Genomic DNA, 130,489 nt, shown 5'->3' with positions numbered 1-130,489 from the left:
CAATCACATGTCTGCAGTGGTATTTCACGTTTCTTGCAGAATCCTGTCTGGTACTAAGCAAACTTAAGAAATATTTTAAATACATATTTGGACAGCTTTCAAAAACTAAGTAGTTCTTGCATCAGTGAATTGCATGATTTTGAAATGAAGTCTCTGAAAAAAGATTAAGGAAGTCTGTGATTTTCTGTCCTAGACTGATCTTCAGTGTAGATTGTCTGACATTTAATGTGTGAATAAGCCTTTTATTCAAGGTATTCAAGTCTATCAAGATACTGTTAAAAGGTATCTTTTTTATTTAGCCACCTGTCTTCATGAAACATCCTCTACTCTCCATAAACTTTGATGCTATTGGCCGGCAGATTCAAAATTTAGTGCAAGGGAGATAAATGGTACGATCATCTTTACCTTATTTTAGGAAACTCAAAAAGACAAAATACTTTCATTGAGACAGTACACTAGATGTACCTACCTTGCAAGATCCTACAGATCATGAATGGACTTTCATTCTTTGCTCTGCTGTTGTCTGTTCTTTATAATACAAACAGTAAGAACGTGGATAGTTACTTCAAATTGGTTGTATCTATTTATTTTCTTCTGTATGTAATTGTTTTGAATAGAAGTAGTTTTTCTAGCTATGATGAACAGATCAACAAACCTAGCCTCTGACTTCATTTAAATTCATGGCAAATTACTGAGAGATTGCCGGTTAGGCTTTTCTGTATAAAATCCTCTGTGTTTTAAAGTTATATGACTAGCATAGTAAGTTTCTTTATAGCCTGCTATTCAAATCACATTAGATGTAGTCAAAAGCCTTAGATGCAAAGGCAATGTTGCTAAAATACTGCTGGAGGGAAAATAATGAGCAATACACCCTACTAGTTGTGCTGGGTTTGTGCGGCAGGGTTTTGGTAGCCGGGGAGGGGGCTACAGCAGTGTCCCACTGTGAGAATCTTCTTGAAGCTCCCCCAGCTCCAAGTTGGACCCACCTCTGGCCAAGGCCAAGCCAATTAGCGATGGTGGCTGCACCTTTGCAATTAAGAAGGGGAATCTGGGAGGGGGTTGGGGGACTTGTGAGGAGGCTTTACGAGAAGGACACCTATGGGAACACCGAGGTCAGTGGAAGGAAGGAGGAGAAGGGGGGGAGGCGCACCAGTGCAGAGACCCCCCTGTATCCTGTGGTGAGATGACAGAGCCGCTCCTCCTACCACTCATGGGTGTCACCAGAGGAGCAGATTCGCCTGTGGCCTGTGGAGGATCCCGGGACTCTGTGGGAAGAAGCAGCCCCTGCTGTTGTATTTTGGCGCTGGGAGGACTGCAACACGTGGAGGTGACCCATGCCGGAGCATCCCGTGGGGAGGACTCATGATGGAGAAAGTCTGTGGAGGACTGTCTCCCATGAGAGGGACGCTATGTGGAGCAGGGGGAAGAACGCAGAAGAGTGCTTCCCCTGCCCTCCCCTTGCAGGAAGAAGCGTCGAACTGACTTGCACCCCCCATCCCCTGCCCCTGTGCTGCTGGGGGAGGAGGAAGTGGAGATACCGGGAACAAAACTGGGCCCAGGAAGAAGGGAGGGATGGGGGGAGGTGTTTTTAAGGTATGGTAACGCTTCTCACTGTCCCATTCTGTCTGTTGGTAGTGGTTTGAATTAAAGTGATATCTTTTTTCTCTCCCCTAATGAGCCTGTCTTTTGCCTGTGACCATAATGGGTGAGTGACCCCTCTCTGTCCTCCTCCATTCCTGAGCCTTTTGATTCATTCTTCTTCCCAGCGCTGGAGGGGAAGGGGTGAGTGAATGGCTGTGTGGTGCTCGGTTGCCATCTGGGCTCCAACCATGACACTAATGAAACTGCATTAAGCATAGTAACATTAAGCAATGTCAAACTACTGTCAGCTCATGCAGATATGATCCTCATTAACTCACTGCCCGTTGTTGCAATATTTAATCCTAGCACAAGTGCACTCGTAGCCCATGTTTTTCAATGAGAAGAGCGACAAAGAGCGCTGCAGTGTGGGTTCTGCTGAGGAATTACGAATGTCTTGAAAAGACAGTCCCTCCAAGGCCTCTTTGACAACTCATGCTCTATCACCTACCAACAGGCATGACGGAAAGCACAGAAAGTATTCTTTCATATTTAGTACGATGAAGAAGCAGGTGAGGTCAGAAAAAACATTTTGAATTATTTGTTTTCCAGTCTCTTGAGTGCTTGCATTTAGCAGCTGTAGTCAGAGGTTATGTGCTTCAAACAGTTGCAAAAATGAGGTTCTTACAAAAAAACATAAAGGTGGTCATCATAATGCCTGCCTTTGCTTAGGGAGATTTAGATGGTGGTGCCACAGTAACTGATGGTCCAGTTCAATTTGAAGCTAAAGCATGTGGAGAGTCAGGAGCCTCCCAGCTAGATGGACAAATCAGTCTGCTATTTGGGGACCTCTCTCAAAATTCCCTGGTAAAAACTCTGAGAAGGACATATCCAACATTTTGCTGCTTTTAAAGACTGGATCCAATATTGGGCATGGGCATCATAGTAGGGTATAAAATAAATTGTATTAGTTTACAAGCTAAGTGAGTCACCAGGTCAGTCACTGTCCAACTCAGGAAGCACCTTCCTCATTGCCCTAAAAGTCCTAATAGTGCTCTTGCACACAACCCCAGCTCTCCAGTCACTGAAAACTATTCCCTTGCCTATAAGACAAGTTACAATCCACGAGTAAGTTGAGCTAATGTGATGGGTATTTTCAGAAAAAGTCCACAACACCAACAAGATGGAGCTGGTGCTCTCTTTAAAAATGCAAGTTGTGATTACCCCTGTGCAACTTGTCTCTAACAAAATAGCAGTTAAGGCTTTGAGGGAAGAACAGATCGACGTTTTGTTCTTCAGGAATTTCACGTTGGCAGCCTTCACTTCTGCAGATTGTATCCTAGTAACAGCCTGGATTATAGTGTCTACTGTTGAAGAGGTACCACTGTCTAAAACATTTAAGACTGGACCAAAAAGAAAGTCCAAGTATAGACGCCTTTGCAGGTTGCTCACTGTTCAAGTCCTCGGCAGCATTTTCCTAGATCCAGCTCAGTGTAAAACACCCAAGTCCTCCTTGAAAAGGTGACTGGAGTCTATGTCTTCTCTGCTAGCACAGGTGAATCATTCATCTTTGTACACTAGCCTGTGGACTTATGTCTCTGTGCTCTCCTTCTAGACTGAGTTTTGAGGGTTTTTCTCTATACACTGACAGTACTCAAGTGTAGACAGAAGGCATAGCCCTCATGCAAAAGGTTCTATAGACAACAGCGTTACTGTATTTTTAGAGAGATTAACTTTTCTGGTTTTCCACAGTGTGATTTCTTATAAAAGGGAATGTATTGTGCTGGAAAAAAAACAAATCAAAACAAAACAAAAACAAAAGCAAAGTTTACTTTCACAGGGCGAATGGTTCTACTTGGTGAGCCCAAAGAATGCCACCCTTGTCAGCAAGAGCCTGCTGGGAGCTGCTGGTGAAACACACAAGTGTGGAGCTCCACATCCGTGGGACGTGTGTGTCTGAGCAGAGGTGACTCTGACGCTTGGGTGCCTACAGCTGCCACTGAACGTGGGTCTTGAGAACGACAAACCTGAGAGGAATTCAAGCTTTTAAATCCCACCTCCCTCTGGTGTCCATGGCCTAAGTAGTTCTGCGGAAGCGTGTTTATTTTACTTTCTTCTGCCTTTTTGCTTCAGCCAACATTTTTTAGGATATAGGGGTAGTTATACAGATTCTAGACCTGCAAAGGAAAAAAATGAGATGAGCAGATGCGTTTTTCACATTTTGAGAGTCATTTGAGAGGGCACTGGCCACTGGTACTTGACCACGACCAGGGAAACCTGAGACGGAGTGCCTGGCGGAGGGGCCGGAGCGTGTCTCCGGGTCGGTGGGGAGGCGGGAGCCCCAGGAAGGAGGCCGAAGGTGGGGTGCACCCACGCCGAGGCGTGAGGAGCCGCGACAGCAAGAAAGGGGCAGAAAGAGGAGGGAGTCCTGCCCGAGGGCGCCGCGACGCCGGTTTCGGGCACAGGGACCGCCCGGCGACGGAGCTGCCGGCTGCAGCAGCGGGAGCGGGGCGGAGGAAGGGGCTCGCCCCGGGGCGGGGGGCCCTCGGCGGAGCCGCGGCCGGGGCCGGGGCGGTGACTCAGCGCCGCCCTCAGCCGATAAAAGGCGGGAGGCGGGCAGGCGGCGGCAGCGCGCGCGGCACGCGGCGGCTGGGCTCGAGGCCGTGGGCGGTTGTGAGGCCGGCGGGCGGGAGCGGGACCGGGAGGACCGGGACGGGCAGGGCCGAGGACGGGCAGGGCGGCCGGCGTCATGGGGGCCAAGCTGCGGCTCCTCTGCGCCGCGGCAGCGCTGCTCTGCGCGGCGCGGCCCGGGCAGCCCGGCGGCGGGCGCGCGGCGGCCGCCGTCGTGCTCCCCGCAGCCGAGGGGGACGGCTACGGGGTGAAGCTCTGCGGCCGGGAGTTCATCCGCGCCGTCATCTTCACCTGCGGCGGGTCCCGCTGGAAGCGGCTCTCCCTGCTGGCGATGGAGCCGGCGCCCGCGGCCGGTGAGTGTCCGAGGAGCGGGCGGGGCGGGGCGGGGCAGCCCTGTACGGCGGCCCCGGGGCGGCGGCGCTGCTCCCCTAGCCCCACGGGCGGGGGAGACTCTCGGGGCACCGCGCCACGCTCGGGAGGGATCCTGTGAGGAGAAGCGGGGGGGAACGGGAGGGATGGGGCAGGGCGGGCGCCCCGCGGAGCCTCTCGCTCCTCCCGCCCTCAGCCGCGGCGGCAGCGTCCCCGACCCCCTCGTTCGCGGTGCCGGTCGGCATTTCCCGTGACTTCTGAACGGAAACCTGCGAACTTGAAGAGACACGGCAGCCGCTGGGGCGTTATTAACCGGGACAACCTACAAAAGTTTTTGGCCCTCTCCGAGGCATTGCTCGGCACCGGGCTGAGCAGCCCTGCCGGCGGCCGAGGCTCGCTGAACTCTTTGTTTAAAAAAACCACAAACAATAAATCGCGCTTTTTTCTTGGCAGGGAGATGTGATGCACCCGTGGAAGGGGTAGGGAAGTGCCTCTCGCTATGGCTTCGCTCCCTTCCCAAAGCTCGGTAACTCTGCGGGCTGGGGAGACCTGCTTCGGTTTTCCTGCTCCGCAGGGAGCTTTGAAGCTGTGCTCCTCGTCTTCCTCGGCTGTGCTAGGGGCATCGTAGGATGTGGAATCGTTCGGGTTTTTTATCATTTGCTTGTGATTGCTCTGTACAAAAGAGTTGGCACGTTGGAGGATGGATGGGGCTCTGGTTACAGTTTAAACAGCAAGAACGGCTTTAGGGATCTTTGGTGTTAATGGGTAAAATATTCGTCAGAGAATTTTACTGTCACGTGCTCCAACCCCAATACATTAAGAAAGTGTAAGATGGTTTTTGGGCCACGTTCTCAAACTACAGTAATGTAACAGTAATTTTAAGTGATGACTCTCATGTTGATATTTTGCATAGTGAAAATAACGTTTTTAGCAATTAGTTGGAATTAATGGCTAAAATGTGTAATGGAAAAGCAGTTTTTTTCTTGCTGAAACATGTTGTTAATGAAACAACATTGGACCTCAGTCAGTTGATGAAGCCACTATCTTGAGTTCCTTGGGAGTTTTTTGCTTGGTGTGGTTTTTTTTTTCCAACAGGTTAAGTGGAAGATAAAAATTACCTTTGTAGTTATAACAAATTACATATGTACAGCCTCTGTTGGGACTGTGTTCTTTCCCGGAAAACTTTGTTTTCATTTTTATTAACAGTGGCATCTGAGAGCACCAGTCACTAAGGACCCCCTACTGTGCTGTATGCCGTCTAAGTCTTCCCTGCCTCAAAAGAGTACTAAACAACAGTTACTATCTAATTAGTAAAGTAGCTACAACCACTTCAGTGTTTGTATGTATTCAGGCCGCTGTTCTATCTGAAAGTTAGCTTCTATATATTAATTAGCCATATAAAAGTAAATATAACATTCACTGGATGTTCTCATGTTCTTTCAGCTTTCTGAAACAAAAAACATGTTAACAACATTAAGACCACAAGACAAACACTTCGTATTTTTTTTAAGAATTAAAGGAGCTGCTTTGCTTAACATTAGCTGAAGTAAGCAATGCCACTTGTCTTGCAGAAGTAAAACCAAGAGAAACAGTATGAGGTGAAAGGAAGTAGAGCTGGATTTTTGAGAACGCTTCAGTAGTGTGCGTTCAAAGCGTGTTTCCAAGTAAATTCTGCAAGCCTCTGCTATGCCTTCAGAAATGAGTGGAAAGTGTTGGCTAAAAATAGCTATAGGAAAATACAATCTATCAGAAGCTGTTTACATACAATATTTGCTTATTTAGTCCAGTATTTAGCCCTCCTTACATTTGTTCTTTGTATGATGCTAGTTTGTATGACTGTGCATAGGAGAGGAGTGGTCTAACCTAATTCAGGACACATGTCATACCTCTGTGTGGTTTCTGCACACATGTCTTTACAACAAAATTTTGTTTCTGTGGAAATATTAAGAATTCTAGATCAGTAACTCTGCAGCTGTGATAAGATGTCTGTACCTCAGTCACAGTTGTAGGTGTGTACTGTCCGTGTTGAACAGGCTGCTGCATAGTCTTTAAAACATAAAGATTCCCCTGAAAGTAAGCTATAAGGAAATCATGGAGTGAAGACTCTGCAGTACTGACAATTCTCCTAAATAACAGTGCTTTGCTTATTACTGAATGGTTTTTATTGCTATTTATTAGAGCTATGTGCTCCTTCTGATACTCCTACAGTCTGAACTTAGTCTTCTCTTTAAACAGATTCTGCACGAACAGCAAGTAACAAACTACTGGGAAATGTCAAGCTGCAATCAATTTTGAGTCCTGAAGTGGAGCAGCTGCAGAGAAGCAGTCCGTTTCTTGGATGGCAGATGTTTAAGGACTTGTATAGTTTAAATGACTATAATGAATATGTACCTGTGGCAGATGACTTCAAAGAACTTGTTCATCAGGTAGAGGAAGCTGTCAGCTCTCCTGCTGATAGGGGAGGAACAGGAATTGCAAACCCCATGGGATCAAACAGTTATCTTTGGGCCAGGTATCCCAGAAGAAAACGGGAGTCTCTGGGTTTGGCAGGAATGTGTTGCAAATGGGGCTGTACAAAAGCTGAAATTAGTACTATATGCAGAGTTTAAAATCCTCTCTGCAGTTATGCATGAAATCAATGTTTGTTGCAGTGCTATGTGACTGAATACTGTATGGAAGAAGAAAACTCACCATATTTTATTTTGTCTGTATCTGCCAGTCAATACTGCTGGTTTTCTTTTTAAAAAAAAAAAAAAAAATCCATAGGTGTAATTGTAATGACTTTGTTTTGCTGCAGTAACTTTTGATCTATATTTTTTACTAAGTCTTTTCATTTTAGTGTCAAGCCTTTACACTTGCATCGCAAATGTATTGTATCTTTCTAACGTTTAGGAAGAACTGCAATGTTTCATTAAAGTGTAGTTCTAAGTGTTACCGAATTGTTCTTTCTCTGTCAACAGAAAGAACATCCAGTGATGTTCTTGAAATGAGATTCATGGTACAAAACTGTACAGAAAGCATATTTTGCCAGTTGAAACTTCACTCAACACTGACTCGCCGATTATTCTGAACACGCTTTTTCCATTTCCTTGTAATTGCAGAATTGTTCTATGCAATATTGTCTTTCTAGAAGTTTTATCACAATACAACACTTGCAGCCTAAATATTTCTTCATATTCATTGGTGCGCTTAAATAGTTAGCAGGTGAAGTATTAACACTTTAATTATTCCTTGCTTACCTTACTTCCCAATTTTTTTCCTACTACTGCTAAGTGAGAGTGGATGTGCTTCAAGTAACTTATTCTACAGACACTCTTACCATGTGTTCTTACGGTATGCTGGTCTACAGTACTTCAGATGTATTTCTAAGTTGCTAATTGCTACTGTATTTATAAATAGCTAATTTAATCTTTGTAGTTTCTAAGCTTTTTACCTACCTGGCTTTTTTCCTTAGCTATAACAAATTGTATTTCTAGCTATGTTGTTGATGACTTGAGTTTTGTTTTTTTTTTTTTTCTGATCTTTATGATGCTTATGGTAGCTTAGCTTTGTAGCAGTAGTTGATTCAGAGTATACATCATAGCTTAGACTGCACAATTGTTACCTTTGGCTTCATTCTTCAAATTGTCTTTCAAAAAGTGTTCTTTGATTGAACTACTGCTTAGTGAAATTATTGCATTGCTTCTTTATTCCTTTTTCTAAGATATTACTGTTATTTCAGCAATTAGGCATCTATCAATCCTTTTTCATTTTTTTTTAAACCATGTCAATTTTATTCAGTAGAGACTGGGCAGAATGGGCATTCACTATGAATGCAGTTATTTTCAAGCTGAAAAGCACCATCTCTTCTGTCATTGTAATGATAATGTTTAGCAAGAAATGAGCTACCTTCTTCCACACCACCATTGCAGTGACTGTAAGATGCTTTTCATCACTCTTGAGTGGAGAAGGTAAGGTGTAAAGTTCTGCAATAGTTTTCTTTGCAACAAGCTAGCTAAACTTCTATACCTTAGCATCCAGCAGCTTCACTTCACAAATAGTTTGGGGTTTGAAGACTCCTAGTTTAGATCAGAATTTCCTAGAATAATACAGGAGAGATCTGAGGGGAACTATTCCTTATTTTTGAGTAGGGTCCAGGGCTTTGAGAGTTAAGATTCCTTAGTAAGGTGAAGATGAATTGGTACGTAGAATCCCTGAGAAAAGGGGAAAATGTGAAAATGCCATGCTTGATGAAACTGAAAATTGACCTGTATGCATTGTTCATCTTGCTGGAAAACCTGCTTTTAGAAGCTTTTTAAAAGGAGTATTAGGAAAGGCGAATATGGTGTTTATTCTAGTTGCTTGCTCCGGTAGCACTGCTCTGTTCAGGTACACAGCTTCCATATATAGTGACCGGGCTTTCTTACATCCTGAATAAAACAAAGATGTAGTTAAAATCTTAAATTTGTGAGCATAAGTCTTGAACAGAACAATCTGGATTTTAACTTGACAGGATAGATGTAACCTGTTGGTAAAACTATAAATAGTTTAAGTGGAAATTAGCATTCAAGATAAACTGGTTAATGCTGAGACAGAATTGTAAATAGAAAAATCAGTCTTTATTTGACATAAACAGGCATTTTTCAGAGGGATGAGTCCAGATATGTCAGTATGCATAACCCAGAGAAATGGTGAAATTCGTGTTTTCATCTGATTTCTTAATAGGCCTCATCATAGTCTGTAGTGGCTTTAGCAGGTCAGCTGTGACATAGATCTATGGCACAGACTGAGATTCTGTCTGTGTGCTTTAGAATAAGGAAGTATTTGACTCTGTATACACTAGAGTGTGCAAAGGTTTTCTTTGTGTTAAAGCAAATTGAATTTTCGAAGACCTCTAAGGTTTTCTGTGCTGGTAGGCCATATTTTATAATGGTTTCTTTGCAATGTAGCCAAAGGTGACAATTACATGTTATCCAATTGCAATAGGTCTAGAGGATGCCATCTGCCTGTGTGCATGTGACTCAGTGTCCAGACTCACTTTTTAAGGCCAGAAGCAAACCTTTTATGTAAAATGAGGTGTCTAACTAGTTATATGGGGGAAGCAAACATGTCTTGGAGCAGACAGCTCAAAATATAAAATAATTACTGAGTTGGCATATTGATCCAAACTGCAGACCAAAAGGACATTGTCTCTGCTGAAAGCTCCTCTGGGAGTACTGCCATATGTATATATAGCATAAACATGAGCACAGCAGTTCAAAGCAACACACTGTGCTTACCATCACAACTGTTCAGAAACATACACTTTTTCACAAGAAATAAGCACTTTTTTTAAACCCATGTCATTCACAGAGCAATTAGCTATTGAGAAATCATTGTTCAGTAACTTGCTACTTACAGAAACTGCAGTCCCATCGATTCTTAACCCATGGAAAATGTCCATTTTCTGGGTAATCTATTAAGATGTGTGAGCTATCTTCTGAACAGTTTTGAGTTTGTGAGTAGAAAATGGCATATCAGCATGTTCCTATATTAGCAATTCCATTTGTGTCTGCAAGAGTTTATTATTCTGGGTGGTTTGGGGATTTTTTTTTCACTGTGGTTGTAGTCAGATTCAGGTCTGACTAATTGAACAACACCCAAAGTCACAGCAATAATCAACAGCAGTATATACCACAGGTTTCCCTGCTATTGTCTTGTTTAAAACCTGACAGAATTCTTCATGTAAAGCATTAAGCAATGTGAAGATTGTGATATAGCTAGAGCCAAGTACCTCAAATGATCATAAGGTGTAGGTTTGACCATACATAGAATGCTAAATGTGCTGCAGAGGGCTATCTAACAAATCCCAGAGACCTAGAGGACACAGCTCCATTCTATGTCCAGCCCTATTAGGTCAGTTGCTTACTTTGCCAGTTGATTAAACCATATGAGAAAAATGTAAATTCCTGAGTTATTGGGGTAGATCTGCTATCATCTTCTTTTTTAACCTTGGCTGATAGGCAGAAAAAAGTTAACTTTTATTTCTACGTTTGGGCAAAGTCAGTGACAGACCTAGAGTTAGCACTCTTGAGATTTTGGTAGACTTTCTGAGACTACATCTTTCCTCCTCAGCAGGCAGCAGAGACTCAACAGAAAATGCAAAGTTCTTTCCCACTCAGCAGAACAGAACCTGGATAGATTTGTATCCCATCTGTTGTTCTGCAGTCACCCACCAGTATCAGCAAGTAGCTCAGAGATGGTCCTTTTCTCATTTGTACAACACTGCCATCACATGAGGAATGAATTTTTTTCATCACACAGCTTTTCTGTATCTTGGGAACAAACACCAGAGCTATTGGCTCCAACATTGTTACCTGACTGTTACTCTGACTGCTTTGGGCCACTTGCTTTCTGGTTAATTCTTGATACCAAACGCTGCCCTATCACAGTGCGCTTGTCTGTTACTGTTTACTGACCTATATACTCTAGAGAACAAGCACTACCAGGAAGGAAAGTAAATTTGCTAGTCTGTGCATCAGCCTCTTTTCCTCTGCCCAACCTCCCCACTATCTACATTTTTCCTGGAACTTTCCTATACTTGTTGTGCAATGCTGAAAGTTCCTCAACTGCAGCCTACTCTCATATTTTAACATTAAAGTGTGTAAAGCCAGATGTGTACCAAGAGCACATCACTGTTAACCCAACTGCGCGAGGGAACATCTCTCTCATGTACAGAAACTCAAGATGAGAACCAAAACCCAGCTTCCAGCCTCTGTGCTTTGAAAACTTCTGGGTAATGCCCTTCAAAGTACGCCAGCCAAACAGGCCTCAGCCAGATGTGCCTCTTTGCCTGTTTGGATCACCTTCTCTGGATTATACTGTTTGACCTGAGACTCTCCAGGTCCTTGCAGTTTCTGTGAAATCTGAGCCAGCAAGTGATACCTCTCTTCTGGCACTGGGGAGTACCTCTTCAGGAACTGTTTTGTCCAGACAAGCTGAAAGCGAAGTGCAGTAATATCACACTTTCTGCCTCTCCACCAGAATTGGATCACCATGGTTTCAGATCTCCTGATATCATTCTTCAGTGGCATATTTAATGCTAGCATGAAGTTGCTCCCTGTGCTAGCAACTGGTGTAAAGAATTTGCTTGTGACTATATGCTTCTGACACTGCAGAGGTTATTGAGGTCACCAGTAACTGGTCTCAGCACAAAAGGCCACTGTTGAAGTACTTCTCTGTCTCTGTAGTTTTGCATCTTTTTGTCTCTGTGCCAAGGGATGGACTCTCCTGAGGTATTTCCCATGCAGTGACACAGTGTGACAATATGCTTTTTCCTCCTGCCCTTTTTTCATTTGAGCTCACAACACTGGGCTGAGGGCTCTGCTGCAGTACCATATTGATCCCAGCAGCCTTGTGCCCTCTGTGCAGAGCTCCTGAGAAGCAGAGACTTTAGTAGGTGAGTCAACATTCCTGTCCTGCTGAAGTGTGATAGCTGTTGGTCTTGGGAGTTTTTCAGTAACATATGTAAGGGGCTGCTGTGTTCTACAATGGGCTGATGACAGCTAGGACACCTTGCTGGTTTACAGAGCAGGAAGAATCATCCTGCATATCCTTCCAGCCCTGATACAAGGAACAATGTGGGCCAGGTTACCTGAACAACTAGGCAACTTTTCAGAACCTCTTAAGGTTTGTAGCAGTATTGCTGCACTTCAGAGGAACATCTGGTACTTTGCACACCTTGTCAGAGTTCCTACATTGCCAGCATTCATGTTAAGTCCCTCAGCACTAGGTCTCTTGGGTCTCTTCCACTCTCATTGAGTGCTGCATGAGAGAGAGAACCAAGAAACCGACTAGGTCATGGAAGAAGGAATAGTCTTCTGCACTGTTCCAGTTGCCCAGCAACCAGTCAGACCTTGTTTGCCAGGTGTGAGTCTAATTTTGTTTAACTTTTAACCTTAGTTTAGCTTTTGACGGCTCATCCACCTGATGTAAGAGAAGCGCTCTCAGCTTTGCTTTTGGAAACTTAGATGATTTCCAGCCCAGCACTGAGGAGCGTGTAGATACACCTTCCTGTCAATCCCCTCAGATGGTTGTCTGCATTATCTCTTAGAGGTGCAGGGTGCAGATGTCTTCAAAGAGATACACTGATCTTGGAAAGGACTTTTTATGGATTGGAACCTCATCCTTTAAGGTCCACACATCCTCTTTTCAAGGATTTCTAGACTACCCTGCATTTCCTGGGAATCCTTCCAAAATTTATACGAGGAAGAATACCTTCCAATTTCTTGCTGTCTCCCTCACACTCTGCTTTTGGCAGACCTTCAGTAATTACAGCTTTGCCAATCCACCTTCAAGCACACACAAGCTTTTTCACTTTTTCTGGTTCCAAGCTGGTCCAAAACTTTAATCAAGCAACAGCATCCATCTCAAAATTTGTCAGTGAGCTGCATTTGAGTTTGCATAGGGTCCCAGACCACACAGAAAGGCCATATTGGAACCTAAAAACCACTATCAATCAGGAGAGAGTCTGTTAATAAGTATTCTCCAGCAATGTCAGAGCTGTGTGCCTATTCCAAATTCAAGTCTTATTAAATTACAGTGATTTAGGCTTCAAAAAAGCACCTGTCCTACTCATAGTATAATCCTTTTGCCATGGAAGTGTATGTAAGTGAACTTTCACTGGTGTTTCTAATGCGGCTTAACTGCTCTCTCTTTCAGACTTGCAGCATCCAGTAATCTCAAATTTTTCCTTCGAGCCTAAATTTAACCATAAACTTAGATTACAGCTAAACTAAATTAGTTGGCCTGAATGTGTAATTGGAGGATCCAAAAAACGCCCATGACACAGCCTCCTGCTATCACAGAGGAGGTCATCAAGGAGTCAGGCTTTTCACAGCAGTACATGGCAAGAGGATAAGAGACAATGGTGATAAAGTGAAACACCAGAGGCTCAGGTTGGAGATAGGAAGAAGATTTTTGACCACAAGAACAGTCCAACAGTGGGGCCAGGATGCAGGGAAGTTGTGCTGCCTCCCACCTCAGGGAGTTTTCAAGCCCTGGCTGGGTAATGCCTTGAGGAGCCTGGTCTGACCCCACAGCTGAGCCTGCTGTGGGCAGGGTGTGGGACAGGAGCCCTGCTGAGATCCTGCCAACCTGCGTTCCCCTGGGATTTCCCCTGCAAGACTGCAGCTGGGACTGGCTGCAGAAAGGACACAAATCAAGGAGTGACATACAAGACAGCAATTAGTACAAAGACCAATGTGGAAAGAAGTCTTTTCCTGATGTGGTATTGAGAGAGGTAAACAGAAACATCTTAGTTCAATATATACAAATATATATTTATTGTATACTATTGTTCATTATATACTAATAGATAACTAACATATATATTTACACACACTATAATTAGTTTATTACATAGTAATGCAAGAGAATAGGAAACAGGAATGGCAAGATGTCTTAAATCCTATTCAAAATTGTATCTTAATTGGCATGATAGAGATTTGGTTGGATAGTTCATACAGACAAGTATGGTCTGTTCAGGAAAGATAGACAGGACTAAAAGGCTATTTCAAAGATGTGTATGCTTATTCTTTAGTCCAGAAGGGTTATCAGAGGCTAGAATGACTAAACATTTCTCAGTAAAAGCAATATTGCTGTCATGTAAGGGACTACAGTAGGCAGTAAATAAAGAAGATAATGGAGATGAGTCTTTCTCTGGGTGACCAAAGGACTTATCAAAAGCATAAAAACTTCATACTAATGGAAAATTTCAATTATCATTTTGATGAGAAAGCAATACAGAAGGACACAGACTACCCAGAAAATTCTGGAAAAGTGTTGAAGCACTCTGCAGAAGAAGGAAAAAACAACTGGAGGGGAATGTGCTATTTAATTACAACCACTACAAAAGATCTGTCTGAGAATGTGGACATGATGAGCACCATAAGAAAGAATGGCCATGATGTAGTCATCATTTTCAGAAAAGAAAGGAACATTAAAACAAATCATGACATAGAGAAGGAAAAAAAAAAGTATCTAATGCCTACCCCCATGCTCCAGTGAAATTACCAAGTGCAGTCAACTAGCACAACTACACCAGTGATCTAGGGCTGAGAACTGAGACTAGGCTAATGTGACAGATGAGTGGAATGCACTTCACTCAAAAGAGAGAAGCAGCAATATGTTTTATTGAGGTAAAATAACAATATGACAGAGTTCAATAAATTCAATGGAATTTAACAGAGTTTAACAGTGGTTTGACAAGGTTCAGTAAGTTTGATGGCAAGGTTCAGCTTATTAATTACTGCATGAAAGAAACATACAAAGGAAAACTGATTTAGAACCAAGTTAGGATGATTTACACAGAGACAGGAGATGCAAAGAGTCAGGAGGATCCTTCCATTGAGTCAAGAGGTTCAGAGTGGACCCCCTCGCTTTCTAAACTCCTTATGGAGCCTAGGTGGGGCTAGGTCCAATCTTAGTCTCAGACCTGGACAATAGTTTATGCCTAATGGAATTATGCAATGTTTATAGTACTATTGAGTAGCTACATGGATTAGTAATGTTTCATTAGTATTAATTCAGCATGCTATCAGTCACTTACTGAGGATCTGTCATGGGTAAGGGATCTCTCTGCCTTGGGCAAAGAAGGATCTCTTAGTCTCAGGTAAGGGATCTCAAACCTTGAGATGTGCGCCTGCTCAAGGGGAGATTCACCTGTGTGCAGTCCAGCTGCAATTCAAGGAGACCCAGCTGGGCCCATCCAGATGGTAATATTTATAGGGTGAAGTAGCTGGCTGCTAGCCAATAGTGTAGACAAGTTACGTGTCTTCATTTTAGCTCTAGTATCTTGTGCTGTGTGTTGGTGTCCTGGTTCAGCTAGGATAAGGTTAAGTTTCCCCAGCAGTGGGGAGGGAGCTCTAGCCGGGTTATTCAATACCATGATCACGTCAGGTCCGGGCGCCCAAGCGCGGGAAGAGCAGGGATGGCTTTTTTCTGGGTCGGTCCCCTCACTGCTGTAGCCATGCGGTATATCCCTTGTTCTGTTCATTGTTATTACTGTTATTGTTGTTGTTCGGTTTGTTGTTGTTACACTGTTGTATTAAACCTCTCTTTATCTCAACCCCGGGGTTTGTATTTCACTCCCTGCCCCGTCCGGTCTGAGGGTGGGGGAGGGGCAGCAGCAGTGTGGTCTCGGGTCCCGGCAGGGCCTAAACCATCACAGCCTTTTTGGTGCCCAATGTGGGGCTCAAGAGGGTTGAGATAAGGACAAAAAAAAGACAAACCCTGACCAGAGTGTGTTAGAGCAATCTGTTAGGTGCAATTTTTCTGCTTTTATTTGTATTGTTTGATAAGGAACATTTGCAGTGCTGGCCAACTTGCTTGTGTGGTGGGGCTGGATTAATCCTTATATCCCCTGTGTGTTCCCAGTGCTGGTGTTTATTGTCGGTGGAAAATGTGTCAAGGGTCTTGTTTAGCTGTACTGGCTACTGACTGCTTACAATGTGCTTGTATCGCTGCTTGTGGGGGTGAACCGATACCTGTTTGCTGCCTGGGCTTTTGTTAGGGGCCTCACCCCCCCCTATGGGTGAGCCAGGGGAAGAGATGCTCTCGGTTTTTGAGAGTTTTAGCTATCCTTGGATCGTCCAGACCAGTGTGTTCGCGGCACAATGCTTTCTGAATGTCTGCCTGATCTTGTTTTGGGCCATGCGGTATTTCTCCAACAATAGCACCACTCGGAAACCTGCCCTGAGGGCAGATAGTTATAAATGGCTAGGTATGTGGAAGAAGATGGGCAAGTACCTGAGTGAGTGGTCACCCCCAACGTTCTGGAATTTCACTCCCGAACAAGTGGAGAGTCCTGATAAACTGGTGGAGTGTTTGAAAAAGGTGTGCTGCCAATCTGACAAACCCCAGGAGACACAACTCGCTGCGATGTGCTGGGGACTTGCCCATGCCTACCGTGTCATCTTTAACACTGATCACTGCCCTCAAGGGGGAGAAAGGGCTGCAGGATCTGAAAGTGAACCTACTGGTACAGCAACTGGGCCAGAGGGACAGGCAGTGCCAGTATCAGTTGCCTCCACCAGCACAGCAGCTGGGCCAGAGGGACAAGCAGTGCCAGTATCAGTCGCCCCGATACAGAAAAAGAAATATACCAGAAAGTCAGCTCGCATAGTAGGGGATGGAGATGAGCCAGGCCCAGCATGAGAACAGGGGAAAGAGCCAGAGGTAATCATCCGATCTCTATCCCTGAGTTGCGAGATATGCGGAAGTATTTCAGCCGCCTTCCAGGCGAGGAGATTTTCACCTGGCTGCTCCGATGCTGGGATAGTGGAGCTGGTGTTTTGGAATTGGAGGGGAGAGAGGCCAAGCAGCTGGGATCTTTGTCCAGGGAGGCTGGTATTGACAAGGCAATAGGGAGACAGACTCAAACCCTCAGCCTTTGGAGGCATCTCGTGCTCAGTGTAAGGGAGAGGTACCCCTACAAGGATGATGTCCTATGTCAGTTAGGCAAGTGGACCAACATGGAGAACGGCATTCAGAACCTCAGGGAATTGGCTATGCTGAGGCTGTGTTTGATATGGTTTATGGTGATCTGAATGATGAGTGGTCACCCATGGATCCAGATCAGGCCCCTTGCACACAGTCGATGTGGCGGAAGCTCCTGCAAAGTGCACCAGGAGCACATTCCAAAGCACTAGCAGTAGCGTCCTGGTGGCGAGACACCCAGACTCAAACAGTGGATGAAGTGGCTGGCCAGATCCAGCAATATGAGGGAAATCTCCTTTCCTCCCAACATGCCTGGGTTTCAGCTATAAGGGAACTGTCTCAGAGGCTCCAGAAAATGGAAGAGGACATGTCCTACGTTCCACCTGCACAGGCCGATGGCTCAGCTATTAGAAGCAGGTGTTTCCCCACCCAAGAGAAGGGCAGTGGAAGACACACACCACAGGGCACCCTGTGGTTCTTCCTCCGCGACCATGGGAAAAGCATGAGGAGGTGAGATGGACAGCCCACTCCCGCCCTAGCTGCACGAGTACAGCAGCTGAAAGGGAAGACCACCATGAAAGGGGAGTCTTCCAAGAGAGACACAGCTCCAGTGTCCAGTCGGAAATCCCCCAGACAGAATAGAATGGCCAACGTTATGCTTGACCCTCTTGAGGGGGCCTGTGAGTCATTCTTGCAGGAGTTATTCTTACAAGTGAGTGATGGTGAGCAGGACTAGAGGGGCCCTGCCTCCAGCCAGGTGGAGGAAAGGGACAATCGAATTTACTGGACAATGTGGATCCAATGGCCTGACACATCAGACCCACAAGAATATAAGGCTTTGATAGACACTGGCGCACAGTGCACCCTGATGCCATCAAGCCACAGTGGGGTTGAACCCATCTGTATCTCTGGAGTGACAGGGGGATCCCAACAGCTGACCCTATTAGACGCTGAAGTAAGCTTAACTGGGAAGGACTGGCATAAGCACCCCATTGTGACTGGCCCAGATGTCCCGTGTATCCTAGGTATAGACTACCTCAGGAGAGGGTACTTCAAAGACCCAAAAGTGTACCGGTGGGCCTTTGGTATAGCTGCCCTGGAGGAGGTTGAGCAATTGTCCACCTTAGCCGGCCTCTCAGAGGATCCCTTGGTGGTGGGGTTGCTTAAGGTTGAAGAGCAGCGAGTGCCAATTGCTACCAAGACGGTGCACCGGCGGCAGTACTGTACTAACCGAGATTCTTTAGTCCCCATCCATCAGCTGATCCGTCGACTAGAAAGCCAGAAGGTGATCAGCAAGACTCATTCACCTTTCAGCAGCCCTATATGGCCAGTGAGAAAACCTAATGGCAAATGGAGACTGACCGTGGACAACCGTGGCCTGAATGAAGTCACGCCAGCGATGAGTGCTGCAGTGCCAGACATGCTAGAGCTCCAGTATGAGCTGGAGTCGAAGGCAGCCAAGTGGTACGCCACGATTGACATCGCTAATGCGTTTTTCTCCATCCCAATAGCACCAGAGTGCAGGCCACGGTTTGTGTTCACTTGGAGGGGTATCCAGTACACCTGGAATCGATTGCCCCAGGGGTGGAACCACAGCTCCACCATTTGCCATAGACTGGTCCATACTGCACTGGAGAAAGGTGGGGCTCCAGAACACCTGCAGTTCATTGATGATATCATTGTATGGGGGGACACAGCTGAGGAAGTCTTTGAGAAAGGAAAGAAGATAATCGAAATCCTCCTGAAGGCTGGTTTTGCCATCAAGTGACAGAAAGTTAAGGGGCCTGGAAGGGAGATTCAGTTCCTAGGAATAAAATGGCAAGATGGGCGTCGCCACATCCCAATGGAGGTGATAAACAAGATAACAGCCATGGCCCCACCAACCACTAAAAAGGAGACTCAGTCTTTCCTGGGTGCTGTGGGGTTCTGGAGGATGCACATCCCAAACTACAGCCTGATTGTGAGCCCTCTCTACCACATAACCCGCAAGAAGAACGATTTTGAATGGGGCCCTGAGCAACAACAAGCCTTTGAACAAATTAAGCAGGAGATTACCCAAGCAGTGGCCCTCAGGCCAGTCCAGGCAGGGCAGGAGGTTAAGAACATGCTCTACACCGCAGCCGGGGAGAATGGCCCTTCCTGGAGCCTCTGGCAGAGAGCAGATGGGGAAACCCGAGGCCGACCTCTAGGCTTTTGGAGCCAGGGATACAAAGGCTCTGAAGCTAACTATACACTGACTGAGAAGGAGATACTGGCAGCGTACGAAGGAGTTCGGGCTGCCTCAGAAGTGGTCGGCACTGAAACACAGCAACTCCTGGCACCCCGACTGCCAGTGCTGGGATGGATGTTCAAAGGAAAGGCTCCCTCCACACATCATGCAACAGATGCCACGTGGAGTAAATGGGTTGCGTTGATAACACAACGGGCTCGAATAGGGAATCTCAACCCCCCAGGAATATTGGAGGTGATCACAAACTGGCCAGAGAGCAAAGATTCTGGGATGTCACCAGAACAGGAGGTGACACGTGCTGAGGACGCCCCACCATATAATGAGCTGCCAGAGGAGGAGAAACGAGATGCCCTGTTCACTGATGGGTCTTGTCGCATTGTGGGAAAACATCGACGATGGAAGGCTGCTGTGTGGAGTCCCACACGACGAGTCACTGAAGCTGCTGAGGGACAAGGTGAGTCGAGCCAGTTTGCAGAGGTGAAAGCCATCCAATTGGCTTTGGATATTGCTGAGTGAGAGAAGTGGCCGAGGCTCTATCTCTACACTGACTTGTGGGTGGTGGCAAATGCCCTGTGGAAGTGGTTGCAGCAATGGAAAGAGAGCAACTGGCAATGCAAGTGTAAACCCATCTGGGGCGCTGAAGTATGGCAGGATATTGCAGCCTGGGTGGAGAACCTCATCGTGAAGGTGCGCCATGTGGACGCCCATATACACAAGAGTCGGGCCACTGATGAACATCAACACAACCAGCAGGCAGACCAAGCTGCTAAGATCGAAGTGGCTCTGGTGGACTTGGACTGGCAGCGTAAAGGTGAACTGTTCATAGCCCAGTGGACCCATGAGACCTCGGGCCACCAAGGCAGAGATGCAACATACAGGTGGGCTCGTGATCGAGGGGTGGACCTCACCATTGACACCATCGCAGAGATCATCCATGGATGTGAGACATGTGCTGCGATCAAACAAGCCAAGGGGGTGAAGCCCCAGCGGAATGGAGATCGATGGATGAAATATAAATATGGAGAGCCCTGGCAGATCAACTACATCACACTGCCACAGACCCGCCAAGGCAAGCGCCATGTGCTTACAATGGTGGAAGCAACCACTGGATGGCTCGAAACTTATCCAGTGTCCCACGCCACCGCCCGAAATACCATCCTGGGCCTTGAAGAGCGAGTCCTGTGGTGACACGGCACCCCAGAGAGAATTGAGTCAGACAATGGGACTCACTTCCAAAATAACCTCATAAATGCCTGGGCAGAAGAACACAGCATCGAGTGGGTCTACCACATCCCCTACCACGCACCAGCCTCTGGGGAAATTGAGAGCTACAATGGCCTGTTAAAAACTACATTGAAAGCAATGGGAGGTGGAACCTTCAAACACTGGGACATACATCTGACAAAGGCCACTTGGTTAGTCAACACAAGAGGATCTGCCAATTGAGCTGGCCAGCTCAGTCAAAACTTCCATGTGTTGTAGATGGGGATAAAGTCCCTGTGGTGTGCATGAGGGACCTGCTGGGAAAAATGGTCTGGGTTAGTCCTGCGCTGGGCAAAGGCAAACTGATCCACAGGATTGCTTTTGCTCAAGGACCTGGGTGCACCTGGTGGGTGATGCAGAAGGATGGAGAGGTCCGATGCGTACCACAAGGGGACTTGATTGTGGGTGAGAACATACCATGAGTTATATTGTGTTTTTGTTAATTGTTTTTTTTGTTTTTGTTAATTGCTAAATGGCAGCTGGGCATGATGCAGATGGCATAGAATAAAGGGATGGATTATGTCCTGGTTCAGCTAGGATAGGGTTAAGTTTCCCCAGCAGTGGGGAGGGAGCTCTAGCCGGGTTATTCAATACCATGCTCACGTCAGGTCCGGTCGTCCAAGTGCGGGAAGAGCAGGGACGGCTTTTGTCCGGGTCAGTCCCCTCACTGCTGTATCCGTGCAGTGTATCCCTTGTTCTGTTCATTGTTATTACTGTTATTGTTATTGTTGTTCGGTTTGTTGCTGTTACACTGCTGTATTAAACCTCTCCTTATCTCAACCCCTGGGTGTGTATTTCACTCCCTGCCCCGTCCGGTCTGAGGGTGGGGGAGGGGCAGAGACAACGTGGTCTCGGGTCCCAGCAGGGCCTAAACCATCACAGTTGGTTATCTTGCGTTTTTGTGTTTCAAAACCACATTTCAAAATATTTTTCTGAGGCACTTTCACTCCCCTGTACATAAGCCAGGAGCTTTCTGGCTCACCAGTTCACCAACAGGGCCTGAGGCCTGTTGCTCCTTAGTCAGCCTGAATCCAAGTACCACTAGGGGTCAAGTGTATCCGCCACAGCTAAGGAAAGATGCAGAGCACGCTTTATAAGCTGGGTGTTTTTGTTCCCCAGGCTGAGACTGCAGAATCATCAACAATTACCTGTGGGAATTCAAAGAGGACAAGAGAGCTTTCAGGTGGCAGGAAAAAATATATAAACTCTGTTTAAAAAGTGGGCAGAGAATTACAGATCAGTCAGTCTGATTATAATTCAGTGAGCAAGAGGAGATGTAGCAAACAGTCAAATAAACAATATGCAGAAGATGATGAAAAACAACCATCATGGATTTTTTTTTAAAAAGATAGAATTATCAAATCTTGTGGTTAGGCAAGATGTTATATATCTTGGCATCAAAACTGACAATCCTTGCAAATAATTCAGGGTAACGCAAACTGAACTAAACTATTAATAGGATGAGTACTGTTAGACCTTCTTAGTATGGTGTTCCAGCCATTTATCAAAGGTGGGCTGTCAAGGAGGACAGACAGACCAAGCTGAGTTCAGAGCATCCTCTCTTTGGTCTAGTACTATTTGACATTTTCATTAATTGCTTGCATGAAGGAAGAGAGACAATGAAGATGCAGAAAGAACTACAGAAAAGATGCAGAGGAATTTGCAGATGGAATTAAAGAGGAAGGGAGTGGAAATATGTTGGAAGAGTTCAGACTGATTTTCAAAAATTAGGGAAATTATTTGCTATGTTTAGGAACAATAAAAAGCATAAATACAAGGAATCTCTCTATACAGAAGAATCTGGAGTTGTAGATGATCACAGAATGAGATAACAGTAGCATATTGTAAAAACAGGCAAACATCATATGGGGATGTATAAATGAGAATTTTAACTGTAAGATATGTGAAATATTTCTTCTGCTGGGAACAAATAAGGCCCACAGTACCATGTCCAGTTTTGGACACCACAATTTAGGAAGGAGGAAATCTGTAAAACAGTAACAAGAATTTAAAAAAGATATAGAAAAGATATAAAGATATAGAAAATATGGCTTATGAAGAAAGAATGTAGAAAAGGCAGCTGCTTTATACAGAGCAAAGAAGACTGAAGCAAGAACTTGCAGAAGTCTTCAGCCATCTAAAGGTAGTAGTAAAAATGGAAGAAAGACATTTTACACAACTAGTGTAGGACAAAGAGCAATGTGTTTAGACTATAGAAACGTATTTTAGAATCTGAAAACACTTTTTAAGAGCAAGGAAAAGTTATCCCTGGAATAGACTTCCCATAGAGGTTATGGAATCATCACTGCATATTGGATAAATATCTACCATACAGCAGGACAGGTAGATTTGCAAAGATATAAAAAACCCTAGTCCATTTTACAGGATCTCATGAATTCTTTATACATAGCAGAAAACTATCAGTTTGAGGTACATAGTAAGTGGTATGTGGTAGGATAAAAGGACTTGGCTGTGGTCAGCTGCTTCAATTTCTCCATCCATTAGTTTAACTATACATTTACACTGAAAAGATACCTATGTCAGTTCCTTTAAGATCCGCTTGACAGTCCTCACATCTAAGGAATTTGGTATTCTCTCACCTTGGGAACTCTCCTGTGATTTCTGAAATATTTGCCAAACTTTTCTCTCCTCTCCCCCATTTAGGAATTCAGTTTGCAGTGGGGTTCCAACCTATTCGGTCCTGTGGTGGTTTAGCCCCTGCCGGGGTCTGAGACCACGCGGCCGCTGCCCCTCCCCCACAAAGGGAGTGAAATACAAAGCCCCGAGACTGAGGTAAGGACAGGTTTAATACAACAGTGCAACAGCAACACAACCAACAACAACAATAACAATAACAGTAACAGTAATAACTATGAACAGAGAAAAATATGTATCAATACAGCAGTGAGAGGACGGGTTGCACAAACCCCACGCGATCACCGATTCTTCCCGCGCTCTGGCGCCCAGACATGACGTCAGCATGGTATATGAATAATCCGGCTAGAGCTTCCCCCCACTGCTGGGGAAACTTAACCCCATCCTGGTTAAACCAGGACAGGTCCTCAGTGGAGAAGTTTGGGTTTTTTTCATTTGGTATCAAAACATCCTTTTAAATAGCAATGTATTTGGCTGAGCGAATAGAGGTACTCATGTCCTTATGTCAGATGCTCTTCTGTTGAAGGCTGAAGCCAAGCTTAGGTTTAACCTTAAATTTTATTCAAGGTCTTTTTAGAGGTCAGTTCAGAGGTAAGAACCTGCATGTGCTTGTTTGTAAGCTCCACACTTCCCATACAGAACCTGCTGTACCTGGGCTAGTTGCTAAGTTTGATTTACCTTTTTACTTGATAAATCAGTATTTCTGAGGAGAAGCCACTTCTAATAGTGACCTGACTGCATGTTTTTAATGACATAGTTAGAAAAGCCCATTGATCTGATTAGAGCTCAACGATCTGTAGCTCAGGCAACACGTCTAGCATCCACATTTAATAGCTGTTCTTTTCAAGTCCTCTTGACCTAATTGTTTAGTGTTTGTTGTTTCATAGTTCAAGTTAGATGTACTCAATAATACACTAGATGATTGTTAACTGAAGTTCTTGTTTGGGGAAATTACTGCAATTTTGAATGAATTGCAATACACTTGATCTATGTACTCAGTTATATTTGACTAATTTAAATATCTGATTTGTTAATATTTAATTTCTTAATAAAGTTTTACAAAAGCTCTGTAAAAAATTTTATATATATATATAAAAAGACTAAAGTTAAAATGAGTTGGTAATGGAAAAGATGCACTGAACAATTGCAATTTAGTTCAATTAGTTAATCTTTTTTTTAATATAGCATTACAAAAAATAAATTATCTATACCACCTGCCACAATCTTCACCACAGTCGTGGTGCAAAAGGATGAACTCCAGAAGGGTGAGCCCAGGACTCATAAAGGCCTCACAGAAAAGTTCCCTACACAATGCTTGGTTGTCACACAGCTGCTTAGAGACTCAGGAATCCTCCTCCCCTTATACTTCCAGTTGTGCCTGCGAGAGTGAACAAGCCTTGATCCCAGAGCTCCAGGCTGTATGTGCCTTGGGATTTGCGCATGCATTGACCAAAAGGCAACAACTGTGAATCAGAATTACTAGGTATGCAAACTTCCTCCGAGTAGCTCTTATTTTTGCCTGCTGTGGCAACCATCCTTTCTGCCATCATGGGGACTCCCCACACAAAGCATCCCGCCAGTTCTCATGCAGCAGAATGGGTGGCTGCTGTGCTGCGGCACAGGGTAGAGAAGCAGATCCCTGCCATGCTGGACGCCAGCCTCCCACCTGCACCAGCAATGAAGGCATGACATGGCAGTGCCAGCAAGCACCCCAAGGATTTCCCCAAATTTTACCTTTCAGTCCAATTTTGTTTGGCTTTAATACAAGAATTTTTGCTTTCTAGGTTGATGTTTGCCTTCAAATTCCTATCTTCTAGAGTTAATACTGTGCAGTCTGTCACATACTTCACATGAGTGCAAGTCAGATGTGCAGTACAGTCACAAACAGGTTGTATGGCTTTCTGAGAGCAGCTACCTCCTGTACAAGCACACAAATTAACACAAACAGAAATCACACTTGCCCCTGTAGCACCAAGCTTGTTACTCGCATGCTACACAGTCCCTTTATACATTTCAGATGAGAAACTGGAAATACAGGGCAACTCAATGTGTGCATGCACTCACCTTCTCAACCCAAAACCTTGAACTAGTTTAACTCCAGAATAAGACATACCTACATAGAGTACTACCATACACAGTTTCAAACCTGTCAGGGTACTCAGTTGTTTTTCATAGAGTCTCAGAATAACTTTACAAATGGAATAAAGTTGCACTGGCTGAAGAATTCCATGGAATTAAATTCTCCTCTAAAGAAGTAGTGTGATTCAGAGGAGAGGTAAGTTGCTTAATTAAAAAAAAAAACAGTTGAAAAAATCATGTCTCAGTGTCCTGGTTTCAGCTGGGATAAGGTTAATTTTCTTCCCAGTAGCTGGTACAGTGCTGTGTTTTGGATTCAGCGTGAGAATAATGTTGATAACACGCTGATGTTTTAGGTGTTGCTAAGTAGCGCTTATCCTAAGTTAAGGATCTGGCAGTGTTCTGCCAGCGAGCAGGTGCACAAGAAGCTGGGAGGGAGCGTGGCCAGGACAGGTGACCCGAACTAGCCAAAGGGCTATTCCATACCATAGGACGTCATGCTCAGTACATAAACTGGGGGGAGTTGGCGGGTGGGGGAATTGTTTCTGGGGTTTCTGTCAGTGGGTGGTGAGCAATTGCATTGTGCATCACTTGTCTTTTCCTGGGTTTTATTTCCCTCATGCTCTTTTTTATTACATACCTTTTCATTATAATTATTACTATTGTATTTTGTTTTATTGTTATTATGTTTTATTTTAGTTATTAAACCATTCTTAACTCAATGCACAAGTCTTACTTCTTTTTCAGTTGTTCTCCCCCTCCCACCAGGAGGGGGCATGTGTTAGTGAAGAGCTGCGGGGTGCTTGGCTGCTGGCTGGGGTTAAACCACAACACTGTGGTCAGACTTGGTCAGAATGGAAATGTCAAAATTGGATCCTAAAATAACAGCCGTGGCCACCCAGACTTTCAGTATTGATCGATCTTTGCTGCAGAGACCACTATTTGATGTTTTTTAGTAAGCTTACATGGATGTGAGGTTCTTTTTTTTGTACATTCACTAAAAGCTTCGCATCTTTGTAACACAAAAGGGAAAAATACTTAGAGGAAACAAGATACAGTCATTTTTACATGAGTTGCTTTGGTTTTTTTGACTGATAATTCCTCAATGAGCTGAAGTTTTATAGCACAGCTCCATATGGAAAATGCATCTGAACACACAGAAAACCAAATACACAGCAAAATAGGTATTGCAGTCCTGCAGAAGTTTCAAGGTAATAACTCAGTTTAGTATGTTATTCAGCCTTTCTCATTCCCTGAAAAAACCCAAACCCAACCCAATACAGTTCATCAGAATTCAATACTTGCTGTGCTGCAATCTTAATTTAGCTAAAAGTTCTTGAATCCTTTCCACTCTTGGATGTTTCTTCATTGCTCAAAATAGTCAGTCACATAAAACTTGAAGCATTTTAAGCTCTACCTTCTTGTTCTGCTTTTACTAGTATTACTTAGCTATAAGCTTAATATTTAATGTTTTGGCACTTGCTCCAAGTTATTGGTGTTATGAGAAAATCTATTAATTTGTCTGCATTTCTAGGGCAGACTCAACTGTGTCAGGACTCTATAACATGCAAATATCTGAACTACTATCTGCTGCCTTGGTTGCTTTATACAATTAACATAATTACTTTCTATTGTTTTTTCTTTTAAATGCCTTCCCGAGTCCTTCCTGAATTATGACACAATATTTTGAGATAATCTTTGTAAATACTGGTCATTCTTATTTCTTTCCTTATTACTATCCAGAGAATGTTTCATTTAGTCTGACTGCAGTTTCACAAGTTTCTAAACCTGAATTTCAGAATTCATTAAAACCACTATGAATATTTATCACAATGTATAAGCAAAACATCACACTAGTGCATAACATGAAAATGAATTGAAGGCTGTATTTTCCCATACTTTATGACATGGGGATGACATGCTTCATGATGTTATTACATCTCCTACAGTATTTTATTCTTCAGACTTTTTCGTCTTCCCAGAAATTTGTTCTCTGCAACAATTAAAGATCTCTGATTATGTCAGGAGGTGTTGCAAGTAATACCTATAAGAACCTTTAAACTTCATTGGGATGGTATTTTGTCACATAAAAGGAAATAAAACCCTTAGGCAGTCTGCTCTGAGAATAAGATGCCTTTTATGTGTGGGAAGGGGTAACTGAACTAGCTTAATTTTTACAGTAGAGTAGCTTAAGTATATATTTGCATGCTTGTATTTATATGCATATTTTCCATTTTGCCAGTGTAGTTCTCAAAATTTAACAGCAGCATTCAACTCTGTTTGAGGTAAGTGGTGGTAATTTTCATGTAAAGTTAGAGGAAAGTCATATGAGAAAACAACAAAGTAATGCAAATCAAGAAGTAACACAAATCATAAGAGTTTGCATTAGAAATTCTAAAGAGCTGTAGTCTGATAACAGGCAATCTTTAGCAGTCCCTGTCTTACAGACTTGCTTCTCTCTAAATACTGAGAGTAAACAAAAATGCTTCTTCATCACAAAACAAATTAGTTTAATGAAAACTTTAAAAAAACCCCAAACCACAGTCTTTTTGTTAGGGAGCACTCAATGTACTACCTTTACTTCGGTACATGTCACTTCCTTCCAAAAGAAAAACACCTCATACGCCTACTCTGGGAAGGTCAGAGTTGTATGTGCTGTATTCCACCCCTTTAAACAGAGCAGCTCTCTTCAGCAGCAATTTAAACACCAGTAACTAATTTTAAGTATTATATAAAAAGAAAATCTTGGCAGGCATGTGCCATTCATTGTATTTAGTTATTTTATTTTCACCATCCAAACTCAGAAGAAACGCACAGTTAAATTTCAGGTATCAATATACAGTTTTCTAAAACACATCCCTTTTATGTTCTCTTCAGCAAACCATGGGTTCAAATGTTTGCAGTCCAACCATAAGTAGCAGGTGTCTTTCCCCTCCCCACCCCCAAGGGACTTTTCCTACTTTAATATAAAGTATTGTAAACCTCTTATTCAAAAAGCAAAATTCAGAAAAAAATCCTTAGTCAAACACCTTTTCAAAATTGCTGTCTGTTTCTTTTGGTAGAGTAATTCTTGTATTTTTCAGTCAGGTTAGGTTTCTGTGAGTATTAAGGCAGACGATACACAGTTTAGAAATATATTAGCACATATTTGTCATGGTATGGCATTTTCAGTAGACACCAGTGTTTTGTAAATCACTAGGCATTTCACATTTCAGAAAGCTTCTTCAGCATTGATCATCAGCCTTTTTCCATCAGTTTTCTTGTTCTACGTTTTTACTTTTGCTCTCAGAACTCTATCCTCCAGGTGTCTGTGATCACACATTCCTGAAAAGCTTGCTTTCTTTACACAAGAGTTACATTTCTTCGTGCTTCATACAGTAACATCTTTTTCCATACATTTGAAGGCAGTTGGTCAACATCTCAACTAAACACAACAATTAAAAGCTTAATTTCTGGGAAAAAAAATAAAATTTACATACCCTTTTATAGTTATATTCATCTGTATATTTAGTAACAATTATCTCAACTATGGAAGTTTTTAATCAATACTAGAACTTGACAATATAGGTTTCTTTTCCTGAAAATTCACTCCTCCTCTGGCTTATTACATGAGTGTTGCAAGGCAGTGGAATATATTTTAAAAACAATTTTGAAACTTCACATATTTATACTGATAGACAACAAACCAATATTATACTAGACAATACTTGTCTGCAGAGATTCTATAAAACATATTGTGCACTTACAAAAAAATCTTTCACTTCAAATATAAGTGCAAAGCAGTAGTTAATATTTTAATTCTACATCATAGCAGCAGTCATGTATGCATAAACAACACTTTCTACAAAAAAAAAATCACAGCATTTTGGGAAGCATAATGATTACACTAAAGTATGACAAATGCAAGGCCAACTGAAGAAAGTTTCTAAAACAAAAAAATGAGTCTGTCAATACAAAGGCTGTATAAAAATATGGCATTATACAATGCTACTGTAGATCTGAGAGCTTTTGAAATGCAGTGGTGTTTGTTTGTTTGTTTTTAAAAAGCTTACTACAATTGGCAGTAGCAAATTTAGCAAAATCACTGCATTTACATCCTCAACAGCTTTTTGAGAAAACCATTTGGTCCGCTTCAGGACCTAAACATTGACACTGCAGGTGATCACACATTCCCCAAGAGTCCTAAGCAGTACTTGGTCCCATGCACCCAACTGATAATACTCATCCTGAATGCTCAATCCCTTTGCACAGACAGACTTGTTACAAAAGACTGTATGTTCCTGACCAACAGCAGGAAATTACACTGCAGTGTAAAGGTATGGCTCTCTCTAAAAATTATAACATATTAAAGTAAAAAAAAATCCACAAAACACTTAATTATCCTTGAGTTTAACACTGTATTTATGCAATCAAATATACTATGTAATCAGTCATACTGTAGTAGAACAAGAAAAAGACTTTTTATTCACTTGAAACATAGCAGACTGGAAGATTTCTTCATTGTATTACACAAACTTCCCTGAGATTTTTACATAAATTATGTTTAGTCTACTATATATTGGAAACCAGTTAGCTACTGAGTGTCATACACTGCAAATTTTACATAATTCCTGCGTATGTTATCCAGCTAAAATGCTCTTTCAATCTTTAAAGCTTTATCTTCTTTTGTTACATAAAACATGTATGCACAACTGAGACTACAATTGCAAAGACATTTTTTGCACAAAATTTTAAATCTTTAAAGCAACATACAGAAAACACATGTTAAGGTGAACAAAGCACTTTAAAGTTCTTTGCAGCTTAAAACCTGACTGTGAAATTAGTTTTAAAAATTATGCAAGTGCTTGGTGGCAAGAAAACCAACAGAAATATTATGAAATGCAATGGGCAGAAAGAGGGCTGATGCTGCCCTCCCTATTTAGCAATCTCCCATATTTTAAAATCATGATTTGGTATGAGTGATTGTGGGAGAGAAACATCATAGTGGTACAAAACATTGCTATACTGGCACAATGTTACACTAAGTAAGGATTGTTTTATTTATTTTTTAAAGTTGAGGTACTTAAACTTCTGGTAAGATGAAGGTAGTTAACCACAAATCTTAAGGAGGCCCCACAGTGAAAGTAACTCCTTTGTTTCACTGACTCACTGCCACAAATTTTAAAAATTAACACTTCATTTTAAATACAAATCTGGCTGTCAGGTCAGTTTGCAGAGTTGTATATCCCCATAATAATTGAACTTCTCTCAGCAAAAGTCCAAGACGAACAAGCATTGTACTTCACAAACAATAATGCTTAAGAATAAGTAATAACAAAAAGAACATTATTTGAACTAAAAATAAACAAAACCTGCAACTTTACCGCTTTGAGATATGAGATTATCCCCAAGTTTTATGCCTGGAGGCAAAACTAAAGAGTTGTCCTGTCTACAAATTTTTGTTAGACTTCTTTCAAAAGCTTATACAGCATAAGTAATCTGTTAGGTAGCTCTGATCATATTCCAGTTCTCAGCAACTGGGATCATGCCCTCGCCCCTGCTAAGTGTGGAGCAATTGCACTTGTAATTCCTCATTGAAAACACTCTTATGTTGGGTATTACCACAGAAAGAAATAGGACGTAATTTGGGCCTTATCTGGGCCTTATTACAAACCAGACTTGATGTGGTTGTGACTGGCCATATCAGATACAGGGTCAAAAGCATTCTTTTTTGTGTACTACAAGGAAGGTAATAAGGTGATCATCTTAACAGCAAAGTGAGGAACTGTGAAATGGAGGGCATTTTCTAGATTTTTAATTCTGCTTTAAAAAGTTCCTGATTTACAGATGCACTTATCACTGCATGAAAATTACAACTATGGAAAGAATAAAAGAGCAGCATTTAAAAGCAGTATGTTTAGCTTTTTCGTATTCAGAAACAAACTGAAGACACTGCCTTGTATAAAATTACTTCATTTCTACTTCTTATCACTGTATCTTCAATTATATAAAGGGACTCTAATACCTACTCAGGAGAGGAGAAGAAGAGTAAGAAAAACTGGGTAACGTTTGCTTTTTCATTTTAAATTAAAATTTTCACATGGATGAGTAAGGTTTCTGGCTCTCCAAATTAAGAACAACTTGCTCCCTTTCCCCTCAAAATACTCACAGTACATCACACAGCCTACTATACCCCTTTGTATATATTGCTGGCTGATACTGATTCAAATGGGCACATCAAAAGTTTCTGGGTTACATAACCACTTCTATTTTGATATACAGAGAAGCCATTTTTGCATTAACAATGAAAACGTTATAAAACTATATTAACACACACAAGTTCTTGTGCAACACACAAAACAGGGTGCCAAGTCACTATATACTCAACTATATACTCTGTGTATCTCCATTTCAACAAGGAAATACACTGTGTTTTCATCTCAATCTCACATTTTAAGTCACCTCTTTTTTGCATTGCCAAGTAAGGCAAATAATGGTGTTGTGGACTGATTATTTTATTTAGAAAAGTAATTTCTCTCCCTATTGAGAATTTCAACATGTTCTCATAGTTACAAATACATCCTGATAAAGAAAACCAGAAGGATTCTTCAGTATGGAGATTGAGATAGGATATTTGCCACACAGATTTTACTTCCAGCAAGGGTAAGATGCACATGTGTACACACATCAATTACACACAGCAGACCAAGTACATTTTGTTCTGCATTCCAACACATCCTCTGAAGGAGGGACAGTTTTCTCAGCCACCCATGTTGTCCCTTATATGATCCACTCGCTGAGCAAGATCCCTAAAGGTGGGGCGCTGCATAACATTATTGTTCCAGCATTCTTTCATGATAGCGTAAATCTGAAAAAGAAACAAAGAAAATCAGTAGTAGGTAAACAGATGCTACAAATAGTTAATAGTTACTTTGAACTGGTCCAAAGAACATCCAACTAACTTTATGTTTCTAAGCAACAGTGACTAAAGTCTTGCTATACAGATCAGTTTATCAGCTTGATTCCAGTGACAGTGAGAAGTGATGATAGCTAGCTCTGCAAAAGCCCTTATTATAAAAGATTTCTTTTTTTAAAGTTAGCATAGAAATTCACTCAGCTAGTTTTTGACACTTTTAAGAGACTTATGTTATTTTGCTAGGTGTTTATCTTCTTGCTTGCTCATATTTTTTGAAAAGCTAAAAAATGTTTAAAATCACAAATGCTTCACAAGTCTGACCAAAAAATGGATTTACAAAGACATCAATTCTAAATTAAGCTCCCCCTGCAATGTTAACATAGACTTCTCCACATTTGTATATTAAATTCTGAATTATTCTTCCTACATAATAAGAAATAAGCCAGAAAAGTTACTGTGCAAACTGAACCCACTTCTAGTAGAAGTAGATTTAAATGATTTTTGGAAGATATTTCCATTACAATAGGCATTTGGCAACAGTTTTCTTTTTTCCCAAACAGGTAGCTGACACCTGGTCGCCAAAGAACTTGCCAAGCTCTTCACCTGTACTCTTCTCACTAATTTAACCCAGATCATTATCATCAACTTCTCATACTTTCAATAATTTTTAACATGTTGCTTAAGAACAATCTGCGCAGCGCCCAGGAAAAAAAAAGTAGCATTGGTTTCTTATTTTTCAGCAAATCTGAAACTTCCGCATTGACCAAGCTGCTTTAGACCCAAGTCTCAAGCAGCTTGTAAGATACAGACATCTGGAAGATTTAATATCTGTGAGGACTGGCCTTTCAGGATCAAAACAGGAACACCACAGTTTCTCACAAAAGAGAGACATTTCCATCTTGCTTTGATATCTGAAGAAATGTCAGACATTGAACCCTTTGCATTAGTTTGGACACAGTTTCAGTAAAACAGATTACGTATTATCTTATACATATGACATTCAGGTTATCTACAAAAAGCCAAACCTTTGCAATTCAACAACTGCTGTACTCATACATATAATGCAAAAAGGTTATTTCAAAGGCTTCTCTTTTGATTGTCTACAGACCATTTCTTCTTCTGTGGCTTCCCAGCCCCACCTAGTCTCTCTCTTTTCTGCTAGACCACTTGACCCTGATCTCTCCTTTTTCCAGTTTTGAATGGATTATTTCTTAACTTATTGCCAAGTGTGCTTGATTTTAAAGGGATGCAGCAATTGATCTGAGCTAGAAGTTATACATGTTAAAAAGCATAACTATTTTACTTACACTCTTTCCCTAATGATTCACCTACCCAGTCCTACCAGTTTGACTCAAGCTGAAGTGCACCCTGCTCTGAAGAATAGAGAACTACAAGACTTAGAAGTAGTATGAAAGTATTTTTAAAAACATCTTTGAGTATTAGCAAAAAAAAAAAAGAACACTGAATTAATTTGTGTGCTCTGAGGATGGCTTTACATACATATACACTTCAGTATCTAAGAAGAACATGAATACAGATCTGACAGCCCTGAACATACAAAATCTCATTCATATACTTAACTGGACCTACAGTCTGCAGGTAGCTCTTGGCTGAGAATGCTCGACAGTGAATAATATGCATGATAAACATGGGTATTCTTATGCTTGAGGAGGGAAGAGCAAGAGAAGGGAAATAATCAAGATAAGGAGTTCTTTAAATCTTGGAATTAAATGTGAAAAACCTCACACAGATATTAAGATACTTCTGCTAAATGTTACAGACTTCAAAAGAACTCACAGTTCACAGCTTGAACATAAATATCTATATGGGACTCCCATGGAACAAGTTCTACATACTAACCTCATTGCCTTAATAAATTATATTTTTGAAAGCCTAAGTGCCCCAGTACAGCAGACAGTCATAATAATCCTACTTCATGTAATTAGAAATCTAGGCTCCTGAGAAAATGCAGTCTAAAGGATCAGACAAGAAAAGTGATTATACTCATCATGCATCTGACAAAATAACAGCACAGCCATTCCAATTGTATAAATACTAATAACCCAAGCAGAACGAAGCACAATGTTTCCATTTACCAGGTACTCACCCCGACTGAGCACCTTTCAGGCTATAGTAACATATTAACACAATACTTCACCTCATCAGGGCATCCATCCGGTCTTGGTAGTCGTCCGTTATTCTTCAAAAGCTCTATCAAGTGAAATACAATCATCTGCCCTTGTTTATCATTGCCAATCATGCGCATGAATTCCTGAAACAGAAAGCTGACGGTCACAAATAATTTTCAAAGGAAAAAAGATGCTGCAATATTCTAACCAAGGGAAAATTCTGTATAAGAAGAATAAATAAATAAATGTTCTGGTAACAGAAGTAACTTTAAGTTACCTTATTTAAATCGACTAAATGTTTATGTATTTGTTTGTCTCAGCCTTAGATTTAGAATGGCATTAAGGATACATGTCATGTTGCAATAAAATAGTTGCACCTGGGATTACTCTTCATGAAGGAGGAGAAAGAACAATCTATAATGAGAGATTTTAAAATCTTTTTCAAACAGTTAGGAGTTACAGGATGGATAACATCTGCACAGACTATCAGTAATTTTCATATTTCCTTTCCTTCTTATGACTTGATACTAATACTTTTTAGCATGTTGGTGCTTCTGATTGGATGCTGCCTCATTAACACTACGGTATCTCCAGAAAAGGATCAGTAAGTATCAACCTATTTAGGTATCGGAACAATGATATCTTTTCAAAAATTTAAAAAAACAAACAAAAAACCACTGAGAACCATTAACTATGTACTTACAGCAGGTGGGCTTTTGCTCTTGTCAATATATGTGAAGAGTTCATACAAGACCACACCAAAACTCCACACATCTGAGGCCACAGAAAATTTGCTTTCTGTCAGAGATTCTGGAGCATACCTGCAATACATGGTAAAAGGAATATTGTTCTGTGCAACATGTGTCTTTTTGGTTTTGAAGATATTTCTTTTAATAAGAGTGATTTTTTTTTCCATTAATAACTGTTCTTTGTTTATAGGTATTAGCATATTCTCATTTCCTTCCACTACCTTCACTAGTAACTATTCTTATAATAATAGTTAATTGGTATTGAAAACGCAAACAATCAGTTAGTGATAACTATATCTGTTTGGGTTTTTTTTCCAACAAAGTTGTAGATATTTTTCTTATCTGTAGTGTAAGTAAACAAGATTTTGATGTGAGAAGGCCTGAAAAGAAAGACAATTATAGGCAGTAAGCATCCTTCCATCACTTTCAGTGAGCCTTGAACTGTGTCTCAGGTACTTCAGGACTTAAATTTTGCAACTCCCAGTAACATTTAGTAAGATGCCATTTTGTATGATTTATGCTTTAGATATGCCATTTTTACAGTGCCTAACAGACTAAAATATAGACTGAAGTCACATGTATGGAATGGCATTTTCTTTTGCTATCACGCCATATCACAGTTATCTGCCAGTATATTTTCTAAGGTATTTCTATGTCTTTATAGAACAGAACTGAAGTATGTATTTTGCATTCTCAATACAGTCTACCAATTTACATTTCACAATCCTTCAGTTTCCCACAGGCTACACAGTGTTCTCTTCCTTTTCAAGCTAAGTGCAGCTCATTGAAACATTACCCAGATACAGACATCTATGCAAATATTCAACCCAGCACTTCATCCTTTCTAATTATATTGTGTGGGATTTAACTCCACTTGGTCAACAGAGGGTCTATCCAACAGATCTCAGTGAAAAAATATGAATGACCAGTGTTTAGGGAACCAAAAGGTCCAAAACTTTGAAAGCATCCTTGGGAATGGGCCCCTTCAGATTTCTTTTATCTTTGAATATCATTCCTGTTGCATAGTATTTCTTTTAAATATTTTGTTGGGGTTTTTTTTTTGAAGTATGTTGAAAAGTCCTACATGCTGTTCTGTAAAGTCAAACATCACCCATGAGACTTCCAACAATGCTGGGCAACTGACTTTAAGTTTGCACTTAAAAATTCTACAATATGCAATACAGTTGGCTGAAACGTCAAAAACTGAAAACAATGATATGATTTCACATACCAAAAGAAGACTTACCAAAATATAGGGCTTTCACCAGGTTCTTTTACTTTGTAGTATTCTTTGTCTTGTGGCAAGACTTTCGTCAATCCAAAATCTCCAATTTTAACTCTGTTCTCATTCTCCACTAAGATATTTCGTGTTGCTAAATCCCGGTGAACGTATCTTTTTGTACCCAGGTACTCCATGCCCTAGGTGTAAAGTTCACAAACACAGTCAGAAAAGAGTTACTTTCACCATTAAGTAGCTGCACTTTCCCTAAAGAGATGAATGAACCTCAAAGTCAAAATCAAACAGATTGTTACCAAAATCGATGTGCTTCAACATTTGTCTTCTCTGAGGAGTTACTGCTTTCAAACACAAGGACTTCCCTTAACTGAAGGGAAATACACAGAGCACTTGTCAGAGCCAAGTATTTTTTGATTATGTAGCTGGATAGCTTTACAGCTCCTTTCTAAGGCCAAATGCAGTTTGCTGATGATAGAAGGAAAACAAAATTTGGGCTAAACTACACATTCCAAGGCAGATGAGAAGACTGTCCTATCTACCCATTTAATTGAATCTTTTCATTTTGTATAGCTGCTTTCCTGATTGCTTTATGAAACTTTTTATTATGATTCCTTGAATCTGGCAAGTATTCTCTGACCGTATTCCCACCTATGTGTCTTGTTGCTCTTCTGTATGGACCATTATTCACCAATACAGTTCCGCTTATTGTTATATTTCCATGGGTTGCTGTAGCTAAACATTGGTCCAAAGCCATGTTGTCTTTTGCTGCTGCAGATCTCTTCTTAGCAAAAAGAATTACTTGCATTGGTAAGAGTGAAATTTGAAAGAAGCCAGTGTGCATAGTGGCATTACTAAAAAGAGATGGTCTTGATTACACAGCAACAAATGAAGGACAGAAGCTGACACTACACAGTGTCAAGAGACACCTGACTCATATGTGAAAGGAAACAAAGCAAGCTCTCAGTTTCAGAGTTTCATAAGAAAGCATCTCACTCCTTTAACACAATTGAAAAGCAATAAATGATGCTAACAGCATCGACGACCTCAAAAGTTTTGAACATCAATGTTACACTATTAGCGCCAAAACATACAAATAGAATAGAACAGAATGGTTTGGGTTGGAAGGGACCTTAAAGATCATCTAGTTCTAACCCCCCTGCCATGGACAGGGACACCTTCCACTAGACCAGGTTGCTCAAAGCCCCATCCAACCTGGTCTTGAACACTGCCAGGGAGGGGGCAGCCACAACCTCTCTGGGCAACCTGCTCCGGTGTCTCACCACCCTCACAGTAATAAATTTCTGCCTTATGTCTAATCTAAATCTACCCTCTTTCAGTTTAAAACTGTTACTCCTCATCCTATCACTACACTCCCTTACAAAGAGTCCCCCTCATCTTTCCTGTAGGCCCCCTTTAAGTACTGGAAGGCTGCTATAGGGGCTTCTTGGGGCCTTCTCTTCTCCAGGCTCTCAGCCTCATACCGTCTCAGCCTGTCCTCATAGGGGAGGTGCTCCAGCCCCCTGATCATCTTCATGGCCTCCTCTGGACCTGCTCAAGTAGCTCCGTGTCCTTCTTACGCTGGGGGCCCCAGAGATGGATACAGTACTGCGCGTGGGTGAGAACAGAGTAGAGGGGAGAATCACCTCCCTGGACCTGCTGGCCACAGCACGTGTTCCCGTGATGCCAATAACACGGTAGCTCTGCAGGTGTGCACGTGTCTCTAGCTCCTCTTGTTTATTCCCCATGCTACGTGCATATTTCCTTCTCCCTATTTTATTTTTTAAAGTGAGAAACCTCAGAAATAGCGTGACTCCAAAGTCTAACCTTCCTCTCAGACGTCTGTTACCTCCTAGCACCGCTAGGTGGCATTGCTGTTTACTCACATCCCATTCCAAAAGTGTTCAGAAGTGCCCTATTCGTTACCTGCTTATCCACGACTACCCTGAAAAATATGAAACCTATCTTTTTCAAAGCGAGACACCTGGGTTTCTGACAAAGCCAGTCTATGTAAATGCTATAACTTTTTATTACTACTACACAAAGTACTGAAAACAGTACTGAAAACTGAAAACTAAAGTTTCTCTGATCATAGTAATTTTTCTGTTAGCTTAGAAAATACCTATTTTAAGAGAGATACTTAAATTAAATCGTGCAAGTTTTAAGTGGAAATCACAATCCTGTGGCCCTACTCTAACAGTGGAGTTGAGGTTAATTATGTGATTTCAAATGTTTCTATCATTAAAGTTGGGCTCTCCAGCAAGAACCCTGAAGCACTTTAAACATTAAGAGATGGAAAGTAAATTTATTCTTAGCCTCTTCTCCTATCAGCCAGCATTAGCAAAATGCAGGGCCAAAAGAGCAGAAACAAACATCCCCAAAATCAGATGCATGGAGGAGTTAACTTCTTTACTTGCCATTCTATTGTAAGGATTCTTTAAAGTTGAGTAGAGACTCCTATTGCTTGCCACCAGACAAGCTGTACTAATGGCACAAGCTGCAGCAGATGATAGCTGCACTAATTTGCATCTACAGAAACATCACCACTAGCAAATGCCATCTCTGAAAATGCTACTTTACACAGTATGAGATGCACGAAAACAAAAAAAATCACCTTTAAGTCAGGAACCCTTTTCTAGTATAGTAGCAAGGAACCAAAATACAGCAAGCAGCGAACACACTCATTTTAACCCTCAGGTATGGGCATGCGTTCATTTCTCTCATACATTTGAGAGAAGAGCAGCAAGGCAGAGGGATAAAGATTGTTGATTAAAAAACCCAAAATAACAGAGTGACAGAGCTGCAGAACAGAAAGATGTGACATCCTGGAAGAGCAAGCATTTCAAGAGAAGCAAAAACAACTAAAGGAAAGGGTGAAATCTGATCAGCTAAAACAAGAACGACAAGCATTCAGATTCCATTTTTGTAACATTAGGTACTCTGTTTTTAATTAAGTTGTTTTGAAGTAACAGAATGCTGCAGAGTGAAATCTTAAAGCAATCAATATAACCTCTGCTTTGCAGGTCTACGGCAACAACAGTGCAAAGCAAGACACATACACTGTAATTCTCAGACTTTGCTTCCCTTAGACGGGAAGAAAAGATACTTCTTTAAGAGCAAGTCCTATATGCAGACTTCCCACATTCTCATACTGTGTGTACCTATGTTTTGACACATGAGAGCAGGATGTTTTCCCACTTAAGTATCTGCAGAGGGCATATTCTAGCTCCCTTCCCCTTGGTTGGTGCTTGGTACTCCAGAAGCAGTCATTTCATCTGCTATTTTCATTTTTCCTCACCACTCTGAAGACCTGTAATATTGCGATGCTTCTTTTATATATATGTACGTACAGACACACATCAAGAACCTTTTCCTTTGTACCTTCTGAACACAGTTCCTTTCCCAAAGTTCCCTGCCATACTCGCACTGCCTGCAAAGGCTAAAATCCACCTTCCAGTCCTCCTATCAGATACTTCTGTCTCAGAGACCAGGCTCCTGAGATATGTTGCCACTGCTGTTCCTTCAAGCTTTAGATAAAGCTTTGTATAAGGCCTGAAGACTTACATATGCAAACTCTACAGCTTCTTAAGAGAATGAATAGGGCAGGCACCTTACGACCCCTCACATCATAGGCTGAAATGGCCACAGAATGAAACAAGTAAGTGGCTGCAGCCTTTGCATGTTCAAAAATCCCTGTTGCATCTTTATTCTATAAAAAGATTCACTGTCACCACCCTCCTAGGTGGTGCTGAGTGTTAGACTCTTCCAGCTCTTTGCTTGAAGGAAGATCGTCTTCAGTGACTTATCAGCACCAATACAGTTATTTTGTTGCAGAAATAATACTGAGAGAATTTCTTATGTCTGTTACCGGAGAATGACTTCTTGTTTTAGAGACACAGATCAAACGGCTTTTTAACCCTCTGAGTAGGTGGTCACATCTTCAACCCCTCCTCTCTGTGAAAAGACTGACGCTTGTCACAGACTTATGCACTTTTTTCCAACCTCACTGCACAGTGCTTGCCCATCATGGAGTTTTTGCTGGAGACTACCCATCTAGCCTTGCTTCAATGAAGCACACGAGCAGGTGAGAACAGCTGTTAAAGGTGCACACAGCATCTTTCTGTACATGCTCCAGGTTCAGTAGCTAAAAGGTTTACAGAGTCAGTCCAGTTTCAAGCAGGGAGCTATCAAGCTCTGTTCACCAGGTGAAAGTCTGAATGCCTGGACAACATCTCTGCTCTGGCAGAGACCCTCCTGCTTGATTCCTGTCAGGCCTTTTCTGTGGATATTGCAGAAGTAGTCTTCAGCTCTGAATGTGGCAGGACACAATTACCAGACATAAGACTATCTGTGGGCTACAAACCCTGAAGAATACTCATTAATTTTAAGTAAGCTGTGAAAGGAATTTACAAGTATTTCTGGTACATGCTGGGGAGGGGGTGGGGGGTGGGGTGTGGTGGTGGGGGGGAGGGGTTTGGTGGGTTTTTTTTTCCTTTTCTCTCTTCCCACCCACTTTTTTTTCCTTTCCCCAAACTACTGAACATGCAATGAAATCTAAAGTGTCTGTAGTTTCTTGTACCTAAAACATAACAATAGAATAAAACTAGGGTAGGCATAAGCCCTCTTTCTGAGAAAATGAGATATCATAATAAAGATCAGCTATTTGCCCCCTCCTTTTCAGAATTTTATGAAGGATGTTCAGTACCAACCACTGAGACTACCAAATAATTTATTAGTTTTGGGCACTTCTATGGCCTCTAGTTCTTCATACAGAAATCATCTATCTTTACTGTTTCTGTTAAATAAGCTAATATTATCCACAGTTTAAAGAACATTTTTAAAACACATATATGCTGTTACAGTGATTTGATAGCTGAATGTCCAAGTTCTGAAAAATCAGTTGTAGTATGTCATGAACAGTTTGCCTGGGTGAGTTTAACTCCTGCAAAATTTTATTTCAGCTCTCACTAGGAAGAAAAGAGGTTTTAAGTCTTCTGAACAAAATATAAAATAAACAAACTATAAAATAAACAAAAATAAATGGAGTATATTCTGCCTCAGTCAGCAGATAGGCCAGTCTCAGCATCCTGTATTAAAATCCTCAGACGTCTGTCCGGTTCTTGAGTACGTCAATATGTATTGCTAGTCTTTTTAGGGTTATGTGGTGCCAGCAGCCCAACAGTATTATAAAAGATATTCCGAAACAACCAGTGATCACTGTTTTGAGACAAATGAGATAAGACCAAAAAGACAAAAATTTGTTGAAAAATATCAATCATCTGAAATTTCCTACCTTGCATATCTGAGATGCATACAGCAAAAGCTTCTTGTGGTCCAGCCTCTCCTTGTGTTTCTGCAGATAATCTCGTAAACTTCCATATGGTAAATATTCCATAATTAATCTTAAATTCCTACGACCTTTTACAACAACAACAAAAAATACACTTAATTTTTCTGTCATTTTTCAACAACAAGTTTTGAAATATATTTGCAAATGTGTATGAATAAAACTAATAAAACATAGTCTTAATATCAAAAAACTAATTTATGTACATCACTATGCAACTTTTCATATGTTAACTGCATTTGTTCAGGAAATGCTGTTTATTTAAACACAACAATAATGTGGATATGCTTGATACAGAGTATCACTAATCAAGATCTTCTCATCAATACTTTAGCTACTATCGCTAAAGCAAAGCAAAAGTGCCACATGTGTGTACCTTCATGTAATTCCTCCTCATCACTGACATGAAACTCAGAATGACAACTGACATCAACTAGTCATCAATTTTACCACCTTCAAAAACAATCTGATTTTGAACCCAAGATATTTCTTTATACAGTAAGATCCTGGGCAGAACCCATGCTTTCATTCATCAACAGCATCAACTTTTTTTCGAGTGAACAACAATCACTCAAAAGGTGTTTCTGAAACTTTTTCCTGTCTAGTCTTTTACTGTATAGTACTGTACTTACACCGTACAATAATTGGTAGTATCTACTCTGGGACATTACATTGAGCAAAAACAACAGTTGTTACAAAATGATTGCATCTTCCCACTTAACCCTAAATTCTTTTCTAGGAAGACTTTTATGCTTTAAGGTAAAGAAACTTGGTAACTACTGAAAATAGTACTTTCTCTAAATCAAATTATGCAATGAGCTGACTGAATAAAATGTTCACTTTGTCCTCAGTAGTATACAACAGACACTACTTTCTCTGATTTGTATTCTATAAGTCCTGGTAAAGTTGGGACAAGTCAGTGACTTTCATAAACACTTACCTCTCCGAATTTCTCAGTACGCATACTTAGGTGTACACCTGAAAGTGTATTCAGCATAGCACATACCTGCGCTGTAGCATACTCCTTTGTATTTAACAATGTTATCATGTTGCAGAGACTTAAGTATTTCAATCTCTCTTTCAAAGTCCCTAAGGTGCTCTTCTGTGCTATGTTGCAGCTTTTTCACAGCCACCACCTCCCCAGTATTATCCTGCAGTGGGTCATACCGGCACATTTCAACACTGCCAAAATTTCCCTAGATCACAAATGGAAATACTTAAATTAAATAAATACTTAAATACTTAATTAAAAACAAGTCTACATCACTGTTTCTTTCTTAGTGCTTGTTCATACTGTCTTGGTGCTCACTGTATTAGCATTAAGGTGCCCACAACTACTGATTTAAATGAAATGCCACAAAACCTCCCTGGGAGAAAAAACATGCAGGGTCACAGGTAACAGTTCTATAAGAATAAGAAACATGTTCTATGAAAGGAAACAAACAGCACAGGAGGGAACAAGGACAAGGAAATGGGATTATGTCCGTTCATTTCCTCCCCCCTCACAAATTCCCACTTGTATTTCCAAACTGTGAATTGGCATACCCCTTTTCCTGCACTTGCAAAAACCCCTTTGTTTAGGTTCCCCTTGGCTCTTCTCCTCTGCTTCTTGATGGTTCTTCCCCTACTTGTTTCAATGTTCTACCTTCTTCCCTTTCTCTGTTTGTATTTTATCTTCAGTCATCACCTACTACTCTGCTCCTCTCCCTGTGCTATGCTACCATTTACAGTCAACAACCAATCATCTGAAATAGAAGTAGTTCTGCTACTTCACTTTCAGGTGATATAGGAATTTATAGCTATTATTTCAGGAATATATAGCTATCACGTCAATAAAAAACATAAACCAGTAAGGAAACATTCTGCAAAAATAGTACTTGGTGAAGATCTGCTAGCTGCACTTGGTCATCTGTCTAGGCACGCTTTCACACAGCCAGGCTGCAATGACTTGCAAAACTAGTAACCAAAGGCAGATTTCTAAAGCCTAAAAAGTTCAAGGCCTACATATATCAGAAAGACATTACTGAATTTAGGGGCTGCATATCCACACTTCTCAGAATATGCATGCACAAAAAAAGCCAGCTTCACTAGTTCTGTGAAAGACTGCTCTGGAGCATTTTTAAATGAACATCAAGTATGAAAAAAAAAAAAGATTATGTCAGATGTAGCTCTGCATTACTGAAAAAGATTTTAGCCTTTCCGTGTGACTGGATTCATTGTAGAGGTCAACTATCTTCCTTCTATCTAATGATATTGTAAAACAGAAAAAAGATCTAAAAGGAATGGCCTGTTATGGTCAGAAATAACGGAAATTATTGATTTCTGTAACAGAAGTTTCAATGTAAATAATGTGTATGGGGTCATCGGAAGGTAACTGGAAAAGACAGTTCTTTTCTAAGAAAATTTCAAAACAACCTACCTTGCCAAGTTGCTGTAAAAACTTAAGATGTCTTTCTTCAAATTGTGTTGGGTCCCGATCTTCAAAAGCGCCAGAAAATCCAAGTGCTCCAATTCTCATATTTGGCAACATATCACTTTCCGTCAATAGTTCATAATCTGAGGGAAGGGAAGAGAGAAAGGGAACAGGAGGTACAGAGAAGCAAATAGGAGAATGAAGAAACTTACTACAATCATGGCATGTTCTACCTTTGCTTGGCATACCCCAAAGCTCAGTAGAATATTAGCAACCACCTTAATATCTATATAGTAATTTGCAGTCAAAGACAAAGACGTATTACGAAAAAGCCAAATGACTTGTCTTGACTCATAGCAAGTCTTGTTTCAATTTCCCAATCTTCTTTTTTGGAGGCCTATCGTACTTCAAAAGTAGCAACTATTGTGCAACAACTCCACTACTGCAGTCATAAGAAATGTAAACTTTACAAGGACTTGTGGTAACATGAATCTTCCACTTGGAGAAAAGAAAGATACCTATTTATTTTGAGAGAAAAAAGAAAGACAGTCACAGCATAACATACTTTAAGAGACTAGAATTTTTTGGTAGATATTAATCAAACCAGAAGACTGCTTTGAACAATAATGTTAAATTTTAATGTGTTCTATTTTAGAACAAACTAAAAAGCAGTAACATAGTGCCCTTATGAACCTGTATTTCCAGGGCTGCTTTGGAGAAGGGTTCTGGGTCAACATACCAAAAAAGAAGGCACCATATGAAAATAAACCAGAAGGAAGCAGGGTCCTTTTTGTCTAGTGTGTTCTTGTGGTATCACAGACTCACCTGGAGTGAACAAACTATTCAAGTCACGTATAATTGCTCTAAATGAAGGCCTGAAATCTGGCTCATAATCCATACAGTTGTTTATAAGGTTTGCTAGTTCTGTCCAGTTGGGGGCAGGAAGCTGGTGCCTATCTTCATAAAACTGTAGTTTCTGAAATTAAATAGACAAAAGGCATTTTAATATACAACCATGAAGAGCTACAGAAGACTTAATATTTTCACCGGAGCAGCCAAAAACTACAGCTCTCAACCAAAACTTGTTATCTCACTGAACGTACATCTGACCAATTTACATCAAAAGCCAAGGCTGACAATGTAGCAAGCCTGGCATAATATAATCAGTTCAGAAATTCCCAGTCAGTTACTGATGAAAGATAGCAAAATAGAGAATGATAAAGATGGTGTCTTCTTTACTGGTAATTTCATAAAACCTCAGCTGGACGGGTCCAGCAGAAAATTCTATCCACCTGTGAGCTGGCTGAGCTCCTCTAGTTGTAAAAAGCTTCCATGAGTATTATCAAAGAATGTGGATTAGTACAGGAGAGGAGGGCAACTTCTGAAATACCTAGGTATCTATAAGCTAGGTCTAGGTAGACCTTGGATCTTATTGTAATAGCTGATTACAACACCTGAGAAGCCAGATCAGGCTTTGTGAGAATGTAACAGTCCATTTATAAAAATAATACTACAAGTCTTTTTGTAGCATAGTAAAGGAAACAATCTTTTTGCTTCCAACTAAGGAAGCAAATATGTAAGAAATAATATCTTTATGTAATATGTTTCCCCTTCACCCCCTGTCCCTAGTTAAGACAAAGTTAACATTTCTGGTTTAGCTAAAATAGTAGAATTGTCTGCAACACAAAGTCTTACAGTATTTAAGATGTTCAATTACTAGAATAATGCCAATTAAAATCTATGTACATTGTTAGGAATACTTTTTGTTTAAAGTGATACACTGTTGCAACAAAGCAACAGAAACATGAACAAGATAATATTGGCAATGCTGTACTTTGTCCCCATAAAAATCAAAACAAAGAACATAAAAACAATCCTCAAATCATCACTTCTGATCATTATCTACCAGTGAAAGTGTCCTTTTCCTACAGCGGTCATGGGCCACATCACTTTACATGCTGATATAGTTACAACAGCAGATGTTTTAAATCATAACTGTCCAAAGAACTGTTATGACTGCACACCCAGTAATACTTACTCTTGAAGAATCCAGTGCACTCAGGGGTTTGTCTCCTCCACTACAGATTTCCCACAAAGTAGTACCAAAACTCCATTTGTCTGTGGCCAGGCTTAATTGTTTGGGATTCTCAATACATTCAGGTGGAACCCATGGTATTCTCTCAAGAAGAACTGTGCAATCATGCAAAGGAACCATCACATTAAGATGAATAATACACCCAGAAAATTCTATAACACATTTGATTTAGTAGAAATTACTTCAGTATACATAGGTATTTCATTCTAATGGCTTTTAATACCTTTCCAAGTTTTTGTGCCTGCCTTAAAAAAAGGCTACATAGTATGTACAAAAAGAGTATTTATGAATCAGAGTGGAGGACCATTAGTTTTATTATAAAACAACCCTAATGTTATAAAACTGCCTTAGCTTCATTTCTGCATAATATTTTTGCTCCAAATTCTGTATTTCCCCCAGTGTTACCAAGATTTAGTAGCTACCACAAAGGAACTAGATGGCAAAGAGTACTTTGTTAGCGGTTGGCAGGTTACGGCACAGCAAAAGGCGCCATAACAAGGAATTTCAGAATATTTGATTTTTAAACTTCTGATACCGATCGTAGTAACAAATTAAAACATGGTATTGTACTGATGTAGATTTAGAGCTCTTTAAAAGGAGATCTCCTAAGATTCATGTAGGCTTCTCATTTAAAAAGAAAGAGCTTAAACAGTTTATTGGAAAATAATTGCATTGTTTATAGTCTCTTAGATGTGTTATTTTTTTTGGCATGTATAAAATTACCAAGTATAAACTGTGTTCATTTTTCCAAAATTATTAAAAAGACAAGATAAAGAATAATAAGGTTAATTCATTTTCATTAGCATAACAATCTTGCATGCACTTCTCATTTCTTTTTATTTAATTAATTTTTCTGTTTATAAAGCATTAAAACAGCCTCACTGGCAGATGATAATTCAGTATTTTTTAGCATCAAGTGTTTTCAGGCATTCACCAAGAAATATACTGAAGATTTTCAACCAGGCACCATTTCCAAAAGTTCATTTATTTTCAGCTCTGAAAGCTTCTCCAAGCTATAAAATATAACAATTTAATCTTGATCAATAATAGGATACTAAGTCCGGCAACTACCTGCAGATGCAGACTTACTCATGGTACATTATATCATACTAATAGTATTACCAGTGAAAAAAAAATTTGAAAATGAGAACAGCAGGAAAAAAAAACCCTCACACAATGGAGAATTGTGGCTTTATTTCCTGTAGCTACTTGCTGATAAAGAAGATACACTCAGTACTGCTAACTAGGACAGCAGGTATTATTTTAAAGTTATGGATGGATGAAGGAAGTTGCTATAAGAGAAGTACCAGATGGTAGTCAGAAAAAAAAAAAAACAACAAAGTTGAAAAATAAGTCACAAGAATAAAACAAAAAAGTTGACACTAAGACTTACTATCTCTTGGCAAAACTGTAATACTGATGCCAGGATCACTTAGTTTTATAAACGGAAGGTTTCCAGACTTCCTGTCTTCCTCTCTGATAAGCAAGATGTTTTTTGCACAGACATTCCCATGAACAAGGCCTTTATCCTCCTATGAACAGAAATGTATCTTTTACATACTGACAAAAGATCTCATGGTTGAAGAGGTAAAAACCAGTATTTTACAGCATGAGGGAAACAAAGAAAATAATGATCCAGATTAAGTTGATCAAATATCAGACATTTTATCAGAGTCTGAGTTTCTAGCCAGCTTTCATTCATTTTAATCATCTACCTAAAGTTTTGATGCATGTTAACTCAGAAGAATAGTGATCCATCAGTATGATCCATTTAAAATGAATATAAGAACATTTAAACTCTGTTAAAGGAAAGATTCATCTAATCACATACCCTGTTTCAAATAATGGCCTTTATGTTGAATTAAACAGACTGTAAGGTTGGGACCTAATGCACAAAAATAATGTACTAGTAGTGTGAACAGTAAAATGTTTTCCCCTCCCAGTGGTTAACTATTAACACTACCAGGAAATAGTTTATGTTCAGCATCATGAGCTGAGGTAGGAAAATCAGGAAGGACTGATTTCTGGTGAGAGAAAAAGAAAAATATTACTGGAAATGAGTTTCTATTTCACGCTAAAACATAAAACATTAAAAAACAATAGGAAATTCAATTACACTTTGTGCAAGATACATAGGTCTGTCCTCAACTATCCACTATCTGGTATACATCCAGCCTATTTTCAAATACCCTCCAGAGTTTCAAGAATTAGGGTGACAGCTCAGCCATTCTACATGTATTAGCCTGAAACATTTGAATTCAGCCATTAACAAAACTGAAGAATAAACTACTTACCAGAAAATGCATGGCTAATGCCAGCTGTTTGGCTACTTCCAGCTTCCACAAGATATTGATAACATTTTTGTTCTTTTTCAAATATGTGTCCAAGGATCCAAATTTTACATATTCTTGTACAAGGATGTCTGATTAAATATAGTGGAAAGAGTAACAATTAAAACCAACAACAAATAACGGAATTTTAGGACAGATTCATTACTCTAGTACTACCCATCTCTTTTGTTGATACCTTGTTGGTGAACTAACTATAAATTCGAAGCTATATGACATCTGTCTATTGCCACAAATATCCTATGTTCTTTATATTCTTCAGGGTGTGGAAGTTTGTCGAATTTCTTCTCAAATGCAAAATTATTAGATTTAATAGTTTTTTTACAGAATAGTCTTCCACCTTAACAAATCCAGTGTGCATCCTTCCACCCCCACTTGAAAGGCACAATAAATAATGTAACTTCTGATAAAGCATAGCAGTGTACAGCAATATCAATGTAGTGAGTCAAATAACTTTCAAGTCATTCACTTCATAGTCATTTACAATCTATATTCTTAGTGAAAAATACGATGCTTTGCTGACAAAGGATGAGCTTCTCAAAAACAGACTAATATTTGCACTAAAAAAAATTTGTGTATATGTATGACATATGCCTCAACGCAGTTATCCAGTGAGTAACCCAAGGAAGAAGATCCATTTCATTGTACTGCAGAGTCTTCATCAGTTTCAATACGACAATTTCAAATTTTATGACTGAACCCTTGCCTTCAGCTGCAAGATGCTCACATTGCAGTGCTTCTCATTCAGACTCTAAAGACACTGGAAACTACTGGTATTATATTTGGTTATCACAAATAAACTGATTTTTGTAACAAATTCATTCTACAGACAGAAAACTTCACAATTATGTGAAGCAATTTGCACAAAATCTCAACTTCAAGCATGTAACTCAAAAAAATAACGGTCTTACTATTTCTTAGTAACTGCCTATTACTAAACTGTAGCCTCTTGCCTTTAGAAACAAAACTGTCTAAAGGCCAACTGTGATCTAAAGGAAAAGTAACCCACTATAGACACCTTTAGGTATATTTTTTTTTTTTTTTTACTATTATACACTTGATCTCCCTGAAATTTTGCATATAGACCCTGTTCACGGTGCAATGAATAAACTCGAAAAAATGCTCATGGGAGTTTTTGTGAAGAAACTGGTGTAACAAGTTCTTGGCCAAACATTGTGCTGTGCCTCTTCCAGCCTCCTAAGAGCAACAACTTCTCTCCTTAATGCAGGCAATTACATAATAAGCTTATACAGTTATTATAAAATGCTTCCTTTAGTTTATAATCACAGAAAAAAATAGTGAAAACTGACATTTCTGCCCAAAGACTGAATGAAGAGGAAAAACTGCCAAAATGAGACCCAGAAACACGTATTCAAAGATAGCACACATAAGCGTATGACAACCATCCAAAATTAAGATTTCATTACAAGATGTTATAAATGTATTTCAGGTGTTCTTAAAAAAACCCCTTATTAATACATAGTCACAATAGAGCAAGCTAAACTGAAAACACATTCTACTTCTGTAGACAATAAAAAGATTTTACCTTTATTAACATTTTGTAGTGTTTTTGTTGAAATAATGGTACCTCATGTTTTCAGAATGGGATCTTTAAACCAAACTTCCCAAATCTGTATTTGTGCTCACAAAGTCAGCACATGGGTGGGAAATGGTGGTAGGTCTGTGTTTCTGATCACAGTAAACAAATACTTTCTTCAGTAGCCAAGTAATTTCCTTTCTAGCTAACCACAGCTGATACAATGTAGGGTCACAATTTTTCTGGCATTTCAAAAGGTCATTTCAGAATTTCAGCAAAACTTTCCAAAAGTGAGATTTTCAGATAGAACAGACGTGACTGAGTCATCTACAGAGGTTACTATTCACACTGATTGCATTTACACAATTTTTCTATTTTCTTTGCTATCACCATATTACTAGTTCTCAGACACTAAGACTAACACTACTACGTTATGAACATGTATTCTGTGTCCAGCTGGTGTGACAGGCTGTTTTGGCTTTCCCCTGCTTTACCCAGTACCCATGGTAGACTCTAATGACAGCTGTATAAAACTAGTACAAAAAGATAATTAATTTCTACTTACTCTCCTCTCCACATACGCAGACTCCATAATTTAACACCAAATGTTTGTAAGAAAGCTGGCTCATCATACTTGCTGCCTCAAAGAAGGACTTTGAGGAAAGAGAGAAATTGACAGAGAATAAATACCAGTGAAAACAAAACCCCAAAACATTACAAGATTTCTAATAAATTTATTAAAACCATGTGCATTTTTCAAAACATTTCAACTTCCATGCCATTGCAAAGACCCTCTGTAACATTTTATATTGTTTGTGGTTGTTTTAGGTTTGTTGTTGGTTTTGTTTGTTTTAAACAGATAATCCACATTCCAGAGAGGTTAGCAATCTTTCTGTAGGCAGGTGTTATTTCAACATTCTAAAAAGAATCTTTTCTTCCATGTCAATTAACTAAGTAAACTGCAGACAAATTCATGATGCACTACTCAGTTTCTAATTTATTCTTTCATAATGCACTATTCAGTTACCAATTTATTTCTTCATAGAACATTATTAAGTTAAAAGACAAAAAGTGTATCACTCATCCACTACTGTGAGACCTTACCTAACCTTGTCAGGAAGGTTTCAAATGCTTTTATTTCTTTACTAATTTTTTTATTCTCTTCAGTGGTATCTCCAGCTACACTTGGTTGTGCCCTGATTATTCACCCAGCAGAATGAGGTCAAAATTAGCACGTTTTCCTTCAGGTGACTGTATTTGTCATTCTGTACTCTTAGTCCTTTGAACAACCAATTTTCACTTAGCTTTAGTATGTAAGGATATTACCCAGCTTACTAAAATTAAAATATGGGTTACTTTCTTTATTGTTTTAAATTGTCCAAAGTGTATGCCTACATTGCTTATGAATAATTAGCTATCTGAAATGCCTTTTACTTTTTTGCTTACATTTTTGTACAGATTTTTCTTAAGTAATTGAAAAGCTCAGTAAACACTGGACTGCTTCTCTTGGTTTGCTGTAAATACAGCTAGATTAATTAGAAATTTGATACAATTATATAATCAAACAACAAACAGCATATAAAGTTACATTAATACTTCTGCTTTTTTATGACTTGATGTGAAATGTTGATTTCACTAGAGAATTGGTATGACTCCAAAACACTGAAGATAGCCTACCAAAAGAACGTATTTTTCCATAAATGTTGGTCCCTGATCTGTACATGAATGAATTTACTGGTAAAGGCAACTCCATGGCCATACCACCTCTCCTGGGGAACTTTCATTGTACAAACAGACTGTTCTTTGTCTCTCAGTGGATAGCTCTGAATTCTCTGACAGATGGTGGAGAGAGGGGAAATAAAAGTACATTGGTGTACTCCCCAAAGCCAGTCTTAAATCCATCCTCCCAGTGTCACAAGGCCAAGAATGAGTTTGGTTCAACATACAATCTGCTCTACCGTACAACAAATATTTGTTTATTGTAAAAGTAATCCTCAGCACAGCATGGACAAACGTTACATAGTAGTCAAAAATCACACCAACCTCAGAGTAGTTTCTATGCACTTTATCCAGCACCTTTAAAAGAACTTCCGTTTGATGGAGCTGGCCATAGTCTCCCACTTCCTTCCTTACACCTTTAAAAATCTTAGTAAATGTGCCCTGTCCAAGACTCTCCTCCTAAAAGACAGGAAGGATACAGATGGGACAAAATCAGAAATATCTGCCTGCTTTGCAAAAGATCTCTTAAATAACCACGCTAAGTAATACATATGCAAACCTTTACAGCTAGCACACCTCTAGAGTCAGATTGATGGGACAGGGTAGCAACTGTATCAGAAACAGCTTAAGTCTTTGCTTATTTTTAATTGACTCCTAAAGGATCTCAGAAAAAACTTGCTGCAAGAACCAGAAAGGAAGGAATTGCTGCTAATGATGTATTTAGACATCCCTAGAAGTAAAGACAACTACTACTGCAGTCAAAAGGACACTTATCTAAAAAAACCCCCAATTATTTGTATTAATGAAAAAAAATTTATTTTCTCTCACAACTCTAAGGAAAGATTACAGCAAAATCTCCCAGCTCAGGAGAGCTCTTTTAAACTTATACTGAGTTTTTAAAAACTTAGCGTTTATCAAACCAACCATCTGCACGGGAAGAAGCAATTAATGGACTTACAAATATCAGGTCCTCATTTCGAATTTTGTGAAAGACCATCTGGTTGACATTATTGTGTCTCTGTAGCGTAGGTGATGAAGGTACATCAGAAACACTATTGCTTCTGAAGACTAGGAGATTTGATTTATCTGGGAGAAGAAATAGGGTGGGGGAAGAAAAACAATGTAAATTTGTAAAATATAAAACTAAACCAAAGTTATTTCAAAAGGATTATTAATGAAAAAGTGTTAATCCAACAAAAAGATGTCACACTGAGATCAGCTTATTCAAAAAGCCACACTGTATTTCATTAAACAAATTCAAAGTCTGATTTTTTCTAATGAGCAAAACCATTTAGGTTTACTCAGCTATTTTAAGTTTCTCAAGCAGTCCTACTTTTGACAAACATTCTGAAAATATTCCTGCCTCCTTTCACATTTTAACTTCTGCTGTATTTGTAATAACCATCAGGGATAGAAAAAAGGGATGTTAAGTCACCTCCTTCTTTTATATTATGAAGCCATTCTGTTAAAGATGTGCTTATCTTTCTGATGCCTCTTTAAAACTTTTACATATTTTTTGTCCAGCATCCCTTAAGTGATGCTCATTGTCTTTATGTTTAGCAGAGTAATTATTCTTTGAGTGGTTTTGAAAAAAGGTTCTTCATGAAGTAGAGCAGGTCTCTTAGAAAAACTAAAGCTGGTAAGTATATATGTGTGGATATATGCGTGCATGCATGTGCAATTATATTTATTCAATAATTTATAATTCTGATGCATATACATTTTTGGTTTCTATGGAAGTAAGGTTACAAAATTAGTCTCTGTAATGTGCATATGTATTTACTTGTCAAATTTTTTCTGAGCTTTTGAATCCATTGGCTAATTTCAATCAAAATTTGAGAGGTAAAAGTGATATCAAATAGTCTGTTCTCTCAATTTTTTGTTAAATAGGGACTTGCATAGAGACAAAGACTAATATTAACTGTAAGTAGTACTACTTATTACAAGCAAAAATGGCAGATGTTACCAGAATACAAAAAAGGAGAAAGATATTATGAATATCAAAGCTATGCAAAAACCTTTACTGTAAATTCAAGAAAAATCCACTCCTCAGGCAGAAGTTCTATTCCACATGTATTTTTCAGTGTTATGAAGTTGAAATCACATTGCAGCCTTGGCATAATTCAGCTAAAATATCAACACACAATGAAAGAAATTCACTGGCATCACTGGTTTCATTGCTTATGGAACTATCCTCAGTGAGAAATGATGTATTAGTAGCTCTTTCCTTCTCAAGACATGAAAACACTTGACTGAAAAACAAAATGCTCCTGCACACAATCCACTGCAATTAAGAAACCAGTTTTCCTTCTAATTACGAAACTGGCTACCATGATTCTTTCTGAAAGACCGTGTTATAACAAAGTAAAATTTGGCAGACACTAGGACTGCAAACTATGAGTAAGAAGATGAACAAATGGGTCAGTAAAATTAAAAAAACTCTCACACAAACATATATATCTACCTACCTGAGAGTCATTTAACATTAACTGCTCAAAAATCTTTAACCTAAAAGTTGGAAACCCTTCTGCTCAGAAACAAATCTTTCTCTTACCTTTTGGTTTTGGAGGACAGCATTTGATGAACTGGAAAATTATGCTGTCTGAACGGACAGTTTCTGTCTGGTAACAGGTCAACAGATCCTTAAGATTACCAAAACTTCTCTTAGTTCCACTAAGATTATATTCTCCTTTCTCATTCTTCGTAATTAAGCAGTGTTTATAATCAGTGGTATTCTCATGCTGCAGAGATTTTTTCCATTAAAAATAAAATTGATCAATATTTAGTATTTGAAAGCCTATTTAAATGTATAGCACTCTACTAATTAAAGAAAGAATGCTTCAGCAAAACACTACCATAATTTGTTATTTTGTTCTCGCTATGTAGTATTGATTCTGAGAAAACATGATCCTACTCCTATCACTGGAATTAGCATGTTGATGTTAAGAAAAACAAATGTTACGAAATCTGCAGATGGAGCCGAGAAAACAGATAATGGTTCCTAGGAAAAAATCCTTCAGAGCTAGTAATGAGAGCTGCTTCACCCTTACATGGAGTAATATCAAAACAAAATTTTGTTGGAAGCAATAGTCCAAATGCTCACGCTCTGTGTTCTTTTGGCAAGCATTTGGAGATCTCAGCTGTGTTTCTGTTTTTCTATTGCCTGTAGTACAGTTCTAAGCAATTAGTTTCTAAGCACAGATTTTCAATATGCACTGAAGTATTTTTGCAATGAGTCTTGAAAAGATCCCATTAACCATTTTTAAACAAGAGAAGCTCTTAATAGTGTTTTCATGGTTCTTCACGTCAACACTGTGGAAAACGTTCCAACAAATTTTGAATCTCAGAAGCCTTCTAACAGCTTGCCTGGAAGGACGCACAACAAGAAAAAACAAAGTGTGGCTATGTCACTCAATGGCAGGCTTAACTCACAAGCTTGACTGTTCGACTTTGACTCCCTAAGCTTGCTCAGGGACTGATCTCAAGCTAAAAAATTCCCTATCACAACACACTTCACTGACTGGACATAACATGTTTTTGAAACTGATCTTCAAACAGCTGTTTGCTTCTCCATCCACACATCAATGTTACTTTGTCATTTTCAGAGATGTATGTATCTCTGACAATATTTAGCAAACTTGCTAGCTTGCTGTAAACCAGCAGGAAAACCCATGTATTACCTTCCCTAGTTAAATACCCAAAGGCAGCTCTGATAATTGAGGAAAAGCCTAGCCTTGGAACGAGACCATGCAATTATGTGACAACAATAATAAAGTACTGTATTAGTAACTTCAATCTCACAGAGGGGAGGTACACGTTGGGTCTTTAGCTGCATGAGACCTACAGGCATTTCAAGGGTGACTCCTACTCTAGCTAACACCAGATATCCAGCAGGAGATCTGTGTTGAAGTAACTGGTACCAAATAATCTGGCTGGCCCAGCACTGGGGATGGGAACAGGACCCAAACCCAGAAGAACCTGTAAAGGAGAGACACTCTCAGATCACCAACAGCTGTGTACTCAGTCTAACTAAGCCCTATTTAGGAAGGGGAGGTAGGCAGAAATCCCAGGAAAAAAATCCAACTAAAAAAACCCAAACCTTAAAGAAAAAAAGCCTCAAACCACTCCACCACCCAAACATATACAACAGTCCCAAGAGCCATATCACCATCCCCAGAACTCTCAAGCTCTCTTTCCTCCATCTGTCTTGTTCTCCTCGGCATATGGTATGTGTCATTAGCGAATCTTTACCATACAAGTGTTTTGATATTTCTCACAAGATGCTGACAGTTGGCCAGTCTGATGAAGTAGCTATAGAATATACACATCAGACAAACATTCTGAAGAGAAAGTTCAGAATAATTTACTGAACATCCCAGACTCATTATTATAATGCAATAAAGATTATACAGGTACTAAGACAGAATACAAACCTCTATAGCAAAGGTGAGGAAGTATTTTTTAAAATCTTTAGGACTGCAGCGAAGAACGTAGAAACCAGTCTGATTACCCGCTTTCTTCAGTTTACTGATAGCAAAGTCCATGCTATAGTGAAAACAAAATGTTTAACATTGCATAATTTCAAAATCCAGGAACATCAGAGATTCGCCAGTGAGAACTAGTATCAGGTACCTACCACAAAAATTCAAACTCTCAATTTTTTACAGATTCCTTTAACTTAATCCTTTCGCCCCTTTATTTTCCAATATTCAGGGTGGCTCCTTATGTAGAGAGCAGTACATTAAAAATTCTTCATACTGAAACTACCACAATTATTTATTTGATGAGAAATCTTACAGCCTAAAAAAGTATATTCCCCTGATCTTCAACATCCATTATGGAAGCACCTCTAATAAAATTGCCTAATAAGTAAGCTAAAATTAGCAACATATCTGTGTGGGTGAAAAAGGTGTGTTTAATTCGGGAATGGGCTAACAGGAAAGTGGAATTGAAATGAAACATCATTTGTTACTACAATAACCAATTTCCCCTTAAACAAGTCTTGCTAACAGACTATTTCTATCCATCTCAGGGAATGACAAACAGAATAGTTTGGAAAGGTCTAGCCTCATTGCACATCCTTCTAAACACCCCTAAACAAAGGTCAACATACAGCATTAGTCATTAGTGCAAAAAAGGTCTCCATACCTCTCCTCCTTCATCTCTTCTGAAGCTTATACCAGCTATCCTCTTTCTGTCATTGGGAAAATTACAGAACTATTCTGTATAAGCTGAGTAGATGGTGCTACTTTCACACAATGTATCTTGCACATATCAGCCTTCAAGCTTTCTGTGCTAAAGCAAATAACCATTTTACTCTGACTAACAAAACATTTCTAAGCTCCCACATGTGCTTCTGCAAACAAACAATACTATATAAACTCTTAAAAAAGTTTAAAAAATTCAGTGAAAGTACTAAATTCATTCTCTTAAAAAAAACCCCAAACAACAAAGAAAGCCAACAAGGAGACAGCATTCCTCAAACCAAACAGACCCTCCAATTTATATGGCTAGCAGTTTACTGCAAACCTTCCTCAAATATTGAAGGGAGTGTTATCTGAATTTGCCTTTTTCCCCTTGGTAACTCAGATAATATAACTGCTAGAGGCTCCAGTGAAAACATGAGCTCCTCTGTCTATGACACTGTATGTTGCTGCCATGGTAGTAACTGTAATTCTGTAAAATCAGCATGATAACATTCCTGTCTGTCTCACTTGAAGAAAAAAAGAATTCTAAGGGAACAAAATTAAAACCAGAAGCTTTCAATTTTTTTTTATAATACATCAAGAAGGCACTGTATTTTGCAAAGTAAAAAATAAGAGGAAAAGTGTAAAGCATTTTATGCTACATAAATGTAATAAATTCACATTTCAAGATGTCCATCATGTTCAGAGTCAACTAAAGTTGATCTTTCAAAAATATCACCTTGTTATATTACTAAAAAATTGCTTACAAAATTGGTCCATGGCAGTTGCTTTGGATGTTTTCAAGGACTGATGGTGGTGCTACTTCTTTACAGAGATAATGGTGGGCATCCGCAGTTAATCTGTAATATCCATCAATTAATGATACAAAGGAGAGAGCTTCTCTTAATGACTGAAATTCAGCCTCCTGTTAAATTGCCAGGGGAGAAAGTGGGGGGGGGGCGGGAAGAGAGAGAACAAGAGTTTAAATTTTTAATAGGCAACCAAAACTCCTGGATATGGTAATGGTATAAAAGATATAAACATTTACCTACATTAAAGATATCCCAATTGTTTTTTAACTACTGTTTGTATAATTCTACCTTCCTGGTGCCATCCAAAACTTGTTAGTAATCTTTAGTGTTCAAAATTGAATCCAAACCAAACTCATCTACCATAAAAAACCCCTTACTCTAAATATATGAAACATCAGAGAAATGCTGACAAGAGGGAACATTTGAACAGAAAAAACTGACTAGATACAACTCAGCATGGAGACACCTACTGCACTGGCAACACAGTGTTTTATTTCTTTTTCCTAAAGGAAAGCCTTCACTTATCAAAGATATATGGGGCTGCCATCTCGTAGCAAAGAAAAATCTGTAGGAGAGTACCTGCCTGAAAATTTAACTAGTAGTCAGCAAAAACCAGCATCACAGATAGCAGCTGACTTTTAACTACTATGAAGAGAGGTGTAATGGATAGAAACAAGGAGAATAATAATGTAGTCAAAGGAAAACAGGATGTGGAAAAGTCTGTGCAGAATACGTTGAACAGGTAAGAACACAGCAAAATTAAATCCATCTGTGACAATTTATTTATTTCTGCCAATAAAGGAAAATAGAGTCTATTTTTATGTAGTTATCTATATTTCCTTAATATTTTGACAGTTGTATCTGAGCATTAAAGGCTGTCTTTACTTTAACAGAGAAGTGTTACTCCACCATCTACAGAGTCACACTAGATTTCATTCAGTAGCATAGCCCAACAGGGTATATTAGTATATGCTGCACCAATTTGCCTATTATACTGGGGACACACTTAGTGGCTGAATGCAATTCCTTGGCAAGTTCTTTGCTAGACAGCAATAACAAAGCTGGTGCATTTGATCACATGCCAAGAATTTGTTTGGAGTTTTCAAGCTCCTTATTAAAAGAGGACCTGGAAACAACCATCCTTCCAGCTGTTTCAACATGACTGGAAAACCCACACAAACAGACTTAGAAAGCCAGCCATTTTTATCAATCTATGTATCCTAAAACTGTGTAAAGTACATTTCTATCATGAATGCTACTAGCTGTGTAACAAGTAAAACTAAATCACAAATCCTAATTTACACATCAGCTAATTCTGGTGTGTAAAGCGTTCACACACAAATCATAAGCAAAACAGCTGCTACTGCACTTTTTCCTACTCTTATTCTTCAGTAGCATTTTTAGACAAGCTCTTAGAAAGTCACTTTTACCCTCAGAAGCATATGCAGTCAAGTATGTAACTACTGCTATTGAGAATTTTTAAAGAGAATTTTAATGGCTTGAGATTAAGGAAGCCTCCTCCACCAACCTGAACTATTATTATGCTCTCAGCATCACAGATACTCCAGCTACTCTTATGTTTCAATAAAAAGCCTTGAAAAAATTACAAATTCATTAATTCAGGAAATGAACATGAATCAAAATAAACGAAAGTAAACCATATGCCTTTTTTAAAATAAGCATCATTACAGAAAGAATAAAACTAGTTAATGCTTTATTGAAATATTTTTGAAATGTTGAAAGATTATTTTTATAGAAAAGAAGTACATAAGCTGTACATAGCTTTTTCACACACACGGAGAGTGGCTCTCTGGTCACACAAATGCCTGAGATGGGGAGCCCTGAAGGCCCACAGATCAGTCATGGAGATAAAGGAAGAGACAACCTGTATTGGGTTTGCCTGGCAAGGTTTTGGTAGTGGGGGGATTACAGGGGTGGCTTCTGTGAGAAGCTGCTAGAAGCTTCTGCCATGTCCGACAGAGCCAGTGCCAGCCATCTCCAAGACAGGCCTGCCGCTGGCCAAGGCTGAGCCCATCAGTGATGGTGGTAGTGCCTCTGGGATAACGTATTTAAGATGGGGAAAAAACTGCTGCGCAACAGCAGCTGGAGAGAGGATTGAGAATATGCGAAAGAAACAGCTCTGCAGACACCAAGGTCAGTGAAGAAGGAGGGAGAGGAGGTGCTCCAGGCACCGGAGCAGAGATTCCCCTGCAGCCTGTGGTGAAGACCACAGTGAGAGGGCAGGCTGTCCCCCTGCTGCCCACGGAGGTCCACAGTGGAGCAGATGCCCACCTGCAGCCTGTGGTGGACCCCACGCCCAAACAGGTGGTGGATGTGCCTGAAGAAGGCTTTGGCCCTGTGGAGAGCCCATGCTGGAGCAGGCTCCTGGTAGGGCCTGTGGCCCCAGGGAGAAGCCCACACTACAGCAGGGTTTCTGGCAGGACTTGTGACCCCCTTGGGGGACCCACACTGGAGCAGTCTGTTCCTGAAGGACTGCACCCTGTGGGAGGTACCCACACTGGAACAGTTTGTGGAAGACTGTCTCCTGTGGGAGGGACCCCACACTAGAGCAGGGGAAGAGAGTGAGGAGGAAGGAGTGGCAGAGACAACATGAACTGACTGCAACCCCTGTTGCCCATCCCCCTGCACCACTGAGGGGGAAGGAGGAAGAGTAAAATCACGTGTGAAGTTGAGCCTGGGAAGAAGGGCGGGATAGAGGGAAGGTGTTTTTAAGATTTGGTTTTAATTCTCATGACCCTACTCTGATTTGATTGGCAATAAATTAAATTCCCTGAGTCAAATCTGTTTTGCCTATGATGGTAACTGGTGAGTGATCCCCCTGGCTTTATCTCGACTCATGAGCCTTTTGTCATGTTTTCTGTCCCTGTCCAGCTGAAGAGGGGAGTGATAGAGCAGCTTGGTGGGCACCTGGCATCCAACCAAGGTCAAACCACCACACCACTATGTGACAGTTATACCTCCTGGAAAGCCTGGAGTTGCTGGAAAGCAAATTGAAACAATTTAACTTTTTACATTCATGTATAAAATACTTTAAGATCTTCTTCAAAGAATTTTAAACAGTAAAAGCAATGACATTAATTTTGTCCCAATACTTATTTTCTGTGTATCATCATTCCTTCAGAGCATTTTGAAGCCTTTTTCAATATGTTGGTCACTGGCAGATGGCTTACCATGACAGCATGGAAACAGTTTGCTCAACAGATAAAACCACAGACTCAGGTTTAAGACTCCAATAAAGAAAAGAACCAATCTGTGCGTATCAGAAATCACCCTCAGCTATAAACATCTATTTTTATCACAGTCTATGCACAGAGCTTTGAAAGCAAAAGACCTCTGGTGTTTCGATACAGTACTTATACTGCTGAAATTTAGTTTTACTTTATGCTTAATTAACATGGTAATTGGTTATACAATACTATAAATACAACAGCAATCACACAGTCTCCTCAAAGCAACATCTATTTGATAAAACAGCAAGCAAAGTAACAGACCAGATTCTTGCTGTCTTGTTTGTGAATGGTGACAATTCTTCTCTCACTGGAGCCTTCTTGGCTTGCTTGTTTAATGCTGACATCAATGATATCAGGAAAATCACAGTATGTTTGTAAATCCTGCAATAAATGTTGGTTATATAATGTCACTAATAACATAAATAGCACCTAAAACACCCATGATTTGCAGCATTAGAATTCCTACAACTCTGAATATGTAAGCTAGCAACAAAAAGACCATAAAACTTTAAATATGACATTACAAATAAAGAAAGGAGCTTTGTCTTTACAGGACCATCACTATGAGCATCAATTAAAAAATGCACAAAGATCCAGGAACTGAAAATGGAAATATCCATATATGGGTTGGGTTTTTTAGTTGTAGATATTTCTTTGCTCTGTAGTATTTTGTGAGGATTAACAATGGAACATTTTGATTAATCTTTGGGGGAGGTGCCTTTTTTTTTTGAGAAGTTACTATTAGCATCCTGATTAAAGAGGTTTAGAAAGCCTGTTAACAATCCAAAATGTCATGCCTTCGTTCAGAGTGATACAAGCTGCAAAATCTGCTGCCAAAGAGATGAATGTAGTACGAATGAAGAAAGGGTCTAAGAGAAGGTTCTCCCATCAGTCATGTTCATCACTGACTGGGTAACACTGATCCTAATTACATGGGAAATCCAAGATACATCTTCCTTTGATATCAAGTTCAAGTAGTTTTTGATACTGTGATATGCTGTACCACTTCAGTCTTTCACAAGTCAAATTACTATGTCATACAAATCACTTTGTTTTGTTTACGTAGAATTTCAGATACTAAGTAGCATCCTTAAATAAAGGTAGATTTATCTATCTAAAATTATTCTCCCAATGCAAACAGATTTTATTCAAGTCAGAATACCCCTGACTGCAAGCATATCCTAATGCATAAAGAGATGTAATAGCCAAGGCTGTAAGACTCAAGGGAGTATCAGCTATCAGCTGTTTCAATGCAGTATCTTTACAATAAAGATTCATCAGTATAGTTTGCTGAAACAAGAGTTATGACCACATTTACAAGCAGCCTTATTCATTTACTAAGTCTTCATAGCCAATTTTATAAATAGTTTCTGTACCAGTGAAAACACATGCAGACTACACCACGTCTCTGTCAATAAGTGGGATAATGTTATTAATTATGAAAAAATAATTTGGCAATCTCTGCAGGAAATATCATCAGTTTAAACACAACTTAAAGGCTTGGTTGCCAGGCCCAAACAGCATAGTATGCATAAATTCTGTACACCTAAAACTAGAAATTGCAAAATCTGACATTTATGTCAGCTCCTGCCAGAGCAACTGACACTTGCAGTTGCTTAGGAAAGGCAGAGGGCTGATACATAACAACTATGAATGACGTAACTGGACCTAACATCAATCCATAAATATTCTAAGAAGAATACACTTTTAAAACTTGGCTTTGTGATCAGATTTTTTTTTTTTTAAAGTATTACTAACAAAGTAGCATTTTTACAAATTATTATAGCACACTGTAAAAATAAAACCTTTTGTAGTTTGGTCTTGACTGCTATATATTATGCATCAAAACTACCAAACTAACAGATGCAATTATTTTGGAAAACTGACATGTGCTTCACTTTGCCTTTAATTTTACCTTAGGAAAATTCCCACACTCTCAATGTATAGTATGAGTTTGTATCAGATTCCGGTAAATTCAACAAAATGAATAGTCATGCTGGGAAATCACACACAAAAGAAATAACATTGATAAATACAAATGCAACAGCACATGATTACTAGCACTTACTGGAACCTTTTAGCACCTAATTCCAGAACAAATAGTATATGGACCCCACAATCACAGAAAGGTCACTTCAAATGGGCTAGCTCAAACACTGGAAGGAGTCTAACTGGAGCAGGAAAGAGGTATAGGGAAACTTGCCGGTTTTTTGGGGTCCTTAAAACCCTGCTTTCAAAGAGAATTGTAGGAATTTGTGCATTTTACCTATACCTAGTGGCAGGATCATTCTTTTCCACATTGATTCTTTTACAGTAATGCAGATCAAATGCTGAATTTTTAATTTGTCAAGCACATAAGTATTACATGTTTAAGTATTGACTTTCTTATAATATTTCAATAAAAAACTGATTTTAGAATCCTGCACTGTTTCTGTGGGTCTTAGCCATATGGAAATTGTATCATCCCTGTGAAGTAAAATTTACGTAGCAAATTTACCTGGGGTAAATCAGAATTTCTAACATAAGCTAATCCCTCTGTTACATGATAAACTGCACAATTATTAAAATAGTAAAAGAAATTACCTGCTCTGCCAGTGTCTCACAGTCTTTCAGTTTTCCTCTTGAGCACTGAATTCCACCATTTCCAGTTATTACAATGGTTGCAAAACTTTCCTCTCCAGAAGGATCTCCACCAGGTTCTTTTACTTCAAAAACTTCTGAATAGAAGGCAGACTGAAGGGTTTCCAGATTTATAAGATACTTAAGTTTCAAGTTTCTGGCAGTAGCTTTGCATTGGCCAAACTGTTGTATAAATTTGCGGAACCTGTACCTTATTCTTTTTCGCGTCAAAATGTGGTAGTCTTGGATTTTTGCTCGCACACATTTAGGCAAAAACATTTTGTAGCTGTGAATACATAACCAGCAAGAAAACTACTAGTATTATCCATTAAGTCCAGTAAAGATAATTAGTTTTGTGCTAAACAAGTTGACATGAAAATATCTTTTCCTCTAAATGTAACCTTATTCGTTAAACTAAGATAGCAAGGATCCTTTCTTCAATCCGTTGCATGTTCTTTCAAATACAGCCCTGTCTCCTCTTCCATTTTCCATTTTCCCCCCTCACTCAGTTTCAATATATTTTACATAATGCATTTTCCATAAATCCAGACATGTCTGTTCTAGTCATTACTGTAGTTTTCAGGTAAGCCAGAAGTAGTTACACAGTTGCTTTGTTCAGTGTAGAAGCTGGACAGATAGAAGCAATTACATTGACAGAGGACAGATTTCCTGGCTGAAAATATAGGTAGTAGAATACAACACTGTGGTTGGTTGTCACTTAAGTTCCTATATCACAGTCCACATTCTATATCAAAGGGCAAAAGAGTAGTCTGTCACCTGCAATGAGCTGGTCAATTCGTCTCATTCTGTTTTTAACTCCTGCTAGATTTCATTAAAAGACAAACATCAATTAAGTACTAAGCAGGGACAGAATTAACTCAGCTGCAGTGGAAACTGATCAGGTTGATAAACCAGAGTGAACTGATAAACTCAAGCACATTTAGCAGACATCTGCCCAAGATGGTTAAGAGCCTGGAACACATGACCTGACAGAAGAGGCATAAAGGAGCATGATTTGTTCAGCCAGAAGAAAAGAAGGCTCAAGTAGGGTGTTCTACTAATTGTCTTCAACTAACAGATGGTTATGGAGAAGACTGAATCAGACTCTTCTCAGACATGCACAGTGAAAGGACAGGAGGCAACAGAGGATAATCAGCATCACAGAAGAGGATGATTAGATACGGATCATACACAGGACAAAGCTGCCCAGAGCTATGGTGGAATCTCCATCCCTGAACATTTTCAGAACTTGACAGGAGGAGGCCCTGAGTAACTTCATCTAACTTTGAAGCTGGCTCTGATCTGAACAGGGGGTTGGATTTGATGACTTCCAGAGGTCTCTCCCAACTCAAATTATTGCTTACATCCTTTCCCATATGAGTACCTGCTGCCTTACCTCTCATTAAGAGAGCCAAATCCATGTACCCAAATACATGAGTGGCCCTCAAGATAGAAGCTTTCTATTAAATTCTAGTTTACAGTATAGGTAAGTTTACAGAATCATTATGCTAGAATAAATCAATTTCCAACAGCTGAACACCTCCTCCTAGAAGCCAATGTGCAAAAATATTGGTTTTAGATATCAGATAGGTGTGATACAGTCATGAAGTACGGAGTCACCTCACTGAATTGTAAATAGCCAGTGGGGTTTGGTCCTTTTCTTTGGCCACTCTCATCATATCCAGAACAGCCATTCCAAGGCATTCTTCTTGTGTTTCATGAGTAACAGGCATCTGTATCCATCCATCCAAAAAATCATCTCGCCACTGAGAGAGAAGGATGCAAGAAAGCAAATTAAAACTGTAGCACTGCAGCTCATCAATAAGAGTTTTTCGAGGTGTGGGGGTTTGGCTTCTTTTGTGGTGTTTTTTTTTTTTTTGTTTGGGGTTTTTTTTGTGGGGTTTTTGTTTAGTTGATCAGTTTTTGGTTTTTTTAAGACTACATTCTTCTGAATGAGTCCCCTTGTCCACAAAAAGATGCACATGTTCATAATGGATACTGGCTACCATCATGCTTAGAAACACCATTTTCAAAATATTTTCGTTTCAAATCTTGAAAAGGTCCCTATTGGAGAGGATATTGTTCTACATTGTGTCAGTCCAAAATGAAAGTCACACTGAAAGACTTCCACGTGGTAGTGGCACAAGAAAGGAGCTATACACTCTCACTGCTCTCTCACAACTGCCATTTGAGCTTCATCTGTCCAAATACACAATATGACATGGAATTTAATTTCCATCTTGAGTGGGCTTCAAGTTGTCAAAGAAGCCTATACAGTTCCTATCAGAAGATGTGAAAGTGAATAAATACTACCAACCTTTACCAATCTGCATTAAAAAATAATTAAGTAAATCATACCTGCGCAAATAGGTAAGACATGACATGATCATCAAGAACAGGGCTTTCTGCACCTCGAAGAATGCCATACCGATATGCTCTGCTGGTGCCATTGCAATACCAGTGGGGAAAATAAAACCTGTTAGGAAATATTTAAACAAACATCAATAAACAGCTACTTTCACTTACCAACACCAGACATTATTGCTTTCATAGATATGTAATTAGTGCTGGCTGGTTTGGAGGACCAGTATGAAGCCCCAGTTAGTCAATGGAAGGCTTTAGATCCGGTTCTTGGTGTCTTAAAGTACTGCAACATTTAAGTAGGGTGTGATAAGCTGTACTGGTAGGAGCAAGGAGCCCTGCAAGTTATCCTCATTGATCAGGATATAGAGAGTTTTATGTTACTGTCTTCCTGTTTCCTTTCAGACAATTCCTAAAGAAACACTCAGGCCACATTATGCAATGTAAATAATCTTTTACATAAGGAAAACTGTGACTGAAGCTTTAGATGTCCACATTCAAAAATCAAGTTAGAGAAAAATGGTTCTATTGCAGATATCTGCCTGACTACACAGGATAATTACTCTGCATTTCAGAACTGCCACTAATTTCAAACAGGTAAGCACAGAAGAGGTGAGATGTATCATTATTAAGATAAATACTATTTTTATTTCTGCTATATTTTTAGTTGTTTGTTTCTTCAATCTGCCATTGAAAACTTGGTATACAGACAATTGATAAAATATGTTATTCAAACTTACCCCAATAATTTTGATGCTTCTATCTGTCTCTTATCCAGATATTACCAACAATCTGTCCATAACTATGGTTCAACTAAATATCTTATTGTTGTGTTTTTTCACATAGGTTTGTTTTACCATGAAAAGTGCATAACATTCAGTTTATATTACCTTAGCCGGTAAATTAGGATGAGTCTGGTTGCTTCATCTACATGGAAGATGTGATTTGGGGGATACCACATTCTCTCTGTTTCACCCATGAGTGCAAACATGTTATGATACACTGGCATGATACCTAAAGAACAGAGAAGCAAACATTTATAGGAAATTAATTTCACAAAGAATTGACTTTATTAAAAAAAATGTGGGTTAAAAGTAGTAGATTGGCACATTCCCCAAGTATTCATTGCACTGCTCTATCACTGTCAACAGCATTGCAATCATCACCCCATAACCTGCACACCATTTTTCCCTGTTTATTTTCTCATTCTGCCTTTATGTTCTCTGACTGCAGACTGTGTTCACCTGTTACCCTGTACTTCACTCTTAGATTATAAGATTTTCTCTGTATGGCATTTAACACAATGGCTTCTTAGCCTCTCAGTTTAGTAACAGCTAACAACAGTACATTACCTTTCTCCTTACCTCTTCCAAAAACAGATCTAGGCATTGATTTTAATATTTTAGACAAATGAAAAATTCTAGGTAAAGCAATACAAAGAAAGTCATGACTAGGACAACCACCTGCCATTTGCATTTTAGTAGCTCAGTTGAGAACAAAACCAAACATACAGTTAACTAAACAAAACTGGAAAATATTTTTTCCCCTCAACAATTCAGGATTGTTTTAATAAGAATTGACAAGCAATCCTACTTAATCACAAACTATGGAAATCAGTTGAACACCAATTCTTCAGCAGGACCAGAATTTTAGTTTGGCTTTGAGGTTCCCTGCTGACAGTACAGCCTAACACAAGACAGGTGCCAGAGCATTGTACAATGCAGTGTTATGCATCCATGTAGCATGAGTGCTATGATTTGGAAAACAGGTTAAATGACTGAGAGTCAACAGCAAAAAAGGATGAACTTCAACCACTGACAAACATATTTTGAAGACAGGAAGAGATACAGGTCTAGAGGTCCAAGAGTAGGATGAAAACTACAGTGTGAAAGTCACGGTAGGTCATAATGAAAGAAAACTATATTTACATTAAGGAAAGGGACTTTGGGAGAAAAAGGAAAAAATACTGGAAAAAAAAACCAGGTAAGACAACAAAACTAACTTAAAATTACATTAAGAGACAAAAGAATTCTGGGAAAAGGCAAAGTAACCATAACCCTGCCCAAAGGCTCAGACTGAAATAACTGAAATTCACAAAACAAACAAGGAGAAAAAAAAAAACCCTTCTTTCTTTCTTTCTGTTCTGAACAACATCTAGGCAACTTCTGAAGGCAGCAGACCCAAATTTCTTTCGTCACATCTAAAAATGCATGTAAGACAATCAGTTATAAACAACTAATCAACTCCACATAAACTGCATAAGCTCACGTAACAAAAAGTAATTCAGTCTTAAATAACAACTAGCTTAAATTTGTTACAAAATGGGGTTTGCCTCTGTAGGGAGCCAGTAAGAGGGTTAAGAACAAGAGGTCCATTGTGCAGATGTAAGATTAAATGGCTGAAATATACAGGCTACTCAGGTCCTAATACATGATCTTGTATGAAAAGGAGTCATAGACTTACAGAAAACTACAGAAATGGAAAGTATTATGTCAAGTAACTGAAAAGAAACCAAAACTAAACAAAACTCCCAAAGGAACAACCCTGAAGGGATTACTAACTGAAGGACTGGCTGTAAATCTAGATGTTGCAAATCTATGGTGAAATGAGACATATTTGATCCATCAGAGTTTTGACAAATATCAAATTAACTCCATTTTATGGAGTTAAAAAGAAATCTATCCCATGTAACCAAACATGGTTCTCATTTGATGTGTGAAGTGGGATCAACTAGATAACATTACAGATCACTTGCCTATAAAGCAGTAACAACTGACTTAACAGTTTTAAGGCTGTGAGGTGTCTCTACCCCAAATAATTTCAGATCAATTACAGTGTAATGCATGTGAATCACCAGCCTATTTCAGGATTCTAGCCAGATGCTAAACACCATTCAAAGCAATGTTGAATATTTACCTAGTCTCACTTCCCTTATTAACAATGCCACATAAGCACACTGAACAAGAAAAAATTTCCAAGTAATTTTCTTAAATTCAAATGTTAAGCGGCCATACTTCACCAAATACATTACATACACAACCCCCACACCCCTGCCTCTCAAAAAAACCAAAACACTCTACAGATATTTCAATCCAGATATCATTGCCATTCTGAAACTTTTAACTAAGCAAGGAGTGTGACTTTGAAATTCCCCTTACAAATCAGAAATGTTGGCATTAACAAAAAAATATCCAAAAATTACTCTTCACTGTCCTTCTATGTATGAAAAGTAAACTCTGCACTCATCCAGCCCTCATACTTTAGCATTTATAATTCCAAACTGTATCTTGTACCTTTCACCGCCAGTATTCAATGATTCAAGATCATACGTGTTTCTCAAGAAAAGGAGTTACACTTTTTTCATTTTCACTGACCCTTAAGAATTATGCATTTGTGCCAGAATATTGCTACACTTGAAAAAGTTCAATGATTATACAAATAGAGCAAATCCCCTTAATGGAGACTTGAAAATTGTCCGCAAAAGTCTGACGAAAGCAGAGGCCAGAAACGTCTCTTTTCATGTAATTCTTACCAACCCTATTGTGCGGAAAAATCACAAGCAAATGATAACTGCAGTATTGAAGTGTTTTCTTCAGAAACAATGAAAACAAAAAGACTGGGAGTGGGTGTGAAGGTGTGGGAGCGTTGGGAATCAAAGTCTTCTGATGAAGCCTAAACATATCAACAATAGTGAAAACTTCTGAGAAATGTATTTTTAACACAAGTAAAATCAGAAAAGCTGTTCACAACAGGTACTAAAAAAACCTCCCCTGGATTTCTGCACTGCACTAACCATACTACCAAAGCAATCAGTGATTAATTAGGAGAGGAGACAGTGACTCAGACCTAATAAAGCAGAATTGTTCTCCACTTTGCTTCTCCAGCAAGGGCTATTAAGTAAATTGTCTGGACTACTGCAAAGACAAAAACATGACTATCTCTTGGCAAATATTTTATTTAGTACATAAGGCTAAATAAAGGAGTCTCATCATGCTATACTGTCAAGTAACATCATGAAAGGCTGTAACACAGAATTTTATTCCTCAAACCTCTACCTCAAGCCTAAAAAAAAGAATGATTTGCATAGTAGTTTCTTCCCTTCCTCATTATGATTTTAGAGTTCCACATCCAGACAAGTCACACTACTTCATTTACCCTGAAGCTGCTAAGGAAATACAGTTTTTCTATATATCCTCCTTTGTTGGCATTAGGTACCCTTTCACACATACAGTATGTTTTCATTAGGTAATGTCCCTCTAATGAAAAATAAAAACCAGAACTGTAAATCACAAAATGCCATGACACCACTATGATATGTGGAAGCCATACGTAGTCTACAGTAGAAATACTGTTTTATGAAATTGTCAGTTCAAGCATGTAAGTAACTAGACATATACAGATGAAAGCAATTAGTTGCATGGAGTTAATGATTAAAAACAATTTAAAAATCTCCAATTTTCAAAGTTCAGTGAAACATTAAGTCAGTTCTCAAGTAAACTATCTAAAACTTAGGAAGTCTTGCACATACCAGATGGAAAATCGCTTGTCTTTTCTTACATAAAAATAGTATCCTTACCCTCATCTTTCACACAAACTGGAGGCTTACCAAATTCTGACACCACATTCAGTGTTGCTATCCTGTCAACAAAATGTTTTCTGAATGGTTAATCAAAGCACATGTTTCCTTTCTTGGTAAAACAGAATTACCCAGAGTTCTAATTCATTCCTTCACCTTGGGGGTGGGAGGCGGGAGGAGGATAGTGTGTTGTGTGCAGATTTTCAGGAAAGGCTATCACTTAAGAAAAAGAAACAAAACTGACTCACACTCCCAAAAAACACACACACACCCCAAAACCAACAACGGGCAGTTATAATCAATGATAACACTGAGCCATGTGAATCCTGGAAATTGAGCACGTTAAGGATAAGTCTGCTTAAAATTCTCTACGTACTAACAATGAATCTCACCTGAACCATACAAGCGGACATGTACTACAGATCAATACAAACATCACATTGTGCAACACAGTTGCTCGCTTGAAAATGTTTAATTGACTGCAGGCACTCTCAGTGCTTAGTCACATTACATGTTTTGAAAGTCTTTTTACTTTGGCGTAAGTAAAAATTCTCTGCTATCTTATTCCAGGAGGCACCAGCACTTCAAGAAAAGTACCACGGAACTTCAAAACTATTTGCAAACCAGATGGGTGAGAATTAAAAGGTTCCAAGGTGGAGTTTCGGGATATCAACATTAAAAAAAAACCAAACCAAACACAGAAGCCAACAAATTCATAACTGCTAGCTGCCTGTAACTCAACAACCCAGCCAGGATTATCAAACTGGTTCCCCTCTTGGGATTCTAATGCCATTTAAAGGTTAAGATTTCAGGGTTTAATGATCCTAACAGAAGGGCAGGGGTGAAATCCGAACAAAAGCCTGTCAGAAGGTAGCTGAAGTCAGATACATCCTACAGAAATTTGGGGGTTGTATACACCAGGGAGACAAGCCATGGCAGAAATGCAAGACTCTAAACAAAACTATGCTCCTTGGTTGACTTTGTCAAAACATTTTTCAGTCTGCTATTTAAGTGTTATAGTTACATTTAAAGTCACTAGCTCTGCATACTTTGCTACTGATTAAGATTTTCAAGAACACAGCACAAATTTATTTAACACCAAAGCAATCCTTTACTTATAACCCTTTTAACTGTGATTTACAAACTCACTTACCTAGTGTAATATGAAAATATCTTCACTTTGTTAACTTTAATTTGGTAATAATTTGGATTATACATATAAGAATGCATATATTTTTCACTTGAATTATTCGGCTGATGGAATAAATCAACAAATTGTTAGTTTAAAAATCAAAAGAAAATTATTCTGCCATTTAATACTGGTCTTGTGTATAATGCATTATTCAGGTAAGTTACAGTGCATAGTCCACAGTTTTGTTTTTCTGGTGGCTTTGGGGTTTTTTTAATTACTTTGATAATAAAAACTCTTAAATCCACTTACAAAGACTGGGCTTTCTTACTGCAAAATTACTGGTACAGCATAGTTACACTAATATAGTATACAAAACATCCTTCTTTCTGTATACAAATAAATACATCCAAGATTCAAATTCAAAGACTTCAGATGTTCCCAGTAGTCTGTATCTGATTTACTGATACACCAGAACAAAATTCAGTTCATGTTATTTTCAATACATCTGATTTCATTATTTACACTTCAAGTAAAACAAAAATTATAAACAGAGTTTGTAGTTATTCTGTAAACAATCACATTTATTTATTCTGTAAAGTATCACATCAAGCTTGTGTTATCACCCTCTCGCATCAACTCTGGTGGCTTTCCTGAACCATTACTACTACTTGCATTTGTCTGGTCTTGACTGCTTGATAGTTTCATAAACTGATTAAAACACATTAAAAACAACTTGAATGAGAAATTCATTTAAGATTACTTGAGAAAGTGGAGAAAATGAAAGTGTTTAAGATCTTGATTTGTGAAAACAAGTGTCTCATACTAAATTCAAAAAACACATCTAACACAATGATTCTGTTACTTCTAGAACAATTTCTCAGTCATATTTAATTTCCACCATCAGTTAGGTTCCTCTAATGCCACCTGAGAGTGAAGACTTACCTTGGTTTTGGTGTGACAGTTATAATTTTTTTACATGGCAATTAACATACTAGTTAACATACAAGAGCTGAACACAACATTGATTTGACAATTTAATTTCAAGACACTTCATTTATTCTTGCATTTCTAGTTAGAAAATGTGATATTCAGTTTCATCTTCAGAGAGTTTTCCATGTAAAAATACAAACCTACAAATAGTTTCATATTTGTTATATTTTTCCAGAAATGTAAAGTTATTTTTAAATAAAGCCTTAGCTTCTGCATGCGTGCCTCAAACTGGCATGCAACTAGAGTAATATTTAGACAGATTAATACTTACATAGCCAATACATGCCACATACAACAGTTCTAGAGTCAAGTCAGAACAGATTGGAAAACTTCCAGTTGTTTGAACTGTGTAAAAGGTACATAACAAGACTCTCTGTAACTGCTAACGTTTGCCTAGATCCAGTTCTGCTTGCCACCAATAACAATCAGCCATACTTTGATGTAACCAGCTCTGCTATCAAGAGATCTAACAATTGCTCAGATGACAGAAAGTTCATTAACAATTACCAAGGTGGTTATATTTTGGACATGCCTACTACCTGAACCACTCTCTTTATTAAGTGTTCTGATTCATAGCTTAACTCCCAAAAGAAAAGTCTTGCCAACATAAACATTATTTGACTGTATAAGGCTTTGCAGACCTACATGTTCTGATGTACAACCACAAAACCTCCTAGAAAAAACAAAAAATAGTAAGTGGTACCTTGTGATTTAAATGCTAATGACTGTTATGAAAGAGAACAAAACCTGCAGCCATTTCAGCCTTTTCCACCAATTTAGAAAGAAATTAAGCTACAAATTCCTTTGAGAAAAATAGTAGCTGTCAGGCAGAAACCACTCTTGAGAGGACTTTGTCAACCTCAGCTCTACAAGGATAAAGGCTTAACATGATAAAATATTTAATTTATACAAGTATAAATCACTACCGATATACTTTAGAAACTCTGGTGAAGAATGCTGAAACAGAAATACCCTCAGTGACTACAACAGTATTTACTTCCATTAAAAAAAAGTATTTAACCATTGTCTAATGTGAAAATTCAATACCATTTTAACACTCAGAAAGTAAAGAACCTCCCCCCCAACCACTAGCCTTATACACCTTTAGATGCTGTACCTGAGGACCTGAACTGAGCTGACAAACCTAAAAAGGCAAAATTGAAATCCAAGAAATACAGGCACCAGTGCTAAGAAATCTATCCTTACTACAGAAATGACTATGGGCACATTTTCTAAAGCTGGGAGACAATACTTTTTTTTTTTCCTTCAAGTGGAGTAAAGAGGCTACAGAATCTTGGGGACACAGTGGAAGGTATCTGGAAGATCCTTATTTGAGCCACCATCAAAAAGACACCTCAACTTCAAGAGCACTTCCAGGTCCATCTGTTAAACTCAGACCTACAAGGTTGTTAGAGCAGTGGAATCTCACACAACTAAAACTTTGTAAACTTCTGAATACCATACTACTTCCTCATGGTCTCCCAGAATTAATCCCTGACAGTGCTTCTGCTGACCTCATTGTATGTGCTTATCTGCCTAAAGCTCTCGTGTTACATAAAGAGCAACTCTGCAAACTCGGATCTTAGTCCGACTCTGCCACACCTAAAGAACTCCAAGGAACAACAGGGGTTAAACCCACAAGAATCTTTGTGAAAGTAGCATATACAAGCAAATTACCAACTCACAGCATGCAACTCAGTCAGTACAAGACATTCAACACCACAGAAAAAACTATCAGATCCCTCCCAAAAGTAGAGTCATTAAAACCATATTTAAAAAGAGTACAGCAATCAAAAAACAAAAATAATAAAAGTATAAGAAGTTTGGAGATAATAAAATGTACAGTCTGAGTCAGCAGTTTTATATTTGTGACCCACTGGAAAAGAAACATTTGTAATTACGAGCCTTTTTTAAAATTCATTTGCACTTGAAATACAGCACTTGGAAAGCCAGAAGACAAATCCAGCCTTGTACCACTGACAGCCCAAAAGAAGATATGGACAGACTCTGTGTACACGTATGTATGTGCATATGTGCATGAGGAACAAAAAGACAGTCACTGTAATATCTGAAGTTTATTGGAATGAATTTTTTTATTCACAAATTCAGAGTAGTTTTGCAATGACAGAAAGAAGCATGCATAAAATGCATGCTTGAATTTTACTATGAGTCTCAGCACCTGTTCATGTTAAACTATGGGCAAACATAGCAATTCAAAGGCATTCTTAAATACAAATATGTTTCATTTATTTATTTATTTCAAATATACTACCCCTTCATTTACTCACTTTATTTCCAAAACGATTACGAAAAGCCTTAACCACACACACAAGCAGTAATATTATATCTGATAGAACAGTTTCCATCTGCAAAGTAATTAAGCATGTATAATATACAAAACGTGTATAGCTTCCAGAACCAATCTGTTTTGCAGGGTTGCATCAGAAAGTAATTCAAGCTATTTCCAGCTCCTGCTGTGATTTAACTATCCAAGCTATATCTCAGCTTAATGAAAGAATTATTCCGGGTAAAGGATAGTATGCCCTCAAATTATTTGAAAAAAGATAGCAGTCACGTGATTATAATCTCAGTTTCACAATCATTCTGACAGGAACAGTTTTGCAGCCTAGTGCTAATTATTTCTGAAAGAACAGACAGATTAGCAGTTCACCTAAAATGCCACCATTTTGATGAGCTCTGGATTATTAAATTGAATTTCGTTTCTTCATTAGGAAAACTGTTATGTATATACTTACCACAGGCTTTACAGGCAACAGCACAAATCTCTTCTGCAACATATTCTCCAGCTGGAAATTGAAGGTAGTCTCCTCCTGTCTTCCCAGGAGAATGATAAAGGTACACTTGAAGCAATGGTTCTGTCTGCTTCGGTGCACTGCTATTCCTGTGGATGTCACCATTCTGGTGGGCAGTAGAAGTTGTACCTTCCATATTTGTCATTGTAAGACAGGCCATTGTTCGTTTTGGTTCTGTTCAGAGCATTTGCCTAAAAGAAATGTAAGGAGTACTTCTTGACTAATTGTATTTGGTTTTGCTTGTAATACTCGTATTTAATGATAGTACTGTTCTGACACAGGAAAAAATATTAACAGCTGAGGACAGAATGGCTTAGAAGGTCTCTAAAAGCTGAGTTTCTCTTTGATTTACTACATTGCCCTAGTCTGAGAAATAACAGACACTACAACAGGGAAAAATGAAGATATTAACTGAAAGTCCAACTAGAAGATTTATTACCTCCCTCTTTTAGACCATGTGTTCTCACTTATCCAATTGAAACATGCTAGTTAAACCTGAAAGCCAAAATAATCCTTTTAACGACATCTGTGCAACTCATATTCCCAGCTTAAACGCAAAGATTGCACTGAGAACTTACAAGACAAAACAACTAGATAGGTCACAAACTGACACTGATGAAGAGAAGGGTTGGAATAGCACCTTTCAGCTGAGTTTTAGTCTTAAGCAGACATTTAAAAGAAAACATAGAATCATAGAATTATCCAGGTTGGAAAAGACCCTTTGGATCATTGAGTCCAACCATCAGCTCTACTCTACAAAGCTCTCCCCTACACCATGTCCCCCAGCATCTCATGTACCAACTGAAGTGAGAGGTAAGACAAAGTAAGCAGACTTGTTTTGTATCTACAAATGGGAGGACTTCCAAGACCACTTCCTTTCAGACTGAAGTCTATTCATAAGGAACTCAAGCTAAAAATCCTCTCTGATAAATGTAATCAGAGACAAACAACTCAATATATAACCACAGGTATATCTGATAATGAAAAAAACCCCAAGTTTAAAAAGAGAGATTGACAGCATATTCCAAAAATCAGTTGAAGAATGCTTTTGCTCTTCTGTGGCTCTATCATAATTTTAATCAGTAGAATCCATGCTTATGATAAAAGCTTTGACCACAGTCTGTAAGGCTTGCTTTTATTACAACTGATTCCAGTACCACCGGGAATTCAGCATTTCATATTTTGAAAATGCAGGATGGGTCTAAACAAGACATCAGTTATAAAGATTTGATTTTTTAGAATCATAGAATGGTTTGGGCCACAATAAGGTCTCCCTGGGGCGTTCTTTCCTCCAGGCTGAACAACCTCAACTCTCTCAGCCTTTCTTCACAGGAGAGGTATTCCAGCCCTCTGATTACTTCTGTGGTCCTCCTCTGGACCATCTCTAACTGGTCCATGTCTTCCTTGTGCTAGGGACCCCAGAGCTGGACACAGGACTCCAAGTGGGGTCTCACAAGAGCAGAGCAGAGAATCACATCACTTGACCTGCTGGCCGCGCTTCTTTTTATATGATACAATCAGCCTTCTGGGCTGCAAGCACACATTGCCAGCTCATGTCTCATTTTTCACCCACCTCTATCCCCGAGTCCTCCTCTGCAGAGCTGCTCTCAATCCATTCATTTCCCAGACTGTACTGATACTGGGTATTGCTCCAACCCATGTGCAGAACCTTGCACTTGGTCTTGTGGAATTTCACAAGGCTCCCACAGGCCAACTTTTCAAGCCTGTCAAGGTCCCTCTGGATGGCATCCCTTCCCTCAAGCCCATCAGCTGCACCACTCAGTTTGGTGTCATCCCCAAAGTGGCTGAGGGTGCACTCAATCCCACTGTACATCATTGTTGGAAGATACTGAATAGTTAATAAAGATACTGAACATGAAAATGTTACAGTTTAACTTAAAAATATGTTTATTGTTTTGCATAGGCAGATGGGTGTTACACTCTTAAAGTGCAATTTTTGACAGCTTTTGTTTATATTGAACTATGTTGCTTTATCATAAAAGAGCTGTTTGGAATATGGGTTTTTTTTAAATTTTCTGCTCTGAACTACAATTACTGAGGAAAGGATGACTGTATGAGTATACATTTATGTGGGCTAAAGATGACTTGTGCTACAGAAATTGATCACAACAGTTAAGTCCACATTAAAAAAGGCTAAAAACCTTAAAGGATGAAAACCTTAACTTCACGAACTATGTGACAGACAAAAATATTCAGTTACACATACAGGAGGATAAAACTATGCTACCATGACAGTAATTCTGGGGGAAAGAAAAAAAAAAGACATCATCACCAAGAGAAAAGTGCATAATTCTATTTCCCAAACTAAGTAACACAAAGAGCCAGTGTATCACAAACATATAAATCTGGATTTCTAGGTGCAACTGTCACTCACTATATTCCTTGGGCTCTGATCTAGCAGGTCATATGGATTCCCTATGCCTCATTCATAGAGCCAGCCACCTTTAAATGAGATTTGTGCTTTCAGCTGCAAAGGCAGCACACAGGTAACAAGTGTTCAATTAAGGAAAAATACGTGTTTCTCTTAACCCATCAAGGAATTCATGTTTCTTAGAAGAAAATAACCACCACATCAATAGAAGCATCCTATTTAAAAGATTTCTCACTACCTCTGTCAACAATATGCAAAATACAATGTTTGTGCTCTACCATTTTCTTATACAAAATATTCACAACTTTAATCTCCAGAGGAAGACTTATTTAATTACCACAGCAATTTTTTTAAAAATAGTCTAACATTAATCCTCTGTTGAATACAGATCTTCACCTGAAGACCTTTCATCTTGGTCACTTGGTATTATGTGTATCCAACACTGAATGAAAATCTTGTTTATAGGACTAACTGAAAACCTGGCCAACTTCAAAAGTGAACTGAACAGACATGTCTGTGCCTAGATCTCCTTCATAAAAAGCTGGGTATTTAGAAACACATTCGCCATTTCAAAAAAACCTCAGCATTTCCTCATTTCTATAGAAAAAACTCCATTAACCAAGAAGGGACCCTTGCTTAATCACACCTAAGAATATGAAACATCAACAAAGTGCAGTAAAAAATGCAAAGTAAATATTGTAACAGAATACTCCACTCTTTTTGTTGCACTAATTTCAAAGGTTTCGTGCAACAATGTGAAAAATCTCCAGAGATACTATTTGTATAATTGTGTCACAATTTCAATGTAAATCATTTTCAAGGTTGTCTTTCATGTCAAAGAGCTGATGAAACAGGTGAAAGCAAAAAAATCCCTAAATCAGTTTCTTCACTGAAAAACAGAAAACGCATTTTTTTGGCCTTTGTCCTATGCATCCAAGTAAACCAGTTCTATGACAGAACTTGTGCAGTAATCAAAACACAAGGTCACCACTCACCAGTGTGTGAAAAAGCTCATCACGAACAAAACTGCTTTCACCTTTATTTCTTAGCAGACAAGTCTCCAATTGCACACACTTGGTTTTCCCTTCTTTGCTGCATCCAGAGACCATTTCACCAGCACCACAGAAAAATTAAACATGGCAAAAAAAAAAAATTGCTGTTCATCCAGAATATTTAAAATACAGTCTATTCTTCAACCATTGTAACAGTTGAGTAATTTGAGACTAAATATACTGGGAGACATTAATCTACCTGTTTGCAGAATATATCTGAGTATCATTTTCTGGGGTATATAGAACAGATTTGACATCACACTAATTCAAAAGAATTTCTGTGTTTGTATAAAGAATGTAAGTGTTCATGTAAAGAATTACTATAGCTGTGTAAAAGGATTTAATATACCCAGAATGGGACTTTTATAGGTAAGTTACTCACAGTACCATGGAGGTATTTGTTTGCAAAAAGGGAGCTATGTACCTGGTCCACACACATCTGAAAGTGGTTATCTGACACAATCATCACTTAGTGAAAGTCAAAATGGCCTGACCCTTTATCCACATAACAAAAATGTGTAACAAAATCTGGGTAGAATATAAACATCTTTATTTGGAGATCAAAGCTACTAACTATAAAAGATCTGATTCTGGTACTGATGAACAGAGGATTTGATCCAACAGGATTACTTTAATGTTCCTAATCTGGATAGCACTTCAAGTCACAGCTTCTAAACGATGAGATTAATCGTTCCCCATATTGCTCTAACAACAATCACCAGCATCTACAATGCAACATGTTTACATGCAATATTCTGTTGTCTGTACCTCCACTGCACCTGAGGATTAATTTTATCAGCCACACTGGGCTGCACTAATTCATATGGTTCTTTTTAAATCAACAAGGAAGAAATTAATTAATGTGATTGAAAACTACCACTTATGCAAGAAATTTCATTAAAATGTGGAGGACATACAAAATCCTCATTATTTAATAATACTCAGCATTCACAGCCCTGTTCAGAACATTTTTCTTCTTATGAATGATTTGAGCTATGGGCTCTACCACTTTTGCAAAATCTAATCTCTCTTCTTGAAAATAATTGTCCCCCACCTTCAGTTTATGTCTTTTTTTTTTCTTCCTTTGTGGGTTTCTAGGGAAACATCCAGGGCTAGGATCTTAAGCCATACCACTTCAAAAATACAACTCTGGAGGTTCAAAAATCAGAGCATTTCTCACTACTTTCTCACTAATTACCTTTTCTCACTTGAGAAATCTCTGTATGAAACATGGGAGTGATGAAGCCCTTTAAATAAGCATGTCACAAATCATCCACTTGCTGCTGGTATCCACAGGAGGTCAGACAAAGCAGGCACACAAGCAGTGGTGGAACATAATGTATCTGCAATAAAAACACACTTAATATTAAAAAAAGTTAATGGCTGTGAACCATACGTAATACATCCTTATTTAAGAATTCAAATCTGTGTTTAGGTAGAGATAGAGTGATCCACTCCTATCTCTTTTGCCCAAATTCCTGTCATCTTTGCCAAGAACTGTTTAAATTTAGGTTTTTTTAAATACAAAGTTTGGGGAAAAAAATTTAAAAAACACATTTTTGGCACAGTTCTAGCAAGAAATTGGTGTATGAAACAGACATCTGACTTGAAATATAATTGCCAGTACTTTTTCTGCACTCACCACATTTTTCTTTTCTGTGAATACAGCATCAGTTTAAGAAAACTGTTGATGGCATTACATGAAGAAAAGAGGAATTAAAAAGGAAGAATAATTACAAAAAGAGACATGGTATGTTCACTTCATGTAGTAAGTCTCCTTTTAGCCAGAACAATTAATTCTATTTGAAAACTGACAATAGCCACTCGTTTCAATTCATGTGGAAGTTAACACCAAGTGTCTCACAGCAGGAAGGACAAGGGCACACCCACCCTTACTCTCTTTGCACAACATTTCTGTGGTTGCAAGAAACACCATTTGAAAGCACTTCAGCACAACAGCAGCTTCCTGCACCAGTGAAAAAATGATAAATTCCTTGCTGTGACCCTCACAACATAAGAAAGGGCCTGCTAAAGAAGCAAAAATGAATTTTGAAAACAAACCAATGGAAGTTCAAAGTGGGCAGAATTCAGAATGGAAGAACTCCGCAAGTTTTAGATTTGATGACTCTTCAGATGGAAATCTGCCTGGACAGTAGAGAAGGAAATCTATACAATTTCCTCAGCACCATGTGCTGTGTCTACTGAGTCTATCATCAATACCCCAAGAAAAAGGAACCCATCTCAATGAGCAGTAAATTCAGCTTCTCTCCCCACTGACTGTTACAGCAATGATTAGCGTTTCTTCCCTTGCAATACTGGCTTTAGAGATAAGCAGTTTTGCCTTGTTTGGACAGCTGTTTATTTTGTATGCACCTCCAGGGATTCTCCTTCAAATGCTGTCTAGCCAGCCAATTAAAATCTGATCCAAAGTCCAGTACAGTCAATGCAAGTTTTCCAGACCTCTGTTAAAGTGCTGGAGGGAGGGGGAGGGGTGGGTGTTTAGGGCAGAGCAGTCTATCACTGACCTACTGAGCATACATTCCATCCAGGCCGATCTGAGAGCACCGGCTTCAAACTGAGCACAGAACCACTACGTGCTCATGCAGGTTTCAGATCGAGGGGCATTGCTGGGTATTCTGAATTATTTTCTATTTTAAAAGTACTGTTCCATGCTCAGAACTGCCTTGCATTCATCATTCCCAGTCGGGCTCCTGACTTAACCAAAACTGCATGAAGATTTACCTGACTGTAGTTAATTATGTAGTTTTTCCACAAACACCTGATCAATTGCATAACATCATCAGCTATAGGAGACAGCTGCCGATGAACTGATGAGACAAACCAGGTTAAGCTAAGAACTGAAGCCACTTCTACTCTCTGCCTAGCAGTTGCAGTATTTTGAATAAGCTCAGTGACACTGCAGCTTGCATTTCAAATGCAAAAATTGGGATAAAGCAGCCTAGTATCAAATCTATCCTCCTTCACATGATAAAAAAATGATTGCTTGTTTATACAAGAGAAGCTCATAGCTCTGAACAAAAAGCCAAGGGGATTTGGAGATGAAAAACTGCAAGCTGAACAGGCTCACAGTGGTTATTAACATTTTTTTTTTTTAAGAGTCAATAACTCTTTCTTCCACACATATTTACAGACATACCTATTTACAGGATCTGCATCAAAACATTATAAACCATTCAGTATACGTACTTTCAGACTGAGTAAATCTCATCTGACACAACTTGTTATTTTAGCAGCAGAGTTGCAAAGAACGTTCCCTACATTTCTGACTGTACCAATCTGAGAGTGCATCATCTTGCCAGTGACCAAACTCCCCCACTTCCTCCTTCCCTCCAATTTGTTCAAGTTTACATCAGCTTATATTTCTGGCAGTTGCAAGGATTTAAATGCCCAATTTAAAAATGAACTTAAAGAGTCTGATGTAACTCAGTCAAAATATATAAATTAGTCCATCATCTCCACGTTGCCATTATCTGCAAAGAACACAATACAGAATTTGTTATGCAGAAGAGGTTCTACAACCTGAAAAAGTCACTTCTTAGCAAGCCCTCAGAATTCATATAAATACAGTTAGTGTTTATTGTGCCTGTGTCACTGAGTACCTTGAATACTCAAATTACTAGCATGAGAGGAGAAAGATCAAAATAGTGTTTCCTATTAACAAGTAAGGCCTGGAAGACATAGGTTGTCTCCCAACAACTCAACATGTTTATTGCCAGTAGACTAGGACATCTTGTGTAAACTCAAGATGACAAAAATGTGTACATTTTCCATCTGCTTATACACATATCCTTCTTTCAAGGAATTTGAATGCACATTGTAAACATCAATCACAAAAGCCTTCCCAAGTAATGGTAGGTAGGTGATCAAGATTGTAGGTAAGAGTCTAAGAGTCTCACAAAAAATGCCAACAGGTCTTACGTTGGTCAGTAGTAATGGGAGAACATCAGCAAGTTCTGGAGAGTATTATGTGTCTTGCTACAAGACCACCAAAATACGTTTTTTACTTCTAAAACCAAGATTAGACTAAGAAAAAAAAGTCAGCCAGTTTCCCACTTGTAATTGTTTTGGTTTGTTTGTTTTACGCTTATTATGCATACTTAATATTTCATTATAGTCTTCACAGTTCAGTTTCAATGTACAGACAACTAAACTTTCCTGTAACATGCACCCAGCATGGCCTGTTATGCTATGAAAAATTTAAAATCTTGAAAAGATAACAATAGTATTCATATTCTGCATACAACATGCAGTATTCCTTGCATATCTGACGTGACTTGCTTTGTGTATGCAGGTTTGTTTTGGTGGGGTTCTTTAAACACAGAAGTACACTAAATTCAGGGAACCAAATGCATATACTACTTTGTCAGGCAATAAAGTATTGTATTTTTAAAACAGCAGCATGTGCAGAAATGCCACTGCTTGTTAATGGACCACCGAGACATTCTGAAGTCTTTGGTCTGTCAGAACATATGACATCAGCTAGAATTTCACAAAAAGTTCACAGCAACAGATTCACATCTACCACATTCACGAGAAAACATTCTTCTGACTAACTTAATCGAAGTACTCAACAATACCTTTAAAAATACTAAGCAATCTGGGAAATTTAAGAACTTTTTCCGTTGTTTAGACAACAGATGCCCAGTTTACATATAAGGTTTATCTGTGCTTTGATTGCATCATCTTCTGCATTAAGAAAACTTGTCTTTTCACAGGTAATATTTGTTCTAACTTTTAAAATAGCTTTCACACAAAAAATAAAATATTGTCTTAAAACATATTTTAAGATATTTTGTAGAGAAAGGGTGTGTCTTCAGTTTTCATGGTCTTTTTCTAGCATACTCTGCCTGTAGGGGGATCTAAAAGTTGCCCTGCCATGAGGTAAAGCCACCAACACAAGAAAGCAACTGCTCATACAAGAAACAACTGCAAAAAGTTACTCCGAATGAATTTTCTTGTTTTATCAGCTGGACATTAATATCACACAAGGATTTTTAACATATCAAGATTTGAATTAACATAGTAGCAAGCAGATACAGAAGGAAGATGACAGACTAACATATCAATGACAAAACATACACTAAAAAAACTGGAGAAGCAAAGATAACATTTGCTTACAGTTTTCACTTGGCAAACCACTGCCTGTATCAGCAATTCAGCAAGAGTCCATGAACTTTTGCACAAGGAAAGAGTAATGATCCTGGCCTGATCTGCTTGTATGACACATAGAGACTAAGTTAGAAGCTGTTAATATTAGGATTTTAATATTTTCATTCCCATTAGGAATAAAAAAAAAAAAATATAAAAATAATGATTTCTAAGTTCTTCACAACAGAGTGAAACCCTTGCTCTAGCTTATCCCAGGAAGAAAGCTATCTGGGGGTGCTGCTGGAAAAGCAGAATGAACAATCACTGAAGAAGCCTCTACATCACAGTAACCTGCCAAGTAGGTGAGTTATCAGAAAAGTAATCAAATCAAAGACCTGCCCACAAGCAACAGCTCTGCTTAGGTTCCATCAGAACTTTGGCAAAAGTCCGTCTGTATCTGCAAAACATTTCAGTTTCACCATGCTGATAAATTTCAGCAAAAGACTATTTCATCAGAAAATTTCCAAGCAATTCAAATGGTTGCCCAACTGTTTCAGCAAGGATGATCTCCTGAGACGGTGGCATCTGAGGATCCTTAGTCCATTCAGAGCCATCATTATCTGCACAGCTTTATATGCACAGAGGACATAGGAAAAGTAACCACAGTAAGTCAGAAAGACCTTTTGCATGAAGTATGTGAAAAATGTCACCAATTTCACATGATTCCCTTACACATCTCTTAAGTTCTTCTAAAATGATGCAATAAAAGACGACAACAGCAAAATTAGGACTAAGTGATATTTTCACAAGTATGCCACATCATACTAGACTGTTTCATGAACTGTACTGAGAACTGAATTCTGTTTAATAGCTCAGATCATGAAATAAGGGTTAATTAGTAGAGCACAGGTATTCCTTAATTAATTCTTCAATTTTTTTCAAAAATACATAAAAAAGGAATTTCCAGTGCTCCTATGTGCACAGAGCAAATTAACTCAACATAAGAAGTGTTTCTGAGGATTGCTCCCTACTAGTCTCATTCTGCCTGGTAGCTTTTTGTTACAAAAAAAATGGAGAGCCACTGTCCTACACAGAACAATCAAAGCACTGGCTTCTATGTAAAAACAACTACCAGTGAATTACCAAGAAATTAGGAGACAATTAAAAAAGGTTAAAAAAACCAATGACATTTCAAAGTGAAAAAAATATTTCGACTCACCACTGCAACAGAAAGAAGTAGTTTTCTATTAAAAGGCATTTTTGTTGAAACACCATCTAGGGGAAAAACACTTTAGCAACCTCTAGAGAATACATATGACAGTTACAGCTACACTCACAAGTTAAAATAAATATTGAAAGTGCAAACAAAAGCAAAAAGTGCAACAGCAGCAAAGTAGACTGTCAAATTGCTCGGCTTTCTTTAACACTGCAAGATTAAGATAGTGGGAAGGTGATGCTGGAAGACACTTTTGAAGAAAGCAAGCTGTCTTCTTCCAAATGTAATTCCCAGTGTCATAACTGAAGAGGGATTTGTCAAAACACAAACCAGCAGTTGTTGCTACAGCACTGCGTGGCCAAAGAATAGCATCAATAGTTGCAAAACAGATACCTGTTTAGCAGATGCTGTCAAGAACCAAGCAGGCTACACTAAGCTATAAGGAGTCATACGCATTTCACGTTGCAGTCAGAGAGTGCTGAACAGTGGCGCAGCAGACACCAGCCATATCGAAATAGAAAAGGTTTCAAAACTGCTACTGTTCTCTCAGCCTCCAAAGACCTGTCCTTTTTCCTGTGGCAGGCAATCATTTCTCAGGCAAATGTCTGCTCTCAAAAGCTTAACTGTGGAATAAAGAGAACAGCCAAGACCCACCACTTGCCGTAGTTTGGTACTTCTGAAGGACGTCAGACCTTCAACAAAGTTCTTTATCCTCTCCAACTACGGGAGTGTTGTGGAGCTCCAAGTCTATTAAAAAAAGGTATCTTCTAAGCAAACAACAACACAACAGTTTCATCAAGTGGAGTTATATCCTAGTAGAAAATACGAGGTTCTCTTCCTTCACAGAAGATAGAGGGTTTCTCACAGCAAAAGCTTCTCTGAGAAAAACCAGTCATAACTCTTTCCAGTTGCCATTGGCTACCACAATAAATTGCCTAGCTTGCGGTTGTTCAGGAAGCTTTTCCCAAGACCTGGATTTTAAAAAGTTAAACCCTTCTGGACCTTCCTTCTGAATTCTGTCATCTCCCTTTTCTTGGCCTCTTATCTCACTTCCCCAGTCTGGCAACTTCCCTCCTCAGAGGTTAGTAAAACTACTGCCTCTACAGTAACTGTCATATGTGTTTACACTTAGTGTAGAAACTCACTAGGGCTGAAGAGCTAGAATTTTCTTCCTGTGAACCAGGAGCAGGAGCTTATATGGTGGGGGGGAAGGGCAGTGACACTGCTAGTCTCCTGTAGGCAAGTAGGAGGTACACAGAAGAAGGAAGAGCCAGGCAAGTGTTAAAAGTGTTTAAAAACCTTCTTTTCCCCTCCGTGGGTTAAGACACTTATTTTGTGGCTTATTCTCCCCAACACAACTTGAAATTAGTAACATCACAAAAATGGGGGAAAAAATGAATGCGGTATAGAAAGATCCTGATTACTGGTTGAGTACCAAAATAGCTTAACAAAAAAATGATACTCAAAGACAGACTAAGGAAATTTGAAGTCACCTTTTGTGTAGTGAGAAGTAATTGCACAGGTATTGCTATGCCTCTTTGCGATATCGTTCTAGATAAAAAGCTGTCCTCAGTTTCAACAAGTAGAATATCATGACTGAGAATACCCTTCTCTGTCAAACTTCTAATCTCTAAAGGCAGAGATTTAGAAGTGCACTTTTACACTTTGCCATACAGGGTAAAGTACCAAGAAGATAATAATCACAACCCCAGCCACCTTTTCTGTCTACAAAAAAAGAAAACCAGAAGGGATCCACTACGTTCTTCACAATATCATATGTATAAGATGCTCCCCTGCTGCTCCCACTTTTGTGGGGTCTCTGGTTTCTTTCCTCTCTCAGTTTTCATCACCTTAGAAAAGCAAAGGGTAAAGTGGTCTTGGACAAGAACATTACATAATATAATGCATGCTAAAACATGCATGACCTTGTTTCCCGTAACATTTTTCAGAGAAAAATGTGAGGGAGAAAAAGACTAGTAAATCTGTGACAGACGTCAAAAATGTGAAAACATCTGTATGAAGTTATCCCCTTTTTTCTAGCACAGCTTTTACACTATCTGAAGAGAATCTGAAAACATGTGCTTCAACAAACTAGCCCTTTGCAGAAATAACTGTCAGCATGTAAACAGGGTAACATTTAAGTCAGAGTGAATCAGCAATCTCTACCGCACAGCCAAGAGCAATAGATGTTAGAGTCTCCTTTGGACTCTCCAGAAAGACTCTTTCAGCCTACCCTGCTTTTTCAGCTTCAGTTTAGAAATAGTATATCAATAGGCCAGACCTGATGCAAATTTCATGTACAAATTCCCTCCTCAAGGTGCAGGAATTTCTATGGGATTTTGATGGTGTCGTTCCCCTCTCCACCTTTGGAAAAGTACTTTAAGTTCTGTAGAGGAAACAAAGCTAGCTCTTTACAGTGACACATCATTTACAGAAACCTATAACTCAGATATTTAGAAGTGCTTAACTTTGAATTACCTTGTTTATAGAAAATGTAATTCCATACAATGCAATCTATATAAGAGGTCTTGCATTTTTAAGTTTTCTTTGGTATTGCAGGAGCAACTAAAAACCGAGGCAAGATTAGAGCCTGAAGCTCTAAACCAGTTTATGAAAAACCTGGCTTAAAAAAAACACCACCAAAAAACCCCAAAGCCACAACACCTCTCTCCTTGTCCCCCAACTTAAATCCTGTACAGATTCAACAAGGCTACAAATGGGCATCGTGCACAAAGTCACATTTTTAAATCTTTACAGAATCAGGGCCCGGTCACGTAATGCCATACAACAAAACACGAAAAAGACCCTCCGAGACATCCAAGCAAGTCTTGTGAGACAGTGCCACAGACGTATTTCAAATCAAGTGATTTCTGTAAATGAAAGTTGAATTAAATACTAATACTCTAAAACCCCAAACTATATAAATGTATTCACAAGCCTATCAAATGATGATTTAGAGTTCAACTACTATATAAATATTGCAGTTTCTGTTATTCTTTGATAGAAGGGTTGAAGTATTTAAAAACAGGAATACATTCTTTTTTTAGACCTTATTTTACTGCTTCATATTGTTGAATAATTTACGATAGCAATGTTGACATTTTATCTTTATAATTCAGGAAAATGTACTTGCTTGATAGTTTATTTAATGCTTCCTTAATCATCAATGGCCTGAGAGCTCTCCACTTGTTCCCTATCTGAAATACCAGCTAGCTTTTGCAAAGATACAGCGCTACATGCTTTGCCAAGATCATGTTATCTCTATAAACACAGATTGTCAGAAAAAAATGGAAGCCAAAAACCCAGGGCTCTGAAAGTAAACAAAGGTTCATCATAAAATGCACCATTAGCGGAGATTCTGCAAAACTCTAATGAAGATGACAGAGAAAAAAGTATAGTTGAGACAACCATATCTTCACAATGTAACATTTCAAGTATTCTGTGTCCTCCTGTACATTTAAAAAGAAAAAGAGACACAGGTTCTTCCCCCCCTGCTGGAAAAGAGTCGAGTTATCATCATATGTGATCAGTACTTACAGAACTCTGTTTTGAGTGTGATTATGCAATTCAGTTGTATGCTTTAAAGAAAATACCTCCAATTAAGATACACTTACAAAAAAGCTCCCTCTATTCAGATTGCATATTTCCCCAGGTTCTGAAATAAGAATGGCACAAAATGTTTTTCACGATTCTTGAGATTATATGCTGAAAAAGTGTAAGCAAATTGCAGAAAGCAAGAGCATGAGAACTGTGCCCCAACAGATCAAAAAGCTCCAGCAGACTACCTGACATGGATTCAAGAAAAAAACATAATGGAAAAGCAAATAATGATTTAAATAGGGGATACAATGGCTGTAGAATAAATACCTATTTGAAATACAACATTCTTTCTCTCAGAAGCAAGAATATCAAACTTCTGGAACAAAGAGTCAAGAAAGCAGTAGATTATGTATTTGTTGATTTTAAAACATTAAGAGTATGCATTGTTGCAAAACAGGGTTTAGATAAACCCATGTTGCTGAACTTGGTAGAGCAGGAAAGCCAAAATGTAACTGGGCCACAATATATACAAGATGAGATAAGAAGATACAGTGTTCTTTTATGGATTTCAAAATGTGCTGCTATAGATTGTGCTATTATCAGTTCCTTTATGAGAAGGCATTATAAAATAAAGATGAAGCATTTATAGCATGACAGTATTTTTAAACTGATAAGTTTTTTATAAAAAGTTAATTACAAAATTCCCACTGAGCAATTATCCAACTATTCTTAAACGTCTGATGACAGAAAACTAGAGAAAACTTAAAACACTCAAGTCTTTCAGTACATAAGCCAAATTCCAACACAAGCTTTGCCTCTGAGCCCTTAAGTCTAGGGCTCTCATCTACATTTGAATCTCAGATGAGTTTCCACTACTCTAGAGAAAGTTCTGCGGATGTACCCACTCAGTAATGCAAACCAAGACACATCAGTTCTTCCTGCTAGACCCCACTCCAAGTCAGAAATCATACTGTTTCAATCTTGCCTAAAAGTGGTATTTTCCCACCCCCTTTTGGATGGAAAATTCAAATCTACCTAAGGTCATCTGTTCAAAATTTAGAACGCTCTAAAGAGAACAAGATGGGCTTTTTCCTAGATCAATCTCAAACTCACAAACCACTTCAGTTTCCTACAGAACTTTTCAGCATATTATACATATTTATGTGCAGCTTCACCTCAGCTCTGCCAAACTAAGAATTTCAGACCTCTGTGCCAGGGTTTGAAACAAGCTCCTGAAAAGGAGTTGTCTTTCATGACCCTCAAGAACCACTTCCCAAGGCAAAATAGAAAAAGATTAGGGATTCCACAACAGAGATGACAAAAACAAGCTATGACTGTGATGCAATGAAAAACCTAGCTAGCTTCTCAAGAAGGGCCTGTTAAAGATATTGCAGACTATTTAACCCTTTTTATTTCATTGAATACAATTACTTTTAATTAGATAAACTGCAGCTAAGTCTAGAATACAAGGGAAATGCAGCCTATTACAGCCAAGTTTTTTTGTAACTTGTAAATTACACTAAGACAGGTCTCCAGCTGAGCTAGGCACTCTAAGAGGTTTTCAGATATGACAAATTGCTGAGACCCACTGAAATCAACTAGAAGTTTAAAACTGACCATGGTTTCTCCTCTCTTTATGCATGCTTTGAGCTGCTGAAGATACACCCTAACAAACTATAAATTACTATAAATACTATTAGTTATTGGATTTGTTAAATGTATATTCCAATTAGCAAACTAAATCCAATTAAAAATCCTAAGCAGGAATTAAAAACGTCTGAAAGGACCACTTCTAACCAGGCATTCCAGTATCTATAAATGGATATCCCTCTACCCGCTCCTGCCCTTAAGCATTTGCCACATCTGCTCACCTACCAGTAAACAATCTTTTAAATAACCTTTTTTTACTTAATTGGTACACAGTAAGGACTTTGACCACTACTACATGCAAGAAACAGTCCACCCATACCTAGATCCAAACTAAACACTATGATATTTGTCTGCCAGTTCATCAAATAATAACTAAATTGAGTTTCATTTTGTTAAAGCAAATAAGGTCACAGTGCAATTACATCCCTCTGACTGGCACATAGACAAAAAGAAAATGTAAAAAACCCCACCCAAATAACAGCAGAGGCAAGACCATGGCCTTAAGTTTTTAGATCACTGATAGCATTCTTTGGTATCAAATTTGTTTAAAAACAAAACGCACAATGCAACATTTCTGTAGAAGACAGATTGTGCTTCTGTCAGTGACAAACAGGCTCAGTGCCATCAGATTACTTCCACTATTCTAGGCAATCTTTACCCATTTGCACAAGTCCATAACTGTGCATAGTAATCTTCATATTTTCAGTTTGCATTGCACTTCAATACTAGGGTGATTTACATAAAACATTGTCACTTTTCTTATTTTCCAGATCTAACACAAGTACAAGGTTCTAAACTATTTGCCAAAGTTCACACTGTGAGCCACTGGTAGATCAGATATAAGCACAATTCTTTGTTTCCCAAAATAATTAATAGAACACATTTCACTGTGAAGAACTACCTCATAATTCCTTTCAAGGAAGGTAAATAGCTGAAAAATTAAGTAACATTTCAAAAGGAAATACATTTTAAAATTCAACCCTTACCATAACTCTCCCCATATGCAGTTTCATTTTTCAGTTTTCGTATATAGAGGAAACCTCAGACAGGGGAAAGAAAAAGAAACTCTGCTGAACACACAGAGTTCAATATGAAGGGCATGTGTAAGAAAAAAATAAACAATACCAAGAAAAAAAAAGACATTAAGAGGGAAAGACATAGATGCACTATATTCAACACATCTCAGAGTAGCACAACACAATGATTCTGCAACCTGTTTAAGATTTTCATTCCCAAATACTCCTTAGAGTTCAGGAAAAATAGAATTAGGTAACAAATGTTACACTACTGTGAACATCTCTATCAAAGCCTGTGGCTATATTGTTCAGTACCTCATATCCCTTCATGCCTTCAACAGAAACAGGATTCTTAGTGGCTCTGTGGTACTGAGCCAGTCTAAATGCCATTACTACGTAGACTTAATGCCCCTGCATTATTCCGAGCAGTAAATAAAACAAGTTCACAGAACGGGCTTTTGAGTTTTATTTTTGAGCAGTTTCTTTTTGAGAAAAATTAAGGTAGTTTGATGACTCTCATAATCACCAAAGGATGTTAGAGATCACCTAAAACCAAAATAATGTAAGAAGTGGTAGAGCATAACAGAGTCTTCCCTTGCACTTCCTCTTACCAGCCACATGCTTTTCTTGACAGCAAGACAGTATAATGGAAGGATTCATCCTCTGGTGAAGGATTCCATCTCATTTGATACAGAAACTTCCTAAAGTCAAATTATCCCTCTTGAACTATGCCCTATTAAGTAATGTATGCACAGCTGTTGAGTCACACCTGAAGACTTCAGCCCATTTTACATGTTGTACACAGTCTCTAACAGAAAGAAGAAGAGTGGGCAACAGGAAAAACAAGCAAATCCTTGGGGAAAAAAAAAAAAGGAGAGAATTCAGAAAGAGGACAAGATGACAGATATCAGAAACTGACAGTTACAGCAGTACACAAGATCAACAAAGATCTGAGTATCCCTTACTCTACAACCTGGATGTTGCTTAAATAGTCCTCAAGTTTGGAATGTGTTATTAGGGTAAAAGCATAGATTAGTATGCCAAGTCTGAGCCCAAATGTCTCAGAAGATAGATGCTTCTCCTCTTTCCCCATCCCTCCTCCCTGCCAAGTTTCTCTAATACAGAGAATTCTCTTCTCTCTCACCTCCCATCCACAGCTAGGTATGGAACCAGGTTCAAATTTTAACCGAAATAACCTCAGTCACTTGGCATTTACTCCACCTTGTTAAAAACTAATCAAAAACTTATTAAAATTGTTTAACTAAAAGTTAGCGGATTGCTAGGCAGGCACAACCTTAATATACATAAGGTGAAACAGATGACTGTACTTAGGCAAATGAAAAAAACTAGCAGGTCAGAACCTGCTTGATCTCAGTAGGTACAGGAAAATACACAGTAACTCTGAACACGACCAAAAGCCTGGACTCCATTTAATTCCTAGAAAAATCCAAAAAGAGGAAGGAAATTAAGGCATTTTGCCACAATCAACTTCTGCCAAAGCAAATCTGTTTTGTTTTAACCTTTGGAAACAGAACTGAATACAAATGAAAACTTGGGAAGAAGTTTAAACTACTCCTGAGAAGAAAAATACCTTCTCACAATTATTTGCTGGGAGGCAGTGACAGACACTAGAGGGATGAGATACTCCACAATGGGAAAGGAGTGAATTAAAAGCAGAAGCCTCAGTTCAAGTTGAAGATAGAGATAGCACACTGAGTCATATGTGGGACAGAAACCAAGAAAACTAGAAAGAGGGTAGATGTTTGTCCTACTTTTATCTCCTGCACTTTACATTCTTGTCCAGTAAGAAAGAGTATATAGGACTCTTTCATTCACCTCCCATCTCTGGCAGACACAGTCTCTCCCAATCAGGTCCCAAACTTGTACAAGTGAACTCTCCACCAAGGACTCTCCTCTTCCAGTCTCCTTAGGTTCTGTGACTCTGCTCAGCATCCCCAGGCCACTAAATCAGGCACTGCAGAGCATACAATAAGGATCACATCCCATAAAAATTCATTAGTTTTCCATTCCCATGGTGTCCAAATCATAGCTACATGTAAGCAGAAATAAGAAGCTAGAATAGCTATTGTTAAAAATATACCACAGGTGCTTGGGTGGGTGTTCTTCCTCCTCCCTTTTGGAGGGAAGGAGAAATTATTATTTTAATCCTTACCAAATATTTCTTTGGTTCTTCCATCACTCTCCAAGCAACATTTATTTATTTCCTCAGAGTGCTGGCAAAAGGTGATGGAGGAGGATTCGATCACATTGGCAAGCTTCAGGGGGTGGTGATTAGGACTGTTAAGTCAAGCATTTCAGTCATTTCTTCCTCTTTAAACATGGGGAAGTGCCACCCTACTGTTGCTAACATCTGCAGACCTTTTTTCTTATGGAAGTAGCATAGATGAAACCTATAAAATCATATTTTAAGCAGACAGAAAATGAGAAGTGGACAAAAGATCTTTATGGGAAAAAATAGACCATCAGGGGTGATTTATGGGAAGAAAAAAAAAAAAAAGAGAAGGCTTAAGGAGTCTTCCAGTAGAGCACTTAAGCAAGACCAAGTTGACACAGTTGTCCAAATCACCTTCTGAACCTCCTCATTGTTGTGCAGTGTGTAAAAATACCAGTAACAGTGACCATTATTCCTCAATAAACTTGAGCCAGCATGGCACAAGAGGACATGCTAAGCGTATTGCCAATGACAGAATAAAGAATGTTTAGAGTCTCAATTATTGACAAAGCTTACCTATTGCAGAGCCAACTAGTCTTACTGAAAGAAACCAGAACAGTTAACACTTGTAGCAACATGCTCCTCCAGAAGAACAAAGCAGCTCTGATCCCTGTGGTTCCAGCTAGGTACTCTGTGACCTGCCACTCTGAAGCAGAATGGAGAGACATGGAAGTAGCTGTGTTATTTTCTTATCACCTGGAACACACAATGAGCCAAACTACAAATGACTGTAAGCATCTGGCTGTCTCTCAAGTACATACAAAATAGAACTGAAGAAATGGTTCTGCACAGTCCACCAGCTCACATGGGGATTTCACAGTTGTTCAATTTTTTCTTGGGCAGTCTATGCTAACATCTACTCAGATAAATCAGTTTTGCTTCTTCCTGAACACAACAAATTACCTAGTTTTCCACAGAGCTTTTAAAACACCCAGCCTAAATATGAACAGGCTTCAGCAAGGTGCCAATTATTCCAGTGTTTCTACATAAGTGTTTGAAATGGTGTATAAAATACATCAGTGTCAGCCAATTTATTCTCTAGCCAAACTGACATGCAATCAGTACTACGAGTTTCAGTGCTCTCTACTCACTGGTTGGTCTTCATGGACAATGAGCTCCCAGACAGCTTTTGAAGCAGCTTGTCATTTCCTGGTTTCTTGTCACAGGGCTTACCCCCAAACACACCTTGTATTTGTAATAAGTCTGAATGCTTTGCAACCATACAGAAGTTGAAAAGGTCCAAGCACAGAATGAGAAGGAAGAAACCTGGATGTTCAGAAGCACTAAAAGAAAGGGCAACACACTTAGCTGATCCTCACCTGCTGATGCTAAATTAACATTGGTCTTTCTACTGCCTGATTTCTCAGCTGCCCTGTTATTTTACATTTGAAAGGGGTTGTATGATATCCAGCATACAGTAAACCCTCCCACAATGGGTGGTGTACGTTTTATCTATTTACTGAAGCAGCTGTCAAAGTTGCACTTGTGGTACATCTTCCCTCAGCTGCTTTACACACCATTATCATAACATATAGGATGGAATTATGGAAAATTAGAGATAGGTACCTGCCTTTCAAGTAGTTTTTTTCAGCCTTTAGAAAGAATTAATGATAACTGCATTTTTACTTCAGGCATCTGCCTAAATTGCAAGCCTAGCATAGGGTTTTTTTTAATTAGTATGTAGTATTTCAATCAGTAAAGTATCAGTTTTATGATCAGTAGGTGTCACAGCAGGAGACAGTTCATCACAAATTATTTTGTGATTAACAGTTTCCCCAGACTACCAATGTGATGAGCTTGAAAAATTCAATTTCCCTTCCATCACTAGTACATGATGGGAATTTCTTACTGAGTACTGCCCAGATTAAACTGTCTACTGTACAGGAAAAGAAACTAGGCAGAGTAATGCCTAGTAAGTTCCTGACAAATTATTAATACTTAATACTTTGGATATTGCCCACAGTGGTTGCTTGAAGCCCTGTGGCCACTGAGGACATACCAGACAATACAACAGCTTGTAACAAAACCTGTTATTGATATTCTCTACTAGCATAGACAGTATAAGAGATATTAATTAGTGCTTATGGCCGTGTAATTTTCAAGTATTTAAAATTCAAGTATGTGAACAAAGATAACAAATATGGGTCATTTTTTTTGGACAGACATGTCATCAAAAAGCTATCTTGTTGCATGCATTTTGCACTACAGCTATTGCCTAACCGTGCTCCTTTCATTCTTTTTTATCGAAGACTCAGAACCAATATCTTTCTTGATTCAAAAGCTAAACTCCTAAATATTTGCTTCCTTCCAAATGAGCCCCATTCTCTGGTCTTTAATGTTGCTTGGTCCTCATAGTCCTAGGTGCTACTTTTACTCCTACAATGAAGGAGGATCAGTAAGTATTTCTGGAGCACCTACACTCCATGATAACTAATGAATAATGAAAGAAAGGCTCAACTCTTCACACTCATGAAGAGTTTCATGTTATGAAACAGTTCTTCATTAGGCTATCTCTTCCATTTCTTTCAGCTGATGAAGCATTCATTCCTCCTTTTCCTCAAACTCTATATAACAACCATTCCAATTCCTGTAAATCCAGCCTCTGTTTTGAAATATCTCTAGAGAATTTACCCATAGCAACTAAGGTTCTTTTAGTTCTTTATGAACATGCATTATAGCAGTTTTGGAGTGGTTTTGACTTAATGCAACTCAAAGCTTACTCCATATACTTAGTCATCTTTTGTTTTTCTGAGCATTCCACTCTAAATGCGCTTTTTGCTTACTGGCAGAGATCCAGTGAGCATGCTTCAGAGTCATCCATAAGACCATACAGTAGAGGTCTCTCCCTAGACAGCCTCAATGCACATGGTGTGATTTCAGACTAGTTTTGCTTTTTAACAGCCCATGGCACAATTCTGTTACTTGTATTTATTCTGCACCTAAACTACAACAGGAAAACATAATTTTGAGAGTTAATTCTCTCTATGTTTTTTTCAAGCCATTTGCTTGTTCACTTGCTTCAGAACTGGCATACAGGATCAGATCAAAAGGCACATCTAGCTCTTCTAACAGGGGCCATAAATGAGTACCCAGGGAAGAGCTCAGGAATAGGGCAAGCCTACAACAGTACTTTCCCAGTGTAGTTTCACAGTGATCTGAGTTTCACAAACATCTTAAACCAGGATGAATACAAAGTTATCTTTGTGTTCTTTACAAGTGGCACCCGAAAAAAGGTAGAACAAGTGCATGTTTGTTGATCAGGCTGTTTACACTTCAACTACTGTAGTCGATGTTAGTACCACATTCAAGACTTCCTTGTATTCCTGTATCTTCAAAGTATCTCTTACCTGTGATTAAGGCAGAATGATATTTAATCATTTGCAGGAATTGCCTTCATACACGGTACTCCTTCCTTTCTTTCCTCATTTTAGAACAGTCAGACTTTCCACATCAAGGGTGTTTTATTTGAGGGTTTCACTCATTCTTCTTTCCCCATATATTTTACTCTAACACCACATTAACTTGTATCTTTAATCCTTTTCCCAGCAGCATCATTCCTATATCACTGCCAAAAGCCTACAGCAGTGTTTTGGGCACTGATCAAGACCAGCAACGTGTAACAAGGAAAGAGCTTTAACTGCTTGGCAGAAGAAAGATATTGGCAGCTGGTAAGTAAAAAAAAAAAAAAACAAACAAACAAAAAACGGTTGGCATAGTGCACAGGGAAAGAAAGCCATGACCACATTTCATTTTCTTAAGTCAGTTCTGAGTGAAAAGTGACTGATCAGCACTATTACACACCATCTAGTTATAACATACAAAATCTTAAAAGAAGAAAGTTTTTGAAACAAGTAAGTCAATGCGTTTTCACATTGTCAGATGATGGATTAAATTAATTTGTACTGTCTCATTGCACCATGAGTACAGTGAATATCTAAATGTTCCCAATTCCAATGTTTATGCAAAATTGATAATACAATGATTTCTGTTAATACAAACCAAATTAACATTGTTGCACTCGTTACAAGAGAGATTTTTATGCTTCTGTATAATGCCCTATGCCCTACTTCTAGCACCTATATAAACATCCTTCCTCCTCAGCTTCCACTCATTTCAATTCCTTATCACAATACCCTCATCCTTAAACAGCTCTCTAGCTCTCCTCACAGCCCAGAAAACTTCAACTTCTGACCCTTGGCTAGCTTTTGTTGTGTTCCTGTCTTTGTCTGATCTCCCCCTGAGCCAAAGGACCTCCATCAAAGAACATTATGCTCTGTGATAATGCTATCTCTCCCCTACAATCTTCAGCCCCACAATTCTACATGCCACCCATTCCACAACTTTTCTCCATCAGCACTGGCCACTTCACATTTGATTTCCTTTCTGTTCTTTTCTCAATCTACTCACATAATTACTGAATCTCTCCACTTACCCCTTTATTTCCGCCCCCTCCATTCTTTCTCTCACCTCACTTCAGCATCTCCATAAGCTTCTGTTTCCACTCAAGCCGAGGCCCACATTGCAACTGATCAGCCTGAACTTCCAGTGCATATGATTCTTCTCCAATATTGTGATTTTACAAGGAAAAGGACATTCTCTCCAGCATGCTGCTTAACTTGCACTTCAAATTCCAATCTCCTGTCTCTGCTTTTTCCTGTCCTGATTTCTTCCCAGGGCAAACTGCTAAATGGTCTTACCTCTGTAACCTTCTTGCTGTTTTTTTCCTTCCACTACTATTCCTCTACTTGATGTCACAAATTGACACGTGTGTCTGATCCGTCCTTTGATCTCTGTATTTCCACTAATTCCATTCCATTTTCTAACCTTGCTCATTCCTTCCTCTTGTTCTACTATTTCATCCTCACAGGCAGTTTCTGTTTCCCATTCATTCCCCACCAGACTGATGCAAAAACCCAGTCTCCATGTCTCAATTATTGTTTGAAATAAACCTCTTCCATACTGCTCCTCTTGCCAAGAGGTGCTCTCCACAAAACATCCATCATACCAATAATGCATTGGCATTCAGTTCCCATCTTAAGATTCTGACACCTACACAAAAGGTAAATGAAAAAAAACTAAAAAGATGTTGAAGTTGTACCTGCCAACTCGACCATTACTGGCCCTTTGCTCTTCCTCCTCATCTGGCTATATTTGCTGTATACTGTCTTATGTGTAGAGTCTAAGCCAATTTTTCTGTTCTGCATTTGTATATAATTTATGCAGCAGAGTCCTCAGCCAAGCTTGGAACTTCTGAGAAGTTGGACAGACATTGATTACACTTAGGAAAATACATTATAAGGGAAATGTTGCACAATTAAAGCTACCTAATAGGCTCAGGGAAATCTTGTAGGACAGATACAACTGCTTGAGAGCAGTTACTTGACAGTTACTGTTTTCTCCTACGTAAGTATATATGTTAGGTCTTAGGTTTGTGTGTCACAACAGACTGATGGATGAATCACATATAAATCGATCCATTCTCTTAATTATTTGACTTGACAAAGATGCTCTCCTACTAAGTGATAAATGTTACACCAGGATGAACCGGACATTTTTATGTGAACATTTAAGATGACTAACACTTATTTTTGTTCCAAACACACATGCATTGCCACATGTCATTTACTTCTACAGCACCTTCACAATATTTCAGTTTCCTACCATCCTACCAACCATGTTCTTTTTTTGTTCTTGCAGTTGAAGCATTCAGTTCCAATTTCTGAGGCAGATGATGATTACTGGCCTTCTGAGACCAGTAATACAAATCTCAGCACTGCTCAGTTTCCAAAATTTATCTGTTTTCCTGCTTACAAAGAATGAAGACAGGGAAAAATAAGAGCTAACACACTCCTATTGAGATATTTCTGATTTTCAAAGTAGATTCAACTTTTTCATCCATTTTCCCAATACAGAAGAATTACATCATTTGGCAAACTAAGCTTATCATTCAAATAAAACTAAACTAAAATACACCAAACATGCTCAATGAAGTACATGGAATAGGACTGAACTGATTTTGGTCATCTGTCTTTGTAATAATGATGACATATAGAAGGGAACAGATTCTTATCAATGATATGTGGTATTACGCTAAAAGAGAAAAACATAGTGAGTATTACAGCTTTTTTAATACCTGCCAGACTCCAGGCCCCTGACACCACTATCAGATTAATTTGGTGTTCGTTTCTCACCCAAAACTAGTATTAGACTCAGGATAAAGATGACTTTGTATTGAAATCATCACTGAGGTAGGTTGGTGGGAACAAAAAAAATCAGTAACACGTTTTGTAGGAATATGCAGACAGGTGATGTTATCTGCTAGATTAATATTCAGATGGATAGTCATCTATCTTGTCAACTGTATGGCACATATTTGGGCTGCTTAATGTCCTGGCCAACTTCTGCCATGTTTTCAGAGGTTTACAAGGAAGGATGCACTTAGCTGAATTAAAATATAAAAATCACTCAAAAGATTAATTGATATCAATGGGTGCTAGGCATGTCTGACAGTTCTGAAAAATCCCTCTGGCCTTCAAACACAAAAATCATCAGACCAGAAGATATTTGAGTTCTAGCCATTAAGTTAGAGATACTTTTCCATTTTTTTTTTCCTCCCCAAATGACTAACTTTAAGATACCACATAATTCCTAATTTCCATGTAATTTCCTCTTCCTCTTCTAATCTTCCCTCTCTCCATCTTTTAGTGTCACTTTCTACAGGTTTTTTTTCTCCCATCCTACTGACTAGGCAAATCTGCTTTTTCTGCAACCCAAAAGGGAAGGAGATCATAGGGACTTAGCTAACTTAGAAGACACAGAATCACTTTCAGCAACTCAACAAGTCAACTTCCAAGTGATGAAAAAGCACATTAAAAAAGCACTCAAAGCAGCACATCTGGCAGATATTTTCAGGTATGAAGAAAATACCTACCATGAGCAGTCCTTGCATCATGTAAGACAAGCTATTATAAAATAACAACTCCATACTAAAATAACTGGGTAAACAGGGCAAGAAAGGAAAAGAAAGCAAGCAGGCCATTTTCCTCTCAAGAGAGGACACAGAACACGGCAGCAGGATTAGGCAGGACTGCAAATCCATCTGGCAAGGACAATGATTCACACTGGAACACAACATGGGGCGAGACAGAATTATACAACTTAAGTAGTCACAGATCTTGAAAGGACTTGAGGAGGAAGGCAACTGATCTTCTCCAGTGACGCCTCCTGACCCTTAAGAAGGAAAAGACAGGCATATACTAAAGGAAGAATCTGGGTTGTGCTTTTATTCAGGCACATCTGATTATACATGTTGACCAGCAGAGAGAGCTGCATGAACTGGAAAGTCTGCATCTCAAATAGGGCACTAGTCAACACTGACTATCTGGAACAGCATTAGGGGCAGCATTTAATTAATAATGTGAGATAAGGATATTAGGTATGCCTATGTGGTACACACACAAATTGACAGACCACAAGAAAACTGAACCCACACAAACACATTCATTCAATTCTCATATACAAACGCTAGGCATTGCTAACTAACATACAAGAAGAATGCAGACAGTTCTGAAGAGCTGGAGTTCTGAAAAAGTTCTTCTATAAAAGTGGAATTCTTGAAATCATCAACACAGTTTCCAGTAATGAAATAAGTGAGCTGTTGGCAAAGACATGCAAGCAGGTGAGGAGAGTGTTCCCATTATCACAACTTCAAACAAAACCTTCTGAATGCATTTGGGATCAGCATGTAATTGATGAAGTCCAAAAGAACCTTACTTTATATTCCCTATCTTTCAAGATGTATTCCTGATTAACTCTTCTACACGATAGCTTTTCAGTACATAAACAAATCCATTTAACCATTCAAACCCCATGAAAAAGCACAGAAACTTTTAAATAAAAAGAAGTATACTTAAATAGAAAGATTTTATCACTAAAAGAATTGTGTACGTTGGCTTTGGATATTCATGATTTCCACCTCATATTACAAAATTATCTAGAACAGCAGCAGCCAAGAGTTGACATTAATCACATACCAACACAAATAAAATTACAAATGGCAGCAAGACCCATACTAGCCTGCTTTTTCCCCCATTTAAAGGGTTTAATAAAGCTACACATTTCTTTGAGATACCTATTGTATAAACACGTCACAGAAATAAAAATCCGGTGAACCAAGTGCATTTACTTGCAAATTTACATGCAAGAGACAGCTACGTTTTGAGTTGAACAGGCAACTCAACTAATTTTGAATGCCTACAAAACACACACCCCTATTTCATCATCACCAAAACTTAAGACTACTTTAATTATCTAACAATTAATAAATCTAGTAACAAATTTAATTTTTTAGTCTCAAATATGAAGGTTAATGCAGCCTAACTTCTCCTTGGAGGAGAGTGGTTTCACACTGGCTTAAAGCTGTGAAAATGTGGAATGCTGAAGTCCACTCTGACTTTCACCCGGTATTCCTACTCGCTCCCTTATGTCAGCACTTGTAGTTGTACTGTGACAATATTTAGTAAACCAATTTCAGTTAGGACTATTTTACAGTGTTCAGCAGGATCAGTTCTCTGCATTCTTTCATTCCACAGACACAGGATTGCCAGAAAAGGTGCAGAGAAATCTATGGGAACATGCCTTAGTCCAACACTGATATGGAACTGTATCCTCAATGAATGCACCACTGAAAAAAAAAATTCAACGTTTCTTTAAATCTGCAGGAAAACCAGCAGAGTTAAGAAAGAGCTAGTTTATGGCTGGAAGCTTATACTGTCTTAGAAAGAGACTTAAGGAAAATCTGAAAAGAAAAGATTTCATATAGGAAAAAGGCCATGAGCATACTTTTTTCACAGTAAGACACTTTTAAAAAAAAAATAAATCTGTACTGGTTCAGCAGGCTTTTGCAAGGATTTCGACTTAGTATCTCATTACGTTCCACTTCAAGAAATAAGCGAAAAACATACTTTAGAGAGGTTGTTACACATATTAATTATTGTCCCAAAGTAATTATCAAGAGGGAATCAAAACCAAGCAGGGTTGTTTATCCTGGGGTTATGATTATTCATACAAAGGTGCAATTCAAGCAAACATTTTATTTAGTGTGAGACAATACACTATTTTCATATCGCAACAAAAACAAGTCACAACTATTATGCATGAAAGTGACAAAGGCTGATATAAATTATAATTAATAATAAATCGTAGACTAATATAGTTGGAAGGGACCTATGGTGATTATTTGGTACAATACCCCTGCTCAAAGCAGGGTTAGATTATGCCAGGCTCAAAGCCTGTCTAATGAAGTTTTTACTGTCTTCAAAGATACTTCACAACCCCTCTGAACAGCTTGTTACAGTGTTTGACCATCCTCCTGCTGAAAAAAATTTCTGTAATACCTAACAAAAATTTCCCATGTTTTCACTTGTGTCTGTTGTCTCTCATCTAAACACCATGTACCTTCAAAAACAAGTCCAGCTCCATATTCTTCACAGCCTCCCATCAGCTAGCTGAAGACAACAAACCGATGTCTCCTCAGACTTCTCCAAATGGAAACACACAGTTCTCTCAGCCCCTTGTACAACATGTACTCCACCCCTATTCATCTGTGGTGGTCCTTCACTGGATTCATTCCTGCACGCCAGTGTTGATCTAGTATTAAGAAGCTCTGAACTGGAATAGCACAATCAGACAAAATGACTGCCCTTTCAAATATAAGGTTCATTCAAAAGAAATATATTTTAATGATACAGATGGCAAAGTTAGATACCCAAGAAAAATGCAGGCTACACCTAGGAAATAACTGAGTATGCCCTGAGAAGTAGCAGTTAATCGTAACTGATGGCAGAGTGAGAATGAATTCAACACAAATTTTCAATATAATTCAGCAGTAAACATATTTTATAAGCACCACCCATATGTATGGATCAGATTTTGTCTTCTTTATACATACACATGTGTAACATTATGCATATTCAATTTTACTTACATACTTTGTATATGAAAATGTATATATATATATATAAATAAATCAAGGGATTTAGTCACCAAGGGTGGAGACAACTTTACCTTTACATACCACCTAGCTGAAATCCAAAACAGGAATACAGTTCTATAGTCCCTGCAAGAGTGACATTTAAGATTATTCTAGTCTGAAGACTATCTAGAAAATAAATTACTATTTTTTTTTTTGCAATTGTTAAGCATTTTAAGACTAAATGAAAGCAGAAAACTGTCATTTATAAACATTTGTTGTCAGCATTGAAGTTGTACATATTTGACAATCACTGAACTTGCTGGAGCAGCTTCTGACTCGCAAAAGTGTCTGTGAAGCAACTGCAAATCTGCGCAAGAAAGAAGGAACAGTAACCCAAAATTCTACTCTTAACGTAGGAACTTTGCTATGCAACAAAAACAAACACAAAGTGGCTGGTCCAGTTTTAAACTTTCTTTGGGCTAACATGATTTAATAATTATTTTTTTTTCAAGCAGTGCAGATCAAACTTTACAATGAGACGACCCCTTTCCTCAAACTTGGAGGATGTTTCATAGTACGCTACAATACACTTTGCTAAACTACATGAGAGAAATTTGTATTTTACTCCATGTAACAGAAAATTCAATCTGTAGATGGAAAAAGAAGTAAACCCAGAGACACAGACTGATTCCTGAAAATGCACTGTATCTTTCCAGATTCTACATAAAGGTAGAAGAGGATTCAAAAGCACTCTTTTTGCCAGTACAGGTCGTGGGATGGTTACATCAGCCAGCAAGTAAATACTCTCAATTTGACAATAAAATGAAATAAATTCAGAGAAGAACCATTTTAGTGAAGAAGAGATGTTCGTAATTGTAAAATGTTTGGAGATTAAAAGGATTTTATTCCCTTTGCAACTACAATGAAGTATTTGTCTCTGCAATCTGGTCTGTCAATAAACACAAGCAAGGACTATAACCTGCTTCATGCTGTCCACTCTCTGCCCTCCTGCTCCTAGCCCTCTGTTACCCTTAGGAGGTTCAAGTGGAGTGGAAATTGGTATGGAAGTTTTCCCATACATCTTCTCAACACTTAACTTACACTGCAAGAAAGATCTGGGACATGGAAGCTTGTTAAACTTTTACCAGGAACTTCAAAGCTTTAATAATAAACAACAGCACCCACTACACAGAAATGTTCACAAAGTAACAAGTCCAATGGGTGCTAAAATACTGGTGGTTACCTCAAAAGGCTGTATTTTATCTTCTATCCAGAAGAACCTTTTAATTACCTCAGCAATAACTCAGAATCGACCTCAATTAAAAAATAAACTCTTGCTACATAACACCTGCTTAGATTTATTCAGTTACTAGCTGAGTCACACTACTCAAATATTTTTATTATGTCCACATAGATTAAAATGAAAATGGAGAAGCATTCAAATTAATTTTGTTGATTTCATAAGACTTTGACTGAAGGTCCAAGCAGTGAAACAGTATTTGAATCCTGACAGAAAAAAAAATTAGAAATCAAAACAAACAAGCTACAGCTCAGTCAGATTAAGGAGTTTAACGTTTTATCATTGACTTGCTTTTTGCATATTAATCTAATGCCTTTTTCAATTTGACCCCCAAAAGAGCTGGGTACTTTAAACTAGGCAAGTATCAGAAGCTAGGCTTCTAGTAATAATACTGAATCATTTGAACAGAGGTGTTTGGTTATTTTTAAACATACAGGACCAAAAAGATATGATTCAACTGCAGATCCTCTTTAAAGGCACTTGAAATTTTCTGCTTCAAGGGCTGTAATCATATATGCATTTATGATTGTTCTTTTGTTCTTAACATTTTATGAACCTTATTTTATACTGAATGAAATCAAATAACAGAATCAATGTTTTGATGAAAGACACCTATATGTATCTGAAAAACAGTATTTCTTTTAATTCCTTCAACTACTATAGCAGTACTGTATATCTAGGTGCAAGGATTTTGTCAGCTTAATGCACACCCTTTATTACTGCAGCAGCAGTACTAGAAATAATACAATGACAAATACAAACCTACTGGCCTTCTCCACCTATGTTACTCAACTCCAGTTAATTCAGTTGTCCTTTGACTCAATCAGAGGATCCTTGCCTTACTTGCCTGCTAGGCCCCTGACATGGAAGACAGCATCAGTACTCAAAACTTTTAACCCTTTCTCTTATTCTGTCCCTCTCTCTTTTCAGTGCTTTCTGCTCAAGGACCTCATTCCTCTTATCAGGCGTGTTTGAAGAAAGTGTTGGTAACAGTGACACTAAGCTTCCACGTACCTTTTCATCCCAGCCTTGACAAACCTCTTTTTCTTAACACTGTTTACCTCACCTTATTAGCAATTCTACTCTATACGCAAACAAAACCAGTAAACACCTGTCCTGTTGTTCTCCTTTACACTCTGCTTTTATGTGTCTGCAACTGACATATTGGATGGGAAACTTGTGTCACATCGCTAATACAGGAGATACAGCTCACCAGTCAAAGGCTTCACATGCCAGTGCCCAGATTCTGGTGAACGGACAACATGCTCATTGAAACAAGTGTATTTTCTACTGCAGCCAAACAGCTGAAATGTCATCATATCTTCCTCCTTTTACAAATCCAAAGCTGTCCCACACATAGCTCAACTGTCTTCCTAGAGCTGCAGTTGCTCTCAGATCAGTCCTTTCTGTACTGCCTTTGCTCAGTTGCTGAAGGACCCCCTTCACTGGTCCTTCACTTCACAAGCTTTTCCAAGGTGGTAGCAGGACTCAGACAAGTGACTAAATATTTCGCCCTTTAACACATAAATGCAAATATATTGCCTATACTGGGCCTGCAAAGCCTCAAAATACTTATCAAGCTGAGTCTCCAGTCCAGCAGTACTGTAATTATGCTGGCAGCTGAATGTCCTTCCACATTTTCCTCTGGTTTTACGTTCTTCCCTTCTTTTTTATATATCGTAATCCTATCTGCACCCTCAAAAAGACAAAAAAAAGGACAGAAAAAAAGTGGGGGGAAAAAGAAACCCCACACCCTCCTTTGTTCTTTCTACTTCACACCCCTGTTCTATTCTGTATTTTATAAAAGTTCCCCATTTTAAATTCCTTTTCCTTTGTTTATTTTGGGCATTCTCTATTTCCCATTTCCTCCTTCCTTTCCTAGCAGCAGGACTCAAAAGAACTCATTCTGCCCCTTTGAGACATTTGGGGTTTTTTTTTCCTTTCCGTAGAAGAAAAAAAGTCAGCTGTCCCTAGTATTTCATTTCCTTATCACTCAAGAGCATACAAGTTGCTTTTGGAGTTGATAATCTGCAATGTCTTCTTGTATAACGGCTGTCAAGTCAGTAATTAGAAACAATCCATTAAAAGTATAAATTACTGATCAGGCCATTTATGCAACCACTGAACTTTACAAAACAGTCTGAGTGCATCCTGTTTGCAGATAATCCTGACTTCTTAACAGAGAAACAAGTTAACTCAGAAATTTATATAAATCCTAGAAATATATATATATAAAAAAAATATATCTAGAAGAAGGTTCTGGAAAACTCATTTTTATGCTACCATTAAGGGTAGTGTTGCCAAATTTTTCTTGTTTCTGTGCTGTAAATTACTTCATTCCTACTGAACCATGATCAAGTTTTGATTACAGTGTTACTTTCATTAGTTCCAGCACTATTAGTGAGCTAAAAATCATGTAAGCTTTTTTTCATCATCTTCTTTTTGTGTGAAAGAAACAATTGCAATTGCAACAATTGTGTGAAAGAAATTGCAATGTCAAATGATGTGTTACTGTTATTGAGTCTAGATATCATGCATTTGTTCCAAATAGCCTAATTACCATAGTACTCTTGACAGTAAACATGTTCTTTACTCAACAAGGATTTCCAGGTTACAAGGGCAAAAATGAAAAGACAAACTGACACTCCCACATACAGTCTGTGTAATCCACTGCTGACCTGCCATTTCTTTCATTACTTGTACACACGATTTAACACTTTAAGTATGGTTGTAATCATATAATGAGATTTGCTAAAGACTAGTGAACTAGTTCAACAGTAGCATTTTGATGATCTACTTGCTAAACATCAAGAATAATTTTCAAATGTTTTGAAACTAGCAGAAACAATAGCATTAGTAATAACACATTTGCAATGCTCTAATTACATTTTGAAAGCATGTGAAATTTTCTAATCATCACCTAGATTAACTTCCATGTTCCATTAAAGAATCATGATATAATTTTAAATAGAGATAATTGTGTATTTATGCATGCAATGGTACTCTACTAAAGAATCCCTCTCAAAAACCATCAGAATTGTATAGCATTTTACTGTAAACATTGCATGTACAAGTATGTATTTATGAGTAAAAAATTGTTTCAGTAACTTAAAACAGTTCTAGTCTTATGTAGCAATTCACTACCCATCATTAGTACTGCAATCTGATATTTCGATTATGCCTTCAAAAGGACCTCACCCATTACACAGATAAAAGGCAATAAAAGTATGTAGGAACAAACAGGAAAGATCACAAATTACAATTGCAAAACTAATCCTGTACACCATCTGTGACAATAAAACAGAGATGCGATAAAACAAAAAGGTTTGTTAAACTGCTACTTTATTCCACCACACATCTAAGTAAGGACAGAACCACAATGTGAAATACACTACATATTCTGCTCATTCCACTGTTAAGAAACTAAAAAGTTATTGGTGAAAAATAAGTAAGGAATGTGTGAATGCACGTGTTAGATACAACATGTGCTGAGGAAATAAATTCTAGTTTATTTTACAGACAATTTTAGTTCAAATTATGAATTCTTTAATGCTCACATACATACAGCCCTCAACCATGGTGAATCAAAATGAGCAAGAAACTCTAACACAGCATGAACAGCAGCCCCAAAAGCCTACCAGTATCAATTTTTTCTTGATAAACTGTCTATATGGAGGTTACAAAAAGAGAATTTCCAAAGTCTTATCAAAAGAAAGGAATTCCCCATTTTCAACACACCAGCCTCACTGAAATTTCCAACAGCTATAACTGTTGGAATAATTAAACATGTACATTAACAGTTAAGGTTAAAAGGACACATACAAGGACTTGCACTGTCGGTATTTCCAGTATGGAACTACTCATCTACCCACACTTTCTTGCACCGTTTTACTCATCTCTGTCATCTGGGTTTTCTTCCACCATTCATAATACATTTCAACTTCCTTCCATTATCCCTGTATGTCAGACTAAACATCAGTTTTCATCCAGTCCACTGCCAAGCCACCTGACAGTCTCTCCTTCCAGACAAATACAGCTTCTTCTCATTCCCCACAGTTCAAAATAAATTCTAATCACAATACCACACCCTTGCCCACTGAGGCTAACAGAACTGAGTCTTCTCACAATCTGTTTTTCACAAGCAATTTGTTTCTTCCACTAACAAATCAAACCTAATTTCCTTTTCAAAACCAGCAACAGTTCTCCTCCAATTGAAAAATCAATTTTCCAGCCTCCCAGACAATTTTAATATAGTTTAACCCAGTTTGCAAATATAACTATATTGGATGTGTAGTTTCTGATCTTAATGCTTTTATGTAATGTGCTTTTTGGCTATTTTATTTTCTTCCCATTTTCCCATCCAGAGGCGCTCAAAACTTTACTGGGGAGTTTGCTCTAGCAAATCTGAGGACAACAACAGATCCAGAAAGACAAAAGGTTATTTCATCAATGTTACCTGAAAGGCAAAATACTTGGCTGGATCTGGGCCCTGAAGTTTGGTTCCAAGTAGGTCTGACCTTGACTACTGTCAAGATCAGAAAGCATCTTAAAACCTACTTAACTCTGAGAACTACAGCACAGCCAATGGCTCTTTTATTAATGGGACTGAAGAAAGGTATGTAAGAAAGAAACAGTCACAACAGGAGAGATGTGACTGAATATGACAGAAAAGTTCTGAAGACTAAAGAGATGGTAAGAAGGTAAGGAACAGAGATGCAGTTATGGAGGTATGAAGAGACAAAGCTGTTTACATATTTGCTCCCTCCTTAAAGTCATTTTATTTTCAGAATCCTACTGAGTTCCTCTTCCTGCCTGTAAACTCATCTCCTGCTTCACTACTGTGAGGAAGGAAAGCAAAAATTTTTTTTACTGTTGTGCAAGAAGAAAATTCCTTTTCTTACAGCACAGGAAACAACCATTCAGAAGCAGTAAGGATATATTATGCTCTCCCCACAGTGTCTTTGACTGAGACTCTCTTTTTATTTGTAGGTTCAAAATAGTTATCTTGTGTGTGGTGCAATATCATTCAGATTAGGAAGTCCACTTCTACAATTTTAAAAAACTTTTATTTTTTCTGGCATCTGTTGTGTAAGCTTACCAAATGACTCTACAAGTTCATTTAACTCTGTTGCTGTACCTTGTATGTTTTTGCCAGGAAGGCTTTTATATTGCTCTTGTTCCCTTAGTCTCTCTTTCTTCTCCTTAATGTGTTACCAAGGAGGATGATTTCCCTGACAGCAAAAGGATGTCCATCAGTTTTGTTTGCTTTGTTTCTTTCTCTAAAGGCTCATGAGTAACTGGAAATTATGTCAAGATGAGAAAGATACTGCACCAAACAATAGGTAAGTATTCTAAATTCGTTGTACTGGATTATAACAAATTAACTCTTAGGTGAGAATTTATATTTGCTCTTGAAGCAGAACTAAGCAAAGATAGTTTCAACTAATAAAAACACAGAGGTAATACATGCATGCTTACTGCTTCCAAACAAATATATTTCTCAAATAGAGGAAAACAATTAAGATATTTTGCTTAACAATTTGGGATTTCTTAAAATCTCTTCTTTCCTCTTCTGAACTAATCTTAAATAATCAAGAAAACAGCCTAATATTTTAGCTCATCTTAATTTGATAATAGAGGCAGCAACATGAAATCTAAAAAGCAATATAAAACAAAAAGTGGAAACAGAAGGCAAGTGTTCTAACATTACATATATAATTAGCTTCTCAAGTACAAGACTGAATCTCAGTCAGAAATACAAGAATTTCAGGAATAAATAATATCAATAGTACAAGCTCTTATTAAACAAATTTAGATATCATTAAATGATGCAAAAAAATAGCATACTGATTCATCATACATTTATGTTCCTCAAGGGAAGAAACTTACATTCCACAATTAACTTTATTAGTAAGGAAAGAGGTTACAGAGCAACTGTTAAGAAAGGCAAATACTAAAACTAACTTGATTTGTAAACTCGTACTCAAGAATTCAGGTTGATAAGAGAACCATATCCCACCAGCATACCCTTGTAACTGGCTCTAGAAGACATTCCAGCAAAACAGAATGCATTGGTCTCAACTGGTTGAAGTTTAATGACGTGACAAAAACAAAAGGCTGTAATACTCCAAGAGTTCCAGTTGGTTTAACAGTCCATGAATCTTACAGAACCAAAGGGAATTAAAAAACCCACAACTAAAATGTATCACATGCATATAAACTGTGTGTAATTAAGTACTCAGCAATCTGAGGGCAAGACAGATTGATTTATTCAAATTAATTTAGAATAGCTTAAGTTATGATTGAAATTGAAGAGAACATCTAATATAAATCACTTGTTTTGCACATTTTAAGCTGTCGTTCTGCACATTTAGTCACTGAAGCAATCAAATAGTTCTTTGTACTAAAATTTTTTTAATGAAACAAGACATTATGTTGCATTTTTATGTAAGCAGTGATACAACTTAATGGGTTCTATCTAGACTTTGAGTTTTAATTAATTACATTACGCTAACAAGCACATTGGCTATGGCTTTCAAGACAGTAATTTTTAACTTATTTCTGGCACGCTACATTTAGAAAATTTAAATATAACAAAACCATACAAAACCAAAGAAAAAATCTACAGCTGAGATTATTAAATACAACACTTCTAAAGAAATGCTACATAACCAAATACATTTATCAAAACACATTTTACACCTCAAACTGAGCAGTTCATTGAAGAAGAGAAGCGCTATAATTATATGAACTGAACAGATTGTTTCTGGTCACAATGTCCTTCAAGGGTTTAAAACCAATGCATCACATAATCTTATGACTATTTTTATACATAAACTGGGAGAGGAAAATATTCCCAGTTTGGTTGTTTAAGAGTCTGACTGCCTACTGTCCTGGCATTTCTTTAGAACTTTGACAAGATTCAGATCTTACTTGAATTTAAAATTCTGTGTCCAGGACCTATCCCATCCCCAGAAGAAACACTGACAAACAGGAACAAGTTCACAGCGGAGGCCACCAACATAGTCAGGGACTGTAGCAGACCCTGTGTGAACAGACTGGGGAGTGAGGCCTGTTCCACCTGCAGAATAGAGGACTGGGGAAAGAATTCCCTTTCATCTATATTAACCGTCTGTCCAACCAGGATCAGAGATGATATAGTCTTGTTCTCCTTCTATATGTCCCCTTAGCGTGAAAAAAGACCACCACTTTTCCTATCTCCAACACATATTTAACCTATTGTTTTAACAGTATGATAAAGGGCATTTGAGGTCACTTCCTCTTAGGCATTCTCAGTCAGAAATACTTCAGCAACATTGTGGCAAGTCAAAACAATACTGAGTTTCTTAGCCAAGATAGTCTTCAGATGTGGGAGAAGGAGAAAAGTAGTTTGACACATTAACACAAAGCACCAAGTGCCCTACACAATGTTTAAAACTAAAGCTTTTCCGTATTTCCAGAAATGGCTTCAAGTAATCTAAAGCTGCTCAAAGATATTTCACAGAACTTGGTAGAGCAGTCCACAAGGCTACTGCAGGAATAAAACTAAGTAGACAATGCCTTCTAGCATATTATGTGGTTAACTTGCTGTAATAGCAGGTAATGACAAACTTCAGATTTCCTTCCAAAAAATCTGACTGTAAGAAATGCTATTTCACCACCTTGCACAATCTTCTAATCACAGCATATCATCTTAAATGGTAAAAGAATACACCATGTATTATCAATTTATCCAAAATTTTTTATCTTAGGTTTAAGAGTTCTAAAAAATTATGTATCAAAACTCACAGAACCATGATAAATTGACAAATATACCAATCTTTTTTACAAAGTAAAAACATTTTAACATTCTAAAGTTAGTTTAAAACTCAGTTTTGTGAGTTCATGGGCAAAAATACTGATAAACTATCAGGCTGAACAAGTGGCAAGAGCTCTTAGAAAACAAACTTGGAAAAGCACCGAAGCCCAAGAAAATTATGGTATGGCTTAAGTCTGCTGCAGTCTAAAGACATCCTTCTGAACATTGTTAATATATGTGAACCAGCTTGGGTAGCAAAAGCAACATGAAATTTCCAAGTGTCCTTTGCAATTTACACTGCTGTGGCTTCCAGCTGCTGAAATATGAGCTAGTTCAGGTACATCCATGTGTGTTATAATCACACATGTAACTATATTGCAGACATAGCTTCAAATTGATTTGGTTCTGATTTATACTGGTGTAATCTCATTAACATCAATGAAAGAAACCTCCTGGTTTATTTATTCTCCACTTTGACCACAGTCTGTATCATCACACTGCTTTCAGGTCTGTCAATGCATAACAATGAAAAATGACGATTCCAGCTCATTTTTTGCACCCGCTTTGCACGGATCCCCTAAGTCCTACTAACAGTTTTACATTTTCATTATCACATGCTTAAATCTAACATGCTTCTCACCAACTTCTGCAAGCATGCTTCCAAAATACTCACTGGAATTCAGTACAACTCCGTCATCCTTTCAATGCCCAAAACACCATTTTAGTGTGCTAGGCTCCCGTTTTAGGGATTGAGAGACTCATAGGAATAGAATGTCCTAATGTTAGCCAGCTACCTTGAAATCACCTTTAACTGAAGCCAGGTTAAGATAAAAGCAGCCAGAAGTATTTATTCAGAAAACCCCTGATATAGACAGCGTAGTTACAAAGGTTTATGAAGACCCAGGTATAGAGCAATTAAAAGAAAACCATGCACCTATTTACACAGTTGTTAAAATAGTTCCAAAGTCTCAACCTTTTGGGAGCCAGCTGTTGGACTGACACATGCTTTATTGCCCACAGCTGAGGATATGGGTCTTGTGCAATCCCATGTCATCAGATTCCACTGGGAACTCAAAATTTCTTTTGTAGCTCAGTCCATTCTTGGGGTTATCCAGGATGTGGTTACACAACATTTTCTCTGGCACTGCAAGCCAGCTTAAGAAGTTATCCTGTTCGTTCCCCTTTCCTCATGCCACTTGTTCCAAAAGACAAAACCAATAATTTTATTTTAACTTAGGGTCACAGTTGTTATACAGTTTACAGCACAGACCTATAAAGAGTTGTTGTGTTTACAAAGTCGAGGGAGCAGCAAATTGCAGTGTTTGTGAGAGGCTGAGGAAAGAAACACCTTATGCACTAGAGACAGTTTAAGAAGACACTTAACACACATGGAACTATCACCTCTACCTTACTCAGTTCTCTGGGACTTCATGGTTTATAATTCCTGACAAAAAGGTCAAAACTCTTTCTCTGCCTGGATTCCCACCCATTCTTCCCAGCATTAGGAATTCCCCTGTCCCTTGACCATCAGTTGCCAAGTAGGAAGAGTCTGCTTTCTACTGCTCCAAAGAGCAAAACCTCAAGGATCAAAATACAAAAAACCCAGAAGAGTGTCACTGTTTTTTTACTCAGTGCAGAAATCTAAAAACTATGCATAGCAGACAATTTGTCCCCACAATAAAAATAAATCTGTTGCTTAAAAACTGCATATTAACACTGATCTTAACACACAAAAGTGGGCATTCAAATCTCACACAACTAATCTGAGACTCAGAGTACAATCTCATACAACTGGCTTAAATCTGATTTTACAAAACAATAAAAACTGAAGACATTTCTATGTACATATCATTATATGACTGTAATATATTCCATATTGAAATAAAACTTCCTAGTGGTTCAAAAAAGAATCCAAAGCGAGAACGTGTAGTGCCAGCTGCAAGTATGGCAAAATAATGTCAGGAATAAGATCAGAAATGCCCAGCTATAATTTCCAAAATCAGTTTGTACAAGAAGCAGTTCTCTCCATGTGAGGTACATTTCATAGTGAGAGGAAATGTCTTTAGAAGTTTGATAAAGTTTAAAAACATGCACGCTTTCAGGTTCACTAATTCTCTTGGCAGTCTTCATGTCACCTATAAAATGGAAATAGTTTGGCTTTGTGTCCAATTTTGATTCCTTCAACTATAAGGAAAGGGCTTTAAGGGCTTCACTTAATTCAACTCTTTTTTTTACTCCCTCCATTTTCTGAGGATAACATTTTGCCTTCTTTACCTTTGTAGACTACAGGACTGGAATAAGAATGGTTTTGGTTCCGCTTGTCCCTGAGGGGATGTGCCCTCATACAGACCACTTGCTATTTAGACCCAGCTCCTGATTTCTGAGCACATAGGAACATTCCTTCATATAGACAGGATGCGACAAACACGTAGACGGCTTTATCTCACCTCTGCATTCCGGCAACCTGTTGCTCCTTTGCTTTAGAGAGAAGTATGGAGAGAGCTGGGGATTGCTGTCTCTTGCAACTGTACTAGAGTTACTTATGAACAAACATAATACAGTATTGCTACATTTTGCAGAACCAGCACCAAACATTAAAGAATGTCAGAATTCCCCGCAACTAGGAAATGCTGCAAAAGAGAAGATACTTGCTGGCTTATACTGCCTTACCGTAGTATGCAGTACACCAACTACACCCCACATAACAGACTTTGTATTTTTTTTCTGAACATGATTCTCCAACGTGAATCCTCACTTGAAAGCTATTTTTAAGAGGCTTTTGTCCTCAGAGCCTTCTATGTTATCTGACTATCTTAATAGGTTTCCAAAGCACCTTTTTAACTCACAAAAACCCCTCTTTTATTAGGAATTAATGGTTGTTTTCCAGTAGCCTTTGTCCTCAAATGCTCTTGCATTAGTCTCCTAGTAGTGTTTTACCTAACATATTCAGTAAAACTCAGGCACCACATGTGGCCCTATCTCTATAGCTCAATCCATGCAAGCAATCCCATAATTTCATGTTGAAGTTAACAGGGCTCCCAAACTAAATGCACTTGAACAATTGAAACCTCTAAAAATTGTTTGAGAAATACAGGTACCAAATGTACTGTACATTTACATGTATCAATATTAGACATGTAAAGGTTTTTCTTGCTTCAAAAATATCTCACAGTGCTGGAAACCCAGGCTGTAGCACAACACATTGAAGAATGATGAACATTTTGCTCATAACTACAAAATCCTAGCAGTCAACCAAGACCAATGGAGAACAAAGACAGAAAGTATTAAAGTATACTAGACATGTTCTTAAAGATCCATTTTGTATGTGCAGTGTCAATGTTAGACTAAGAAATGTTAACACTACTCCTCTAAAATATTAAACAAGAAAAAAATCTCAAAGTTCTTGTCCCCACACTCTGTATTTTTGGGAAACAGGATGGCTTAGTTTGTGCAAAAAAAGCCTCACAAACTGTTTTCAACTGATTTGATAATTATTAATAATTTATTTTTTGTAGCTTTTAATAAGACCAATAAAGTCACATAAAGAAACATTTTTTAATTCTTAAGTATACATGCTTTAGTCACATCACTTTGAACATGTACAATATATTTATTTTAAAACACTTGTAAAATACTCTTTTAAACCCTGAAATCCACTGCAACTGCTTGAGCAGATAAGCAAAATGATAAAGGGAGTATCAGCTAAGATAACTCCACTGGACTGTCAGTATAAAAATTCACATCATGAACAACACATAGCTCAAGAACTGAGGTAAACAGCAGAAAAGTTTCTACAAGGGGATGCACACAGAGCAAGAAATACCACACTATACATATTTATGCAAGCATATAAGCATGTTCAAAGTCCCAGCTTAAGTAATCAATCTTGAGTTTAGTAAGTCCATAAAATGTTCCAGCTCTATTTCCTAAGCCTGGCATTGAATATATTTTTTAGCTTTCTAGTGAGTATTGAATGGCAACCTAAAAACAACTTTGGTGATAACTGGTTAACATAACACTTGAGCAGAATCAAAATTGAGAGCTAACCGAGCAAAAAAAAACAGAAGACAGATAACATTTGATGTGAACAAATACAAAATAATAAAGTCCTGAAAGAATAACTTGCAGGTATTCCTACACAGCATTGAATTTTAAGCCAAGTGTAAGCAGATAAACAAAATAACCATGCACAGGATGTGCAGCTCAACAGAATCTCTGCTTAATACAGGCACATGCAAGACAAGAAACAGTGTTCCAATGAACAAAGAATGGAATCGAAAACATTTTTATTTCACCTGAAATACTGTGTATTGTGACATCACAGAAAACCAGAATCAATTCATAGATTTATCTCAGCTATGGATAAATACTAACAATACTAGGGGAAAAAAAAAAGCTCAGAAGAAGGGACAGAGGTAGGGAAAATCAAAACATCAAGAGTTAATGCCTCTCTTCCCAATAAAAGGAAATGTTCAACCATGATTAAGAACCAATCTACTAACAACAAAAGGAACTCTGTAACACTACTGTGGAAGTCAGTGTCAGAGACACAGATGCAGAGACAACTCACATCATAAAAGGACAATGCTTGTATTGATTTTAAATCAATAGTTGGCTGCACCATGTTGGATTTTTTTTTTTTTTCACAAGTCAGATTCAAGTATTCATGTTTGACTGTATGATACAGTGACTGCACAGCCAAAATCAGATGGACAATTCTCTCCCAGGCAAGGAAGTACTAAAGAAGCACTTACATTTTCCTTCACATAAAACATGCTTTCTAGTACAGGTCAACAGGACAGAAAGCAAGCTAGAAATTACTTTAGTAGATCAAATCAGCTGTACTTCAATACCCATGATAACACAAGGGGATTATATCTGTCTGCATTCAGTACTGCATAACCCAGAGAGTTTAACATTGGAGTGAGGCATCACCTTTTTTCTTCCAGTGTCTCACAGGCTGCAACTGACAGCAACAAGATACTTTACACTTGTACCTTGTAGCTCTCACTCATTTAAGTGAGAGATATAATGTACTCTCTAGATCACCACAGCATGCAGCAAAAAGCAGCTACTTGTATGTGGCAAATAAAACTGATTATAGTTCTTCCAGCAGAACTACTATAAAGAAGCTTCCCTGTATATACACCATTTTTGTTTTGTTTTTCAAGTCTCCATAAAGATAGATCTACCTTATGGAATAATCTGCAAAATTTCATATCCAGAAATTCAAGCAAGCTTCTCATTTACCTTCTGATATAGAAATCACATCTGAAACAAGTTAGATACAAAAGCAAGTGTGAGCTCTAATGTTGACTCAGATCTTGCTAGTCTTACTTGTATTAGTCATCTTATGGGGCTCATGCTGAGAACCCTGTGGGTGGACATATGAATTCATATGGAACCCACTGAAATCAGTGCACAGACAGGGTCAGAGGCTTTGAAACAGCAGCTCTACTGAGTTAAATGGAAAAAATGTAGCTATGTATTGCCTAAACAGTGTTAATATTTGCATACAAGCCTAGGTAAAAAGAAGCAGGGGGTTGTTACAACAGAAATGCTAGCCTATAACAGCACAGCAGCACTAGGACAGGATAGGGCTGACAGGCACCTCAGGAGGTCATCTAGTTCAGCCTCCTACTCAAACCTCCAGCTGCTTTTATAAAAAAGCCACGAGGGTTTGGTTGCCTTCTTCTACATCAGTTGTTTTTTCAAATCACCATTAAAACAAATATTTTTAAAAAATTATTGCATGTTTAATTACATTAATCTCCTTTTTTAATGAAAGTTTTGTAACTTTTTATAGCTGTTCCCTTTTATCCATAATTAACACCAATTCATGTATCTGTTTAATGTTACTGTATTTATGAATCTTGTTTATTTCCCTCTTAAGGTTCTTTCAGCTGAGATCCTAATTATTTCCTGTAACTGCAAACATCATCACTTAGCTTTTTATTTACATGAGGTCATACTGCAAAAATGCCCCAGAGCTGAGATAAAGAGACCCATGGCAAAAATGTTCAGTAACTGCTTTTCTTACAACTTCAGCAAGATGCTATTGCTAGTACAAGACAGTAGAGACATTCACTTTAGTATTCTGTGGTCATGCATAGCATTAACTCCACACAGTTTGGAAACAGTTATTCTACAGAGATTTCAACTTTGTTTTTTATTAGCCCAATCACCACTCTTAACAGCTACACGTGAGAAGCAGCAGCAGTCTCCTTTCATTTTCCATTCTGCAGTTCCAGTCAATCTGATTTCATCAACAAGAATGTCAAACCATTTTCTGCATTCTGTAAGCTTCTTGCTCCTTAAAACTTCCCCTATCCCAGCAGCAAATACTGCTTCCCTATGTTGCTGTCGTTGGCACTTACAAAAATTAAAACTCTGTAAACAGCTCAGATTTAAGGCTTCTCTGGAAAGCGCACCACTGCTTAAAAGCCCTATCATTTCACACTATAATCCTGAAGTTGTTTACCACAAAATTCTCCACTTACACCACTGAAGTCACTTGGGACTCATTCTCATCAAGCAGAACACAGTGGTACCTACCATGTTCCTACTGGATTCTCAAATTACTGTCACCAACGCTAAGAAGGGACAATAAACGGGTATGCCCAAGGAACATCACTACAATACTACTCCCATAACAATTACTAGGAATACTGGGCAAGGGGGAAAAAAAAAGTTAACCCATATAACTACCCTTTTTAACAGTGCACATAACCTCTTTATGATCTTCTGTCAATATTGATTTTCCATAAAATACAAACTTTAGAAATAGTTTTTTCTCACCTAAACTACATATGTATTAAATCTGACTAACAACAGAACCAGTGGAGAAGTAGATGATAAACTGGATAGCTGTACAGGGTTAAAATATTGGAAACACTGACCATTAAGTAACTAATCTCAGGTGCAAAATCGCATCTGAAACTTTAAGTAGACATTCCAACCTTCCCAATTATGTCTCCCTCTGCCCAACAACCAAAAAGAATATAGTCTATGTCTCTCTGGCAACAAATAATTTAGAAATAACCAAAGCAAGGTGTTACCTTCTCACCTGTCACAGACTGAGGAGGTGAGAGGGGATATTTGAAGACAGCGGCAATGGAGTCCTAATTAGACTTCAGCTGCACAAACAAAGAAAAATCTGAAGTTTTATCCGCAGTTCTTTTCTAAAAAAAAAAAAAAAAAATTATCTTGTGAAAATAAATGAATTTCATTAGTTCATAACCCACATCTAAAGGAACATTTCCCCACCCTGGAGCAAATTCAGTACAGACACATAGAGAAAAACTACAGATGCTTCTGTGACTGTCTGCCCTCGTTCTGCGGTGAGATGAAGTTGTTTAGTTATTTTGTTTCCCTTTTGCTTAACGGCGCAAGTAAGCGTTCTCGAGGAAGTTCTCCTGCCAAGCACACCACCTTCGCCGCGGTGCGGCAGTCGGGGGAGGGACGGCGGGACTTCCAGGTCCTGCACCGGCCAGCTCGGACCGGCGCCCGGCCAGCCTCCCGGCAGCGCGGGTTCGCGGGGGGAGCGCACGCAGCAGTGACCTGTACACACACCGCCAGACAAGAAGGGCCTTCCGCACCGACCGGGAGCCCTCCCGCCCCGCTGCCGTCCCACACAGGTAGGGCCCGCCGCGGGGCCGCCGTCCCGCCGAACGCTGCCCGCCGCCGCCCCGCGGGGCCCCGCCGCCGCGTTGCCTAGCGCCGGCCCCGCCGCGCCCCCCGATCCCCGCGCTCAACTCACACGCCGCGGGGTCCGGGCAGGGGCAGCCGCCACACGCGGCTCCCGGGCCGGCCGGCGGAGCTCCCCGCCGGCGGGACAGGGCGGCGGGACACGCCGAGAGGTACCCGCTGCCGAGGGGTGCCCGCCGCCGAGGGGTGGCCGCCGCCGCCGAGGGGTGGCCGCCACCCCGGACACCCGCCTCCCCCGCCTACTCTCACACCCCCCCGCCCCGTTCCCGGCCGCTGCGGGCAACGGCCGCCGGGCGGCGCTGGCCCCACTCACCCCGGCAGCGGCGGCGGGGCGGACAGGCGCGCACAGGCAGTTTCCCGCTCGGCGCCCGCTCCCTCTCCATGCACGGCGCCGGGGGACGCGGCGGCGGCGGCGGCGAGTGCCGAGCCGCGCTCTGACCGCCCGCTCCCTCCGCGCGGCCGCCCCGCCCTCCCGCGCGGGGGAGCGGGGGGGCGGGGCAGACACCCCCCGGCTGGGCGGGCCTCGAGGCTCCCGCCAGCTGCGTCATCACGCAGCTTCTAGGCGCGGCGCGGGGCGGGGCCCGGCCCGGCCCGGGACCTCGGCTGCGGGCAGGGCCGCCCCGCCCCGCCCCGCTCCCTACCCCGCCCCGCCCGGAAAGGCGCCGCGGCTCGCGGGAGGGAGGCCCCTTCTCCCGTCCTCGCCCCCGCGCGCAGCCGCCCCGCCGTGGGCCCCCCGGCGGGATGTCACTCGCCGCAGGGAAACTGTCCTCGGGGCCGGCAGTGCCGCGGCCGCAGGGCAGGCACAGAGCAGCCGGCCCGTGGAGGCGGCAGCTTCCCTCTTAGGCACTAGGGCGGGCGCCGGGGTGTGCAAATACGGGAAGGGGAGCCTCGCCCGTGCAGGCGGCTGCAGCTCTCTGGCCCCCTGCCGCCCCCGGACACTGCGGGTACAAGGTCTACTTGTTTCTCTCAAGTTTCCGCCTTCCCTCACTAGTGGGAGCCGCTGTGAGGTAGAAGCTGAAGTGAGGCAAAGGGCCTTGGACCGGCACGCACAAGTTTGAGGGACAGACTTTGCCCTGTCCAGCCGTGGTAAACAAAAGCAGTGCATCTCCGCGGTGGTCTCGCTTCACAGTGATGTGCGTTAGTTGGGCCAAAGGAAAAACGCACGGGTTTTTTTAAGCGATGCGTGTGTGTGCTAGTTCTGTCCTAGCTGACAGGATTTATTGCACAGTTCTAACCTTGCAAATGTGCTGTTTCTTGTAACTTCTTAGGTGATAAGTTTGTTCTTTATTTTCTTGTGCATGCCAAGTAAACATGCTTCGTCTGAAAGCTCTGGGACTGGGTTGTCTGTTGAAGGCGAGCAAAAAAGAGAGTTTGACTGCTGACCTGAGGAGGTGGTGAGTTAAGGAAGGAACACTAGAGTCAGGGGACTCCTGTGAAGTCTATCCAGGAGACGAAGAACAGAATTTGGGACAGGGAAGAACTAAAAAGTCATATAAACGTTTAATAGATTAGGAGTCTTAAAACTACTAACAGACTCATGCTCATAACTTTAGTGATTACGAAGTAAGCTGTTAACTGTCAGCTAACAATTTGGTACTGTCAAATACCATTCTTTATGGACAAGCTTATCACTGACATTTCTACAGTGTTATATGTGAGTTTTCTTACTTTTTTGTGCAGAAGAAAAGCGTATGCCCATGAATATAACATTAGCTTACAGAAAACAAAATCTAGGCCAATTCAGAACTAGAATTTAACTCAGTATGTACATTGCTTTGTATATGTGGTTTCCTTGAACATACAGTTTAAAGGATATCTGGTGATTTTGAAATAAAGTTAATTACATCACGTTTTCTTCTAGTATATGTACTGCCTGATCTCACTGAAAGTTTCTATGGTATTACATCCTCTAATAATTTGTTTTTCATTTTTAATGTCTCTCTCTTTCCAGGCTGCAATGTGGAAAACTCACACAAGCATGTACTGCAGTGACACTGAAAATTCCTCGCAAACAGGGCAAGGAAACAAACTGCAAAATAAAAATGTTCTGATGCTTCCCAGATATAATCACTCATATGCCACCCATATCCAGACCACTTTAGGAGAGTAGTGTACTATGTTGGTTGTGCTCACTGCATATCTAAGACTCCGCTCATCAAGATCTCTGGGGACAGAACCCTGCAAATGCAAAGAATTCTACTGAACTATATGGGAAATCCTTACAATACTAAGTTTCAACATTTTGTCAGGGTCAGGTTTAGTTGGACCTGCAAAACTTACCAAACTCTTGACTGATAAAGCACACCATCAGGTGACAAGATCATGAAAGTCCAATCTACATTAGGACTCTAAACATTACAGCTTATCTAATGATACCAGGAATTTTTACTTTTGTTTGACTATAATTAGTTTAAGCACATTTTAGCATATTATAGCAAGAAGTATGAAATACCCTTTTTCACTGTCTGTTCAGGGTTGTTCATTACTTTCAACAGTGCTCCTGCTACTCTGTTAATTTTTCATAAGTCCTTTCAAAGGCATCTGCACCGAAAAACTGTCAGCATCTCAGATTTGCATCTTATAACCATTTCAGCATCCCCCTTTCCTTCTTCTTTGCTAAATGACCACACGCAGTCTCCATATATTTGCATGTTAACACCCTTGGGTACAAGTGTCAGCCTGTGACATGCGGGACCTTAAAAGGGTTGAAGTATCATTTATCTACATCCTGTTTACACATTTCATTTCACATATTCACACCGTGTCAAACACAAATATGTGCAGAGTGTAGTAGCACAGGCATAACCACAGAATCCTAAATTAAACAGGGATGTAAAACACTAAACTTAGTAAACATACCCCCAAATAATGGATGAAAAATACCACTAATTATACATGAAACGTGATTTTTACAACTGTTGTAACAACTTCCCTTCAGAGTTAATTTGCTTTTCAAAGCAAGTTACAAAACTTCACATCGGTGCAAAAGGCTCAGTTTTACTTTCTTGATTACTTCTGCATTCTAAATTCCAAGATTAGCATACACACCGGGAAACAGATTTTGTTTCATTTTCATGTTCAAACAACTAAAAACGATAAAAACAGTTTTGTTGTAGTTACTTCAGAAATTCTCATAGCTGGATTTACATTTATCATTTTCAACTGAAATTCAAATCAAAGCACATTCTGTATTCAGGATGGGGGGATTATTTGCAAAACTTTCATGAATTAGAACAAAGCTAAGGAAGTTACTCATTTAAGATAAATCTATGCAGTCAGACTGTCTGCATGTATTTCACTTTTCCTTGTACTTTTGGAGTAGAATGTAGAATTCTTAACATTTAAAGTTAAGTATGTATGTTGTAATAGTTTTCCTCCCTCTCTTCGTGTAGGCCCAGCCTTAGAGAAAAACATATTTCAGATAAAAAACCATGTTTTTTCTTTAAATATATGGCACAAAGAACACTCTTGAAAGAAACTTTATCATTATTTATAGTTCTTCTCTGAAACCTATTTTCTTGAGTGATATGAATGAATACTTCCTTCCTGAAGGAGAAAAGAGGAACAAGCACCTGTAAATATAGGTTTGCATATGATTCAGCTTCTGAAAGGACACACTTCTAAGTCATCCACTTTGGGGGAAAAAAAAAAAAAAGCTAGGGAAAAAGCCATCTCTTGGCTTTGAGGGCCCCAGTGGTAGGTGTAAGTTTGTCCCCTTCTAGACATTCACTTGATAACTGTTCCTCTGAGAGACAGTAGAGTGCACCTAAAAAACTGCCATAATGCGTTTTTGCAAAGACTGCTTTTCGACCATATATGTAAGAATGAAAAATGTACTTCTTCTGACACCGAATTCTACCCTGAACACTGCTCCTGGTAGAAGATGCATTTCTTGGACACTACGTTCTCTAACAGCCCCCTGTGTTCTTCATGAGGTACAAAATGCTGCATCATACAACAATCCCTGAGGAAGAATTTTAAAGAAACAAAAAAATGACAACCCACAGAAAAAAACCCACATGAACAGGCATCAGTTCAATTGCTGAGCAACTGAAAAGCACTCAGACAGCACTACAGTGACTAACACAGTACAAGGACTTCTACAGAGAGGAATAAAATCAGATAATGCTCCCCCCTCCTCTGTGTCCGTAACTGCCCCGTTTCCCTTCCATATAGCATTCACCAGGGGCTAGGTAAGCTGCTGCTTTCCAACAGCTCCCTGGGATGCCTTCTGAGCGGTACAAAGACAAGACAGTGAAGAAGTCTGCTTTAAAGCCTACAGTGGTTGGGAATACTGCTCTACCTGACAGATTCTTGGTTTGTATGCTAGGGGTATGTGTGTCGGATGTGCAGTGGCAATAAAACTTGGGCTAAAAAAAGGTGACATAGTGGCATTGCTTTATTGCTTCCCTATATTGGTAGTGTATACACAGATCAACCACATGTAGTGCATAAGATTTTAATCTGTATCTTTCAAATTGAGTTATTCTGGTTTTCTTACTTTCAGTAGTTTCTGATAGGTTTTCTGCAAATAGGGAAAGATTAAGTAATATTTTAATTTACTCTTTAATGAAGCTGATTGACTCATTTGAACAGCAAAGCCGCCACACCAATCTGCACACTGCCTGTGGCTCTATTAAGTGTTCCAAGCCTTTGAACCCTGTCGTCCATGTGGCTCAGCACAGGTCGGTGTGGATCTGATCTGAAGATGGAGTGAATTAATTTCTTGCCAAGTTAGTTGAGTCACATCTGAGCAGCAGCATGGGATTTCCTTTTAAGGAACATGTGCGTTTCTCCTATTATAGGATCAAACCTAGCATGCAGCCAACAGTTATGGAGCTGGAAAAAGCAGGCAGGCAAGTAAGTGCAAGCAATTGTCTTAACTGTAGAACTTCTTGAAAATAAATTTTGAAGTACAGTCCACCGATGGGAAATGGCTTGGTATAAATGGCATTACAGGGAACCACGAATTTACTGTCACTCTGTGACTTTCAGAGCTTAGTGTTGGAGTAAATAGATATGTATGCTATCACCATTCAGTGAGGAAAAGAGTAACAAAAGTCTGAGATTCTCCTTCCTGAACAAAATCTGCTAACACAATGAAACAAAACAAAATTAATAAAACTGCAACCTGAGTTGAAAGAGTACCTTGAAGCATAGACACTGCAAACCTCAGTTTGCAGAGTTTGCCAGTGGCTCTGCAGTCAAAACTCCTAGTGATTGCAGTACCTGCCTAATACCAATACCCAGCGATTGCAAATATTTCTGGAGTCCACCAGTATAGGTCTCCACTGAGTTACACTTCATTTCATAATCAAACTTTGCTGGTACAGGTTTGGTTTGGTTTTGTTGTGTTTTCCCCCAAGACTATTTGATGTTTAGAGCAGGATATCCTCTGTGTTTAACTGGTGCCTAAACACAATGATACATGATTTCATGTGGGTTTTGGTTACACTGTTACACAAATTTAATGTGTTTATATTCATAATAAAGAGAAGCTAAAGTTGTGCCTTCCTGGGTCTACCTCTCACCTGGAAAATAGATTACAACACCCCCCAAAATGTGTTAGAAAATCCCTTGGGAGTAGGGAAGTCTACAGACTTGAAAACCTCTTGTGAGAAATTTTGGAGGGCCCAGGTTCGGGTTTTTTCTTTTGAAAAATTTAAGCAAAATCACCTCAGCCTGTCTTAAATTAGTCAGAGAAGCTCACTTCCCTCATATTCACAAACAAATACTTCTGCTTTCAGCCTTGGAGTTTCCAAACATTTAGAGGGGCTCAGAAATTAACCAGAAGTACTCTAATGCAAAATTAAAAGTTTGTAGCCCAAGTTCATGTAAATAATCTTCTCCAGGACTTCATCCTGTGCAGTGTTCAGGACTGCATAATGACTGTGTACATATATTAGAATTTTTTATTACATTTGAAGATATCTGCGGATATTTAGATGGAAACCTCTGTTAAGGACTTTTCAAATTAAGGTTTCTAGAAGTTAAATATGTACTGATTAATAATATCTGATTTTAAATTCAGTGAACTGTGGCTCTGTCAAGGTGCTTCCACTTTGCATTATTACAGAAAGTTAACCTTCCTGAACTTGTTTGGCAGCACTTATCTATCTCTGAAAAGTCAGGAAGCTTCAAAAGTTAATGTTTATATAAAGTCATTTCAGTCAGTAATTTCTCATCCTGTTGGGGTTTTTTATTATTATTTAATCTGTTCATGTAATTTAATCTGCTTTAACTAGTGTGACAGGATGTGTGTGTGATACAGATAGAAACTAAAAGGACAAAAGAAAACAGCACAGGGTAACTAAATCCCTTCAAGGTCAACTGTTGAAATTTTGGAATTTCCTCACTGGAGAGATCAACCTTAATGACACTTTGGAATTTTTTTTTTTTTTTTTGCATTTTTATGTATGATCAAGATACTAGGCTACTTGAATGAAATATGGAAGTTAATGTCATAAAACTGAACCAAGTTTATCTTGTACATTTTCCAGACTGCCTACTGTATTGACATCAGTCTCCAGAGACCCTGAAGAGTAAGAACCTTTAATACACATACATATATATGAACAAGAGCCTTTTATGAACTGTTTCTAAAACTCTTTAAATTGCTTACAGTAATGTCAAAGTGAAACATTTCATTTATTTGTTGTTAATTTTTCCAGTTGGTATTCTCAACTTAGTATTAGACAGTGAAGCAAAGACACTGAGTTGCACTTTTGTTTCTACTCAGCTTTACTCCTGGTTGATAGTAAAAAGTAATAGCAAGTTGTGTTTTGATTCACAGTCCTGGAAAGGGATAAGCGAGTTTAATTCAAAACCAGAAACATATTTGTTTGAAATAAAATTATAAAAAGATGTATTGTGCTGATTTTTCAAAAGTACTAAGTAATTATTGCTCAAATGAGAGTCAGTATGACATCCTTTGCTTTATCAGTATTTCTGAAAAAGTAAGTTAGCTCAGGAAGCATGTAGATATCAATGTTGGTATCAAACGTGCACACTGCTAAAACTGCAACATCAAAACAGTTTAGGTTAAAAATAAATTATTAAGTATCTTTAGCATAGCTGCTTTGGTTTTGAATCTTTTGGGCAATTTCAGATAAAATTAGCAGAAGCACAGGGGTTTCACAAAGAAGTAAATTTCCATGTTTGAATTCAGAAAGGCACCCTGCCCGGTACCTGTGCAAACCAGCTAAGAAGCACTTCTTATTAAGAGAGAGGTCTGTCCCACAGGCCACCACTTAGGTAACATCGCTTTAATTAATTAATTGTGGGTCAGACTCTACATAATTTTAATTAGTAACTTTCACTGTTGCTCTGGAATTATATCAGTACAAAGAACATCAAACCTGTGTCAGTTGCTCTTCTTTTTCTCCTCCTTTGTTTTTGAACTCCAGTCACATCGGTTAGTCTTTTCTTTGTAATTAAAAGAATAAATCAAATTCAGCTGTTTTCATTTCCTATTTTAAAAAAAAAAAAGGCACCCAGCAACTATTACGTTTAAAAACGTTGATTCCTCATTCCACTTTTTGTAGCGTAATGAAAATAAACCACATATTGGAGCTCTCAGGGAGAGCATTTCAGGATCTAGAAATAGCTTCCACAAACTGCTCTTCTTGGAGGAGGAAGATTTTTAGATAAGCAGTTCCAGCAAGTGTTTGCTCACACCAAGGCAAACATGCCAAATAAAGCATGAAAGTTCTCCCTTAGGCTATCCACTAGCTATCAAGCTTCCTAACCTGCCTTCTGTGGGATTATAAAAGATATTGCTGAGGTAGTTGTATGTGAGGCAGAAACATTAGTTAACTCAGTTTAGTCCACACAGGGAGTAGCTTCAAAATATGTCATTCCCAAGGTACATTTCATGTGAAGGACCAAACCAATTAGAAGTGTTTACCTAATTGCTTGGAAAAGTACAACTAATTTTCATCCACAGAAATGAAGGAAAGCTATTTTTCATCGTTTTTTTTTAAATGCCCTATCCAGTGCTGAGCTCTGTTGATTCTATCATTCCCAGGGCCAGAGAACCCACAAGAATGCCCTGCAGCCCTTTGACACAGCTAGACCTGAAGCGCAAACCTGGTCCTCTGAGATGAGCTGTGTGAGTCCATCCCTCTCGGTTGCATATGTCTTCTCTTCTGCTTCCTCTGTCACTACACAACCTAGTCAGCTATAGGTGGAGATCCTAGAGCTACCAGCAAACCCAGCTGAAGGTATTTTTGGTCAGCAGAAATTGTGAAAATAGGAGCCAGTTTGTGTAGAAGAGATGCTGCAGCAAGCAACAGAAATAGATATTCTACGAATCTACAGATGGGCTACCGTTCAGTAAATGTCAGAGGAAACAAGCTGAAAAGATTGCAAAGGAGGCAGCTTTTACTTGGAACCACCGCTTTTCTGCTTCCCCTCAAAAGTGAAACTAACGTATTCTGCCACATACAGAGTTTGCCAAGTTTCGTATTTGGCTAGCAGCTGCAATAACGCCAGAAGGAGTGGGTTGTCATGAGAATGGTGGGTGAGATACAGCTACTGAAATCCTTAGCATCGGCATTTCTGGGTTTGTTATATGAGCTAGCGCTGTAAAAATATTCTGGCAAGGGTTGTGAATTTTTTTTTTATTGCCTATGAAATGTTAGTGTTATAAAGAGCAATGTTTTAAAGTAGTTTTAAACATTTTAAATATAAGGAGATAATTGAAACACCAGCACAGTTACATTTATTTTTTCCATTGTGTGCTTTTGTATCTCTATGACTTTTTTCCCACTTTTTTCTAATTTATATTCCTCACTCTGCTTCTTTGAAAAGTGTCCTGGTTTTGGCTGGGAAAGAGTTGATATTCTTCCTAGTAGCTGGTACAGTGCTGTGTTTTGGATTCAGTGTGAGGACAGTGTGGATAACACAGGGATGTTTTCCTTCTTGCTGAGCAGTGCTTACACAGAGTCAAGGCCTTTTCTGCTCCTCACATCGCCCCACCAGTGAGTAGGCCGCAGGTGCACAAGAAGGTGGGTGGGAGCATGGCCAGGACAGCTGACCAAAACTAGCCAAAGAGATATTCCATACCGTAGAATGTCATGCTCAGTACATAAGATGGCTGGGGCATCAGTCAGCGGATAGTGTGCAATTGTATTGTGCATCACTTATCTTTTCTTGGGTTTTATTTCTCTCTTATTTTTATTATATTCATTTTCATTATAACTATTCTTCTTATTATATTTTATTATTGTTATGTTTATATTTTATTTTATTTATTAAACCATTCTTATCTCAACCCACAAGTTTTACTTTTTTTTTTCCAATTCTCCTCCCCATTCCACTGAGAGGGGAGCGGAGAGAGCAAGTGGCTGCATGGTGCTTAGCTGCTGGCTGGGGTTAAAACACAACAAAAGCAAGGAGCTAAAAAGTAGTATCTCGCCCCTAGAACACCTACTCTTAAGCCAACACTGTCTTTGTGTTGCGAATAATAGTCTTTGTAGTAGCAGTGGTAGATACCTTATATAATGAAACACAGTCAAGGCTTTCACCAGTGGAAGGTTAATGAGAGAAAAACTCACACTATTGCTAAGTAAACACACCACTAGGTCCGCTTCCTTAACAGATGGTCCTAAAATAATAGTCTTTCAGTTCCATAAGAGTAGAGCTGTATGTCAAGATTTTCTCCTGTGCAACCCTCCACCCCAGGACTTTAAAAGAACATGTCCATTGTCCATTTAGTAGCATGATATCCCACTGTTTTAAAACAGTCCATACATTTTAATGCCAATCAGCAAGAAACTGATTTTGAGTGTAAGTAAATAGTTTGCTTTCTAGCTCCAGCAGTTTCAGCTAGAAGACCATTACTATTCCTCTGTGTGTCAGATCAGGCTTTCTGATCCCAAAGCAGGAATCTTTTTCCTTTGAGATCTTTCTTGTATTACTCATGGGGTAGAAACATATTGGATCCCACAGGGCTCTCTACTACTGTAAGAACCAGGAGCTGCAGGCTGGCCAAGTTAAGTATTATTTATAAACAGCAAGTGATTAAATGCTAGAACAA

The 130,489-nt window shown here is 38.8% G+C and overlaps 2 protein-coding genes and 1 long non-coding RNA gene across 14 annotated transcripts; 2 read left to right on the top strand and 1 right to left on the bottom strand.

The window, feature by feature from the left end:
* The first annotated feature begins 4,327 nt into the window (after nt 1-4,327).
* LOC141938201 (relaxin-3-like) lies at nt 4,328-7,283 on the top strand. Its single transcript, XM_074856863.1, has 2 exons — nt 4,328-4,562; nt 6,814-7,283. The coding sequence occupies exons 1-2, from the start codon at nt 4,328-4,330 to the stop codon at nt 7,185-7,187; spliced, it is 609 nt and encodes a 202-aa protein (XP_074712964.1). The 3' UTR covers nt 7,188-7,283.
* A 20,737-nt stretch (nt 7,284-28,020) lies between these two features.
* JAK2 (Janus kinase 2) lies at nt 28,021-128,011 on the bottom strand. 12 transcript variants are annotated; one of them, XM_074856644.1, is made up of 27 exons: nt 85,237-85,266; nt 84,048-84,139; nt 82,188-82,399; nt 80,107-80,251; nt 75,408-75,655; nt 66,844-66,967; nt 65,951-66,068; nt 65,213-65,358; nt 63,557-63,878; nt 61,235-61,354; nt 57,678-57,835; nt 56,158-56,269; nt 54,279-54,465; nt 52,683-52,810; nt 52,049-52,183; nt 50,571-50,658; nt 48,415-48,542; nt 47,514-47,652; nt 46,064-46,215; nt 44,851-45,001; nt 44,032-44,168; nt 42,619-42,808; nt 41,559-41,683; nt 36,278-36,450; nt 34,986-35,103; nt 34,312-34,425; nt 28,021-32,105 (listed from the first exon to the last, which is right to left on the bottom strand). In XM_074856644.1, the coding sequence occupies exons 5-27, from the start codon at nt 75,622-75,624 to the stop codon at nt 31,998-32,000; spliced, it is 3,390 nt and encodes a 1,129-aa protein (XP_074712745.1). In that variant the 5' UTR covers nt 75,625-75,655; nt 80,107-80,251; nt 82,188-82,399; nt 84,048-84,139; nt 85,237-85,266; the 3' UTR covers nt 28,021-31,997. The 12 variants fall into 12 exon arrangements, with proteins under 12 accessions (XP_074712745.1, XP_074712742.1, XP_074712741.1 ...); XM_074856641.1 differs by lacking the exons at nt 82,188-82,399; nt 84,048-84,139; nt 85,237-85,266 and adding exons at nt 119,810-119,924; nt 127,809-128,011; XM_074856640.1 differs by lacking the exons at nt 82,188-82,399; nt 84,048-84,139; nt 85,237-85,266 and adding exons at nt 119,802-119,924; nt 120,764-120,914.
* Nucleotides 121,234-124,834, top strand: LOC141938127 (uncharacterized). The gene is made up of 2 exons (XR_012627172.1): nt 121,234-121,844; nt 122,402-124,834. It is a non-coding gene; the product is annotated as an uncharacterized LOC141938127 (long non-coding RNA).
* Nucleotides 128,012-130,489: the final 2,478 nt, after the last annotated feature.

This window comes from Strix uralensis, chromosome Z, assembly GCF_047716275.1.
Source record: "Strix uralensis isolate ZFMK-TIS-50842 chromosome Z, bStrUra1, whole genome shotgun sequence".
NCBI lineage: Eukaryota > Metazoa > Chordata > Aves > Strigiformes > Strigidae > Strix > Strix uralensis.
Note: the sequence above shows the minus strand (reverse complement) of the source record. Positions and strands in the feature narration are given on the sequence as shown.

Bases quoted from the DNA above. Each gene is read 5' to 3' on its own strand.
- LOC141938201 (XM_074856863.1), top strand. From the start codon at position 4,328: ATGGGGGCCAAGCTGCGGCTCCTCTGCGCCGCGGCAGCGCTGCTCTGC. The intron at 4,563-6,813 runs GTGAGTGTCCGA...CTCTTTAAACAG, and splicing joins GGAGCCGGCGCCCGCGGCCG to ATTCTGCACGAACAGCAAGT.
- JAK2 (XM_074856641.1), bottom strand. From the start codon at position 75,624: ATGGCCTGTCTTACAATGACAAATATGGAAGGTACAACTTCTACTGCC. The intron at 50,659-52,048 runs GTTGGTGTGATT...CTTTCCTCAAAG, and splicing joins TGCATAGAAACTACTCTGAG to TCCTTCTTTGAGGCAGCAAG. The intron at 46,216-47,513 runs GTAAGTCTTAGT...ATGATTGCACAG, and splicing joins TACAGTTTTGCCAAGAGATA to TTCTTCTTGAGAGAATACCA.